The sequence below is a fragment of the Alosa alosa genome, chromosome 3, assembly GCF_017589495.1.
Source record: "Alosa alosa isolate M-15738 ecotype Scorff River chromosome 3, AALO_Geno_1.1, whole genome shotgun sequence".
NCBI lineage: Eukaryota > Metazoa > Chordata > Actinopteri > Clupeiformes > Clupeidae > Alosa > Alosa alosa.
In genome coordinates, this window is record NC_063191.1 from 20317889 (window position 1) to 20460571 (window position 142683).

The 142683-nt window shown below is 42.0% G+C and overlaps 8 protein-coding genes across 18 annotated transcripts; 4 read left to right on the forward strand and 4 right to left on the reverse strand.

The window, feature by feature from the left end:
* Nucleotides 1-4388: 4388 nt before the first annotated feature.
* LOC125292581 (rho GTPase-activating protein 6-like) lies at nucleotides 4389-38684 on the forward strand. The gene is given in 14 exon segments (XM_048239959.1): nucleotides 4389-5313; nucleotides 25095-25168; nucleotides 25170-25252; nucleotides 27224-27295; nucleotides 29930-30195; nucleotides 31403-31598; nucleotides 31708-31763; nucleotides 31872-32022; nucleotides 32587-32735; nucleotides 33449-33628; nucleotides 34813-34910; nucleotides 35168-35418; nucleotides 35744-35818; nucleotides 36118-38684. Coding segments are annotated over 14 exon segments (2727 nt in total). The 5' UTR covers nucleotides 4389-4806; the 3' UTR covers nucleotides 36687-38684.
* A 10889-nt stretch (nucleotides 38685-49573) lies between these two features.
* mid1 (midline 1) lies at nucleotides 49574-76269 on the forward strand. 5 transcript variants are annotated; one of them, XM_048239813.1, is made up of 11 exons: nucleotides 49574-49652; nucleotides 63257-63990; nucleotides 65619-65672; nucleotides 69642-69737; nucleotides 70602-70709; nucleotides 72102-72250; nucleotides 72381-72508; nucleotides 73016-73159; nucleotides 74026-74187; nucleotides 74286-74493; nucleotides 75144-76269. In XM_048239813.1, exons 2-11 carry the CDS (start codon nucleotides 63313-63315, stop codon nucleotides 75490-75492), a joined length of 2076 nt encoding a protein of 691 aa, XP_048095770.1. In that variant the 5' UTR covers nucleotides 49574-49652; nucleotides 63257-63312; the 3' UTR covers nucleotides 75493-76269. The 5 variants fall into 5 exon arrangements, with proteins under 5 accessions (XP_048095770.1, XP_048095769.1, XP_048095767.1 ...); XM_048239812.1 differs by lacking the exon at nucleotides 49574-49652 and adding an exon at nucleotides 53337-53541; XM_048239810.1 differs by lacking the exon at nucleotides 49574-49652 and adding an exon at nucleotides 55733-55884.
* Nucleotides 76270-78233: 1964 nt separating this feature from the next.
* Nucleotides 78234-89251, forward strand: cog3 (component of oligomeric golgi complex 3). The gene is made up of 23 exons (XM_048239840.1): nucleotides 78234-78488; nucleotides 79195-79341; nucleotides 79457-79518; nucleotides 79813-79978; nucleotides 80101-80175; nucleotides 80262-80354; nucleotides 80520-80645; nucleotides 80758-80838; nucleotides 80980-81023; nucleotides 81124-81250; nucleotides 81364-81455; nucleotides 81727-81866; nucleotides 83561-83721; nucleotides 83841-83949; nucleotides 84117-84235; nucleotides 84533-84622; nucleotides 85504-85624; nucleotides 85778-85866; nucleotides 86033-86167; nucleotides 86596-86671; nucleotides 86844-86971; nucleotides 87282-87380; nucleotides 87541-89251. The coding sequence occupies exons 1-23, from the start codon at nucleotides 78306-78308 to the stop codon at nucleotides 87568-87570; spliced, it is 2493 nt and encodes an 830-aa protein (XP_048095797.1). The 5' UTR covers nucleotides 78234-78305; the 3' UTR covers nucleotides 87571-89251.
* Nucleotides 89252-89447: 196 nt separating this feature from the next.
* On the reverse strand, nucleotides 89448-94790 carry LOC125292431 (glutamate-rich protein 6-like). 2 transcript variants are annotated; one of them, XM_048239708.1, is made up of 13 exons: nucleotides 94484-94790; nucleotides 94057-94096; nucleotides 93542-93660; nucleotides 92234-92316; nucleotides 91887-91994; nucleotides 91653-91796; nucleotides 91416-91573; nucleotides 91219-91292; nucleotides 90868-91016; nucleotides 90673-90752; nucleotides 90432-90587; nucleotides 90082-90310; nucleotides 89448-89750 (listed from the first exon to the last, which is right to left on the reverse strand). In XM_048239708.1, exons 1-13 carry the CDS (start codon nucleotides 94695-94697, stop codon nucleotides 89490-89492), a joined length of 1815 nt encoding a protein of 604 aa, XP_048095665.1. In that variant the 5' UTR covers nucleotides 94698-94790; the 3' UTR covers nucleotides 89448-89489. The 2 variants fall into 2 exon arrangements, with proteins under 2 accessions (XP_048095665.1, XP_048095666.1); XM_048239709.1 differs by having other exon boundaries at nucleotides 94537-94670.
* A 1644-nt stretch (nucleotides 94791-96434) lies between these two features.
* Nucleotides 96435-100173, reverse strand: LOC125292476 (glutamate-rich protein 6-like). Of its 3 annotated transcripts, none has more exons than XM_048239781.1 (13): nucleotides 99905-100173; nucleotides 99557-99611; nucleotides 99307-99449; nucleotides 99117-99205; nucleotides 98876-98998; nucleotides 98659-98787; nucleotides 98316-98476; nucleotides 98119-98180; nucleotides 97662-97801; nucleotides 97479-97558; nucleotides 97220-97375; nucleotides 96831-97059; nucleotides 96435-96727 (listed from the first exon to the last, which is right to left on the reverse strand). In XM_048239781.1, the coding sequence occupies exons 1-13, from the start codon at nucleotides 100014-100016 to the stop codon at nucleotides 96482-96484; spliced, it is 1725 nt and encodes a 574-aa protein (XP_048095738.1). In that variant the 5' UTR covers nucleotides 100017-100173; the 3' UTR covers nucleotides 96435-96481. The 3 variants fall into 3 exon arrangements, with proteins under 3 accessions (XP_048095738.1, XP_048095737.1, XP_048095736.1); XM_048239780.1 differs by having other exon boundaries at nucleotides 98882-98998; nucleotides 99863-100173; XM_048239779.1 differs by having other exon boundaries at nucleotides 99863-100173.
* A 940-nt stretch (nucleotides 100174-101113) lies between these two features.
* ednrbb (endothelin receptor type Bb) lies at nucleotides 101114-104187 on the forward strand. Its single transcript, XM_048239318.1, has 7 exons — nucleotides 101114-101518; nucleotides 101691-101803; nucleotides 102014-102218; nucleotides 102703-102849; nucleotides 102946-103079; nucleotides 103190-103298; nucleotides 103715-104187. Exons 1-7 carry the CDS (start codon nucleotides 101300-101302, stop codon nucleotides 103823-103825), a joined length of 1038 nt encoding a protein of 345 aa, XP_048095275.1. The 5' UTR covers nucleotides 101114-101299; the 3' UTR covers nucleotides 103826-104187.
* Nucleotides 104188-112697: 8510 nt separating this feature from the next.
* On the reverse strand, nucleotides 112698-118514 carry cnmd (chondromodulin). 4 transcript variants are annotated; one of them, XM_048239693.1, is made up of 7 exons: nucleotides 118413-118497; nucleotides 118097-118210; nucleotides 116996-117136; nucleotides 116753-116866; nucleotides 115654-115807; nucleotides 113681-113865; nucleotides 112698-113260 (listed from the first exon to the last, which is right to left on the reverse strand). In XM_048239693.1, exons 1-7 carry the CDS (start codon nucleotides 118482-118484, stop codon nucleotides 113033-113035), a joined length of 1008 nt encoding a protein of 335 aa, XP_048095650.1. In that variant the 5' UTR covers nucleotides 118485-118497; the 3' UTR covers nucleotides 112698-113032. The 4 variants fall into 4 exon arrangements, with proteins under 4 accessions (XP_048095650.1, XP_048095649.1, XP_048095648.1 ...); XM_048239692.1 differs by having other exon boundaries at nucleotides 112698-113257; nucleotides 118097-118234; XM_048239691.1 differs by having other exon boundaries at nucleotides 118097-118234.
* Nucleotides 118515-121589: 3075 nt separating this feature from the next.
* Nucleotides 121590-125530, reverse strand: si:ch211-199f5.1 (protocadherin-8). The gene is made up of 3 exons (XM_048238393.1): nucleotides 122918-125530; nucleotides 122635-122830; nucleotides 121590-122271 (listed from the first exon to the last, which is right to left on the reverse strand). Exons 1-3 carry the CDS (start codon nucleotides 125357-125359, stop codon nucleotides 121892-121894), a joined length of 3018 nt encoding a protein of 1005 aa, XP_048094350.1. The 5' UTR covers nucleotides 125360-125530; the 3' UTR covers nucleotides 121590-121891.
* Between the last annotated feature and the right edge of the window lie 17153 nt (nucleotides 125531-142683).

A 142683-nucleotide genomic window follows, 5' to 3' on the forward strand; every position in this document is an offset into this window, starting at 1 on the left:
AGGTGATACAAAACACAGCAGCTAGTTCTCACAAAAACTAGAAGAATTGACCACATTTCTCCAATTCTTAAGTCCCTGCACTGGCTTTTAGTAAGTCACAGAATTTACTTTAAAGCACTACGGCTTGTTTATAAATCATTAAAGGAGCAGGACCTAAATACCTATCAGACATGCTTCAGCAGTACACACCTTCTGGACCTCTCAGGTCCCAGGAGAAAAACCTGTTAGTAAAACCTGCTGTCAGAACTAAACATGGTGAAGTAGCTTTTAGCTGCTAGCTCTGGAACCAACTTTCGGATGACATCAAAAAGGCCACAACTGTAGCCAGTTTTAAATCTAGACCAAACTGTTCTCAGATGCCTTCTGCTAACTGCACTGAGTTACAAATTCTTTAAATTATTCTACCTTGTGTATTTTTAATTCTTTATTTTTAAATGATTTTACCTTATGATCTTTACTTTTTAAACTACTCTTTGACTGCCCTTCTATATAAAGCACACTGAATGACCTCTGTGTATGAAATGCGCTATATAAATAAACTTGATTTGACTTGACTTGACCTGACAGGGTAAATCTGAAGTGTTAGATCCAATTAGACAAAATAAATGATAATCCTGTAGGCATAAAAAGAAAATATTCTGAGGAGTGATTTTCTTACAGTTCTTACAGTAGTTATGTTTATCTGCCACTCGCTCGTAAATCCAGAGCTAACGAGGTAGTATGCACGTCACAATGAAAAAGAATTTCCTGTTCCACGCTGTGACTGAGTCCGTGTTGACTGCAGGGAGCGGCTTTAACCTGCTGTCAAGCAGTGGTGAAACCCTTCAACTGCAAGAGAGGGATATAATTGACCAAAACCCTGTCACACTGTCTGACATGGTCTACGCTGTGGCAAAACAAATCATTCACTCGCTCACCCTTTCAATGAAATATTTAGACATCCTCTCCATCATCGCAGCAGGAGAAGCCCCTATGGTTTGGTTAAGCACAGTAGCCCACTGGGTCACAGCTGTCTTCATCCTCATGGGGGCTCATCGGTAGAACCTGCTCAGGTCAGATGCCTCAGCAAAGCAGCCCCTCCTGGCTGACAGGCATGATAAACTACAAGGCTTCTGTCACCATGGCGCTGCGGTGCTCTGCTCCGGGATAGATAACACAGGAAGAGGCCGGGCCTGCTCAAGGAGAAAATGGTTTGTTTCTCTTCTAGAGAGGACTAAAGATAATTAATAGAAGTGCAAGAATAGAAGTGCTGCAGAGTTGATGTTGGAGACTATTCTGGAAATTTGGTTAGATGGCTGTCAACTTCTGTTTATAGACATTTACTTTTTTTGTATATGAAAATGGGTCAGCTGAAAGATATCAACTGTTCTGGGCAAGATTTTGGAAAGACTGAGGCTGTACACTTCACATGCTTAAAGGCAAAAATAGGCAAAACAATCTCAGGTAGATCAAAGCCACCCCAGCATTTATATTTACAGCACATGTAAGTAAAAAGTACATCACTAGATCATCCTGTAAATTCAAATCATATAAATACACATGGTCTGTTCTTTCCTCACCTATTAAGCTTCATGACTGCAATTCTGAGGCAATGTTTGTCTGAAAAGATGATGCCACAGAGCTCAGTGTTCATGCTGGAGGCTCTTTAGTTAGAACTCCTCATCATTAAGCTATGAATTGCTTACCTAGGAATAACAATGACAACATTTCTAAACACTAAATACTAACTGCTGGATATCTGGCTGCATGCAATACACACAAGCACACACACATCCACACACACACAAACAACAAACATGTGTCTTTGAGAAGGGATTAACCCAAATCATTTAAATCGGAGCATACACTCATCCTCAATTGAAGCCAGTGCTTCTCAAAGTGCCTGTGTTTGTACTGCATATGCAGCACTGCTGATCAGACTCACACTATCCATCAGCACAGACCAGTGTTTATGTGGGGTATTACACTGACTGAGTCTCTCTATGCATTGTGCTGGAATGTGAAGCCTCTCCCTCACATAGACTATGCATGGGCTCTTGTATGTTTTGTATGTCACCACATATGTGTCTGCTAGTATCTGTGCAGTGATGTAGCATTTGATTCACGGACCATTGTAATTGCAGAAGGAGCTAATAACACTAAAAGAAATCAGCCTTCACTATGGCATTTGGTCAATGCATGTCAACACATGTGATGCCTTCCCTTGTCTTTGGATCTCAGGATGAAACTCACAGAGAAAAGTTAGTAGATCATTGCACAGAGAATAATATATGCTGACATATTCACATTTAAAACCTTTCACAATTACATATGAAAACTCTCTGAATTTCTCAACATCAGCTTACTGTAACTGTTCATACAGGTGCGTGTCTTAAAATATCGTGAAAAAATGTCCATAGTCCCGCCCAGACTGAGGGATTAAAAACTCAGGACAGCATTGCTGATATTTTTACTTAATTAGTTGATTAGAGCTTTTCTCAAGTCAACATTTTTGTATTACAAATTCTTTATTTTATTTGATATACTGGATTTTTGATTTCCATGAGCTGTAAACTGAAATAATCAGGACTAGAATAATTAAGATTAAAACAAAACAAAAAAGGCTTGAAATATTTCACTTTGGGTGTAATGAATCTAGATTATATGAAAGTTTCAATTATTGAAATAAATTACGGGGGGGAAATTAACTCTTCCCTGATATTCAAATTTTTTGACATGCACCTGTAATCTGTGAGACGGCTACGTATATTTTACAAGACTGAAAGGAAAGAAGAGAGGGTGTGCATGCAAGAGATAGATAGATAGAGAGAGAGAGAGAGAGAGAGGAGGAGGAGGCAAATTTGTTCTCAGGTTCTTGACAAAGTACAGACAGGGAGGAGTAAGGATTGAATTAGGGATTCTAGATGTCAGCAATGTCTGCGTCCTTGAGCTGTGGATCACCTCCTTTGCACCGGACAGAGGTAAGATAATTGAACATTCAACTCACAACAAATGTTTAGATCCATATACCAATTTCAGTCATTTACAGAAGTTAAATATAATATTGATGCCTGATGTTTTACTGGGGGGGAGGCAGACACGGGATGCTTTTTGCCTTGAAGTTTGATATTATGCAGGACTGAATTCTCGTACAACAGAGAGCTCAAAACAAGCATTCATTCAGTGACGAAGAGCAGCATACAACAGGCGTAGGGAATGTTTGCCATTAAACTAATGGATCACCCTCTTCTGTACTCTACTGTGTATTCTGCTGGACTCAGACGTCATTCATGGAACTACATTATGTCTCCATGCCAACAACATTAATATTGGTGTTGTGTTTTAGCCTGGCTAGCGCCACCACTTCTCAATGAGACGTGGTCTGGGAACCAAACGTTCATTTTCTCATATTTGAAAAAAATGCTCAGATCCGTTTATTGGGTGCCACGGATGTCTATCAAATGCGTCTGTGCATAGCTCATCATCGTCTTGCTTTCCCCCCTGTTCTGTGATTGGTTCCCTATCTCAGGCGAAAATTTGCTCCATGGTCTCCAGGCTGCCTTAGCAGCGTGAATCAAATCGCGCGCAAGGCAGCATGGGAACACCCAGGCTAGTTGTGTTTGCTTTTTTTGCTTTCATTTGCAGTTGATTTGCAGTTTGATTTGCAGTGATTTTAATTAAAAGTCTGATGAAAGTCAGCTTTATTTAGAGTAACAATGCTGTAACAGTACATCTCAGATTATGACTCCATGGTGGGTCTACTAGATTGAAGTGTTTGCGATTTTAGGCCAAAATGTAATGGACATGTTGAAATGTAACATTTTTAGAGAATGCTATCTGGTATTTTTTTGTAGTAACATATTTACTATACAAAACAAACCAGATTTGTCATTGCGTCATATTATCCTAAGTGAATTCCTTTGTCAGACTGCAAGTATTACATTCTCACATAGCCTACTGTGCCAACCACGACATTGTCTTCAACGTAACAAAAAATATATATGATGGGAAGAGCTACTGAATGAGTTTAATCTAAAAGCAAAAATAAAAATGTATTCTAATTTTAATTTAGGATAAGGAAGATTGTTTGCATTTAGCCTATAGCTGTACATTATTCATGAAGTAAAGGCAGAAGCTTGTCTTAGGACAGTGTTGAGGCACCTGGATTTTCCCCAGGGTTTTCCAATAATGTAGTCTATTTTCGAGGATCAAACAAACATGGTCTCTCTTGCCATTTCCTCTTTTCAGAATCTTATCAGTTTATAGTCTTCCAGGATAGGCCCTTTTTATCTGAGTTCTGCTTTCCTCTTCTCTCCCATGGGATGGAGAGTTTGCTGTTCCCATATTATCCCTCTCTCTCTATTTAGTCCCCTCTGAGTGTATGTGCTTCAGTGCGTCCGACTGAGTGAGTTAGACTTCACTATTTTGCTGGACATGTTTTACTGTAAAAAAAAAAAGTGTGAATGGAGAGCTACTTAGCTGAAAAATAGTAATTCCGAGCTGTGAATCCATCGGGCCACAGCAGTTAACTTGGCCAACTGGTTTCAGGTTTGTTCGAGTTAGTAGGCTACTTTCAAAAGTGGCTCTGACGTATTGGTGCGACTGATGGGAACGGAGATCTACAGGCGTCCTCAAATCATTACTCACAAGGCGCAGCCCAGACGGTGCGGATCACAGGTTGTGAAACTAGGGACTATGGACTGCGCAATTTGTTTTTACATATTACTCGAAACGGAATGTGCGTGTGAATGTAGCATTTCTGCCTCATGAGTCATTCAATATATCAACAGGATGTGTATACATTGTGTTGGGAAATGAAAAGAAATCATGTCCGCCCAAGGACTGCTGAACGTTTTCTCTTGCTCTTCACCAGCATCCAAAAATATTTCTAAAAGGAAATTACGGCAAACTCGAAGTTTAGATCCAGCATTGATACGAAACTATGGAGCAGATTCAAATGCCTCGTCGGGATATCCAAGCGAGTCTAAGTTGCACTGTTTTGCCTCGAATCAAACAGGTGGTTTACCGTACCTTCAAGCGTCCGCCGAGAACCTCACGGCAGGTCAAGTGGAGGCGCGCGCCAAGACAAAGCGAGTGAAACAGCATCATTCATCTTCAAGCCTGTTCTCATCCTTAGACACCTCGTTGTTTGCTGACTTTAGCTCTGATCACGAAGGAAAGAACTTAAAATGGAGTACTGCAGATTTGTCGGTTATTCGGTGCACAACACCAACAACATCAGGAAGCTCAAGTACCCTTTTCTCACCTCGAAAGTGGCTACAGAAAAAGCTGCAGCATCAGGATACTCAGTCGTACACGGTGTACCAGTCTGAGGTATGAGTGTGATTTCATTGTGGTTATACTGTAATGTGCTAGATGTAGGGTTGTAGAATTATTCCCCTGTCTGTCAGATAAGCTTCTTCTTCTTCTTCTTCTTCTTCTTCTTCTTATACTACTTTGTAAAAGGTAATGTAACCCCCATTCATATAGGAGGGAACTGATTCATACAGCCTAACACTTAAAGTAACATGTGATCTTTTCTTGTCTTGAATACTCTTGAAGTCTTGAAGCTGTCATTAGTAAATACTCACGTGTGTGTGTGTGTGTGTGTGCGTGTGCGTGCAATGACTAGGCTACATATTTAATAATCAGGTTGTGAGTCAGGTGTCTTTGGACCCATTTGCTCTTTTTTATCTAAGCATGACATACCAATTTTATGTTAAACATTCATCTATTTCATCCATGATAGGACAGACCATGCTAAACCTGTGCCATTTATTCATTGGGGCATCACATTTCTAATGAATTACTATTGTAAATTGTTGTTCCTGAGAAGTAGTTTATAATCTGTAATATGGGTCCATTGCTCTGCAAGCTCCTGCTGCAGAATCATTGGACTTTCATGATATCAGAGAGAGGAGATGGGTGGGAGGAGGTCCTCACCAGCTTAGCCTGAGGTGAGTCTTCAGCCTGACTGCCCATGTGGACTCTGACTGTACTCCTCTTGAATGCTCAAGTTTAAAGCAGATGTAGTGCTCCCAGGCATAATTGGGTCAAGCTGCAGTTCTGGGGCCAGCGTGGGATTCTCTGTTTTGATCTGTGTGCCTCCCTCCATTTGTCAATCCAAAATACCTTAGCAAAACTATGAGTTCTGTTGGACACTGTTGACCATGGATGTCAACTCTGATTGTTTTGAGTGTAATTTATCACTCAGTTTTTGAAGAAGCATGGCAGGCCTTTAGAAGCCATGGTTAATTTTGCATTATTCAGGTGTGATGTTTTTATAATAAGTATGGTATGCTTGAGTTTTTATTTCATTCATCCTGTTGAAAAATACTTGAGACTTGTTCTATTTTGATATTTATGTGGTCTAACAAACATGTAACCGCTGTTATTCAATAGAATTCTGTGAAACCATGCTGTCTTGTAAAACTAAACCATGCCTCACCAAATAAGGACAAAACTTTGTCTTCAAGATAGTATGACAGTAAACCTGTTCAGTGAAAAAGGCAAAGACTGACAGGGTAGAGTTTTCAAATGTGTTTTGGATTAAGTTCAGTTGTCTTGTTAGAATAAACTGACAACAAAAAACTGTTTATTAACTCACTTGATCCATTCAATTAGTTTGTTGTCTTTGGCAGTAAACTAAAGATGCAAACATTCCCCAGGTCTTATTTGTTCAGTACCTCTTCTTTGACTGTGATGGACACAGAGACATGGGTTGTTGATAGGTAAGACACTGAATGGGACTGAATCACTTGACATGCCGGAGAATAGAGAATACAAGATGATTGGTAACTTGATGGATTAAGATTCTTCAGCTTCATCTCATAACTAATGTATTCCACCATGTGAACAATGTTACATCCTAAAGATAATTTGTTAATTTGAGGAAGTGTACATGAAGTTTGCTTTGCAAAATATGTCAAGAGGAGTGATGACATTAATGCAAATATTTTTGGAGTAAAGCAGGAGTTTGACTATAAGCCTTTTTTGGAGTGTAGTCAGGCCTGCTTCACAGTCTGATGGATTCTTGCTATTTCCACAAGTTTCCCAAGTGTGGAGAAAAACCCAAGCAGTTCAGTGGTTAAGGTATGTGAGCATAAAACAATGACCCGTGAGCTTGGAAAACCTTGTGCTAACTCTTCTTCCGTTGTTGCTAGTTGGATGGAGACACAGTGAACAATGCCATTGGTCTGTAGGGTTTTCATATATTTCCATGTATTTACATGCAATTTGTAGTATACTAAGGAATCACTTGAAGCTCACCAACTAGACTGTGCATTTAGTTGGCTTATAACTTTGAAATCCCTCTGGGATATGGAAGGTATAGTTCCTTGTAACTGGCTTTCATTTTTAGTGACAAATTGCACTGGCATGGCACCACTGTGATGGGTCTAATATACAAGTTTGGCATTTGGGTCTGCTGCACCACACTCATTAGGAAACCGTCCAATAACAAAAACAAGCTCCATGACAATGTAAGCACTATCAATCACATTTATCCTGATTTATACCAGAAAGCAACTACGAACTGCAGTGTAGTTAGCCCCGTAGAAGCACAGGGATGTCAATATATTACTTGATATTTTAATAGCAGCCCGAGGCTTCTAGTCTTTACTAGCTGCAAAGCACATACAGTAGCTCAACATTAATTCTACCATTCGTTCTTTCCCCTGTCTGAATCTTTTCCAAACATGTATCATTATGAGTAACTAGTTGATTGATGAGCAAGCATTTTGGCAAATCTAGTTGTGGTATTTGTTCAGTTTCCTGTAAGTTTGAATAGGCTGCTCAAAACCAGCATGGCTCTGACAGTATACAAAGTGCTAACATCCATTGCAATAATTGATTGCTCCCTGACTGTAGTCTTTTAAATCAAGTCACAATTTAATTTATTCCAAGTACTTAAAGGCACTCCTCTCCAGGATATAAGGTTATCTGGTTGGTTTTTGGTGTGGACTGTTGCTGAGAGACAGTTTCAATAGCACAAGGGGCATCCTGACAGAATTTCCCCCTTGGATGAAGCACAGCTTGGCACTGTTACTTCTTTTAAATGGGGTGTGTGCTCTTTAACTGGAAACTTTGTAATCTTCTTGTTTGGCAAAGGCTTTTGTTTCTGTGTGATGTTAATTATACTGGATTTAGCAAGCAATGGCAAAGTAAACAATGCCAAAATACACGTTATAAAACAATGCATTTCAGTGGGGTGAATTTATACTAACAAGAATTCTGACTTAGTCGAAACAATGTATTGTAGTATCTTTACTTTCTTTAACTGTTTAAAATGTTGCATGATGGGGGGATCATAATATCATCATAATAAAGGTTTAATGTATGCAGAAAAGTACATCATCCATTCAATCCAGGCTGCAAGTTCTGATACCTATCCATCCCAGTGTAACAATAACTGATACATTTGCATTTAAACTTCAGTAAAACAATTCAGCCTTTGATGGTCTTTGTTACTCTGGATTAAAAGAGGCAAAGACTGTGATAAATATGGCCCTAAATCGATACTTGATACTCTTGCCCATGTTGCTTCATGGTCTCCTCTGTGAAAGATCTTGTTGAGCTCTGAAATGGCTGAGTTGAAATGTAAAGTAAGAAGACATCTGGTTTACATGAAGTAAGCCCCCACTCCTATTTCTCACAACAGAGTAGCATGACCTGATCTTTGGCAATGTTCCCCAAGCAAATATTTCTTCCCGCAGGAGACTGTCAGGGTAGGATATGTGGCACGGAACAGAACCTGCTCCTTGGCCTCCCACTCCTTTGGCGTTTATCTGCCTGTGCTCCCACAGTCTGTAATGCAGATAAGTACAACTATGCAGCACTAGGGCCATTACCACCGTCCCTCAGGAATATAGATTTTTACTTTTTTATTTCACAAAAACATTATTGCAGAACAGCAAGTGACTCAAATATCTTATCCACTTTACCTCAACACTTCAATGAGTACAAAAAGAAAGCTTATTGGTTTGTCAACATCTTCAGCTTTTCAGTTTTATATTAAGGAGACCTCTCCAGCCTAAAGACTGGAAGGGTGTCACTTCACATACAAGGTCAACAAAGCACAGTCAGAATCTGTAAATGTTTTTGAGTGCTATTAATAGAACTGCCGGAAAGATGCTTCCCCTCCTCATAATGCTGTACATATGGGTTTGATATTGGCAAGCGGCTGCTTGTGCTGCTCTGTGCATGTTTATGTTTTGGGGCTTTTATTTGTGTGATTGGAGAGCTCATTCCCTTTCCCTGCACCGCTGTGCTGTTGTTTGCTTTTTGTGCTGCGGATCACTAAACCTTTATAACTCTTTCAGGAGAGGGTTATGGGCCCAGCTGTAACATTATGCCATGTATTTTGCATCATGAGCAGATATAGTCCCTAAACCATGTTGGGGGAAAATAAATAAACTCTATGTAATTGCCTTATTAATCTACTGCTTAACTTTCAGACATCCTGCACCAGTAAAGAGCATTAATCCTGAAAATGGTATTTTTCCATCTCAAGCATCCTCTCCGGAGTTAAATGGACTACAACTAATTTGACGAAGCAACATTTTTCCATGTGACTAAAAACGTATTTGTCATTGTTTCTAATTCCTCACAGTTGACATGGCTTAAAAACCCCAATGTGCTAGACTGGTAAATACAGAGGCTAATCCCACATCTGTTCGTGTCTGTGTTTCACTAGAGTGCTGCGGACCTTCAGCAGAGCTGCAGCAGAGGCTATCACTTTGTTTACAGAAAGGTTTTCAGTTGTTGCCTGCAGGCATCTGAGCCCGAAGTTCGTTTTTGCTTCATGTGGCTGTGGACATTCCCCCTCTGACCACAAGACCTCGCTCACATCTCAGACTTAGTTATGCAGCCATTTTGAATTAGTTTAGACTGATTTTAGACTTTTAAATGATGTGGCTCTCTGCCCCACATGTCGTCCTACCTCTCTCTCTTTCTTTTCTCCCCCCTTTTCACTCTCCTTCTCTCCCTATCTGTTGTTATATTGTCTGTCCCATTCCACTCTGTCTTTTTTTTCTTTTCTTTCTTTCATTATTTTTCATGAGTAGGACCGCGACAGTAGAAGTTACAGGCTACATTGACAAAAGTGATCCATATGTTCTTGGAGAAGAAATACATTGGGCACTGATGGAGAGCCCCTTTAGTCTTCTGAAGGGGAATTCAGTTGTTGGTCATCAATGGCAACTTGTTTCAATTAGACACATCCTTTGTGCATGAACTAATAGCATTCATGTCAAATGAAATTCAGACCATGTTGTCCTGTCAGAGGCATGTTATTGCAGCGTTAATGTTGAGGGGCCTCACTGAGCTGGTGATGAATATGTTCTCATAGCTGTTGGTCTTCAACAGACATCTGGTGATGTCTTAAAGCAGGCTTTGATGACATAAGCAATGTGGGACTGCAGACATTTTGTTTATTTATTAAGTGGCCTAATGTTAGCTTGGCCACATGCATGCTACAACTCTTGTGAAGCGCTTTGTCTGATTAAGTCTGAGTGCAGCAGTGGTAATGCTGTCAGTGAATGGGTTTTAATGTGTTCAGTTCATCTCTATGATAGTATTATCATGCCTCCAAATGTAGACTTTGATTGCTATCATGGTTTGAAATACAGTGTGTACAAACTTCCTGTGATCTCTTCTTGATCATAGATTGACAACAGAACATGGCAATATAGCGATCTCTAGTGGACATTTGTTGCCACATTTGGTAAATGCAGGAACAGGCTGTACACAGGGAGTAATGTGCAGTATATTGATGAACTATTTAGAAGATGGACATTATTTTCATTTAAGCACCACTAGAATATATTAATTTCAAACGATACCACACCCAGAAGGAATATCCTGTTCCAGATGGAATATCCATATTATGTTCATGTTTTTTTTTACCATTTTGTCCTCTTTGCTTTTAATTGTTTGATCTAGAATTGCATAACATGCATATGGCATGATCCCACATACCAATAAGAACGGTCATTTCAACCAGTGTCCACTTGTTCTTTTTCATCTCCAGTTGTTTTTAGTCGCCTTTAAAAAACTGCAAGTGTCTTCATCTTCATGCCTTTAGAGGGAGCCATTTCCCTTCGACCCCTAGACTGCCTGGAACTGGCTTAATGAGTGCCTGAAACTGAGGCCAAGATAACGCAGTAAATGGCATATTTCCTGATTCATCCTCTTGCCCCACATGGACTGGTGAGCCAGTCTAATGGCTTTTTAACCCATTCATGCTGGATGCTGCACAACGCAATATTCTATCTCCCGCTGGTTGCTGCGTAGCGCAGCATGCTTTTAATTTCATGTTTTTAGGTGTTCAGAGGCTTAGATAGTAAGGTTTTGGTAGAAGTTGACAATTATTTTTCAGAAAACCCTCAGGAAATAAGGTTATTTAGTCTAGAATGCCATAGGATTCTATAGGCGTTTTTAGCAGGCATTTCAGGAGTAAATGGGTTAAGAAGAATGAGACTCCATGCGGAGTGTTTACTCAAGACTACTTGTTTCAGAAAGTTCTGTGTGAGGGACTTCATGAGAAAAGAATGCACAGTGGAGAGCAAGCAGAACAAGGAAAATATTCCTGAAATCCATTTCAACATCACACAGTCCTCAGGCCACCTCTTTTCAAAAGCCTTATTTACTTGTTGAAGAAGTTCTGAGGTCACATGAAGTGTATTCTAATCAAACAAAGACTCAGATGGGTCAGCAGATCTTGTGCTCTATGTCTCGCTTGGAAATCACTCTACCAGGTCACAAGCATCAAATTAATCTCTGGGATTAATCTTCATCCAGTTCATCATTAGTGCTCTCTCTTTTTCTCTCCATGGTCACATTCTTTCACTTCTCTCTTTCTTACCTCATTTTCTGGGAATTTTCTGGAGGCATCTGAAACAAATCAAGCTAAACTGACCTGTCTGTCTGACCTAAAGTCAGGGTCTGTCTGTCCTCTCCCTGGGGCATGCTGTCGCGGGACACTTAAAAGCACACTTTACTCAGGGGACCTGACTGGAACAGACCACTTTCATCTCTAGATGTTTTAATAATGTGCGTCACATCTAGGCTAAACAGTGAGGGTAGGCCTACATTGTAGATGTGTTGTGTGCAGCAGCTGGTAGCATGGATCAAAAGAGAAGGTCCATGCACTGTGTAGCTCCATACTATATGACTTTTTAATTTGATCTTTAGGGTCTTTTGAAGAATCTCCTGGATGTGTGCACACTTGTTTTGTTTTCAAATGTCTGGTAGAAACTCCACAGCAACAGCTGCTTGATAGAGATGTTTTTTCTACAGCAAGACAGGAAATGACATTAGGGCTGCAACTAACAGTTATTTTCATTAATCTGTCTTAATCATTTTCTTGATTAATCAATTAGCCTATTTTGTTGACGATCGTGCCTTCTGTCCACACGCCAAAGATGTTTAGCTTACTGTCATATGCTGAAAATTTTAAGAAGACGGTAGGCCCTAGCCTAAGTCTCGTAAAACAGTTTTTTAATAAACTCCCGGTAGGCTACACTTACTAAATTCTTGATGCTTTCTTGATGTGTAGGGACCCTATTCATGCTACTGCAGAAGAGTGGTGCTATTTTGAGCATTATTAGTAGTTAAAAAATGGCGGTTTGGATATGTTTAGTGAATGGCCCTTAGTAGGCCTACTTGCTCTGTTAGCTATTTGGACTGTAGGCCTAAGTGCTAAAGCCAGTCAAACTCGCTACTCCTTCGATCAACGCAATTTATCTCCCGAGGAGGTGTTCTACTTGTCATGGTGAAAAAGACCCTGGGTTCAACTCTGGATTTACATTTTAAATGATAATAATTGACAACAAATTGATTAATTGTTGCAGCCCTAAATATTCCTATATTGATCTAGACATGTGGATATGTGCTTTGATTAGATTCTGCGAAGAGACGTGTTATTGCTTGTGAGTGATTGATAGAGTGGTTTGGCAGAAGTGGAGGTAGAAGTGGAATGCTGTCTGCATTCCGGAGGGCTCTAGAGAGAGGGGTATCCCATCTCAGGGGAGGAGAGCTCTGGACTATGCTTTGACAAGCAGCACTGATAATTAAAGCTTGTCATTCATTTATTTGTGAACCTTTTACCAGCTTTCTGGAACAAGCTTAACTTTATCATGAATCTCCATTATGAGTTCTCCTCTTCTCTTCTGCTAAGCTGGGGATGGTGTAGGCCTAGCCACTCACATGTGACCTTTGTTTCTATATTGAGAAAGTGTGAAATCAATAAATCTACATTACTTGAAATTCTATTTTGTTGAGGCATGAAGATGTTAAAAGTGCCCAGATTAGATTCAAGAAAGTACAAATATGATAATGGACTTGCCATGACTTCAACTGATTTTGAGATTAATGAGGTAACATGTCAGCACCCTGTAGATCCACCATGGACCTTTAATTTAAATAAAGAAAAGGAAGCTTAAAACAAATGTTGTTGCAAATGTGTTGTTTGTTTTGTGATTGGGTGCTGCCAATCTTGTGCAGTAAGCTAGCAAAGACTTACCCTTAGCATACCCTGTTGATCAATGCCAGTATATTCACAATAGATAACGAATGATTGTAGGCCTATTGTATCTTCAGAAGAGGCTCATTCAGGAAGATAACATTTATGTCAGTTAACCTCCAAACAATGACTTGACAGTTATGGCGCAATACTATGGCTTCAGTGTTAACAAGGAAAGGGCTGGTAAATGTGCAGTACGAAATCGTATCAAAAATAAAATATCAGTGGTGAAGTTATTCATAATGAAATATGCGTCCAGGAAATAGTGTAGAATATCATGCCAGTGACTCTTCAAATCTGTATTTCGTACATATGAACAAGGCTGGATATAGGCTACTGTAGGCTACCGAGAAAATACTTATTGAGTGAGAGTTATTATATGACTCCAAAAGTAGGCCTACATAGTTTACCACAGAACTGTACAATACAGCTAGTCATTGTGGAAAACAATTACAATTTAATAGTCTTTACAGTTCTTTACATGCATAACTAATATGCACGTAGGCTACATTTAACAACATGCTGCTGTAAACAACCTAGGCTACTGTAAGTTTACATGCATATATAATAGTCGTTATCTTCTCAAATCGTGTTAATCAAGCATAATCTTAGTTGTTCTGTCGGGCTTCCTCCCATTTGAGATTGTTTTGTGATGCCCCGCCTCTGTTATCTGTCAGCTTTTCTAACTTACATCGAGGAAGGTCCTGCGCGCAGCATCGTTTAGAGTGTCAATGGACACGCGGTATGTCAAGGAGATGTACGGTGCTTTAATGTGAGTTCGTCCTTCGCTGAACTTTATCAGAATTCATTCGTCCGCCCCGTCTGCCTTCCCATGTCTTTGTTTGTGACGGCCCATTGCTTGGAGTATTTTTCCCATCAAAAGTGCAGATGAGGACCTCAACTTGCGACATGGAGGATATTGTGGTCTTCAACAGGCGCATTTCCTACCTTGTAAGTCAGTCCTCATGTGTTTTTCAGTATCTCTTAATCAGTTGGTCTTTCGCATTCTTAAACATTCATATTCATAAGTTATATTAGTTTCCCCACTAAACGATTACTGTTATCATGATCATGCATGTCAGCCAGTCTTTAGATTGTCCGTTAGTTATCCTGTACTGTTTTGGGGATATATTATCCATCTTTGTTATGGAGAGTGATGATCTGTAGGTGTATTGAACTGCTGTAATTTTTCTTTCTTTCCCCTACAATCGTATTTCTTCTACATTTACAGCCAATAATGTGTAGAGGTCTAGATAAGGGCAGAAGATTCAGATAGATAAGATAGGCTACTGTGGCTCTTCCTTTCTTGGTTCTAATAGGCTATATTCTGTTTATCAATATAATAATTTTGAGACGATTAAATGCCTAGAGTTGTTGTCTATTGTCTATACATTGTAAACCTCATTAACTACCTATTAATTACTTTTCACCTCACTATGAATAATTTTATACACATAGACACATCTGCATTCCTATTCATATTTCTGATTTTCAAAAAAGTAGCTATAGAGTGCAACACAGAAGTCATGTGCAACTGTGATGGCAATCATGCATACTGAATATCCATGTGTATCCTCACTAGGCAATCAGCAATGGAAGCCATCAGAAATCTTCATACCACAGACATATAGTTTGCAGCATGCATTCAGCACTTGTGCAGATTCGTTCAGCTCAAATCAACTCGTTGAATTTATGGATTTAGCCTGTACTGTGTAGTGCATTAGCCTAATAATGCTTGCATGCTCATATGATGTAATAGTGAATATTCTTTAAGGACAACTGGACAAGCAACCACAATTAAGTGCCCTATGCTGTCTGGTTATTTGAAATGCATATTTCTAATACCTATAGTGCACAACTGATGCACACATTCCTTGATAGTGCTGACTTAATGTTATAAAGTTGGTTTTGCATTAGAAATCATTTCTGAAAATGATTATCTTTGAAGAATATAGCACATGGTATATAGGTACCCATTACACCTCATGCTATTGATTATTGCCATCTCTGGACCCTGGGACAATACTTCACACTTTTAAAGAAGTCTTTGTCTGCAAGATCTGCAGTCATACATCAAAGACAGGAATAACTGGAACAGATTGTTTAGAAGTTAAACAATGTTGTTTCCAGGGAGGGTGATGGGCAGAGCACTCACTTCTAATTTTAGCATCTTTCAGAACTTTGGATTGCTCTGCTTTGAAAACAAAAACACTGAAAAACAGTGAACACACACTAAACTGAGCAGTGTCATGATATCAGATTTAATATGGCACAGTTGTTCTGCATCAAATAGTGATATTGTAAATGTAAGCTTTTCACTGTAGGCTGTGTACATTGTAACTCCAGTGATATTGTAAGCTATTCACTGTTGTTTATGTTGTTTTAACTCCTCTCGAATGAGACGGAACTCCACTCAAATGCTGGCTCCTCGTTTGTCGTCTTACTTGGCGTTTGACATTAGTTTAAAAACAGTATAGATTATTTTGCCATTAATCCGGTTATTTATGGATTTGGCCATTTTTTTTTTTAAAGAGTGACCACTGAGTGGCCAGTTAAAATAAATGACCACTGTTTCTTTTTAGTTCCAAGTTACATTTCACTGTATATAAACAAAGCTCACACCATGTGGCTTGTAGTAAGGCAGGTTTAATGGTTCAGGGTGGGATAGAAGGCGATAAGGATCTGTCTACTAAGACACATGCACAGTTTGTGAATTCTTTCTCTAGCATAAATAAAACCCTCATGGTCGTTCATGGTCACGTATGACCATGGGGTTGTGATAAGACAGAGACCAGGAGCTAGTCCCCATTTGCCTAAAGACCAAGTCCAATGTATTCTGGCCTTGCATATACTGAATGTCAGGAAGTGTGGAGTGTATGAAAGACGCACCTACGTAAAAAGAACAACACTGTGTTTATCATTTGTGTCAGTCTTGCAGTCCACTTCCACCATTGTCTCCAATATAGAAACCATTTGTCTTCTTGTTTTAATCATATTCAGCCATCAATTAAGAATATGTATTGTCGATTCATAAATGCCATAAATGTTTTCTTGAGACATGCACATCCTGCTATTCTTATACACAGTTTAAGTAAGTGAATGGTGAATAATATATGCCCTTTTTTCTACCTAGTAAATTAACATTATTTCACACATTACAAATCACAGATTAATGTTATAGACAAATTGAATGTGATGACAAATATTTTTCTTTGTTTCTTTGCTTTATTTTTCACATTCAGTTGAACTATCATGGTAGGGGAACTGGAGTCTGTTTTGGCTGCATGTTTCTGTGGAGGTACTGAATGAAAGTGTGAAGGAGCCGGTGGTTCCTTTTTACATTAGCCAAGTCTGACCAAAGCTAGCCTGGACAGCTCCCAGGGACCCTTCGATTCATTTTCACATCTGAGCATATTTTCCAGTTTCTCAGTCTCAATGAGAGAATTTCAGATACAGTCAGTGACAGACATGCAGATCAAAGCAGGTGTTCTGTGACCTGAGTAGTGAGCTTTGTGGAAATGTTGTAAATGTGGTAATGTCTGAATCTGGGCTGCAAGTTGACGTATTCATAGGTTTATTGATTGATCATTGCTTCAAATTGCAGCTAATCTAGTGCACAACTGGACTAAAGGTTTTATTGTATGGACTTTGAAATTGCTTCAATGAACTTGTCTCTTTCAAAGGAGTGCCGCCTTTTAAATGTGTTGAATTTTATATCAGGGAAGACATTGAATGCATGCCTATTATGTTCCAACTGTCTTGCTGTTGATAGCTCAAAAACAAAACAAAAAAAGACAATGTTTACATAGAAAAAAAGAAAAGCAATTGCTAATTCTGGACCTGCTTTAACTTAACCTGCAATATTTTCATAAGTCTTAGAAATGGCTTAAGCTCGAGCACAACATAAGTTTACCATTTCTGTGGTCTGAAAGACACATAGGCAAGTCCAAAGATCTAGTTGACCTGGAAAAACAACCTGGGAATAGTTTTCACTCATAGGGGAATTTTAGTGTTGATGTTGTGAAATGAAACCTGGATTAAGATTTGGCAAGATATTGATCCATATAAAAAGTATAAACACTCCATAATCCACAATTGGATGCTTTTCATAATACACACCAGTTTTTCTTGGCCAGTTCATGGAGCCCTGCGAGTATAGCTGATTTTTTTATATTAATTGAAAATAAGAAAAATAACCAACTAGGATAATAAGGCTTATTCTTAAGTTTGTAAGCAAAAACCTGAATTGCGTATTAAAATTACTTTCTGTATGACTTGGCTTGTTGTAAATGTAACGCTATGCATAGTTTGTAAATTAATAGTCACAGAATGTTCTTGTAGACCTTATTGATTTAATTCATGTAATTCATATTTTAGTACAAGATACCTACCCTGCTGAGCTACAGTTTTTCAATGGTCAATTCCCCTTTTTGTATTTAACCTGGCACATAATCATGCATGCTAGTACTTTCCATAGTTATGAGTGAGTCTTTATCACTTCAACTATTACAGGCTCTCTATCTCTCTTTCTCTATCTCTCTTTCTCTCTCTCTCTTTCTCCCTCTCTCTCTCTCTCTTCTGTCAGTTCTACAATTGTATAGTAGAGCTAGGCAATGTTTATGGACTCATAGTTTAAGAAGTACTAGTAGTAGTAGAAGTAGTAATCATATCAAAGTAAGTGGGAAAAAGACTCTTAACACAAACAAAACATCCAAATTAGGCATTTAATTATGTGATGCCTGGCTGTTCTTATTTTTCTTTCATGGTTAAAAAGTAAATACTATTGTACTTTCATGGTTATGAACTGAATTTAGGCAGTAATGGACATAGCTCTGTTTTGAAAGAGTAACTTCTCTCTGAAAAAGAAAATGCAGCATAAAGTCAGGAAAGAAAAAGTCCCTTAATGTAATAATGCAACAAGGCACCACTGTCTGAAGAGGCAAAAAACCTAAAAACCTCAAGGTGACTGGAGACCATTTGCCCATCCCCAGCTGCTCAAAGTAGCAATATGCAGGTTTTGTTGTTTTTATAGACACGCTTTGGCTTTGCCTCCCTGCTGAGAGAAGACTCTAATGAAGGCCCTAATCAGCTATGCACTATATCTTCTGCTATCTGTTGTGTTTACTCCACAGAATAGAATTAAGCTGTCCATATGCATTCTGTGCCCGACATGAAAACCCACATGGTGGGTTGGTGGATGTCTCTGCATTTGACAAATGTGGTATTTACTTAGCGTGCTTGTAAATTGTTTCACGTGTTATGTAATATCGTAATAAGGCTCAGCAGTCCACATGGTTAGTGCTGCTTCTCTGCAGCCGGAGATAACGGTACAGCTGTGTGTGTGTGTGTGTGTGTGTGTGTGTGTGTGTGTGTGTGTGTGTGTGTGTGTGTGTGAGGTGCCTCAGCCAGGATTAAACACATTCTCAAGCCTCCCAGACCTCTGCTGTGTGGCAGGAGGCCTACGCCTGTTTACACTCTAATAAAATGGGGGGTGCATAGTGAGTGTGTATGTGCGTGTGTGTGTTTGGGAGAGTGGGTGTTACAATGGACCCAGAATGGTGATTGATGTCTTCTTTTGTGTGATAGGGAGCTCCTCTGATCTTGGCACACTCTGTGTCATTGTGAGACTGTCTCTCAACAGTAAAGGTTCATTAAAAATACTTTTCTTCACAGTTCCACCAACCTTTGTTTAGAGACTGGGAGACCTGCCACTGTTTTCCAGATACATCCTGATAATCACCATGACAACTGATTTTTGAACTAACAGTGAATCTATAATAAGGAGTAGGGTCAAAATGGATACAGGCATTGTTCCTCTCTTGACTTCTAATGTAAAATAAAAAGAAGTTCAGAGGTTTTTGATGGATGGGACCTAACCTGCTTATACAACTGGTTTTTGATGGATGGGACCTAACCTGCTCATCCAACTTTTGGACAGTACACTTCTCAAATGGCTTCAGAGGTTTTTACTGACAGTCTGGGGCTTGGGAAAAGACCACTCTAAGAACTCTAATCTATGTCCCAATGTCTATGAGATAGAACACTCCTAACAGAGAGAGAGAGCTACCTTACTGTAACCCTCGTAATGAGTCACTAAGCCTCTTTGGAAATGGGCTCATATGACAGGCTGGACTAGTGGATCAAAGAAAGTCTAATCTTGTCAGGGTAGACTTACAGGGGAGTTGCTCAAAGGTCAAGAAATTCCTCTTAATATTGATCCTGTGGACCTACAGAACTCTTCTTCCAGAGTTTATGGGTGATATACAACATTCTTACAGTTCTGTTATTATGTTCGTTTTGATCTGTAGCCCCCACGCTGGACTGCACCCCGGGAAGGAGGGTAGGGCAGACACAGTTTTCTGTGAATATCTCGAGAACCGTAAGGTTTAGGAGGACCATTATTTTTGTATGTTGATCTCAAGGGGCCATGTCAACGCATTCCATAACCACTCATTTCATGTATAGCCCACCTAGTTAAAAATTAAAAAGCATAAAATTAGGTGTTTTCATCTCAATATCTCTGGCTGACAAGGTCAAAACTGCACAAAATTAAAAGTGTAGGATCATTATGACACCCTCTGAATGCATGCCAAGTTTTGTGTTTACTTTCATACATGGGGCCTTACAATAAAATAATTTATGTGTACATTTAGTGACGCATACCCAACAAGGATTCCTCGACACTGAAAGACCGGGTAATACAAAACTTGGTAGTGAGCATGTACCCCATATGGATAGCATGGAACCCGTCATTTTTCGTTTTCATCTGCAGCCCCAGCTGGACTGGACCCCCGAAAGGAGGGTAGGGCAGACACAGTTCTCTGTGAATCTTTTTATGGTATGTTGGTCTCAAGGGCCCACATAAACCTGGCTCATAATCACTCATTTGTGATTTGCCCCCGGTAAAAAAAAATGAAAATCAGTAGGATTAAAAGAAAGCCAAAATAAATATTCATCATCATCATCATGGCTGCATTTTCAGTATTGGCAGAAGTAGTCGTTTGTCCACTAGATGGCGATCGTTGCAGTGAGACGTAATTTTGTTGGAAGTTAAAAGGGTTGGAAAAACAATGGACGCTTCCATACAAGGACTGTAATTTACGCAGCTTAACATCTAATAAGGATAGGACGATGTTCACATGAAGTGTAATTCCCATTTCTTCTTGAAGCCGAAATAAATCTGAGGATGTTTATCGACATGCTTGGTTTTTACTGCAGGTACGTTAATCTTGTAATATCAATAAGGACCTAGGTAATGTTACCGTTAAGCGTTGGTTGAGTGATGGAGGCATTTGATTTATTGCATTTGTAGAAAACTATAAATGCGGTTATACCAAACAAATGTATAGCAGCACTGTTTGTATCTTTTCGACTGTCATTTATTGCACGTGCTACAAAATCATTCTGTGCAATGGAAGATTTACCAACGTTACACCGGTCTGATGCAGTTTTGCCTATACATCATGCGTGAGACTGAGACGCCTGTTTATTTTGTTTTAAGTGCGCGCAGGGTGTGAGAGGGGAATCGATGTGCTTTGATTACAGCTTGGTAGTTGTAGTCTGTGAAATTAAAAAGCGCAGTGTGAAGTATCCAAACAATGACACCTTCATTTCATTATGGCTGTTTTAGCAAAACACCTTAAGCTACTGTGTAGTAGGTCCCATTTAGAAGTGGCTACTTCATTTGCGCTTTCCTTGACTCATGAGCTGCGTGAATGTTATTACAACTTTTCGCCACGATATGACAGTTTAAGTCCGCTTGATACTGTAAGGCGAAGCCATTGGTTTCAAAGGAGATTTTATTTGTGTCGCCAGCATAGCCTATTGACAATTTATGTTGTCAATAGGCCTACCTTATATCCTACCTGTAGCTTAGGAAGCTAACAACTTTCTATTAGGATCTAGTTTGTTAGTTACCGCTTTTGTCATAACTCCCTGATGCATTTTGCATTTAGAATAGCCAGAGCGTGTATATCTCAATCGGAAAATTAAACAATATCGGGTGCCTATGGACTAGGCTGGGTGAACCCAGCCTGATCACCCGATATTTATTTTTTGATTTCTTAAAAGATTGAGCTTGGTCTGATGAAAGCCAGACTAGCCATGGACCTCAGTTAAACAATGCAAGGGAACATGAATCAGCCTATATTTGCACTAACAATAACGGACAAAGCTCTTCAACTTTGGCCCGTTAAATGTGTATGAACAGTCTAGCGGCGCATTTCATCAAGGCCCATTTGACATGTCAGTTATTTGCACCACTGGTTACATGTAAAACAGCGCCGTTTCAGACTAGGCTACTGTTACTTAATTTGTGCATTAACAATAACGTTTCAGACTACTGTTACTTAATTTGTGCATTGACAATAAAGTATTACATGAACTAAAGATGACTAAAATCTTATGTAGAAGAAGAAACATTCACAAAAAATCCATCCATCCAAAATGACCTTTGTTTTTTTGATAGCTGTTGAAAACGGCATGGAACTGACAGAGATGTTTTTGTTTATAAATACATAAAATAAATAAATAAACCAACATTATGCTGATACCTTTTGCTTTTCCCAAATACAATGTAGCCTACAGGTGTAAGTGACCTTTCATCAATCCAGTTGCAATGGATGAACTGTGATGAACTGCCCTACTTGTGATTGTTTAGATATTTTAAAGGTTTTATAACAATTCTACATCTTCTTTGGCTATTCTACAATCTATTCACCTTTTCAGCACCAGTAGGGTACTTTCTGTGCAGCCGCACACACACACTCAGGCATGCCAAACAAGCATACACAAAAGTTTCAAGAGTGGGGGATGGAGTAAAATATGGAGACAAATTGAAGTGTGATTTATTTTCGCGGAACGGATGTACAGGACTGAGCGGCGGTCATATTTTGTACCGCTATGCGGTACATCTAGTTTTAAGTCCCGCTCACCCCAGTTCAGTGTCATATGGATTAAGCTGAAGACAATAGAATATCATTACCAGAATACAAATGCATAAAAACAGGGAAAAAAAATTGTTTTTCAATTTTTGCTTGGCAGATACCCACACAGCTAGTCCTCTCCAGTCACTTTCTCACCTCAGCTTAAGAGGTGCATTAGCAGGGGCCGGTGGAAGAGGATTCTAGAAGGGTTGTTGGCATGTAGGGCTCCTGCAGGGTTGTTAGTGGGAACTGATGTTGTGCCATACAGCCCTGTCATAGGGCCTTATTACACTCACAGTGACTGAGCCCAGCAGGCTCCCAACTTGTCATCATTATGAGACACTACATGTGTCAGCTATGTAGATATATCAGCACAGAGAGAAGAGTTGGAGTTTTGGTAAGGCTGTGCAATTAATCAAATGAATTAATTAATCATCAACGACTCGTTGAATGAATCATTAATGACTTCCAACAATATCCAACATTATCAAAGTATAAAGATTATTTTGCTGCATGCCATTTTGCAACTGTTGTCATTTTGTTTGAGTTATGGATTTAGCACACTACTTTGCTTTACAATGCTAAATTGTGTGATCTTTTTTGCAGTTGAATTATTTAAAGTTCAATTCAATCTGCTGTTATCTTTTTATGTTTCGAAAATGGATGTTTCCAAAATCTTTGAGTGAATGTGTTAAATAATCATGATCTCAATATTGACCAAATGAATCATGGTTAGACTCTGTGGCATAATCGAGCATAATGGCACATTGCCATCAGGAATGAGTTTTTACAAGATTGTAATTGTGGTGCATAGGGAACCAGACGAAGCAGCACTTTAGGAGAGAGGTGAAACAGGACTTGTTCAGGGATCATGTATGTGTGATCAAATGCTTGTTATTTGTTTGTGCGGCATTTAGTTTCCCTCTGTGTGTGGACAGAGTCTGAGAAAGTGCACTGGGATGGAGCATGTGGATAGCATACTTCTTCACTGTCTGTTTAAGTCAGCAACTTGGCATAACAGCCAAGAGAAAGTCCTTCTTAAGACAAAGGTTGTCTCTTTGAAAAGGGAAAAATGCAGCCAGCACAGTGTCCCTTAGAAAGAGTCATGAGTAGTTTAAAATGACAAAAATTCAGAATCGAATCAAAGCAAATCTAATTTTAACAGCTAAATGAAAGATAAGGTTTATTACAGTGCATGAAAATGCACTGTTCTGTTATCTGAAGTCTTCTTCTTCTTCTTCTTCTTCTTCTTCTTATTCTTCCCACCAAATTTCTGCATCTAATTCAGCTTTAACCGTTTAACGTAGAAACTTCGTTCAAACTTTTTAACGTAGGTCTTGAAAAGGACACGTGGGGAATGTATTTTTCACTTTTGTAAACTTTATACTTTTTGAGATATTAATAAAAAACAAGCTTATTTTTCCCCATAGACTTATCAAAAGCGTCAGCCAAATGTAAATGTAATGTAACATGGGCTGATGACATCACAATGGGATTAACTTGATTTGCACCTGTATCAACTTCCAGCTGCTCAACTAGGACCCATCAAAGGGCCAGTTAAACTGATTGCACCTGTATCAACTGCTTTCTGCTTAACTAGGCCAACTCTCTCTGTGTCTCTCCATTCTACAAGGATATAAGGCACATTCCATCCAACTTTCTATCCATTCATCCTCTTCAAACCATTCACTCATCCACCCATTAAACTATCCACCAACATCCATTAAACAATCTGCCTATCAACATCCATTCAACTTTCTGTCTATCCACATCCATTACACTATCTAAATTCAACTTTTAAACTATATACTCTGTCTCAGGCTTTACGCATACAATCTGGCTCTATTAAGACTACAGATTCTGTTCCTATTTCTTCTGCCCACAACTGTTTCAAAATAAATGTCCTCACTACAATAATTCACTATTAAATAATTTAACTATGTAAACTACTCAACTATTTAACTGTTTAGACATTTCAACTGTCAGTTGTTATCAACTATGACTCCTGCCAACTGTTTCCAAATAAAAGTTTGTTTTGCATTTTATGTTAATATACAGTATGTTTATATTTTCATGCACTGGTAATTTCCTCGAAATTACATTTTCTAGTTATTATTTGTATAACGTATTTGCACTTTCTTTTTTTGTTTTTCTTTGCATTTATTTGCATTGTTGGATGATGTTCAAAACTGAAAAAAAAGCTTTTGACAACAGCAAACCCTCACCACCTTCAGTCATTTCTATGCACGTAAAAGCTTATGTCTTACAGTATGATTATAAAGTGAAAGTTAAGAAAGGAAATGAGCGAGAGCGAGTGTGTGTGTGTGTGTGAGAGAGAGAGACAGAGAGAGAGAGAGAGAGAGAGAGATAAGTGCCTCTCAGTGAGGAGAGGGCACCCGTGGCTTTGTTAGCTTGTGTGACTGGGGTCAGTGTAAGGTGCTGTTGCTATCAGCAGTGTGGAATGTTGGTGATGTAAGCTGTGCCTCTGTGTGTCTCTCCTCTCCTCTCGGCTCCTCGCCTCTCTCCTCTCCTCTCTGCTCCTCTCCTCTCCTCTCCTCTCGGCTCCTCTCCTCTTGGCTCCTCACCTCTCCTCTCCTCTCGGCTCCTCTCCTCTCGGCTCCTCACCTCTCCTCTCCTCTCCTCTCCTCTCCTCTCTGCTCTGCTCACAGGGAGACTTCACCTGGAGCAGTGCGTCGGGGCGCACCGTGCCTCTGCAGCCCTCTCCCATCCAGAGCCTGTCGGACTGGGCGTGTCCGTCTGCAGGAGGTAGCCTACAGCCGCCTGCACCAGGACTACGACCTGACCTGTCAGGTCACCATCCCCAAAGGTACACACACACACACACACACACACACACACACACACACACACACACACACACACACACACACACACACAGGCACATACTGCATACATGCTGAACATACACATACATACATGTATACATACATCCAAACACACACGCACATGCTCTGTGTGTCCACTTGTCCTTTGTCCTTTCTTTCTAAGTTGGACGTGAGTCTTGTATAGGGATTGGCAGACCCGTGCTGAGTGAGGAAAGTGAACAAAGGGAACTGTCCACTTCTCACTCTTCCACTCAGTGTAGAGGCAGTTAGCTCTTAAGTGCTTTAATCTCCTGTTTCTCAAGTTTGTCCTGGAGAGTCACACAGAGCTCTGGTGTAGTTTAAAATGCCCCCCAGATCTGAGAGCTGCAGTGGGATGTCTCTGACAGTCAACCACACAGTGAGTCCTGATCAGTGAGCGAGGTCTGTGTTTTAGTGTGTGTATGTGTGTGTGTGTGTGTGTGTGTGTGTGTGTGTGTGTGTGTGTGTGTGTGTGTGTGTGTGTGTGTGTGTGTGTGTGTGTGTGTGTGTGTGTGTGTGTGTGTGTGTGTGTGTGTGTGTGTGTGTGTGTGTGTGTGTGTGTGTGTGTGTGTGTGTGTTGGGCAGTGTGTGTGTGTGTGTGTGGGTGTATGCGTGTCTGTGTGGGTGAATGGGTTCAAAGACAGGAGTGAGCCCAGCAGGACTCTAATGTGGCCTCATTCCTGACCCTCCACTCTCCTCGGCTACTGGTGAATAATGGCCATGAAAGCCCATCAGAAGATCCGTCCACCACTATGACCAGCGATCTAACTCTAAAACACTACACAAGCTAGACTTGGAATCAAGGAAGCAGGAAACATTTTTTTTTTTTAATTGTATCCAACATTACCCCATTCCTCATCAGCATGAATGAAGTAATGAGTTGATCATGAAGAAACGCCCAGTTCACTAGAAATACCACAAAGTAGAGCAAGATGTAACTGAGTTGGTTAATAAGGGAAATATGAAAGTTTCATTTAGATGAGTTGTTTTGTTGAATTGTGTCGAAATGGGCCGTTGCCTAAAGCTAAATGCTCGTGTGCTAACCTGCTCTGGCCCAAACCCTGATCTCCTCTGTTTCTCGTCTGCCCTGTTCTGTCACAGCCCTCTTTCCCGCATGTGGCTTGTGATCCCTCATCCCTCCAGCCCTCTTAATGAGTGACACACACTCACTCTCTCTCTCTCTCACACACACACACACACACACACACACACACACACACATAACACACACACACACACACACAACACAAGAATCGTTTGATTATTATTTACCCTCAGCAGTACGCATGGAAGAAGGTAGCATAACATTGAGAAGGGTATGCGGATCCAAGGAATACTCCGAAACGCTCATGCTTCTTGTCAGCACACGTACTGCAAGATCTGACAGAAATGGGCACCATATGTGCGCCTGTGTTTGTGGTCTCTGTCACGTAGGGTAGCATAAATCAAGCATAGCCTTCTTGTCACACTTGCATATGTACCATGAGTTATTGCTACATTTTCTGGGTGGATTTTTTCCAGGTAGGATTCTTTAACCTTTTGCATATTTCAGAGTAATAGCATGAACAAACAAACTGTTGTGTCCACCCTGTTATATGAGCATATCAAATTAGATTTATAGTGCCCATAAAATGTTCAGCCCATTGGATATTTTCACTTCTATTGATTTTATAAATGGAATCATGGTCAATTTAGTTTTTGTACAATTTGGATTTTTTGACAAGGACTTTAATGTCAATGTCAAAGTGAAAACACAAAGTAATGTTAATTCATGAAAAATATAATAATGCAAAAAAAGCAAATGCATAAATATTCACTCTCTTCAAGTCAGTATACTGGTAGTAGATACACCTTTGGCCACAATTACAGCACTCTGCGTGGCTATATTTTACTGTATCATGTTACTCATAACCTTGTTTTACCCCCATTTCCAGATTGTCAGAAGCGCAAGAAGTCCCTGAGGAGGAAACTTGATTCATTATCCAAAGAGAAGAGTAAAGACAAAGGTACAGTATCTTCACTGTCATCAAATGCCCTCACACATGGCTACGACCACAGATTCATTTCAAGGGTAAAAGGGTCATTAAACCTAAACAGACCTTAGCATGTCGAAAGTACATCCTAGTAGTGCAACAACACTATTTGACACTTACGTCAAACCCAGTGAGATTACAGTATACAGACAACATTGTTTCTGTAATTTCAGTGTGGCTAGCAGTGAAACATACACAGGATCCATTCAGTTGAAGGTCTCAGTGGAACCAAACTAAGATTACTCAATTGAATACTTTTAAAGCATGCCTAAATAACCGGTATGTGGTGGATTTTATTAAATCAGATGAAACAAAAATACTTCCAAAATAGCCTTAGCTGCTACTTTCAGAACCAACTTCCTCTGTAGGTTAGGGCCGACACTGCCTCTGTGTTATTTTATGACATTTCAAACCACACCTTTAGGTGTTATTATTATTATTATTATTATTATTATTATTAGTATTATTAGTAGTAGTAGTAGTAGTCAGGGCTGTAGTGGAGGCTAAAGAGATGCCGTTTACGCACCTCATGAATTTTGGAAATATAGTTTACGGTACTCATCTCTAAATTGCCTTTATCCACCTCTAAACAGCCTACCATTTTTAAGCCATTCTAAATTAAGCTTATGTCATTTTACAGTTGCCTTTAGATTGGGGGGGGGGTGTCATTCAGCAGCCATGTTAACAGGTTAGAGCAGCCACCGTGCCACAGGCGCGGTCAAACCAACTGCAAATCACACATACTAATAGTATGTGGTCATAGTAGTAGTACTAGTTGTAGTAGCAATAGTAACAGTAATAGTATGAGTAATAGTAGTAGTATAGGCTAGTAGTAGTAGTAATAGTAATAGTAGGATTAGAAGTAGTAGTATAGGTTAGTAGTAGTAGCAGCAGCAGTAGTAGTATAGGCTAGTAGTAGTAGTAATGATAATAGTATTAAGTATAGTATATAAGTATATATACTTTTTTGATCCTGTGAGGGAAATTTGGTCTCTGCATTTAACCCAATCGGTGAATTAGTGAAACACAAACAGCACACAGTGAACACACAGTGAAGTGAAGCACACACTAATCCCGGCGCAGTGAGCTGCCTGCTTCAGGGGTTAGGTGCCTTGCTCAAGGGCACTTCAGCCGCGGCCCATTGGTCGGGTCTCGATCTGGCAACCCTCTGGTTACAAGTCCAGAGTGCTAACCAGTGGGCACGGCTGCCAGTAGTAGTAGTAATAGTAACAGTAGGCTAATAGTAATAGTAGTAGTCATAGTAATAGTAATAGTAGTAGTAATAGTAGTAGTAGTAACAGTAATAGTAGAAGTAATAGGAATAATAATTTGTATAGCACCTTTCATACACAGAATGCAGCTCAAAATGCTTTACATTTGGAGCATTTAACACAATAATAGAGAGAAGAAAAAGATGAGAATGAAAATGAGAATTCACAAGATGGTAAGGAGATAGATACAAAATACAATTAATGCAGTGAAAATAGGAAGACCCTGTTATTAACAGCAGTAGAATGTAAAATAATGTAAAGAAATAGGCTACAAGATAAAAGTGAGTTAACTAAAAGCTCTCATATACAGTCTTTTTTAAAGATGCTTACAGAATTTGCCTGTTTGATGTACAGAGGCAGGGTGTTCCATAGCTTCGGTGCATAATGGATAAAAGCAGCTTCTCCATTTTGCTTGTGGAGCACTTTGGGCACAATTAAAACATTAGCATTGGAAGAGCTAAGGTTCTAAGCTTTGTGGTTGTAAATAGTGGTATTACAGTAATAGTAGTAGTAGTATAACAGTAATAGTAGTAGTAGTAGTTTTAGTAACAGTAGTAGTAGTAAAAGTAGTAATAGTAGGACTAGTAGTAAGATATATTATACTGTATACTGCTTATATATTTTTCATCAACCCACCAAAGAAAAAAAGACAGGAATCAAGGTGAAAAAAGTGTTTGATGGTGATTTGAATCCCGTGGGCCTTTGTTCTTCTCCAGCTGGGCATTGTTTTCTCACTCTGTGGCTGGACAGTGGACTGACAGTGGAAAGCAGTGCCTTTGATCCGTTTCACTAAAGCCATGTGGAAGTCACTGGAGCAGACATGCTCAGCTGTTTATACTGACATAGCCCTGTGCGAAAATATACAGTATCCCGCCTCAGAAAGGTCAGCTCCAAAAAAAATCCCTCCGCCCAGCCCCCTTACAACAACCTCCACTGGAATGCACTTTTCACTGTCGAGCAGGCAGCCAGTGGACTAACAAAAACAATCAGGAGAGGTTCCTCATCATGGCCAGCCAGCGCTCAGGTCTCGTGAAGCTCAGCCCCTTCCTCCTTTTTTTTCTGTGTGCACTGAACCCAAGAATGGTCTTCCATTGGACTGTGCAAGCTGATAGTCAGAGCTATCAGAGTGTGTCTGTAGTAAATCTGCACCATTGAGAGGCTTGAGATGCTATCATGGCTGTGCCTTCAGCGAGTGATTGATGAGTGATGAGTGATAAGGTATCTCAGCTCATGATAAGGATCCCTTCTGAAAACATCCCTTCCCTCTAACTCTCCTCCTTATCAGACCATTTATCTCCCTCTCAGACCATTTATCTCCCTCTCTCCCCTTCCACAGAGTTTGTGCCCCAGGCGTTCGGAATGCCGCTGTCGCAGGTGATCGCTAACGATCGTGCGCATAAGCAGCGGCACGATGGCCACCGCGGAGCCGAAGAGCATCGGGGAGACGCCACCTCTGACCTGGTTTCCTCCATCCTGCACTTCACCACCAAGCGGCCAAAGGAGCTCTCCAGCAGCAACTCCTCGCTCAGCTCCACCTCAGAGACGCCCAGCGAGAGCGCCACCCCCGGCACACCCGATTCTGCACCGCGCGCTCGCAGACGGGTAAGAGACACCTCCAGCTACCCGACCGGTGGACAGGGAGTGTTCTAGGGTCCCTAAATGAGTGTCAAGTTATCTCATCTGAAAAACAACATTTACCTAAATGTGCATGACTCATGCTAAGCCTGTTTAACAACAAGCATATTCACCAGAGGCACACTTAAAGACCCACTCCAGCAAAAAATGAGCAAAATAAAGAGTAAACATCATGACCAAGTATTTCTGATTAAGATTGCCAATACACCAGTTGAATCTTAAAAATAATGAATCAGAACAGTCTGCTGTAGCTACCTGGCAAAGGAGGGCACGGAATTCTGACTGACTCACAGGGTCCAACTCACAGGGTCCAAATAATTTAACTCCTCATATTGGAGATGAGAGAGTGTAAAGATACATACAACCTGTTTCAAGGTAATTGAAGGATTTTTGGTCACACTTTACTTGACAGTATCGACACTGTCATGACACATGAACTCTAACCCTAACCCTAATCCTAACCTCTAACCCTTATCCTAACCCCAACCCTAACCCTAACCCTAACTCTAACCCTAACTTGTTATGACAAAAAACAAATGACACTTAATGACAGAAGCGTTATGTCATAAACATTTATGACACGTTCATGACAGTGTCATGTCACTCTTATGTCGATACTGTCAAGTAAAGTGTACCAAAAAAGAATGTATCTTTGAGGAACTAAGGTGAGTTTTTATGGGTTAATCAATGGCTGGAGTGGTCTGTCATAGACACAAAAGCTCCATAGACAAAGGATAAAGAGCCAAACAAAGTTTTTTTTCTTTCAATGTCAAAAGTAAATCTCTTGCTCTTGCCTAAGGTGAGGGTATTTTGTATTGTGCACAGTTAATGTCTTCAACTGAGCCCTGATTACAGTTACCCAGGCAACGCACTGCAACTGTTCATGAAACCCAGGTGGAAAAACCCCACTCTCTACCACAGTCCAGAGACCTCCAGTGCTCTCAAAGCTTTGATATTATGTGCACTGTGCGTTGTGTGGCACTGAAATGAAAGACATTCATTTCTAATGAGATATTGCACTATAACTCATACTCATGCATACTTTCTCATGAATGAATGAAGGAATAACATATTCCAGATTTAAGGCGCACATAAGAGAAGGTGAAGAGCCAAACCTGCAGTCTGCTTCCATGATGTATGTAGCTAATCTGCATGCTCTCTTTCTGTACTCCAGGGTGGGATGTCTGTGGACTCCATCACAGACCTGGACGACAGTGAGTCTCGTCTGCTGGAGGCCCTGCAGCTCTCGCTGCCCACAGAGGCGGCCAGTAAGAAGGAGAAGCACCAGGACAAGAAGCTCAGCCTCAACCCCATCTACAGACAGGTGCCCAGGGTAGTGGACTGCTGCTGCCAGCACCTGGAGCGATATGGTACCCATCCACTAACACGTGGCCACTTCCTCATCATCCCACTTTCTTGTGTTTCTCAAAGACTTTTGTGAACATGTACATCACATATTTTCCTTTCATTTTTGTACAGGTTTGCAGACTGTTGGTATTTTCCGTGTAGGAAGTTCAAAGAAAAGAGTACGACAGGTATGAGACATTTCTGTGACCGTAAGCTTCTGAAGTGTTTGTTTTCTAGTTTGCTTTGGTGATGCTGACACAGGCCTTGCTGTGTGTCTTTCTACTGGTTTGCTATAGCTGCGAGATGAATTTGACCAGGGCTCGGAGATCCAACTGGATGAAGAACACAGTGTCCATGATGTGGCAGCGCTTCTGAAAGAGTTTCTGCGGGACATGCCTGACCCCCTGCTCACTAAAGAGCTCTATACCGCATTCATCAACTGCATGTGTAAGCATCCCATGTTCTTTACTATTGTAAAAGCACCAATTACCGGCCCTTTCGTTCGAACATTCTAAAACAACAATGTTTTTTAATACTTCAAAATAACATTTGATAAACGAACCTTACATTTTTCGGTAGCCATACAGTAGGTGTGTAGATTTGAACAAAATCTGGTTTGGTTCTTATCGGGGCTTTATTTACTGCCTGAAATATCCGATTTTGTTTACCACGCTCGGAGGTTAGTGCTGGCCTGGTGGGTCGCCTATTTCCGACCTTTCTCACGGCTCATCAACGGTTAGACCGAGAATTCTTGTCGCATATCAAAATTCCATTGGAGCTCCACATACATGTAAGAGGTCGGAAATACGGGACGGTCGGTAATGATGTGATGTTCCGATAGTTATTTAAGATACATGCTGTATTGCACAGTCAAATACCTTGATGATACATACTAGACTAGGATACAGATATATAGCGTAACTCATTTGGTCAGTGCACATCTGGAGCTGTTGTGTTTAGCCAGTGGTGAAGGGCTCATATCCATATGTCTCCCTCTGCTGCTATGTTCAGCACTAGACCCTGTGGAGCAGTTCAGCGCCATGCAGCTGCTGGTCTACCTGCTGCCTCCCTGCAACAGTGACACCCTGCACAGGCTCCTGGAGTTCCTGTCCACGGTAGCCGCCCACGCCGAAGACACCCACAACGGAGAAGGCCAAGAGGTGAGCCACTCTACTAGAACAACTCTAATATCTTTGCTAATGCTAATCTTTGCTAACTTCCCAAACTCAGCCAAGTCTGATTATCACACTGTGTGGATCATAGAAAAACAAGAACAACATATGGTATTGAAAGAGCGAGCCAGGTAAGAATCAGTATTATTCTCAGCAATGTTTACACAGGTAAGGTGAATGCTAATGTTTCTACACTTATCAACTTGTACCATCTTTTGGCTTCTGAGGAGGCATTTTGTGGTGCTGAAGCCAGAATGAGATTAGATTTAACTACCATTATCCTGTTATTACTCAGGATATCGTGCCGATCCATAACAAACTCAGCTAATCCCATCAAGCTCAGTGAACAGGTATGCCATTATTGGCAGTAGTTCCAGGTCTTTAGCAGACCCCCCATCCTGGGAGTGTGTGTGTGTGTGTGTGTGTGTGTGTGTGTGTGTGTGTGTGTGTGTGTGTGTGTGTGTGTGTGTGTGTATGTGTGTGTGTCTCTGTGTGTGTGTGTGTGTGTGTGTGTGTGTGTGTGTGTGTGTGTGTGTGTGTGTGCATTCTGCCTCAGTGTTCCTGCCTGCCTCCATTTCTCTGTCTGTCTCCTCGCTCCTGCTGTCTGCCAGTATTTATTTACATCTGTGTCAGCGCTTCTGCCTATGGCCTCATCCATAAGGGCCCGTCCACTTAGTCTAACACAGAGCTGTCCCGTTTAGATTACAGGGAACAAGATGACCTCTCTGAACCTGGCCACCATCTTTGGGCCCAACCTCCTCCATAAACAGAAAAGCTCAGATAAAGAGTTCATGGTCCAGAGCTCTGCTCGGGCAGAAGAGAGCACCACCATCATCGGGATCGTCCAGAGGATGATCGACACGTATGAGTCACTCTTCATGGTAGGTGGAGGCCTGGGCTGCTGACGTGGCACTGGCCTGAGCTTAGGCATCCCGTCCAGTGGCGGCCAGGCCCTGTTCTCTGTCATTTACAGTTCACCGTGTCAAATAAAGTGGCACAGCGATCGCAGGAGATGGGAACAAGACGCCTGCAGCTCTCATAGAAACTCTCCCCAGCCCATTCCCACTACGGGCTTTGCAGTGTTTAGGCATTTGCAGAGTTACTGTAGGCCAAGTGGCTGAGCCCAATAAAATGTAAACATGAGTTTAACAAAGTAGTGATGGGTTTGAAAAGAGCTGGGCTCTGCTCGAGTGACTCTTCAAACAGAGCTCCACTCGGAGCTTTTACAAGCCTGTCCAACTCTAGTGGCTCTGCAGAGGTCTGTGCAGTCTGGAGCTTTTACAAGCCTGTCCAACTCTAGTGGCTCTGCAGAGGTCTGTGCAGTCTGGTACGATACGTGTACCTGCAGTGCAGCTCCAGAGGGCACGGAGGCTTTGGGAATTACAGGAAATGCTATGTCTGTTTGGAATGCTTCCAGACGGCCTGCTTTCTCCACTGGAGGCTTTATGAAGTTTATTTGCTGACTGCATGCAGGTATAAATGTAGTTTCTGTTTTGTGGGCCTCTCATAGGAGAGCTTGTACGTACAACCCACAGCTATGTCTTGCAACACCCACCACTGCTAAAAAAATCTGGTGTCTTGAAGTGTCAACCCACTCATTATACTTTCGAAAATGCTTGTCTGAATATGTATTGAAAGTATAATGGTGGTCAACACTGTCATGCTAAATAGGCCTACCTGTTTAAGAAGTGATGTTGAAAGAGCTGATAATTTGACTATCCATGTTGCTGGTGTTTTAAAGGGTCACTTTAATTACCTCAGAGTAGTCACGCACCAGGGAAACGGATATGTGTGTGTGTGCGTGTGTGTCTGTGTGTGTGTGTTTTGTGACTAACTCAGCTGGGTGGAGACTGACACAGCAAGCCACATCTGCAGACGATCACCTGGGGGACGTGAGAGGAGAGCTGTGAGCTGGGCGAGAGTGTGAGTGAGGAGTGATGAGTGATGAGTGTGTGGGTGTGTGGGTGAGAGTGTTTGCCCAAGGAGGAGGAGGGGTTGCAGGTGTGCCGGGCGGCGTGATGTGGTTAACGTGGCTAATGTTGCTGATTTCTGACGTCTCCCGCAGGTGTCCCCTGACCTGCAACACGAGGTGCTGATGAGTCTGCTGGAGACGGACCATGACGTCGTGGACTACCTGCTGAGGAGGAAGGCGTCTCAGTGGGAGTGAGTCAGTCAGGCAGCCCTGCTGCTGTGTGCACACACTATGAAACAGCCTGCTACACCATGTCTCCCCCTGGTGGCCACTATCAGTAACACACATTGTTCACACACTGGCATGAGCTGACTGCATAAGGCCATATTTAAAGAGCTTCCAATAAAACAAGGGTCTTTCTTCACATGTAGTCATGTTAAGGTTGTTACTGCTGCTGTCCAAGAATGCCCGTCTTCCCCTCACCACCCTGCTCTCCTCCCTCCTCCAGGAACCCAGGCCTGCTGCGCTCCAACGACTCGTTCTCCCTGAGTGAGCGGCACTCCTGCAGCGACTCCAACAATGTGTCCAGTGGGGAGGTCTCCCCCTACGATAACAACTCCCCCGTGCTCACTGACCGACTGCTGTCCCCAGAGCCGTGTGAAGAAGACAGCCGGCCCCGCCGGCCAGACAAGCTGTCTCAGGAGGGCCCCGTCAGCGGGAGGCCGGGCCACATCAGCCTCTCCTCAGCCTGCAGCACAGGTGAGCTCGCTGGACACAAGGGTTAAAGGAGTTTACTCAGCAATCTTCTAGTTCAGTTCAGTTCAGTTCAGTTCAGTTTATTGTCCCCTAAGGGGAACTTGTCTTGCAGCCAGGTAAACATACAGGTACAACAGGTAAACACCACTTACACATATCAATAAATAACACAAACTACTAGTTAATACAAACTACTAGTTAAAGTAGTTTGGCAGTGAATATGTTGATGGGTTTACTTATGTGCTGTAATGGAATCATCATCTTCCCCAGGGCCTCTGAAGATTTGGGTCTTTGTTTGTTTGACAAGATGCAGTTTCCTCTTTTACAGCTGAACACAAAGATGACCGTTTGTGGAGAGCTTGGCATGCAACACTGAAGTCAGAATTACAAGACCAGAACTCAGGTTATTTACACTAATGACCTATCATAAAGGATATGGGTCATTCATGCATTTATATCACAACAGCGACAACAGTAGGCTTATAATAATACAGTAATACATTATTTTGTTATTCACACACTTTTACATCATGTTCAGCATGTTTCAGCCTCCTCTCATGAGTGAATGTGTCTATCACATGAATGTGTGAGGAATTGTATAAAATGGAGGGGGATTGTTTTGCTTATGGAACTGCAAACATAAGGTCGGAATAGAAGGCTTCATGCTGGCTAAAAATGTTTTGTGTGTGAAATCTGACCCAGGCTCCCACAGAAGCATATCCCAGAGCTTAGCAGAGGGCCTGGACAACCAGCGCGGCCTGCAGAAGCGGCGCGCACACACCTCCTCAGCAGTGCTGGACTGCCAGAGTCACACGCCGGTCACACGGGTCAGCAGCAGCCCACAGACAGGCAGTTGCTTCAGCCAACCGCAACGCAGCACGGAGCCCCGCAGCCAACCAGGATCAAGCAGCTTAGATGACATCACGCTCAGTAGAGCCTCCCCTACCAGAGCTTTTCACTCGGCCAAGAGTTGGGGCAGGCTGGACAGCACGTTGCCCCCTCCGTACCCAGGGTTCAACAGAAGGGCCAGTACCCCTTCACCAGCGGCACCCACACCACCCCAGGTGCCTCCGTCCATACAGGTACCACGGCAACCCCCACAGATCCGCATCCCCGGCCCCCAGATGGAGGCCTCTGACGAGCCGTCCACCCCAAAGGCCCTCAGGCCACCCAACAGCCCAGGCTGGCCGGTCTGGCAGCGGGACAAGTGGCAGATATGGCAGCTGCTCTCCTCAGACAGCGCTGACACACTGCCAGAGACACTGGTGTGATGCTGTGCCCAGTACAGCGCTCCAGTTGACCGTGTCTCTCTGGGCTGGACATAAAGGATGTGGATAGTTCTTCTGAGAATGTTGGGGCTTTGTTGTTGTTTTTTTTTTTTACTTTACATTTCCTGCCAAGTAATCTTTATTTTTTACTCAGCTCCAACAGTAGTTTGTTCATTACATGTTTAAACATACCTCTAAATGGAAAAGATCACATTTCTCACTGTTAGTAAAGAATGGTTCTTTACAGTAAGATGACTCCTCTATCTGATGCTCCGATCAAACAAAAAAGAGTCATTGATATGTCAAAAAACATGACCCATTTGAATGTAGACTATTATGCAGTGCCTTTGGTACTATTTTTCTACCCTAAGTTCACTGTTTGTGGATGCTGGTTTGTTGTTTGTGTGTGTGTGTGTGTGTGTGTGTGTGTGTGTGTGTGTGTGTGTGTGTGTGTGTGTGTGTGTGTGTGTGTGTGTGTGTGTGTGTGTGTGTGTGTGTATGTGTCACAGTGTTTCCATTTTTTGTGGAGCAACAGAGCAATCCTATACTGTATGTCCTTTTCAGTCAGTAAGATAGCGCAGCGCACTTCACCTTAAGTGTGCTTGGCAATTTGAATCCCAATGTAGTAAGTCCCTTTTGTGAAATGCTGCACAGCACTCAGTATGCCTGTTTGGCTTGCTGTTGGAGTAAGCTCATCTGGAGGCAATGTAAATGGATGACTGCATTATTGCACTTAATTTTCTGATAGAGCTTTTCGTATATTTTCTACAGCTATAAATGCTTTTATTTTTGTCTTTATTGTCACATACGTTTTATAGAAATTGACAGAGTCAAAGTATATTTTATTAGGTATAGATATAAGTTAAACTAGGTGCTATCCTTGTGCATGATATAACAGTTCTTACATGTATTGACCACGTTCCCTCCCAAGTTTCTTTGTCCACTGTTTTAAAGAACATTCTATGATCTAGATGCTCTACACTATTGGTTCAGTGATAGTTTTCCTTTAGTTATTGTGCACTTTGACTTCAGTTTACAGTTTTCTTCTTTACCCAGAATGCATTTTATCCATGCTTCGTATGTGTGCCTTGAAATTCATTGCATGCTAGAATATTGAGCTAGTCTGCAATGCTACTGGAACATTCTCAGCTACAGTAAATGGCAGTAAAACATCCCCAGAAGCTTAGTGTACAAGAAATGTGTGTTTTACCAAAACGATTAAACAGTGTTCTCTTAAAGGAGCTCAGAGAGGAGATGGCTGACACAAGGTAACACATCATAAAAATAAGCAACTGTACAAACAGTGCAGTACTGCTGAGTTCTTCTGTGTCTGCTAGGCTGTCTAGCAAAATGATGTTCTATTGTTGTCAATCCAATCACAATCTGTTTCTTTTGCTATTTCCTCACAGACAATCTTAGTGTCTAATTATGCTTTATGCTTTATTCAAACTGTCAAAGACACTGCAATTCAGTTGTGATTTATCATCAGTATGTCATCACACAATAAAGCTTTCAGCTCCCTAGTCATCACAGAAAGTTCAGTAGGTGCCTGTATTTATCTTTTAACAAAATGGAAATGGTCAATTATCGCAGCCATATGTCTAAAGGAACTCTATGGTTGTGACTCAGAGATGTATTGTTCATTATGCTTTGGTTAAGTTCTTTAATCTGTCACACTGACAGTAACACTCTGTGACACTGATCCTTTCATTTGTGTATGGGGAGGGAACAGAGGAAAAAGTGAATCTGCATTGTAGACTCAATTGAAATCATGTGTTGCTTAAAGCGAAGCAGTCATAAAAATGTGGTTGGCAAAAAAAGATGTGCCTGTATTCTGGTCACAATAATTTGTTAAAAATAAAGTGTTTCTTTCTTCTTTCTGTTGTTTACTTATCCATGTTTTTATTGTCCTGTACTGGTCGAGTCATCTTTTCATTTGTAATATGCATTGTCCTAAAGGCTTTCTTGATGTAATAAAGCTGCTTAGCTGCTTTCTATTTATGGATTTTCTCAGTATTTGTATTAGTTTGTTTGTGTTTTCCTCCATCTCACAATAATGTGTTGACTTCAACCCACTTAAAAGCAGGATGGAGATTGGTGGGGGGCACTGTGTTTTAGTCTCATTCTAATGCCACTTAAATGAAACTTAAAGCCGGGAGTCTCTCCGCCTCATCCGCCTGTGTGGATGGGCATAGCTGCCCGCTCCCACAGAGGAAGCCTGGAACAATTGGAGTTGTTCATGCTCTAATGAAGTGAAGCGTGAAGGTGGCTGTTTTGGCAGCTCCTCAGACTCCTTAAAGGCCTAATTCTGGCAGATTTCAACACAGCGGTGAACTGCCACCCGCGGGTCAGCTGCCCTCATCAGGACCCTTCGCGGCCGGCACCAGGAAGTGTGCACTGGGGCTTTCGCTTGGGGCAGGGCGAGTGGGGGGAGAGTGGAGGCGGGGCAGCTTTACCCCCCCTCGCTGAGAGATTTTTCCAATCTTCCCGTAGACTCTGCAGGCATGCCAGCGGGGGGTCAGGGAACATTCAGAACAAGGTTTTCATTCAGTTCTCCTCAGCAGGTTGCACATCACTGACCTCACCCCCTTGTTGGCCTCTACAGCTCTGCCTCAAGCTTGGCATGTGGTAACAACTGAATGGAATCAGTGGTTAATGGTAAGTCTGCTTTTGATGTATGGTCTCTTCACATAGTGAGTCACTAACAGTCTATCATAATCAGTAACTGTCACTGAACAAGTTACTGTAAGTATAGAGAGAAGGGTGAGGTGGTGTACCAGTGTGGTAGTTCTACAAATCAGCCACTAGGGAGCAATGCTATTTTGCCACTGCATCCACTTGGCCTCTTCAGGTTTTGGCACTGCTTAGCTGGGTGTTGGCGATTTATGGATCTAGTCAGTAAGGCTCTACGGCGGAAAGGTTAGCTCTGCTCCAGAACATTCTGACATGAATCTCTCCAACCACAAAAGTCAGAGTATTCACTCAATAAAGCAAGTCTGACGCCATAAAGTATTTTTAAGCTCTCGTTTCCCACACCACAGAAGAGGATGAACATGGCTCACAAACAATACAACACATTCTGATTCTCATGGCAGACGCCTAAGGCAGACACTGATGTTAAATGTGTGTGTCTGTGTGTGTGTGTGTGTGTGTGTGTATGTCCCTCTGCTTGGACTTGGATAAATGTTTCATTTGAACAGAACTGAAGTTGAGAAAGTGCCATTTCAATTTTGAGAAAGACTCATTCGAGCAGCAAACAACAAAAAACAAAGCCATGTTCTCTGCTGCCAAGCCGGTCCATTTGTGAAGCATTCAGTGGTTTGGTGTCGCCACTCTCTGGAGAGACCACTGTTGAAATCAGCCTGCTGCAGTCTCCACATTCTGCTGCGCCCCTTTGACAGCCAGAGAATTTGCTCAGCTCTGAAAAATGTGGTTAAACTTTGTGGGGCATATGTGGCCTTGGAGCTGTGGTCCTCCACTATGCATCTCCAGCCGCCGACCCCGGAGCGCAGACCCGACCAGAGGCCTACAGAACCCTGACCTGACCAGAGCAGACTGGAGCGCAGCGGACCGCCTGGGCAGGATGTTGGCTTTTTATAGGGCATTCCACTTTCACCATTTATGCAGCAGTAAATCACCAGAGGAACCTCAGAACAGTCCCCTCCATCCAGCTTGTCAACATGTCTAATGTTGGTGCAGATGCAGGCTTGAGACACGATGGCAGTCTTTGTGAGGAATCTCTTCAAGATGTTAGTAATTTGAACTAAAGTCTATCTATGAAGACGAGGTAATTTTTCTTTATTCTTTTTTCATTATACCTTTCTTTCTTTCTTTCTTTCTTTCCTTTTTTCTTGCGTATTGGATTGCTTACTTAGTTGCTTACTTTCACAGGAATCTTAATCTCTAGAAACAATAGCTATGATTGCATCATAGGGTGCAACACTCAAATCATTGACGTCATAGTGAAACCTGGCCCATTGTGATCAGCAGGGTGTTGATGAGAACACAACTTCAGCGAGCTCTGAAATCAGAAATCAGCAGCCAGTCTGCAGCAGGAGAGTCCGCCCAGTCTCTAGGTGTCACGTGAGGAAGAGGGCAGCGGCTGACACTGCAAATGACATCTGCTGCAAATTAAATCAAATATGTGAGATGACTGGGTTATGTCCATTGTGTTGTTGTGTTGTTCCTTAGAACACCTATCAACTGAAATGAAGCTAATAATTGAATCATTTAATGGCACCAGGAAGAGGATGCTCCTCTGTGTCCTTATTGTGTCTGGTGGCCAAGCCCTCCATGACCCTCATCACATGGTGAAACAGCTGTTTTAGAAAGAGACCAATCTCAGGCCATGAAGGTTATGAACTTTATGTTAAAGAAAAGTTTGTTTGAGATTAAAGGATTTGTTCTGATTGCATTAAGCCTACAAAGCCTCTGCTATTCAGAATCCTCTTACAGAACTGAAATCTGAAAGTTGACTTCAGATTAAAGCCACCCCTTTGATAGGTGAGGAATTGTATAACAACTTATTAACAATTTTTTTATTTAGTGTTTGGTTGCAATGTATCTTGTTTCTCTCTCTTATGTGTGGGCATGTTAGAGGTGGGGGAAATCCAGTCAATTCAATTCCAATATCATGATGTTCTGAAGTTCTGTATCAAATCAGATTATATATTATGAGTAAATATTCTAGCCTATTAATCACCCAGATTTTTTAATGATCACTGAAGCAGTAAGCCTCTAAGAAATCATTTGTTTCTACAGTCCACACTCAGATTAATGTGTTTTGTTGACATTTTTTTAATCACATCACAATGCATCACATATTCATAATGAAGTACTGTGATCGTAATGAGTGACTCAAAAATTCTTATACAATAATAATAATAATAATAATAATAATGTATCATAATACAATGATCATGGGGACTTTTTGTGTTTACTGGTTGTACTGTATTACACATACAATGAAAACATATTGATCAACAATTGAATTCACACAAAATGTGTATGTCTGTGCAAATGCATTGGATGAAATGCATGTTGTGTGAAATACTAGAACAGGAAGTGTCTGTAGATGAGCGTGTTAGAGCGTATTTGTAGGTTGCCTGCTGCGCTGTTCTGTCAGCCCCCCCCGCCCTCCACCAAGTCCCACCTGCCAGTACCCCCCACCCTAAGCCCCATCCGGCTGCAATCTCATTAACACTGCCACCTGCAGCCTCATCCCTCCCTGCCCATCTGCTCCTAATGACCTTTAGGCCCAGTTGGGCTCAGGCTGTGCCTCCGACAAAGCTCCAGAAGCCTCTCAAGATGGGATTTTTTTCATGAGTAAATATAGACATTTCTGGGAAACAATTCTGGGTCTGATATTGCATCAGAACAATCGTTTCTGCTGTTTGAATTTCAAGACTATGATTGTGGCAAACTTTTTAAACAATGGGTTTGGCTTTTCCGTACTTACTGTATGTTGTGACAGGCACACTGCGTGTGGCTGGTTTAAAGAGGAGTTCGGATATTGTAATATTTCTGGTTGGACCATCAGTTAAGTTAGCAGATAAGTGGGCAGCCGTGGCCTACTGGTTAGCGCTTCGGACTTCGAACCCCCGACCAGTAGGAACGGCTGAAGTGCCCTTGAGCACCTAACCCCTCGCTGCTCCCCGAGTGCCGCTGTTGTAGCAGGCAGCTCACTGCGCCGGGATTAGTGTGTGCTTCACCTCACTGTGTGTTCACTGTGTGCTGAGTGTGTTTCACTAATTCACGGATTGGGATAAATGCAGAAACCAAATTTCCCTCACGGGATCAAAAGAGTGTATATACTTATACTTATACTTACAGTTATACCAGTGATTTTGGCACTATAGTCAAATGGACTGATGTTATGTTTCCTGATGCCATGCTCATATTTCTGCTTAGGCACACAGTATGATTACTGCCTGCATATCAAAACCACGAGTACATATCTTGATCAGAAACTCTCTCTCTCTCTCTCTCTCTCTCTCTCCCTCTTTCTCCCATGTCTTCAGTTGGTGAACATGGTCTCATTTTCTTTCCAGCTCACATAGAATCTGGACCACAAGACATGCTTTCTCAGACAGCAGGCAACTGTTCACCAAAAGCTGTGTTGTATCAAATATATGTGTGAATAATAAAAAATGTAGGCGGTGGAGCCCATTGCAGCTGAATAGAACAGCAGAGAAAAAAATATGCTCCATCAGGGAATGTACAGGCTATTGTGCATTTAAGACAAAAAAATGGGAAAGCAATTTACTTCATGTTCTTCCAACAGGTCCCACAAGGCCAGTCTGAGAGTTGACTCAAAAGCAAATTTTTGAACATTTGAAACAGGAAGGGCTGCTTTCCCCTCAGAGCCAAAGCTGGGGGGGAAATCATCCAGATGTTTTCATGAGAAAAAGTCAATAGCCAAATGCTGAAAGCAATCTATTCCTGGTTCAATCACTGAGTTTTGTTAGCTCGGCAGGTCTTTGGAACAATTGAGTTATAGGTGAGACCATGGCTAAATTATCGACACTATTATTTTATTCAATGAAAGGTATATTTGGATAATTTGCTAGTTGCTCCAACTAAAACAACATATTTTGTATTGTGTATTATTTTGATTAAACCTCTCACCCTAACATTATTCATAAAGAACGAAAGACTATCATTTTCACAAATTACTGCTTACAATTACAATAAATTGCTCTCACCAGTTCCCTTCTCTTTCCTCTGTATTTCTCCGTATGTCTAATCTTTTTGTTTTACTTTAATGTCCTCAGGAGGATTTTGGACAAGCTCTTACACGTTCAGATTCCACTGCTTTGTGGGCTACTTGTAATGATATCAGCAAAATAATTGTATACTCCTCATTATAATACTAAACCAGAATGATGACCAATTAACACAAAATATCACATGAAGTCAGGGTTAATGGCTACAAGGTATAACTCCATAAAGAGCATTATCATTCTGATTCTGAATTAAATCCAGAATATCCTGTTGCTGTGTGTACCGCTTTCAGACATTATTTTTTCCAAACTGTGCGCTCATCTGGTCTGCCTCACAGTAATTTCAGGTGAAGGTAAGTGGTACTTATGCAGAAGATGTGCCTTGATAGATAATAGTAGTAATCTTATTTTACTGCAGCAGATGAAGTAAAGGGGATTTCCATTAGGTTAGGTCAAGGCTCCTTCTGCTTGCTCTGATTCATGCCCACCATACTTTCCCAAACGTTTCCTGGTTCATGTGGAGAAAGGAAACTTTGTCATGGTGAATCATCATCTGTGTGGTTGACAACATCTGCAATCCAAACACTGTTTAGTCCACACTAGACACTGCTTTAGACATGGTTTCTGAATGCTTACAAAGATTGTTTGGTGTGACACACAAGCTTCTTTTCACTTGAATGACAGATGTATCAGTGCACTATTGAGAGCAAATTCCTGTCCATTCTTTGGCACTGATTTATTCCCTAGAGTGCAGCATCTGCTGAAGTCAGACCGAGACAGAGCTGGTTGAAACTGCAACGGTACAGTACCATGATCACTGAGAGTAATCAATCACACTCTGTATCTTAGTACTCCTTTTCTGACCACCACTTCCTAATGGTAAATCTGTTGGCCAAAATATTGCATGCTGAAACTTTAGGACTATTGCAGAGTTAGAGTTTGTGCTCTTTTTTCAAAGCACCATGGTCATCATCCATGTTCTAGGCAATGGTGGACTTATACAGTTAATGGAAACTAGGAGAAAGGAAATGTTGAGAGATAAGACCACAAGAGCATTTGAACATTTATGCTTGCTCCCATCTTTTCCATTTGATGCTGACAGACAAACTGGAGCAATCCACACTGATGACACTCACAGAGAATTGAATCAGCAACATGAAGGTACTTTCCCCTATAGAGAAAATGCTGCGCTTAAATAATCTTCCATTTCTGCTGACCTATGCGAGATTGAATGGCAAATGTTTGCCAGGAGCACCAGGTGCCCTATCAGCATGTAGAGGGTTAAAGCAGATCCCTGAGACTCCTGGCGCTTCTCTGGAAACCTGTAGGGCAGATGTGCACGTGGGCTTGTCAGAGAGGTATGCACGAACACACCCTGCTCAGGCAGAGCCAGCTGCACGACCACGGCAGCTCCACCGAGGAGAAGAGGCTCCGCACACACACACATACAAACACACACACAAGTGTGGCACACAGACAGACGGACACCCTCCGTGACACACTCGACTGCCACTGTCCCTCTGAGAGACTCCACACCCTGGGAAATCATGGGGGAGCAGGTAAGACTGGTGCTGTTAGTTTATGGACAGTCAAGTGGCTCTCAACTGATGATTGGACAATAGTGTTAGTCGGACTTGTTTCACAGACACTGCCACTGCAAGTATGTTGGTGGAATAGTAATGGTTTAAGAAACATCAGTTGCTGTTGTTGAATAGGATTGATGCTAACAGTTTTTCAGCAAAATAAGGGTGTGGAAATTAAGATTGTTTACAGGAAATACTTGCTGCGAGCTGACAAACATGAAAGAGCATCCGATATAGCGTATGAAAATCCATTTTACGTTCATTTTTTAAACCAGGGCCTACCCATGCATAATGCCTCCAAGTAGTTATTGCATTTCATTATAGTTTTAGGCCCCTGAAATGAATGGGTTTTTTATGGATTTCCACTTGGAAAAAGAATTACTGGTCACAGCCTGGGTGGCAAATATCAAGATGAATGATGTACAGCCAGAGGAGCTGACTTTAGCTTTTCAAGGAGAGGAGAGAGGAGGATGTGCACTTGAGAGGAATAAATCACAAACAGCTTTGGGCAAGTTGTTTCTTGCATGAGCAAACAGTCGACTAATAGCTTACTAAAAGGTAGAGGCAGGGGCTGTTGCCTGCCTCACTGCTTAACAGGCCTGCTTAGCAAACTTTAGACATGTATAGTGTGCATTCGCTAAAGCACTGTTAAATAAAACACAGCGCTATGGTTTGGGGAAAGCAGAACATCAGGGCCTTCCACTCTGTTTATCATAACTCTTCCATTTAGTGAGATGATTGATTGGTGTCATACATGTTGGGACTTGTGAGTGAAGGGAAGTCCATGAGTGTTTTTCTGTTTGGTCCTCCTAAGATGTCTGAGTGATGTAGGGAGTGAGATGTTGTGCATTAGACCATAAAACATCAGCTCCTGCATTTTTCTACCTTCTTTGAATCCGACGCCTGGACTAAAAATCAGACTTCTGTAATCTAGATTTGGGATGAGTGCTGATGTGGCAAAGTTAAAGCAACACCAAAGCACTTTTCCTCTGCCGCACGCACGTAATTTGATTATTCAGCACCGGCTTTGCAAATAACGATGTCCACAGACACGGTAGAGTATGTTGCATGATTTTATGAAAGTATGATGTATTGCGGCATCAGAAGCAGTTAAAATTTGTAGTTTCTTATGTCTCATTCCATCAAACTACAGATCCGCTACCCAATCTGGCAAACTTGCATAGTGCGGTTATAGCCGATAGAGGGTGTTGCTTTAAATGCTTGAATGTCTTCCTCCCTAAGGGTTAACTGGATTTGATCCAAGCTTTGGGATTACCTGGTTTACCTGGATTACCAGACACCCCAACTCATATCCATTGAAATGGCAAAACAAGAACTCAATCCAGAGAGGGATATTTACTGGATATTTATTGAACTGAGGCGTTACCATCTTTATTATACAGTATCTAAACTATGCGCAAGCACAGTACTAGGCAACACCCCCTACCACCTCCTGTAAAGACTAGTCTCTGAAGCAACACAGAAAATAATAATAAATAATGCAAAGGCATTTTTATGACTAGCGAATGCATGCCCTGGCAATGATAAGACATTCAGTTTCAACATGATTAGCTTCAGGTTCATGACAACACTGGTATCTTAAGAGAACAGGCATGAGGTGTTTTAGTAAAGATAACTATTGGAAGTGCTGTGGTAAAGGAAGTACAGCCCACACCTGTCACAGAGCTGGTGCTTGCAGATGTACACTGCCTAGGTTCTGACAGTATTTTGTACCATCTGTGTTTTTGAATCAGCGCAGTTCTTGCACCATACAGATGGATGGAGCATGGAGACACTTTGAGCCCTTGGTTTAAAAGCCTTCATGACAGAGAGCCTGTTTCCCAAGAAAATCTCTCAGATATGGAAAGACTCTGAAACCATAGCTCATACATGCTTTACGTCTTACTTGACATCACTTCATCTCTTCAATCTTGAGGAATGGATAAATAGTGTTTTCCAAACACGATACCAGAAGACTCATGGTTCTGTTTGTGCCAAAAGAATATTAACTGTGTGTGAGAGTGCGTGAGGCAGAATCTCTGATGGGTTGTTTTCTTGGTAATATTTGACTTGATGAAGTATGACTGAGCAGTATAGCCAAGACATACTGCTAATACTGGATATTGTTGTGACTGTTTATAGAGACGGCATGCAGATCTGGTATGTAATATATTGTGAGTAGGTAAGAAACAGATCCTGAGTTGGTTGAGGGCAGTTTATCATGTATGCAGTATGCTAGACTAATACTGTTCATTTGATGTAAAGTCAAACCATTCCTTTTCATTGAAAGTCAAATCATTCTGTTCACTCGCAGGACTTCATTTTGCACTAAATCTGCAGTGTGCTCTTTGACAGGCTGAGGCCTCATTAACATCTAGCATTGTGACGTCCCCACAGATTTCAATAAATCCATCACAATCTGGAAGCAATTAAAATGTCTCAACCAGCAGCATGTGAAGAATTTACCATTAACCAACAAAAGACAGATGCATTTTTCTGGACACAAACATTAAGTCAGACGTTTCTTGGCTGTTATTTATGGGAGAACCAAAATAATGCATGATCTGATGTTCTAGATGTCATTCCACCGTTCTTTGAATTGTTAGAGTGATAGTCCTTGTCGTCAGTCCTGAGTCCAAGCAGATCGTAAATGCTGATTTTATTTTCAATTTGATGATCAGTTTTACACAGTTGGTAATGTTTTCTAGTGGGATATTTTTGAATTACGCATTTGCTTGTAAACTCCCATTTAATTTGTTGCTGCATATACGTACACTGACTGAAAACATATCAAAATTGATATTTTGTGAGCAACTGATTTCTGTGTACATGTGTATGTATATTTGAGATGATGGTGATGCTGATGGTGTCCCGGGAGTCCTATAACTTGCCCTTAAAAGGCCACCATCAGGGAAGGTCAGGGAGGTCCCTGATAATCCTCCTTGAATCCCCCACTGCCCAAACACTTTCAAATGTGGGATAGAATCTCCTGCCAAGAGGGTAGAGTATTCCCCTGTCATCTGTGCTCTTCATCCCTACCAGCCATATAGTCTTTAGGCTCCTTCGCAGCCACACTTCCAGGCAGCAAGTATGCAAGGCCCCAGGGGATGAAAACCTGACTCTCTGAAGTCTGATCCTCTACTGGAAATGCCAGTAAAAGTATTTATGATGGACCAACACAATTGTTCATTCCAAATGTCTGGGTGTGTTTTCAATTACAATAATAGTGTGGCTATAAAACTGTAATATTTCAATATAATGACTAGAGACATTGTTTAGTTATTTGTTGATCTATTTACTCAAAAAGTTGAACATCTAGATGTTCACACTGGATTTTTTCCATTGAAATGCAGCCATTTTGGATTTTTTTTCTAGTGATACTCCTGTAGTTTTCGCTGTCCATTTGGGTAATGAGTGTATCAGTCTCTTTGCTTTCTGCTTTGAGCTCTTGCTCCATGATCAGCCCAGTCAGTATCGATCAGAGTTGTTTGCTGTTTCTCTGGAGATGGGACGGGAGGGTTCTGGCATCTGAAACCTAAGGGCCGGCTGTGTTGGCAGACTTAGGTACTCCATGTTCCAACAGCAAAGGAATCAGTTCTAGGTCAGCGCTCACTGGAGCCTCATTCTGGAGAGTGACCTGGTGTTAATGCAAGCTAATTATAGGGAAGTATAGATTTTGTGGAGATGATATGGATCATATAGCGAGTTCACCGTATAGCAGATATAGTATGCTGGAAAAGCTCTCCACTCCCACTCTAGTGGAAAGAATCCCAATCATGTGCCTGACCTAATTCACTAGAAAGTAAGAGAAATCTCCTCATTTGACAAATATTCGTGAATATAAATGGCACATTAATCTCCTGATACTCCCCATGGGTGGTCTGATGTCCACACTCGGTGATTATTCCCGTTTCCATTAATCCGTACCTTCCGGCCACTCAGCAGCCGAGCGGAGTCGCCCGTTCTCCTCTCGTGCCGCCTGGTCTTGGTGCAGCCCATCAGCTCTCCTCCTGCTCCTCTCCTCCTGCTCCTCTCCTCCTGCCCCTCTCCTTCTGCTCTTCTCCTCCTGCTCCTCTCCTCCTGCTCCAGCCAGCCGGTCCAGGCCCAGCACTGACGGGAGCCTCTGCACCACACATGGGGCCCAGCAGTGCGGCGGGGAAGCCCCTCCGACCGACCCCATCTGGCCACGCAGCCTGGTTATCTGGGCCGCCTCATCACAATCGGCTCCCTAAGGCCCCCCCCACACACACACACACACACACACCACCACCACCACCACCTCCCCACCTCCCCACCTCCCTCCAGCTCCCTCTGTCTTTGTTCCCCAATTTGCTGGGCTTTTGTTTTTTTCAGGGCGAGGGGAGCGGGGCGTGTCAGGGCCCAAAGTGGCGCCCACCATTACTGGAGCTGGAGCCCATGAAATAGCCCAGAGGAAGAGGCGCTTCCCCACACGCTTCATGCCAAAGTGAGCACATAGCGGCAGAGGCAGGGGGGCGGGGGCGGGGGAGGGGGAGGGGGAGGGACCACGCTGGCTAGGTGGCTGGGTTTTGTTTGGAATCAGAGTTTCGGACATGTGCTTGTGTAAGGGACAACCGCCCATTGCCTCCTATACTGTACAAGAGTTGCATCCATTTGCAGAGGGCCAACAACAGAGCGCAGAGAGAGTGAGTACTTCTTCCCCATGCTTTTGCGCTCCGCCAGCATGATGTATGACCCAGTTAGTTCATTAGAAGTGTAATGAGATTCATCATCAGGAAGGACACAGATGGAGCTGTATTTGGGGGTGTTTAGCTGTGAAAAATTATGCATGTGTTTATTTCATTTACAAACATCTTGATGAGTTATCACAAGATTATTTCTCAAGATGTTGCTCATTAATTCTCTTGATGTAGCTCACTACTTCCAATGTAACCTCATCAGACATGGGAGATCAGAGCGTGTTTTGCCTTCCTGCTGTGTTTTTCTCTTCTAAATTTGGTCTTTACACACTAACTTCCAGTGTGTTTGTGTAAAACATTATTAGACAATGGCTGATTCAGTGCAGACATGATTCCAGTGTAGATTGATTAGATGCCAGCCTAATGAGCACACAGTTACTGTATAATAAGTATGGACATGACCGCATACGTACAATACAAAAGTGTACAATATCATGCACCACATAGCAACATGATCAAGTGAATTGTTTTAATCCTATTTTAAATCTCTAATTGCTTTCATGCTGTTGTAATCCAGCAAGATGTTTATGGCACATGGCAAGAGGTACCCATTCACGAATGGCCACGGGCCATGCATGGCCTTCTTAAAAATGCTTGAATAATAATTTACGCAATTACTTGATAGTATGCACTGTTTACATTCTGTCTTTATGTAGGGCAAGCGCAGTTCATTTGGTGACCATGCCATATCAATAATGTATGGACCCTTTCAAGAGAGTTCCATTCTCAGCATCATAGTTGGCCCCACAAGACTTCCTTTTTAACATTCCATATGTTATCTTAATGCAGAGGAAGTAGATTGGGGCCCAAATAGAATGTTCAAGCATTGTTTTTGTTTTAATTGATGAAAGGGACTATAGAGCTTTGTCTCTGTGGCTGGTGCTCCAGCTGAGTTTGCAGAGAGTGATGTCAGATTTCTTCAGCTTGGTTGCAACTCCATCCCTTTGCCCATAGGATGACATACATTTAGCTAGACTGACTGGACTCATGTGTGCTTGTGTGGAAGGACATAAGGATGGACCTATTACAGTCACATTCTTCACTGCATCAAGCAGCCAGTAAAGATACTGTGGTGTGCATAAATACTATTGAAAAACAATCAGAAGATAAAACATAATCATACATGACATTGTATGAAGTCATTGAGATGAGTATTATATGACTGTAAGTATGATTTGTGTTCAGAAGTGCATGGCTTATGTTGATGCTGTTGACCTGCCATAGTACTATCTCTGTGGAGAGCCACTGTTGAGCTCTGAGTGTCTTTGGAGGAAAGTGGACGTGAAGCATCATCATCATTGCCACCTTTACTAGATGCTGATGTCATCCTCAGTGGGACTAGAAGCACTGCCCATTCATCAGTATTCCACCATCCAATTCATTCGGACATATTTCATACATGGATAAATCCAAAGCTTGTGTTCCTAACCCATAAACAGCTCTCCGGCCAAGGTGGCTTCTGTATCCTCCAAACAGTTGTTTCCCCCCCACTGTTTTCTAAAAGGCCTTGTGAGTCATTGAAAATTGAGAATCCAGCTGCATTTCATGTGGGCGAATTGGAGACAGCATCTTAACCACAACCCAGAAATGTCTTCTTGGAATAGGTCAAATGCACCAGATTCAAAGTTTCCACTCAGCCATAGTCCCTGACAAAATGAAGGTTTTGGAGTTGACCTTCAGATAGTATGGTAACTGCTTGTTATCAGTCAAACCTATCATCCCAAAAATAAGCAGTGCTTAGAAATGGCACATCTAATTAGGAGACGGAGCACTTGGGTCTCTTGTGTCAACAGTGTGGTGATGCTCCACTGAAGCTCCCTGTGCCGGTCCATTTCACTGCGATGGCTAATGCACATCAAGGGAGCTCCATCAGAATGAATGCGGATAGTGCCAGTAATATTGTGTACTGGATCCTCCCCCTTCACATCACTGCTGTGCACTGTGACCACACGTTTTGGTCAGAAAAGTCACAGCAGTGCAGAGCATGTATTGCAAAACATCAGTGAGTGTTTCTGAGTACATATGAGTATTGGTCACATGCAGTACTGGCAAGTGATGTGCTTAGTCACATGGGCAATGATACACTTACAAAAATGACACATGAATATAAACAGGTACTGAACCTAATTTGTACACATTGTTGTACACATAATTCATACTTAGCCAGAGGACACTGGCTGACATCACTTAAGCTGAGTTGACAGCCTCAAGTCCCTCTCCCCGGGTTGGATAAGTATCTCTGAGAAGTGCCCCCATGACAACCTGTGTGCCTCTCCATGTCAACCTGTCAACTTAAGGGCTTTGTGTAGGTCACTACAAACAGACAGGCCCTTCACCAGTCCGACTGCCTCGTGAAAAAATGCGTCCGAGTAAACAACTTCCTTTTCAGTGTCCCCCGTCTCCCGCGCCTTTCCATTGGGCCCTCTCCCAAACACAAGAGAGTGTGGGGGAGCTGCAGAATGGAGCCAGCTCTGTGCCTGGGTAGGAAACAAGCAGCCTTTCATCTGCTAGGCTGGAAGCCTGGCTCTGAAAAGATTAGAGTGCTGCTGGACGCAAATGCCAAGATGCAGCGAGAAACACTTACACACCGCCATGGTAACAGGAGACGTAAAATATGTGTAGATCTCTCCCACTGCTTACTGCCAAAGAAGAAAGGGAAAAAAACAACATTATGAATGTGACTAACACACTTTGAATGCACTTATACAGGACTAACTGTTCTGAAGCCAAATACATAATGTGAAATGTTAATGACTAAATAGGACTGTAGAGCATGTCACATCATGCATGGAGCTCTGTGCTACTCCAATGTAGAACGAAGAGGCCACGTGTGCAAATCTTAACACAAGGAAATGAAACACTTAACTTAACTTAACACTGAAATGACTGACATTGCAAAAAAGGACACAATCGCTCCACTTATTTGGACTGTTGCATAACATAGTTTAGTCAATCGAATTGACAGGTAAATGAAACTCTGATGAGTCGCAGAACTTAAGCTGACCCTGACAGTGGAGAGAGAGAGAGAGAGAGAGAGAGAGAGAGGGAGAGAGGGAGACTTCATTCAGAAACCTTGATTGACTTATTAAAGCACTAATACTGCCATTGTGTGTGCGAGTCTGCCCATGTCTGGCATGACTGCCATGCAAATGAAGGGCTGCCATGAAACCCCATTATGTGCGCGCGGCACTGGTCAGCTCAATCTGCATCCCGCGGTGACAAAACTCTCTGCCGTCCCCTGTGCCGCCGTCCCCTAATTAACAATCAGAGGTGCCTCCTTGGCAGCCAGTCCCAAGGCCGTCCTGTCCGGCAGGGCTGAGTGACAGCTCCCCGCTGGAGGGGGGGGATTATTTACCTCAGCCTGTTCCCCCCGGGGACCGGCTAATGATCCGGCCCAACAAAACAAGACAGAGAGGAGAGCCTGAGAAGTCGCTGGAGCTGCTGGAGTCATTTGGACGACAAACAACACCCCCCACACACACACACACACACAAAATACACCACCACCGCCACCACCACCTCCTCCTCAGCTTCCTCTCCAGAATGGATTAGAGTGGTGTGTGTCTGTGAAACTGTGAGGAGAATATCAGAGATAGGGGCAGAAGAAGGAGGCAGGAGTCTAGTCTTGGAGTCTGACCGATAGAGAGAGACTTGCAGAGAGGGGGAGAGAGTGGGAGAGAAAGAAGAAAAAGGAACAGTGGAAGAGAGTGAGAGAAAGAGTGAGGGAGAAAGAGAGAGAGAGTGCTCCTGAGAGGAAACTGGTGCTCTCAGCAGTTTCCTTTAAGTCCCCAGCATTGTGTGTTCAGCTGTCACTCACACGGTGGATGTCAGACTGGTAAGGCAATCCTCCATGCCATGCTTCTCTGTCATTAGCTCTAATGTATTTCGCTCGGGTGCATTGTGGTCTGTTTCCAGGCAGGAGACTGAGGAATATTTGTGGGCTGTTGGGATACGCGGGAGGCGTTGCTCATTGGCAGATACTGTATTTCATCTCAGGCTTGTGCTATATGCTTCACACTAGATATGGGGACTGTTTTTCCTGAGCTATTGCCTCTAACATTTTCAAGATCATTTGCATGACAATTCTACCAAGGATTCAGAATGGTTTTCCCCAAATCTGAAAAAATGTCAGTGTATCTGTGTTCTCATTTGCATGTTGCTCTTAACTATATTCACTTGACTGAATCAGGTCTCTGTTTTTGGTGACAATACTGGTAAAGTGATGACATGCATTGGATGAAGAAGCAGATAATGATTTCTCCGGTCTATGCTGACACTGATCAAAAATCATATATCATATGTACAGTAGTTGTAAAATCATATCTTTCATATATTTGTTTTTTCAGTAAATGACATTTATTCATCTCGACTTCCATCCATGTATTCCACCCACAGTAAGACACTAGAGGGTTTGTTAAAAGGTAATACGGAAGCCAGTCACACTTTTCTAATCCCAGAAGCTTCTTTAGTGTTTAGTGATGAGATGGCAATTAAACAGTGAAGTGGTTTACCAGAGTTAAGACCGCATAATCCCCATTACAGGTCCAAGTTTGGGCATATAATTCACGTTATTGAAATGGGGATTGAGGGTCTGGATCAGTCTGTCAGGCTCATGCTGTGGCTTTGTTTGTTGTGAAGTGGACTTTGTTGTGGAATGAAATGGTATTAGCGTATTAATCTTGGGCTGGTGCTCGCTGGCCGCACCCGGGAAAAATGTGATAACTCTTAGATTAGAGTAGTTGAGAAACCTATTTAGAGCTTTTACAACTTAACAACATAATATTAATAGCTAAGTAATGACCGTTGGTAGTGAGCTGAGCGGCCTGTATGGATAGTCAGTTAGTTTTAGTGAGCGCCAAGCCTGTAATTTTGAGTCCAGTGAATGAAAAGCGATGGCACTGAATTGTTCCTGCTAAAACCGTCTTGTGGCCGCTGGTGGAAAGGGCTGCATTCTTCCCCACAACCACAGCATGGAAATAAGCAACAGAGAGAGCTGATGCCAGGTAGCCAGGACTGCTCTCCCTACTCTCCACGGCCTCCACCACAAACAAATTCCACTGTGTTTCTGCAAGAGTTTGCTTAGCGCAAAAGTAATGTTATGTTTTTCTCCATGTGGTTGACACAGACAATACTGCTCAAAGTGAAGGCTGAAGAATTCACAGCCCTCAAAATACTGTTTGCATAAACAGAGTATGAGACACACATCTCCACTAAAAATACCGCTGTTAATGCCAACTGAACATGTGGAAAAATCTCACTCACTTCTGACACTACTGAGAGAGAACAGTGCTTTCGCCATCGAGGTGCACTGCCAGCCTCACGAGACAAGCATCTGGTGAAGGCAGAGAGAAGACACAACTGATGAACAGAGCAGATAACGTCATTTGGGTTATGGATTCCGCCTCCTGAAGAGGGTTGAACTCTCTGGAGCTTCAGTGATTGATCACTGAAGAGAGAGAGAGAGAGAGAGAGAGAGAGAGAGAGAGAGAGAGAGAGAGAGAGAGAGAGAGAGAAACCAACCAAGGGCAGCGACTCTGCTTATTTGACAGTTACACAGACAAGAAGTATAGAGGAACCCAGAATGTCAGAATGTCAGAGACTGATTGATGCTAGTCTGAAATGTCTTTCTCCTGCTTTTGTGTCATTGTGTGTAAGTACAGACTTATTTTTGCTTGTTCTCTCATTCAGCATTGTTACTTTTTTTTTCTTATTTTATTTGTTGAACTTTGTTCTTTTTCAACATATTTTTCACTGCAGTTCCCTGTAGTTTCTTTTATATCAGTTCCACATAACTGCAAAGCCTGAATTCTGTCAACTCCTGTCAGACATACCAATACTTCTAGAGATCCCACCCCTGATGTTTGATTGGCTAGGAGAGCTGAATCCCACCCACAGCCGTGGGTGACAGATTCTATTAGACAGAAAGAGAGCGGGTGGTTGGACAGTGCCCCTCCTGCCTTCTGCCATTGGCTGAGCTGTAAAGCTTGAGGTTCAGAAACTGCCACAAGGAGCAATACACATAGTGATAAACAAATAAAGTCAGAGCACAAGCATTCACTTTTCTCACAGACTTCCTCTGTGGATGTTCGTATCAGGACTCTGCCTCAAGAGTGAATTCCAGCTTGATTATTCTTCTTCTGTTCTGTTAATGGATAATGGGAATTTAACCATGTGGCAGGTAAGGAGAACATCACTGGTCTTACATGCATACCTGTTACAAAGACTTATTGTCCTTCAGTCAGTGGCACTGCCAAGTGTGTGTGTGTGTGTGTGTGTGTGTGTGTGTGTGTGTGTGTGTGTGTGTGTGTGTGTGTGTGTGTGTGTGTGTGAGTGTATGTGAGTGTGTTTGCTCCATTTTAATCTTGTAACCTGCAAAGAAAGTAGGACATAAGTACTGTAATTGGTTGTCAGGTTTTACAAATGGTAAAATATTTTGCTGGACATTTTTATCCCGACTTTAGTGAAGTAAATGACATGTGTAGGTTGCATTCATCTACATAATTGAATTTGACTTTAGAAGTTATAATAATCTTACTGAAATGAAAATATATAAATGCCACATGGAAAGTTTCCAAATGACTGTTCTGTGGCATATAGCCACACTGATGAACTGTGTGCTCTATAATTGTTTGCTTTCTACACATTCATCTCACTTTATGATGTGTGAAGAGAGTGTGTTCTTGCATTGTATGACTTGTGAGCTTGGCATTCCAAACTGCTGAGAAGTTAGATGTGTGTGTGCGCTCCCACAGGACTGCTGTGTGCTCACATTAGAACTGTGTGTGTACGCAGAACCAATGGTGAAACATGTGAAATAGGATCCAGTAAGCTCTTCAGTCGGCTGTCTTTCTCAAGTCCGTGGAGTTAGATATTGAGCTGAGATAAGACGGTAAAAAATGCTGCATATCTGATTCTTCCCCAGCGTATTTCAATGAATAGTTTAATAACCATGAAAGTGGCTTTTATGCCCTCAGGCAATTTAATTAGTGGGTGTATTTGTATCTTAAAAGATAAGCCTCTTTATTTTCTTTGGCTCAAAAGGGAAGTGTGATAAATGCAGATAATTGATCATCTATTAACTGGACTTCAGAGCGTGGAGACCCTGACCCACACTGGTCAGCATGCCTTTCCTCACCTCAGGGCCAAACGATATAATGGGGGTCACCGTGGAAACCAAACTGCTGGGGTGGCTCTGGGCTGTTGTTTTACATAAACAGAAACCGGTCATGACTCTACATGTGAAGGCTGAGTTGTATGTGGAATGAAGGTGTGGTTGCGTTTATAACGCCTGAAGTTGTTATTCTGGTAGACTTTAGCTTTCTCTGTGGCAGCTGAAGAGAGACTGGGGCTGAGTGAGAGGCCAAAGCTCTGCTTGCCCTCCCTGACTTTCACTGGCTTTCAGTTGAAAGGTCATGAGATGGACCTTTCAAACAGACAATAGACCAGCTAACCTGTTTCTTTAAATTCTATAAAGGGAATATGGAAAGGATTTTAGGTGAGTACATTCTGACATTTCATTATTGGTTCCTATTGTAATTTACAGATTCACCGCAAGGTGGCAATGTTGAGACATGAATTGGCTTCATGGACATATCAACAATTTTCCTCTGCTGTCTTCTAATGTTTGCTACTTATTTGTGATTTTTCTATATCTTTCCACATTTGGAGTATATCACAACAGAGATAACTCTGCATGGAATAGTGTTGTGTTTGTGTTCCATGAGAGCACCTGTATTTAACCATTCGTTTGGCCATAATTACATTCCATGAAAAGTGGCAGGTTCAGGACTGTGGTTAAGAAAGAGACTGTTGACCAAAGGCTGGACTTAGCTTTTCCCCCTCCTATGGACCTTTCTTCAACCTGACCCTGGGACTCTTTGGTCTGCAGTCCTCTGATGGGAGGGTAGTGAAGGAAGGACAGGCTCTTTTGGAAGGAATTTTTTGCTTAAGTTCACAGCTATGGAAAGAAAACGGTGTTTTCCTGCAGACACCACCTGCCAAACCACAGGAGGAAGTGGGCGAGTTCGGATTACTGACCAGGATGACCCAGAGAGTGTGCCTGCCCCTGGCAGAATGCTTCACGCCGGGTCCCATTTCCACTGTCTGATCTCGCAGAGAAAATGTGCCACATAGATACAAAATTCTGTGTGTAAATGCTCGTTGTTCTGCTTAGTTACACAGTCAAATAACCTTTTTTTTTTAGTTCCAGTTTCCTTAATAATTTGACACAATGTTGTCACAATATCTACTAATTTCAAGGCATATAACTGATTTAGGGGGAAATATATTTCTATAATGATCTTTAATTGTTAGCATATTATGATTGTTCTCTTTAATAAGAACAGGCGGCAGTCTGCTGACCTAAGGATGCACAAGAATGTGCCTAAGTGTCCTGTTTAGGATTGTGCACACTAGGCCCTGCCAAGGAATCTTTGGCCTTTGCACTGAGCATTCCATGGCCTCCAGGTAACAGGCAGCTTTCCTGCCAAGAGACCCCAAAACGTAGGCCAAGAAAACAGCATCTTGAGAAAAAGCAGCTTTGCCATAGTGGGCTTCATTTGACAGCACATAGCATTTTAACTCAGTGTAAATACTGTAGTTCATGTGTTCCCTCAGTTAAATTCATTTTATGCTAATTTGCACTCTGGATCACCACATTAGGCAGTCAGGAGCTTATCTGCATGTCGGGAAGAGATGGATATCTTAATGAAGGCATTCAGATCACTTAGATATGCTAGGAAGTGAAACTGAAGGTCAAATCTGCCTCATGCATTTAGCATGACTGCAAAATGACTTTAATGGTGTGCAGTGCTTTGCCTCTATCCTGTTGTTTAAGCTTGTTTGTTCAACACGGGCCGGAGCTCTTACTAACCACATGCTCCGAGTGCCACAGACGAAGTGCAGCCGGTGAATGTAGGCCAAAATGAGGATAATCATGCTGATAATCACTGTGATACGTCCAGGGTGAAGATTTAGGAGATTAGACCCTGTCTAATCATCGCGCCCGAGTCGTCAATCACATTAGGGGGAAAATAGGCCCGCTCCATCCGCCTCTGTTGTTTAGTGAAGAGCATGAAAGAGTGCTGATTGGACACAGATATGCTGCTGAGAGTGGATTACAGATAACCAGCATGGATCTGCTCAGCGAGTGAAAGAGACAGGGAGAGCATAGGAGAGCAGGATACTGCTCTGGATTGGCCAGTGAGATTGAGTGTCTTAGTCAAGCGTCCAGGCCAGGCGTCCTTGGCTTACTGACTGTGCTGAAGGGCATGTGACACAAATTGGCACATTCTCCTGAACTCAGGAAACCTGAAAGTCTTGTCTGTATGAAACTATTGTTTCATTGATGGTCGTGCATATCCAATGTCAGAGTGGCATCCAAAATCTGCTCAGCACAAACCACACATGGTATTTCAGCATGTTTTGCACGGTACCTCATTTCATGCCTTTAAATGACATGATACAAAGAACTGTAGCCTATTGTAAATCACTATGCAGATCTACAGTCACAAGCGATCGTTCATTCATTTTCCCCACTCTGTGCCTAGCTGCAAGCTTCATTTGAGAGGCATGAAAGGCTATGGCCATGTGTCCAGTCAATAAGTGGTGCCAACATTATTTGGCATTGACATCCTGTGCAACGTCCATTTAAATTAAGGTTACTGTTTGTTTTTGGCACTGTATGGGGAGCAGGCGAAATAGGCTGATGGCTGAGCGCAGCCACGCGGACTTTATTTACGTGTCCTCAGCCAAGAAGCACACAATATATTTATCCTGATAGATATTTAAATATATTTTTTGCAGTATCATAACAATTCTTTGCCAATAAACTCTTGGTGGGCCATCCAATGCTGCGTTCACATAGCGATATAAAGGCATGCAGTGCTCCAGTCGAGCGCATGTGAGTAGGCGAGCCTAGATAGAGGGGAGATGAGCAGGGGGCCATCCAGCTCCATTAGGAGCCATAGAGCCGTGAGTGGCCCTGATGGAGCTCCATTCAGCCCTCCATGACTTCCATTGACACCCGCATTCCAGCCCAACAGGGAGCCTGTTGAGGAGCCAGGCCAGGAATGCCACTCACTCTCACTCACTCACTCGCTCGCATGCCATTCAGGCGGGTTCCCTCGCCACTAGTGTAGTATTCGCAAAGGCATGTCTCTGATGCCCTCAGCATGGATGTGTATGTGTGTGTGTGTGTGTGTGTGTGTCAGAAGGGGGCTATTCCCACCACTCAGGCAAGGAGGGGTGCCGAGAGCTATGGTAGCAATCAGTGTCCACATGTAAAAGCTGCGCTGGTGGGGTTGAGGAGGCAGCACATGGGGGCCAGATGGACCGGCCTGCCCAAGGTTAGAACGCAGCAGCGGATGGGGAACGCGTGAAGTCATTCATTACATGTGACCTCAGATGTAATAAGCTGGTCTCAGCTGGGATGATGGGTGTGAAATGATCTACTTTTAGGAGAATGTTCCAGCGGGGAGGGGCGGGTGGTGTGTCCACACTGGCAACATGACTTCATCTGACACATGTGGATGTTGTGATGAGGTGGTGGAAGGGCAGGAAAATGTCCCTTCTGTAGGCTTTTTTAGGCTTTTCACCCACCATTTTAGGCTTAATCCCTCTAAAAAAATCACTTGATGACCATTTTGGTGACAATTCAAATGAGTCTCAAGTTAGATAATCAGATGGAGGGAGAATTAAAAATACAAACACACAGATCTGTGAAATTTTAATTAAGTTTTTAGCACTTACTCTGACGTAAATCCTGTTGAGACTGTGAGAGGTGGTGGTGGTGGTGGTTGTTTGTGGTATGGATGTGGCAGATCGTGATGTAATCTGCCGCTTCCAGGTCAAGCCGTTGCCCTGTGTGCGGCTGGGGGAGAGAGAGAGATGCCGCTGCACTGCACTGAGCCCTGAGCTACTGCCGCTACTGCTGCTACTGCTGCTACTGCTGCCTGACAGACAGACTCCTGTCTCATGCTGCAAACCCTGCTGCGTGTCATCTCTTCTTCTCCTTCTTAATCTGCGCTGGCAAAGCTGTGTGAAGTCCGGCCCCCCATGCCGGCATGGTGGGACAGGAGAGACTTTCACTTTAACTTTAAGTGTAGAGAGAGAGAGAGAGAGAGACAGAGAAAGAGAGAGAGAGTAAGGTTCAGGACACAAGGAAGATGGGACTCTGACCTGACAGCAAAAACCAGTGGAACAGTTGGCGAGTTTTTCCAAGAGAACTCTCTCTATTTCTCTCATCATTTCTGTCTCCTTGTACAGTTCTGTCATCGCTGACATTTCTTTGTCTACCATTTTCTATCTATCTCTCACACTAGCCCTCTCTCAGGATTACTTGCACGCCTTCTGTTACTCTCGCTCCCTCTCTCCCTCTCCCTCTCTCCCTCTCCCTCTCTCTCTCTCCCTCTCTGTGTCTGTGTCTGTCCTCTCTCTGCTCTTCTCTCCTTTTATCCCACTCTGCTCCCTGCACCGGTCACTCTGCTCCCTGCACCGGTCACTTCTCCTAGGTGGAGCTGGCTTTCCTGGAATTGTCGGGCAGCTTTTCCTGTTGTGCTTGCTGCCTCTCTCTCTCTATCTCTCTCACTCTCTCTCTCCCTCTCTCTCTCTCTATCTCTCTCCCTCCCTCTCTTTCCCTCCCTCTCTACTCTGTTGCTCAGTGTGAGCTGGTGTTGCCGCTGGATTAGTGGGTTATGGACAATCATGCCATCTGGATCCCCTGTCCTGAAAGAGGGGTGCTTTTCCTCTAAATGCGCTTTCATTTTTGGGGTCAGAAGTTCTTCAGCCATCAAAATGTCTAAGCAGCGCAAAGCGGGGCGAAATCCATCGGTGGGTAAAGTAACGTGTGTGTGTGTGTGTGCAAGGTACTGCTCACTGGCAGTTTCCTATTATGCACTCTTCTGTGTTTTCTCTCATCTCGACTGCATTGACATGCGTGGAGACACTTACAGTATATCATGTTTAATATCAAACGCATGTTTTATGTTTTCTTCAGTCAGATATGTTAAAGATGAACTTTCGGTCTTGTGTGAGGTTTTTTTTTGTCCAGGCTATTTTAGATAAATCATTCATTGGAGATATGTATTCAGTTTCTGACCTGATATTGATCTGAAGGATGTTTTCAAGTTCCAAATGACACTTTGTAAGTGTCATGTAGATTATGTGTAATACACATCCAGAAACTTTGCACAGACATATTTTATACAGATAATATTCAGGCTCATCCCAAATACTGATGCTTTAACTGGCTATGATGTAAACTGTAACGTAATGTAAAATGTGAAAGTAATAGTTGCATCTCAAAGTAATGAATATTTTAACTCTTTTGCATTATCAAATGTAAAAACATTTCCATTATGACGATACATTTTCATTTATTTATCATTTGTAAGCCATTCATGACTTAGTACACGTTACACTTTGAATCAGAAAGGAATTGATTAGCGGTCAGTCATTATCAAGACACATTTTTAAAAAATGACTATCAGACTTACAACAAAAAGTGTCCCAAATGCCAGCAGACCAATGCAATGTCTGTGTCGGACTCCTGGGACTGCCTGAAACAATTGTCTCTTGTATTCCAATGGCAAACAGAGAGCTGCCCGGCTTTGAATGGATTTCAGTAACAATCCCTGGCCCACTGCTTGGCATAATTGCTGTATCTTTGCCACTTCAAAGCCCGTCTGTGCCTCTCTGGCCTGATAATGAGCTTTAACTTCTTTCACACTTAATGAGTGAAGGTAGAGTTCACCCAGTGAAATAAGGCAGGCACAGACTCGTCGCAGCTGTGGTGTCTGACTCGCCAGTAACAAAGGCTTAGTGTCCAGCGCTGCGTGGAAACCCAGCAGAGAGCCGGCGTGGCCCAGCCTTCTGCTTGACCGAGCTGTCTGGCCAGGCCACCCCACGGCACTGGAGGCCTGCACACTCATGCTACACAATCCTGTGTATGGGCATTGTTTTGAACAAGCTATTTGCCCCTGTCCGCACATTGCATAATCAAAAGAAAGACAAACCAGAGAGGTCTTGGAGTTTGTTTACAGTGCTGTGTTCCCTCCCATGGTTGTTTTGGTTGAAGGAAAATTGAGCATAAGCCCAGACTTAATTATATCAGCCACCATGAAATGAAAAGACATTCCAAAGTTGATGTATTTGCATGTTCTCATTTGGAACCAAATCTATTCATGATAATCTGCATCTCAAAGGCTGAATTCGGCTTTACTGTTCTTAAAGTTGAGGTCATTTAATAATATTCAGAGTGATCTTGAAACTGTATACATAACGTCGGTAATTAACGCTGTGGCCATGGTGTATTATTTAATTTGTGTATCTGCGCCAGCCTCTGTTTGTGCACATATACAGTACAACACTGTGTGTGCTCATTAAATTGTGTCTTGTGAAAGTTGACAACCCCCTACAGCTTCAACCTCTCTCACAGTGTTTCTTGTTCTTTCTCATTCTCTCTGTCTCTCTCTCTCTCTCTCTCTCTTTGTTTTCCTCTGTCTCTCTACCCCCCTCATCCCCTCTAATTGAACTGTGTGTCATCCCCACAGATAGCTGATCAGCTTCCCTGGATTTCGCTGACGACACCGCTTTGTTTCGCCTGAAGATGGAAACACTGGAGTCGGAGCTGACCTGCCCAATCTGTCTGGAGCTCTTTGAGGATCCGCTGCTGCTGCCGTGCGCCCACAGCCTGTGCTTCCACTGTGCCCATCGCATCCTGGTGTCCCACTGCATGACCAACGAGTCCGTGGAATCCATCAGTGCTTTCCAGTGTCCAACCTGTCGTTATGTCATCACCCTCAGCCCGCGAGGCCTAGAGGGACTCAAACGGAACGTCACCCTACAGAACATTATCGATCGTTTCCAGAAGGCGTCGCTGAGCGGGCCCAACTCCCCGAGCGAGACGCGCCGCGAGCGCGCCGCCTCTTCCTCCGCCACCGACGGCCCCGCCATGACCTCGCCCGGCGAGCGCGTGCAGTGCCAGTTCTGCGAGCAGGACCCGCCGCAGGACGCGGTCAAGACGTGCGTCACCTGCGAGGTGTCCTACTGTGACGAGTGCCTCAAGGCCACGCACCCCAACAAGAAGCCCTTCACTGGCCACCGGCTCATTGAGCCGCTGCCTGACCAGCACCTGCGCGGCCTCATGTGCCTGGAGCATGAGGACGAGAAGGTCAACATGTACTGTGTCACCGACGAGCAGCTCATCTGCTCGCTCTGCAAGCTGGTGGGACGCCACCGTGACCACCAAGTGGCCGCGCTCAACGAGCGCTACGACAAGCTCAAGGTAAGAGTCTCTGGCCAGGCGGGGCTGGATGCATGGGAGCAGCATCAAGAGTGTAGGAGAGCTGGGGGAGCCGATCCTTACACATTTCTAAAAAGTGAAAAGTAGATTACTTACTATGATACAGTATATATGTGCACAACAAAGAAAAATATGGAAACAATATTTAAAACTATATTTTGATTCCATCTGTGCAATATGGAAATAATAAGTCATAGTAAATGGATCACGCTGCATGATTTGAAGTCAGATCTTGTATGTCACTACAACACTATTCATGTAGTGTGTCAATTCAAGTTGTCAAAGAACACAATTTCTGCTCTATAAAATGACATATGCGTATGTATTGCCCTGAACAGAGTAATATTTCCGTCAACAAGTTAGTCGTGTGATTCAAAATACATTGTGGAATGAATCATTTATTGATATACATCTTTTATAGCATTTCTCTTCCTCCGTTGGCAAAACACGGAGGCACGTCTTTTAGAAAAAAGTAATTTGATATTCTGGATATGTTTCTTTATGTGACATTAACATTTACCCCCATTGATTATTATATTATATTTTGACCTACAGTATATCTAGGAGATAAGGCTAAATGTTATTGCAGCAGCCCATACAAACTGACCTGACTCAGATCCTCAGTAAATGTGTCTTTTCACCAAAGCTCCAGTCTGAACCCATTTTAACTATGCAGAGCACTCAGACTCGGAGCGTTTGGTGAAGGGTTTCTCCACAATCTCTGCTACACAATTAATACTAATAAAATACATCACCAACACAAATCTTGGGTTAAGTAGAGCCTTTATTGCATGCTTCGTAACGGCTTAGAAATGCTGTCAGTCAGCCCAGCTATAAAGCATGACCGGACAGTCCCCTACAGTCCCCTCAGCTCTAAAAGAGAAACTGTGCGAGCCAAAATGCTGGACTCGGTAGGTCAATATTTTGCCAACAGACTGTGGGCTTCGTTAAAGACTCCTAAATATCTGTTTAATGGTCTATGCTTAAGTAGATTTGAACAGCTGTGATGTTCAATTTCCCCTCCTGTGGCAATTACTCCTCATAACACACGAGTGGTCTTGCATGAACCCTTTCTACTGTAGTGTATGTGGTTGAAATGTGTCAAAAACATACATCTTATCCTACAGTCAATTAATTGTCAGTATAAAGTGGAGAGCATCTGAGGTCATTTAGGCTGTAGCACTTTATTTTTTCTCAGAATGGGTTGTAGGCAAAATGCTTACATTTACTTGGTCCATGGATTTCACAGAGGCACCCGTACAAATTCTGCTGTGTATTTGTGTGGATAACAGTCTCTATGTGGACCTACTGTATATAGGACATCACATCCTGCTGGTTCATTGACCTTTCTGCCCTCACCACTTTATACCATATGCATGGTCCCCTGCAACGAAACAGTGACTCCTCCACGTTGGTACCTGCACTACTGTGCACTGTGTCTGCCTGTCTGCTCACCTGATGAATGCATCCTGAGCAAGTGCTTAGTCATCCACAACAACCCACCTTCTCCCCTAAAGCCACAGCAGTACAAACAAGCTGTTTTGTGTCAGGTGAGACGGACATTAGACTTAACCGTTTCTCCTTTGTCTGATCATGCTGTCATGGTGCAGAGAGAGGCTGCCCGCTCTCCGAGTGAGGAGAGAGAACAGGAGGAAGCCGACCAGGTGATCTTTATGGCATAAACCCCCTACCTCCCCCATCTTACGGGATCCCCACGGGATACACCTGGCATTTGAATATCATCATTATCCTGCACTGAACTACGGAAATGGATAGTCATTCATAAGTCATGAACATCAAATATAAATGTATTTATGTAATTGTAATCCACTTCGAAGATACACTGCACTTAAGAGATTAATCTTTAACTATCACATAATTATTTTATATCTGTGTTACGTCTGTATTAGATCTATCTATTTTCCCAACAGCCAGTTTTTTAAGGAAACAGAAAGAGTGTGACAGTTGTCTGGTCTGTGTCTGTTTTGTCTGTGAAAATTTTGCTCAGCCCAATGATTGGGTGAAAGACAGATACTTTGATTGGTCTGTTCTCTTGTCATGTGGTTTCACACCTTTTTTTACATTCAGAATTTCCTCCCATCACACTAGTTTAAAATGTGTAAGGGATCATGTATAGAACGCCGGTCATTATTGGGAAAATAAGTCCCGACAGGGCGAACTGGACCCCGACGCGCAGCGTTTGAGAACACGGTGTGCAGTATGACACAGCAATTATACTCATGTAATTAAACTCAATTTCTTATTTTCTCTCTATGCTGACATGCAAGAATGTAATCTACCAGCTTCCGCAGAAACCTTTAGCTTTAATATCTATAAATGTTACAAGTACAGTGTGAGACTTTTTTTAGGATTGATGTCACAAGTACAGTAATCACATGAATATTCAAAATGAAAACAGATGGAGTTAATCCGTTCTTGTTTCTTGGGAACTTTTTCAATTCAGGAAATAAACAAATAGCTTTAAAATGTATTAATAATGCAAAATGTTGCTGTTTTTAGAATTTTAGAAGGGCCAAAAATATTTCTGACATGAGGATACAAATTATTTTGCAATATTAATGCAGCAAGCACGGCAAAAGTAGCTGCACTTTACATGTCACATTTTATTTATATTATTTTATCTTCAACATCCGCTGCTCTGAACCACTCACAGAGGAGTCCAATGCTGCGCTGTCCTGCCAAGAGACAGCGTCATAACCCTATTTGGTTGCATCCCAGACGTAGTTAGCCATGCAGCAAGAGCTTGTGTACTTGCAGCGTTTTAACACAGGCCGATTTTCTAACATCCCTTTCAGCTTATCACAGCCAAAGCCTGACGTATTCAAAGGTCGCACTTGCATCGCATAATGTGATGAAAGGGGAATTTGGGCCTTTTTATTTCACTAAACAAGCATTTAAGGAATGATGAGGAATTCTATTAAATGAATGTATATTATTAGATGTGATTTTGTGTAACAGACTGCCATGCACTGGCAGAGCATGCCATTAGTCACTGGAGGTATCCACCTACCTGCTCCTGAGTTTTCTCTTCTTTATTATCCTTCTGTGCAGTCACAGCTCTCTATCTGTGTGCTCCCCCAGAGGGCCGTAGGGCTGCAAATGACCAAAAAATGGAAAGTGATTAAAAATGATGGGAGGGAAAGAATGGCAGCTTCCTCTAGGTGGAAAATCCTTGTGGTTCCACACCTTTGCTGTGCTGAGCCTCTTTTCCTTCCTGACAGAAGACCTGATAGTTTCCCTACAAACATCATGTCCTGTCCATTCCAAGCACATTGACGCATTCCTGCACCATCCAAAACCTTTTGCCTCATCTCTCTCCTGATACATGGCGCATCAGTGAAATAATAGTGTTTGATGACTATGTTGAAGACAGAGTTCTGGATTAGTTTCTATTTAATCAATGTGTATTATTCTATCAATGTATGTTGTTTATAACATCTCTACCAAAGTTAAAATGACACTTTCTTTGCAGTAGACACCATACTGCTTTGCGTAGTGCTGATTTCTTTGCAGTAGACACTATACTGCTTTGCGTAGTGCTGATTTCTTTACAGACACTATACTGCTTTGCGTAGTGCTGATTTCTTTGCAGACACTATACTGCTTTGTGTAGTGCTGATTTCTTTGCAGTAGGCACTATACTGCTTTGTGTAGTGCTGATTTCTTTACAGTAGACACTATTCTGCTTTGCGTAGTGCTGATTTCTGACATTTTCTTTAGGTTTTCTTTTGTTCTTGTTTGTGTACCTTTCTTTGCTTGTTTTTGTTTTCTGTCATGACAAAACACACAATAGCATTACTACCACGTAAAGTGTTTCTGATGATGGGAATATTTCATTTCATTTAAAAAAAAACTAAAACACTCAATCCATTTTGTTAATGCACCTAATTCTGAACATGTATACGACGTAATTGACCATGGCTATCAAACTGCCAATATGCAGTACATGTGAGCTCTCTTTACCACCCCATAACATAATCTGACTTGCATCCATATCTATTACATTCTCAGAGTAATATCAAAATTCAATGTAAATGTCAAAAAATGTCCAAATTAATTCAACACTTTGTATGTTGTAGAAATCTCAATCTATTGTCTCCCTGGTAAATTAAATAATAACACTTATTATTAAAATAGTCCTTTCTAAAGCAAGGCCTAAAAAGTTGCACTGAATCAGAAGGTCTCAGTGTGAAGGTGGACTCTTCTCTTCTCTACTCTTCTCCTCTCCTCTCCTCTCACACATCCAGTAAGAGAGGTTCTCCTCCCGCTGCTTCCATACTATCTGGCTTTCATCACCTTTGCTTTGGCATGAATAAATGATTGGCTGAGAGGGCGGCTATGATAAAAACTTCAGCACTATTTCTGAGCGCCGTGAGTCGTGATTCAGGGCCCTTATGAAATTGCAGGATGAGAAGTCCTGACCTGAAAGGGCTTTTTGCCCTGTTTCTTAAAACCCTGTGACTTAATCCACTGTGTGTGGACTGTGGCTACTCTCCCCTGCTCATTCCGTCAATCACACTTGAGCTCTGCAGCAGACATTAGAGCATGCTCTGCTGAGTGCAGTCATATGAATCAAAAGTTGTTCCAGTGTTGACATGTTATAATACACTGTATGTATATTTTAAGATGCTGTGTATACCATTGGAATTCACAAATGGAATATTCATGTACTGTATACTTCAAAATGTAGAGGCAGTGAACAGTGAAGTTTTGCATGTTCATTTTTCTCGGACATTAATAGCAGCATAATATGTTTTACTGCACATTGGGAGTGCATAGCATATCCTGTGTGCCACTTTGAATTGTTCAACAGTTCAGTGAGACCGCAAAAAAATTCAATCCAAATTCCAAAAAAAGATCATTAATGATAAAAATGTAGATTTCTCTATTAGAAATGCCACAATATGTTAGAAGGCTACCACAGTGTGTAGCATCACTGGAATGTTGTCATTTAAACAATAGCAGTACCGTGTATGTTTATAGCCTGTTCCTGTAAGAGTCCTATAAAACTTTTTCTCATAATCACAATATTAAGCTCATCCAGGATTACACGTATGAACTAGTAACATACTCCAACCCTCAACACATCCTCTCTCCCCCTCCATATGTCTCAGTGGTCAGCACTTACCCATGAGGCTCGTGCAAGTAATCTGCAGAGACTCTAATGTCTCATTATTAGCAAACATCAACCAACATACTCAAGAAACATTGCGTATGAACATACATGAGTTCCTCTGTACATCCAAACTCCTCTGGTTAGAGAGTGCAGTGTTGTCCATGTTTAATGGATGTATTGGTGGGTGTTTACATGCTCCAGTTTCCTAAATCAGTGGCAGATGCTCTAGTCTTCGCCTGCCTGGGCTGGAGCTCTCAGACGGGATGATGGGGACTTTGGCAGTGGGGGGTTGTCCTGGTGTTACAGACTGATCATAAAACCAATCTGACAGGCTCATTCAGTCTGCAGGACTGCTCCATGCTGGGTGATCAGATATGAGCGTAGGGCTTTTATTTTTTAGGATTTATTTGAAAACATTTGTTGCATGTTGGCGTTTAGGAGTATTTAAAATTACATGCAAATTCTTACGCATATTTTACTGTTTGATTTTTTTCAGCAAACTCTGGATTCTAATCTTAGCAACCTGATCAAGAGGAATAATGAGCTGGAGAGTCTCATGGGCAAGTTGATCCAGACCTGTCAACATGTAGAGGTAATGCTGTCCTCAGGCTGGGCTCACCATATGCTATATAGCCTATACGTTCATTCTCAGTTAATCTGCCGCTGCTTTATTGTGACGTTGACTACTTTTCCATTGTGTTTTTTGTTGAAATTTGAAATTAGGATTCCACTTTTGTTCCAATATTATGCATGTGTAGTTTATCATTCTGATTTGAGGCTAAAATAAATGCATGCAGCAAACACACTGTAATGTGTGCGGCGGTGGTAAAGCAGATTAGGATATTTAAAGAACTATGGACCCTTTCAACAATAAAAACAAAAACAATGCTTGAACGTTCTATTTGGGCCCCAATTTACTTCCTCTGCATTAAGATAACATATGGAATGTTAAAAAGGAAGTCTTGTGGGGCCAACTATGATGCTGATAATGGAACTCACTTGAAAGGGTCTATTGTAGAGCTTTGTTACATTTGCATCTGTCCCAGGCTCACATGTACTGCACATGCATGAGCAGACTTCACAGCATATTAACTGATCTAAGCAGTGGTTCGTGATGGCCTGGTTCTCTTAATGAGCGTGCAGGAGTGGTGTGAAGTGGAGGGATGGCTGCATGCTCTGTTGGGTTTCACCTGCCTGTGTGCTGCTCTGTCAGTTGGAGAGATGTGTGCCTCGTTCCAGTGAAACAACATAGTTGCATGATTTTTTTAATGCGGGTTCAGTGACAAGTCAGAATCACACCAAGGAGATGCTGATATGTCAATAGACATTCACACAAAAGTCTCTCATGTATAATGGTCTCAAATGCAAAAATGTGTCCTCAAATGACCACTGCCCTCAGGTCACAACATGCTTGATTGAATCCTAAAAATGATCAATCTCTCTCAATCAATTCCAGGTAAATGCGGCTCGACAAGAGAACAAGCTTCTTGAGGAATGTGATGTCCTGATTGATATCATACAACAAAGGAGACAGATCATCGGCTCCAAAATTAAGGAAGGGAAGGTACTGTCCCTTACCACACTACACTCATTTTACTCACACAAATAAGCCATCAAAGTCATGGCCTTTTTATTGTACAGGATGCATTCTACTGGGCCATTTCAGCACCTGTCTGGTTTCAGTCATCAACACATTCTATGGTCCAGCATGTCTGACGGTTATGTTTTGATACAACCCAGAAGCTCCAGTGGGTTTCTCTGCATGGCCTAACAGTGCACATGATTTCCCTGATTATTCAAGTGGCCTTTTTGTCTCGTTTTGACGCTTATCAGGGCGAGCAGATGGGCCAAGCTGCCGCAGGGCCGCGCACGGGCATGTTCCGACTCGCTTCCCCCGCCTTGCTCGCTCCCCAGGCTAATCAACCTTGGCCTCCTCCAGTGGCAGAGTGCAGGAGATGTTGACACAACACGAAGGAGATTTTACAGTCAGTTCGCGTGTTCTCATCCCATGGGCCAAACGAAAAGTCGGAACTTGCTGGTCGACTATGTTGATTTTGTTTACTTGGAACTGAAGCCACGTGTTCACGCATAAGCAGTGTACTCATGTTTGAGCAGAGACACACCGCATGCTCACAGCACTCCAAAAACACAGTTCTCCTATTAGTGCCTTGCGATGTGGTGGTAGGCTACGTGCGTCTGTTTTTATCAGCGCACTGTAAGTAGTTTTGTTTCCTCTCTCCCCCAAGAAAGTCATTAAGCGGGTCTCCGGGGGGCCCAGCTGGCATGCTGAGCGGCGTCTCATGCTGCTGGGGGATCAGGGTGGTTTCCTGAAGCCCTCCCAGAGGAGCGCCGCTTCCTTCCTCACCTCGTGGCAGAGTCAAAGGGCTGCCGTTTGCCCTGATGGAACAAGAGCGCGGTTACCATGGGGAGCGCTGGAATGGAAATGAGAATTAAAAACGTGGAGTCGGAGGGAAAGAATTTCATGAGCCTCTCTTCCCTGTTGGACCAGCTCAAGCATGTCCTGTCCATCCAGGCGTCATCAAAACAGCTGAATAAATGTTGTGTGCTTTTTGGCCTTGGTGGCATGACTGGCATCGCTGTAACTCTGCATTTACCATCACCAACCACACAGTAGGAATATCAAAAAGCTTGTATGTTTGATTAGCCTAATATACAGGTCACATATTATTGTAATAACCTGAAGGAAGAATGAACTGTATTAAGTTTACTGAGGTAGACCAGCTTCAGGCAGATAGACCACTCTTATGAGCTTGGTTCTGCTCCGGATTTCTGTCTGTTAAAAGGGAGTTCTTCCGTGCTCCCATCATCTAAGTGCTTCACTAGAGGGCTCAGGTTTTGGGCTCTGTAAAGCACCTTGAGACCATTATTGGCCTATAAATAGGTACAACTGAATTGAAATGAATTTAATTGAACTTGTGTTTTCCCCTCGTTTCAGGTTGTTCGTCTGAGGAAACTTGCACAGCAGATAGCGAATTGCAAGCAGTGCATAGAGAGATCCTCCTCTCTCATCACTCAGGCTGATCACACCCTGAAGGAGACAGACCATGCTCGCTTCCTGCAGACTGCCAAAAACATCTCAGAGAGGTAAGAGCACCCAGGAGGAGCCTTTCTACCTGCTTGATCACTAATGACTCGATTGTGGGCTACACTACTGTATCTTTCATAACCATAATATTTGGGGTAACCTTTAAATATCACTCTTTATATATTTCAGAGTCTCTATGGCTACAGCATCATCTCAAATCCTGATACCAGAAATAAATTTGAAAGACACATTTGACACATTTACATTAGACTTCACCCGGGAGAAGAAAATGCTGGAAAATTTGGATTATCTCACAGGTCAGTTTACTGTCCATGAAATAACAATATGTGGTATTTGTCTTTGTTTAGGGACTAGATATGCACATTTACACCTCAGTCAATGAAAACTCACACACGTGGTGCATTAAGATGCTTCTGTGTTTTATCCCCGATGACTCTAACTAACACATAATGAAATTACTCTGATTACATTCCAGTTTTTTAAGTTTTAGAGTAATGTTTCAAAACAGATTTGTAGTTTTCAGCTGCTATAAGGCTGTGTCTGCAGGGTATTACATTTTATGTTGTGGGAGCTTGCTTCACTCAAGGGACAGCCAACTAACTGCATCACACAGCGTGTGCAGTCACAGTCATATTTATCTCAACACAGAGAGCCTGGAGTGTTTTTTTGGAAACCTAGTTTTAATGTGCAATAGTATGCAAGCCTTTTTCAGCTGGTAGCATCTGTGTACTTCAGCTTCGTGCACATGCCGTCTGTTTTATAGATGACAATAAATCAGTGTTTCTCTTTATTTCATGTTCCAGCCCCCAATCCCCCTGTAATCCGAGAGGAATTATGCACGGCATCTCATGACACAATCACTGTCCACTGGACATCTGACGATGAGTTCAGTGTTGTTTCCTATGAACTGCAGTATGCCATCTTTACTGGACAATCCAATGTTGTCAGTAAGTAAACCATGATTCATACCTGGGTTCATGTTGCACTGCTTATATACTTGTTGTTAACATTAAATTGCATCATATAAAACATCATAAAATTGATTGTACAGTATTTTAAAACATCTTTTAATTTTGTATGTTAAAGAGAATTATCCCAAGAAATGACTAAACTAAAAAAAATATCTAATATCTAAAAAATGATATACAGGCCAGTTATAATACAGTAATGAAATGTCCTGAGTAGAGCATGATGAATATCTGCTTTACATGTGACTGAGGCCGAGGCGTATATTGTGACCCAGACTGGGTTATGATGCCTGGACTAATGAAAGGGCAGTCCTCAGCCCCCGGCTCTTCCTGCAGACTGAAAAGATCACTGGGTGCATGCAGGCTCTTAAAAAGGCCTCTCCTCGACATGCTTAATCGAGCTTCTGCCCTCTTCTGCTTCATAGCCACACTGGATTGATTGCACTGTTTCAACTTATGGGTCACAAACACTGGGAGCAAATAACAGCTTTGTCACAGCGATGACCACTGGAATGTTCTTTCATGTGGTCAAGCACATTTCAGCGCAAATGCCCGAAGTACCCTCTGATGTAATATGCAGCACAAACTTGCTTTTAAAGGGAGCAGAAACATAATTTACCCAGTCATCTAAAACATCATTCACCCATTCATCTAAAAGTCCGTCAATGGGTTTGTTGATATAGTGTTTATAGTCACGATTCATAAGAATCTTAGGGCTTATCAGACTCTGATAATCTCTCATCTTAAAATATTGAGAGATAATCTTGATCTCTCAAACACAAAGTCTACACAGAGAGGTACTCTGTCTTTTTTAAACATCTTTGTTGGATTGCTCTGTTTTGCAGGTCTGTGTAATTCAGCAGACAGCTGGATGATTGTGCCCAATATAAAGCAGAACCACTACACAGTGCATGGCCTGCAGAGCGGTACCAGGTACATCTTCATTGTTAAGGCCATTAACCAGGCAGGGAACCGCAGCAGCGAGCCGGGCAAACTCAAGACCAACAGTGAGTCTCTGCACACTGCACTAAAAACACATGCAGCTCAGACTGACACAGCAGACAGTGACATAGTGAAGGTTTGACATTGATGTCCACCTCCACAGGCCAGCCCTTCAAACTGGACCCAAAGTCTGCCCACAAGAAGCTGAAGGTGTCCCATGACAGCCTGACAGTGGAGAGAGACGAGACGTCGTCAAAAAAGAGCCACAGTCAAGACCGGTTCAGCAGCCAGGGAAGCTACGGAGTCACAGGAAATGTCTACATTGACAGTGGCCGCCACTACTGGGAGGCTCTGATTGGAGGGAGCACATGGTAGGAGCATTATCTAGTCAGGGTGCATTTTTTGTGACCCAGTTAGCCCTCCTGTTGTGTTCGTTTTATGTTTTATGTATACTAGTTTTGTGTTCCCGGTCAAAAATGACCACTGCATTATAACTTAATTATAAATCCATAGTAAGACATGTATTATCATCTGATGTTGTGATGGACCTTTGTACCAACTTATACCCTATTGGATATTTCCAGTTTTGAACTTTCATTTGCTATTTATGGCCTGCAGGCCTCATTGACCTGAGCTCATGCAATTTAGAAAGGGGAAGCTTCCATTGGGGAGTGGTTCCAGTGGGGGCTGGCATAGAAGCAAAGAGGGGGAGTGAGGGTGTGTTTGTGTGTGTGTTTTAATGTACAGAAGCACACATACATCTGATCAATTGGTTTGTGCCTGGGCTCAATTTTATACACTGACAATTTTCTCACCCATTCATTTTTTTTTGAGGGAAAAGAATTGTCAATCGGTCACATTTGACCACGAATTTAACAGGAGGGAAATTTGTTGCAATCCTGCAAAATAGAATAGAATAGAATGGAATAAATCTTAATGTAGCTATTAATGTTTTCCATGATGTGTCATATTTATTTGTCATGAGTTATTTCATCATATTTAAATTAAATTCTTTCCCCAGGTTTGCTGTGGGCATTGCATACAAGTCTGCCCCTAAGCACGAGTGGATTGGCAAGAACTCTGCCACATGGGTGCTGTGCCGCTGCAACAACGCCTGGGTAGTGCGACACAACAGTAAAGAGATGCCCATCGAGCCGTCCCCACACCTGCGCCGTCTGGGCGTGCTGCTGGACTACGATGCCGGCTACTTGTCCTTCTACGACGCCGTGGGCTCCCACCACCTCTACACCTACGACATCACCTTCATTCAGCCGGTGTGTCCCGTCTTCAACGTGTGGAACAAGTGTTTGACTGTCCTCACGGGACTGCCCATTCCCGACCACCTGGAGACGACAGATTCTCAGGACTAAGAAAAGATCCAGAAGTCTCCAGCACCCAACTCACTGAATGCTCTTGCACAAAAAGACTGTGTGCTTCACTCACCACAGAAAAGACGGATGCCCCTCCAGCTGTACAAAGTAGATGATGAAAATAAACAAAGCCTTTATTTCAATCATTCCTAAATCATACTCCTATGGTTCATTAGTTTCTGTAGAGAATATTATTTATTTAAATGGAAAAACAAGCAATTACACTTAGAAATTGTTTTGTTTTGCTTTGCACATCTTCTGTGTTTATGCTTAGCTTATTTCAGCCCCACAGGAAGGCATTTTGCATAGCTCTATTCAAGTCAGCTAATGTGAAATCACTAATGAGATGCTTTTATTTGTCTCTCACATTCACATGATTTTGTCTGTTTGTTTATCCATGGTCCTGTGTTTATGGGCTACTTCTACAGTTGTGGCACACGTCTTCATCTCTACAAAACTATCACTAAAGTCATGATTATTGCAACAGCAGCTTCTGTATGTAAAAAATTAAGTGTCAAATGAACTCTCTTTATTCATTTTGGACTCAGGTGATGATTTTTTTAAACTCAGCTTGAAAGTCACAGTTTGTCATTTGGTAGTTTTATATTGGAACAGTTCACATACATTTTAAAATCCTGATAACAGATTATGTTAAAACTGTGTTAGTAAAAGAGATGACAGAAAAATATGACCATATTAGGCTTTCCACACATGTCACTTATTGCAGCTAATTCTTAAAATCAAAAATATTGCACTATATTAAAATTTTGCTTTCAAGTATGAGTTATAGTCTACTTTGTTTTTGGACTTCTGATAACAGTTCTTAATATTTCTTCTATAGGGCGGAGTATGTGTGTGATAAATACACAAATACATAGACGAAGACTATATTTGTGAGTAAAGACTTAAACAAGTATGTCAAAATGGGATTCAGTAGGACACTCAGACAGCATACACCTATACAGGAGACTGACAAGATCCTTTGTGACATCTCCGTTTTTTGTGCTTTTGTGTCATAGCTGGGGGACTCCTCAGTCTCTTTCAACAGCGTGAGCCCAAACACGGCTGACCTCACGCTGACCTCGCCTTCACTTGCCCCTTAGACACAGATCATGACGGTGCACTAGAGCACACAGATTCCCCTTGTGGAATGATGTCACACAGATCTGTCTGCATGGGCACTGACTTATTATTATTATTTTAAATTCAATATAGGATAATGTGTTTGTTTATTTGACAGAATAATGTCACCTCTCTCAGTTTGAACATCATCTAGGCTACTCTTGACACAAGCTTCCATTTCACAAAAATATGAAGCTCCATGCACATGAGTAATAATAACACTAAAGTGCAAGTGTGCTTGTGTGTCTGAAATACCTAAAAATCATTCATTCTAAAAACAAGAAAAAACATTTGATAAATAAACAACTATTCAGTCCCAATTAATGTTTGCTGGTTAATTGCAGGCTGACAGTGACAGCAAAATAGCATAGAGTAATAAGGTACTGCCTGAACTTTCTATGTCATTTGTAAAAACATATTTTATTTCTCAGCACTGTTCTGTGGCTAGTGGTCTGCATGCACAAAATATATTCAGCTAAATTAAAGGATTGTTTAAGATAGTGAATAAAACTGACATACACCACACTTACTGCTAAATATGAGCTTCTATGGTAGCCTATATATAACCTAGCCCAGGGATATGACTCCAAAAAATCAATCGAGCTCTGTTCCCATTTGTTAGGCCAACAGCCCCACGGTTCAGAGCAGATCATCATTTTTGGCCCTGAGGACAGTTATATTGAATGTCTTTCCGTGAGACCTAGTTTGCCTCACAGCCACTCCATTCTTGATCAACACGGTGTAAAAATCTGACCTTATAGCATGTTAGTCTAAATGGGAAAAGAAAGAATCAAAGAAAGAAAGACACAAACAAATGTTGACTTTTAAAAACATGGAATAGCCTATTGTGTTGACAACACACCATTTCTCCCAAAATAAAACAACATTCCCTGTTGAATGAAAAGATGGCCAGCAGCATGTCCACGTCTTTTCTTTTTTGACACTCCTGCACCTACCCTACCGGTAGCCTTCCCACAACAAAATAGAGCCTTAGAAAACAGAAAAACATCCTTTGTCAGAGTCTTCTCAGGGCAAAAACAGTCACTCGCCACTCACAGAAGCATAGAAAAGGGGTGCCAGTCTATTGCAAAATGTCAAAACAGCAGCAATAACCCCAAGGGAGGGCATCCCTCCACTGATGGTCCGTGGACCACTTTTGGAGATTTGTATGCAAGCCTCCATCCTGAAGACATTTCATCACGAACTCACTCCAGACACTAATTTGTGAGAAACAAATGTTGTAGGAATCTACAGCCTCCTGTAGCCTAGACTAAGGTGACTGCCATTTACACTTATCTAATCAACTCATTTAGTAATTCCATACAGTTGCTGAATTTGTATCAATCTGATCCTTAAAGACCAAAAACACAGCATTAGGCCTATGTGGTGGTTAAGGTGCTGGAATTTAAAGTAAAATTATTTTTTTTTTTTTAAGCTTTCCAAAGACTTCCTTCTGGACATGAAAGAAAGAAAGGCTCACAACGAAAAAGTACATGTTTGGTAAAAGACTGGTAAGTCATCATCCGAAAAATCACAGGCCTACTTGGATGGAAGAGCATGGAACAAGGGTAACCCCTAACGGCCAGCCACGATAAATACCACAAAAGTACGTACTGAGGTAGAGGAGTGTACGACAACCTTTTACCACGGAGAACTTCAGGAACAGGAACTGGTGTGTTTGATGACGTTGAATGTTGATAGAGACGATGGCATCCATGGAACAGTCTCTCCTAGATTTAACTGACAAAGAAACCCGTGAAAAATTGTCATTGTGGGACCGACGGACTGATCCCATGGCGCCGTTAACAGAAAAACAAACAGACTCGATTTTGGAAATTCGTACTGCAGCTGAAACACTTCCCATTCCATCTGAGGTGAGTGCATGCTAACTTGCTAACGTTACATTGCTAGCACTAGTTATCCTGCTGCATACTTTAATAACGTTACCCTTTCTCTTGTGAGTTGATGGTCTGTCATAAATTATAGGACAGTTGACATATCATGTTAAGTTTTCATAGAAAGGTTGCATGCACCCATCTGCACTATTGTCATACAAACAGAGGGTGCTTTCGATTGCATCCAGCTACAGTGATTTTCAATGAGTGAAGTAGCTTGCCAGCTGGCTGGCTAACTGACTTACTAGCTCTGCTCTCTCATTGCTATGTTATGTCTACCCGGTTAGCGCTAGCTAGCTAGCGAGCTAGCAAGCTAACAAAGTTGCTGTAGTAGCCTAATCGACTTGCCACGTCGCTAGCTGACTAGCCATTTGTAAGAATATAAACTCCCAATGCCGCGCATGTCCTTATGTTCCATGTCGTTAATTAGCGAAATCATGGATGAAATTGATTCGTGGTTCGAGTAATGGGTTGCTATTTGATAGTATAGAATGAGGTGAGAGGATAACGTTAGCTGATAAATCTGTCAACAAGCTAGTCAAGTTCAGTTGTGTATTAGCTGTCTAACAGACTTACGTTTCAATTTAGCTTGAAGGAACAAGAGTGTTTCTGTCTGAAGTTATGTTCCCAGTTGCCAGTGCATACTATTTATGTCACATTTTGATCCCTTGTTCGTTTCATGTAGTTGCCTATCGAGGACCTCTGCAGCCTGACCTCACGCTCTTTGCGTACCACCTTTACAACAACAGTGCCAGCATCTACGGAGGATGTGCTGCTGAAGGGCTTCCAAGCGCTGGACCTCGAGAATGAGAGAATAGAGACAGCGCAACAGGTCAGCCGCTCATTTACATGTACCCCCATCATTCCACTGACTCAGTTATATTTTTTGATATGTTGAGTGTCCTTGTCTAATGACAACAACGTTGTATCTCTTATCTGCTCTACAGTTTTTCTCTTGGTTCTCCAAGTTACAAGTTCAAATGGATCAGGATGAAGGAGCTAAATACAGGTTTGGGGAAGTCTCTTGGGGAGTTTGGCAGCATGAATGTTAGAGATTGGCTCCATTCTTGCATGATTGGTCATTCTACTGTATGCTTATATAATGTTTTGCAAAATGTGTAAAGCCCAGACGTTTACTTAACACGAATGAGTAAGCACAAGGCAGTTGATCTGCACTTTACACTATCTAAGTTAGTGCTTAAACTCAGGGAATGATATCTGGGTTTTGGCTTTGTAGAGCAGGTCTCTCCCATAAAAAATATTCACAAAGTGTCTTTTTTTTTTTTTTAATTCCCTCTGGCAGAAAAACACGAGACGGTCTGAATGGCTATCAGGAACAATGTGACTCCATTTTGAATGATGTGAATGAAGCACTGCAGCACTTGGACTCGCTACAGAAGCAGTATCTGTTTGTGTCCACCAAAACAGGCACTTTGCACGAGGCCTGTGAGCAGCTACTGAAAGAGCAGGTTAGAGAGTGGGTTACTGAGAATGTGTGCTGGATTTCATTGGTGACTTAAACAGACAGTGAGACCAGTTCTTGCTTTTTCAGCATTCTGCCAATTAAATCCTAATTTGTCTTGTTTCTCAGTCTGAACTTGTGGACTTGGCAGAGAGCATTCAGCAAAAGCTGTCATATTTCAATGAGTTGGAAAACATAAATACGGTAGGATTCAGTTACTATTTTGGGTCCTTTTTTTCAGTGTGCCAGCACACTCAGCAAATTGTCACCAACTCTCTTTATCTCCTCAGAAATTAAATTCCCCTACCCTCTCAGTGAACAGTGAAGAATTTATTCCAGTGCTTTCTAAACTGGACGACTGCATCGAATATGTCTCTTCGCATGTAAGTATACATGTGGTCTTTTTTTCCCCTTTCTGGATATGTAAGAGTGGCTTTTTATGTTTGATTCAGCCTACTGGCAGAGAGTTTGGCTTCAGGGTTGGATGAATGTTAGAGATTGAGCATGCACTAATGTAATATTCATTCTTCTCTTTGTTTACGATTCAGCCAAATTTCAAGGACTATCCTGTGTATCTCACCAAGTTCAAACAATGTCTCTCAAGAGCTATGCACCTCATGAAGACTCATACTGTGAACACCATGCAGAACCTTACTAGTCAGCTCACAAAAAGGGTATGGATGCTAACATTATCTCTGAGAAGTATAATTATGCCACCTGAGGAACCGTTCTGAAGTGCTGTGGTGCTCTGTATGTTTCAGTTAATAACCCCCTCTCTCTTCTTAGGATCCATTGGGAACAGCCAATGCAGATAATGCTTTTACACTGTACTATGTGAAGTTCAGAGCTGCCGCTCCAAAAGTCAGGGTAATGTTTATGTTCTTCTTCAGAATCTGTTTACATTTATGTGGGCAGATTAGACAAAACAAGTGTGCATAATCTGGTGAACATAGCAAATGTTTTGCATTCTCCACACAGAATGTTTACTTGTTTTTCTTGTTTTTCCAGACATTAATAGAACAAGTAGAAAAGCGGTCAGAGAAGATTCCAGAGTAAGCTGAATTAAATTAAATTGAACAAGTGCTACTGTAGTGATTCTCTTGTGTCTCTTGAGCTCCATGAGAAGACTGTAATGTACCTTGCCCTGCACAGATACCATCAGTTGCTGGATGAAATCCACCAGTGTTACCTGGACCAAAGAGAACTCCTGCTGAGTCCCTGCATCGCCTCCACCATCACTGACCTAACCAGCCAGAACAACAAGGACCACTGTGCCCTGGTATCACCCTTCAGACTACAGAGCTCTCACACGTTATCATGTATCATTGATTTTATTCCTCATAATACAACATTTTGACCAATATTGTGGTGATGTTGGTGTTCTTCCTCCAGGTGCGCAGTGGCTGTGCCTTTATGGTTCACGTTTGTCAGGATGAACACCAGCTTTATAACGAGTTTTTCTCCAAACCTACGTCAAAATTAGAGTAAGTCGAACAGTGTCTCTTCCACTAGTTTGTCAACCGTTGACATTTTTCACTGAGTGAGCAGTTCATGATTTTGCTCATTAGATGAGTGTCTAATCACTACCTGAGATACAGGTGTGATGAGTTGGCCACACCTTTTTCGGCCGATAGAGAATGTGTTCTTGAACCGGTTCCGTTCAGAATTCGTTGTGCTATCTAGTAAACCAGCCCCAATGGGGGTCTTGTTGCTCAGTGCTGATGGCTGGTTGCTTGTTGTGCTGTGTTCTCACAGTGAGCTGCTGGAGAAGCTGTGCCTCTCCCTATATGATGTGTTGCGGCCGCTTATCATCCATGTCATCCACCTGGAGACGCTCTCCGAGCTCTGTAGCATCCTCAAGAACGAGATGCTGGAGGACCATGTCCACAACAATGGTAACACACTGTACTAGCACACACAGACACAGAGACACACACACACACACACACACTCAGGCTGTCACTTTACGTTCGAAAATCAATTGCACAATCGATTGGACCAACCAACACAAGTTTCGAAACTAAAATAGGGAATCGATTTTAACCAAATATGTACACTTCATTTTAAACGAATTAAACAAATAAAAAAGATAGATGTAACAAAACCCACAAACAAGCAGAAAAAGAAAATAAAGAATTCCGAAAGTGCAGTAGGCATTGCGAAAGCTAAAAAGAAAATTCCCACCAATTTTACGCACCTGAAACAGCTGTTTCAATCGGCTGCTGTGCTGATGGTGTTTTGCCAAAAAATGGAGGACAACGCGATCAACCTGTGTGACATGAGAGAGACGAGTGATAAGCCCTAATAACTTGAGGAGTTCTATATGAAAGCACTTCGGGTTCGCCAATAATCAGAAATATTGCTGGCTTGTGCGTCTTCAAGTGCCCTCTTTACGTTCCTCCTAATGCCTGTTAGTTGTCCGTGGATTGGCCTATATTTGGCGTTGAAAATGGAAACGTCTTTAGACAAAGAAAATCGATTTTACAATCGATTCAATGAACACTTATGGGCTCCCCCTATTAAGTCAGGTTCTGCTCAAGGTTTCTTCCTGGAATATGGGAGTTTTTCCTTGCCACAGTTGCCATATGGCGTGCTTGTGGGGGGTAAGAGGGTTAAGGCTGCCAGTCTTATGATGTCATTTTCTATATTTTTGATATGTTGCTGAGTGGATCATAAACAGCCCCAGCAATGAAGAAAAGTGATTGATAATGACTGACTGACTATTATTGTGTTACATGCTTCAAATGTAAAGCACTTTGAGCTGCATTCTGTGTATGAAAGGTGCTATACAAATAAAGCTTATTATTATTATTATTATTATTATTATTATTATTATTATTATTATTATTATTATGTGTCAAATCGAACAGGATTTTTTCACAAAAGTGACACACCCTCACACACACACACACACATACCATGAACAGGATGTCAACAGGATACCTAAATATGGACACAGATGTTTCTCTCTGTAATCAGAAAATGTCTGACTGTTGGTTTTGTCAAATGCCAAGACATCATGCACAATGGAACACTGAGTGTGACCCAGTTGTGATGACCTAGTTGCCATGCCGTTCTCCTGTCAGTCTTTTTATAATCTCTTGCCCTGAACTGACCATGGTGCGGTGCATATGCTTGCGTGAAACTGCTTATTGTGTATGTGTGTGTGCATATGCTTGCGTGAAACTGCTTTGTGTGTGTGTGTGTGTGTGTGTGTGTGTGTGTGTATGTGTATTGTGTGTGTGTGTGTGTGTGTGTGTGTGTGTGTGTGTGTGTGTGCTTCTGACCACTGGCAAGCTGACCTTATTCTGAGTTTGTTTGTGTGAAACCACTGGCAGGCCAAGCTGATTTGCATGCTGTGTGTGTGTGTGTGTGTGTGAGAGAGAGAGAGTGGCCACTGGCTGACTGAGCTACATCTCATGCTGTGTTGTGACTGTGTGTGTGAGACCACCGCTGGGCCTATCCCTGCTGCGTTTTGAGTGTGCGTGAGTGCAAGAACACACACGTGTGTATTTGTGTGTGTGTGTGTGTGTGCGGCCACTGGCAGGCCAGGCTGAACTGTGTGTGCTGTGCTGTGTCCCCTGGACAGCGGGGCAGCTGGGGGCCTTTGAAGCGGTGGTGAAGCAGATGCTGGAGGACGTGCAGGAGCGGCTGGTCTACCGCACCCACATCTACATCCAGTCCGACATCATCGGCTACAACCCCGCCCCCGGGGACCTGGCCTACCCCGAGAAGCTGGAGATGATGGAGGTGCGCTGCTGTTTGCTCTCATTTCATCGCTTGTTTATTTTCCGTTTAATCGGCTGTTTATTTGCGTGTTTGCCGGCCCGACAGGCTCTCTTACTATTTGTTGTTGTTGGGTGTTTCAGAAAATCGCCCAGAGCCTGAAGGAGGAGCAGCTGCGCTCGCAGTCGGCCGAACCCTCGTTCTCCGACGTGCAGCTGGAAGATCCCGAGGCCAAGAGGGCCATTAGCTCTGGTTAGTGTGTGTGTGTGTGTGTGTGTGTGTCACAATGACAAAAGGCAGGAGGATGCCAGGACGATGGAGAGTTCTGCTGGCTCTCTGCCGGACTGGCCCCTTCTTTCTGCCCTCGCTCAGTCCCGGCCCTCATGCGTTTGTTTCCTTGATGTTGCTGCCCCTAACAGGCGGAGGAGAGGGCTCGCGGCTGCAGACGTCCATCTCGCCGGCGGACCTGCACGGTATGTGGTACCCCACTGTCCGGCGCACTCTGGTCTGCCTGTCCAAGCTCTACCGCTGCATAGATGTAAGTAGCTGCCCCAGCACATTGTGGATTCAGTCTTTATTTCACAACACATTGTCTCGTGGCTTATTATGGGAAAAGTGTCTGTGTTGGGGACTAAGGGCTTTGACTTGTGCTGTTCAGATGCTATGCTTGTGCACAGATCAGACAGTCCTCGTTCTTTTAATAATCACCGGAACATCTATCTATGTGCATGGCAACTGCAGATGAGTTTCAGCTTTTCCTGAGTAATGGTCTCTATCACAAGGTCTTAATGCCCCTTTGAAGGACACCATTTCTTTTTTGTGTGTGTTTGTGCAGAGAGCAGTCTTTCAGGGCTTATCTCAAGAAGCCTTATCAGCCTGCATCCAGTCTCTCCTCAAAGCCTCCGATGTCATCCTCAAGAACAAGGTGGACACTGCTTTTCAGGGATACATTGTTCCCTCTTACACGCACACACACGCACGCACACGCACACACGCACGCACACATACACACACAGTATTTACTCTTTCCTAAATTGCATGTGTCAGGTTGATTTCCCACCACATTAGAAGATGTGGCAGTAATTTATCTTGTATGTTATGGGCACAACAGATATTACTTTTTTAAAATGATAAGGTGGTGATATTTTTTCTCTGCACAGATTAAACACAGTTTTTTTTCTTTTTTTTTTCCCTCTCCTCATGGGCTGAGAATAGAAGCCGTCGTCCTAGCCATGAATTAGTCACGGTGATTTCTTACGGCAGCGAGGCTGAGCTCTGCTTCTGCTGGCTCTCCATTGTGCTTTATTCCCCCTGTCTGCCTAACCTGGCATGGAAATACACTGTGCTCTTGGATCCAGCACATCAGGAGGGGGATTGTGATGAATTTCAAACCAGATGTCAGGATGGCTTTCCAGGATCAAAGGGAGGCCCCTGCGCGAGGCTGTCTAACAAATCCTTCACCCCCCCCCCCCCCAGGCCTACCTGCCACAACACAGACACGCAGCACAGACAGACAGACAGACAGACAGTGAGAGGGAGCTGCTGCTGAGAGTGTGCTAGCATGTGTTTCCCCTCAGAACCCTGAGTTGCCTTTAGCCACAGTGCAGTGCACCTTTGTATATTCTGTGTGCCCAGATCAGTCTCTATGAGTCAGGGACTGGCTGCTACAGTTACACCAGCACCCAGGGTTAGAATGGAGATTTGAGTGTGTCTGTGGTGGGACAGCTGTGGTGAGGTGGTGCGGGTGAGTGTGGAGGTGAGTTGGCACACACAGCCACACCTGACTGCTCCTTTCTCCCCCTGCAGACGCAGATAGACGGACAGCTGTTCTTGATTAAACACCTGCTCATCATGCGTGAGCAGATAGCCCCCTTCCACACCGACTTTGCCATCAAAGAGATTTCACTTGACCTAAAGAAGACCAGAGGTTTGCCCCTCACACTTGTTTTTTTTGGCTTTCCACACATGCAGTTGAGACGGCTTTATAGCCGACACTAGAGGGCAGTCTAGTCCTGCACTGGCTTGGGAATTGTGCCTGTGTGTTTGTGTGTGTGTGTGTGAGACTGTCTTCTTTTGTTAGATGCTGCATTCAAAATCCTGAACCCCAGGGCTGTCCCCAAGTTCTTCAGATTCAACAGTCACAATGCCATCCTGGAATTTCTGTTGGAGGTAAATTATTATTTTTCCTTGTGTATCTTTTCCTGTTTTGGGGTTGAGGAGGCAGGAAAAGCTTAATAATTTAGCCAGCAGTGCACCCAGGACGATTTATTATGCATGCTGTGCTTGATTGCCTCTCGCTATGCCTGCTGTCACACATGCGGCGTTGTCTCCTCAGGGTACCCCTGAAATAAAGGAGCACTACATCGACTCGAAGAAAGACGTGGACCGGCACCTCAAGTCCAGCTGCGAGCAGTTCATTCAGCAGCAGACTGGCATCTTTGTGGGGAATCTGGAGGAGTTCCTCACCAAGGTGAGTCTGGAGCGCCGCCACATCCAGGGCTGGGCTGCAGCCGAGACACTGTTTACCACTCGCACACACTCCCCAGCCACGCTTTCCAGGGCCTCTCAATAGGGACACTGTCTCCTGCATAGCACGGCACACTGAGAGCAGTAGCTGCTGCAGGAAAGCACTAGTCACACTGTTGAGCAGTATTTCATAAATAAAATATGTGTTTAGTTTTTGGTAAGTCAGTCTGATTAAACCGCAAGGAGCAGTCACTGCTCATGTGTGTTGCAGTACTGTCATGTTTTGTGTTTTATGTGAGCAGGGTAGTTTTTATGTGATTGGTCACTCTGATAAATCAAGCGCTACACACATTAAACAGGGCACCTGACCGAATGTGACGTGAGGTTTCCTCTCCCTGAGGCTACTACAGGCTTGTCACTGTGCTTTTCCAGGTGTCGGCTCTGAAAACAATGGCCGTCCAGGGAGGGCCCACGTACAACCTATCCCAGCAGTCCTGGGCTCAGCCGGGTGAGTCAGCTCCCATCAGCCTCACGCCGCGAGGAGACAGGCTCAGATCCGCTCCAACACCGCCCTCCGCCCCACTATAACACAAAAAAAGTAGCATCAGACAGCTTATGCGGGCATACCGGGGTTTAATGTGTGAATGCCTCTGAATTTTTGTGTTTCTCTTGTCAAACAGCCAAGATCCACGACCTGGTGATGGATATGTACCGGGTGATAAAGAGCAAGCTGCCCGGCACGCTGCAGAGCATGTCTTTGTACTTGGCCAACAGAGACACGGAGTTCATCCTCTTCAAGCCTGTCAGGGTGGGTGGGCACAACTGTTACATCCTCGTCCTCCCCAGTCCGTGTCACTACCCATTTGCCATGTCGGGGCTAGTCGGGGTTGAAGTGCCTGCTTTCACACTGTGAACGGACTGCCTGGTGCCACTTCCCATTTGCGTTCCCTCTTTTTTTTTTTTTTTGTTATGCGAGACAGAAATTGATTCTCTTTTATACAAGACTTTTGGCAGCTCTCTATAAAAGGGCAGCTTGTGAGGATGTGTGGGTGCTCTTCTGTATACGCTGCCATCTTCCAGGCTCTCTGAATGTCTCTCTTTGCTTTTTGTCCATATAGAATAACATTCAGCAGGTGTTCCAGAGACTGCACGCCTTGTTGCAGGAAGAGTACAGTGGAGAGGACCTCCAGATCATCGCCTGCCCCTCCATGGAGCAGGTAAGGTCCCCTGGCCACGGGCACGTGATGGCAGGCAGCATCGCGCACACGGCCCGGCCAGATGGCTGCACACATAGGGATTACGGCGATGGGGGAAGTAGGAGCAGTAGAATTGCAAATGAAGTCTCATCTCTCGCGCCATGTGTTTGGGTCCTTCCAGATCAACCTGCTGCTGTCTGTAAATAAGTAGTGCCCAGGTGCGGCCGGCCCGACGAGCCTGGCCGAGTGGAGTTCCCATGAGGCAGCGCTGCGATGGCAAATCACCACTCCACTCCAGCGCACCCCCCTCCTCAGACCTCCCTGAACCCCCCCCCCAGGAGCGGCGGACCCTCCAGCAGCGTGGAGCACAAGCAGTGGTGACGACGATGGCGGCGGCAGCAGTGGAGCGCCGAGCCAAGCGTAGCCAAGCTGGCGGGAAGCGTAGCCAAGGAGGCTGCAGGGAGCCTATGGTGAGAGGAGAGTCTGGGGAAACAAGTTGGCGTTACGGAGCTCGGCTTGCCAAAGATGATGCAAGAGATGACAAACATACAATTCCCTAACAGTGCTTCTGCCTGGAAATCAGATATGATCCGGATTTTATTTGTTTTAATATATATATGTATATGTACTGGAATGACTTGTATTTTATAACAATCTAGTGCAGTTTTAATAAGGAACTGAGAGTATGTTGGGCTTGTATTGGTCTTGGGATACGTCTGTGGTGTGGTGTGGTGTGGGTTACAGTGCTCAGAGCGCTCAGACTATATGTTTGACATACTGTATCTTTACAATAAAGCTGGGGGTCTTGCTTTGGGCCTTGGTAGCCCAATTTGCAGGAGCTTTTCTGGCACGGGCTGTCTCCTTTATAAGGACTAGTATAGAGAACTGTACAGGTTTGCAGTGTGCAGGGGACTGGCTTTGTCTAATGGAGCAAAGACAGAAAGGCATGGCATAAAGATAGCTTTTCTAAGGGGAGAGCCACCTGCAATTAGGAAGGCCTGGCCTCCAAGTGCCCATTAAGCCATCAGTCAGTTGTTTTGTTAGCATGCCACGAACAGTCAGGCTTTAGAAGTGTCTTTAAATAGAACACTTTCAGAGAGACTTATAGTACCTCTCCTGGGAATCCTGGCATAGAGAGAACATTCATGGACTAACTCATGGACTTCAATGGACAAATATGGCAAATCAGATATGCTGTGACTATACATATATATGTATGTGTGTGTGTGTGTGTGTCCCCACTAACAGATAAAGCTTTCAAAATACATATATACATTAAGATAACTTTTTTTTAGAGCAATACTACACAACCATGGTATAAATCAACATGAAGTAAGAAGTTTATATCTATCATCCCTATCACAATGGTGAAGCATTAAGCACTTTTAAGAAATTGAAGTTTCAAATATGGGAATTAAATTTGCAGCTGAAGCAGAGTGTGTGAATTTCGAAGACTATGAAAAATATCATTGCACTCCTTCGAGATCCATTCCATCTTCCTGACAAACACCTCAGCTACAAGCCGAAACCTTTTTTTTGTAAAACTTGCTGACACAGTTTTTGTCTCTTGTTCCCACTATTTCACAAAACCTCCTCCATCCAGTTCTCAGGAGGACGTGTTCCCTGTTTTCTAGGAAGTCAGCTTCAACGTTCATGTAATTCCACCAGCCCTCCCTGTCAGTAATGTGTATTCAGGCAAAATATGTAAATTGGGGGAAATCTTATGTTTTGTACCATTTTCTTTTTGTATATGAAACTTTATTCTACTATAAGGCATGAAGGGGGCTCACTTTTCACTGGCAAGATGTTACAGAATCATTCTCTCAAGATACCACCATGGTACTGATTGTTGTACTTAACTTTCAATAAAGTAACAGATTTATTTAACATTTCCAAAAGGCATTTTCCCCATTATTTCTGCCACTGCTCACACACAGCAGGGTATATAAAGAAACCTCTAAGATCATACCATGTAGCCCTAAATCAGATTAAAACATCACTGCTCACTTATACAATGCACAAAATCGACTTGGAAATGACAGAGCCAAGGTTCTAATGGACTTTTAATGAACAACATTAATACCTTGCATTGTATTTCTGCTTTTATTTCTTAAATGAATCCATTTGTCTCTATGCAATCAATCGTGCCATTTTTGTTAGGATATGAGGTAATTTGGGCTTGGATGCCTTTCGGTTCTTTGCCTGCTCCTTCCTTTTCTTCCCCTGGGCACGGAGGCTGTACTGGGAGCTGACCTGGCCAGGCTCGGGCCGCTTAAAGGACACGCTGCCCTGGAGCTTCTGCAGCAGGCTGGAGATCTGCACACTTCTCTTGTGGAGATAAGACTCAAGGATGTCAGGGCCTGGCCACATGAGGCCCTTTGAGTTTCCCACCTAGTGAAGTAGAATTATGGAGGTTCAAAAAAACAATACCGTTGACAGGCAACTTCCTGAATAGGGCTGCTTGTTTTTGTTATATTAAGTTATTCCAATATTCCAGATTTCACTTTAATCTGGTCCACTTCTGATCTGAGAGTTGCAAGCTGCACATTTTTTTGACTGCAATTAATTGCAGCCTTTGTGATTAGCTTATTCCATTAGTGCAAATTGCAATTTTGATTCAAATTGATTCATTGTGCAGCCCTACTGCTGAAGATATGTTATTTTTTTTTTTAGGCAGGAGCTGACGTGATATTTTCATCTTTACAAAGTCGTACAAGCTCACCTTGAGTTTGGTCCCCATGTTGAAGCGCACACTGTTCTTGCCAGCGGTGAAGGCGAGGTAGATGTTCTCCTGGGTGCAGATGCGGATGCTAATGCGGGGGCTCAGCATCATGTTGATGGGCTGGAAAGGCGGGGCGTGGACATGAGCACTGAGGTCCAGCCAGCTCCAGCATCTCTTCAGCGCCCCACTCTCACTGCACCAGGTACCTCCCACACGGGTCAGATTGACACTTGGAACAAAGATAATCAAAACAGCACGTAAGTAGATAGATCAGGTGGGATTAGATCTTTAGAGCTTTCCATACGTACTGACATATAGAAGTGGTTTTAAAAACCACATCAGCAACGTACCAAACAAGACCATTGGGGTGATAGCACGTGGCCTGGCCCCTGGATGTGAAAATGGCCTGAATCCGCGGCAAGAGTGGAGCGTCCTCCAGTATGATATAAATAAAATGACCAGGATGGACTGAAGATATAAGGACTGCAATCCGACCTGATGGATAGCTAATGAGTCATTAAGGTAAAAAACATTTGCTTCATACATTTTCAAGTTTCAAAGTCAAACAAAAAAAGTGAATGAAAAGGATACAAAACATGTCCTGTTCCGTCTGGAAATATAAGGACAAATGTTTTGCCATTCCTGTAGTATCTTACAAGAATGTTTGTCCTCTGTAAATGACAAATAAAATGATGTGAAGCAACAAAGCGTTTGGATAGGACTTTTACAGTAAACTGCTGATCCAAATCAGATTAGCCAATCATGAAAAGGGAAGTAGTTAGAAACCTTGACCCCTGGTTCCCTATCTGGAAGGTTCAATGTCTCAGGAGGGGTAATGATTTCCATTTCCGGAAGTTGAGACTCCTCTTGGATGTTCCATAAGTCATTTGAAAGTCGATAGCAGATGGTATTCTTTGGAACCATTTTATCTCCTGCTACATTCAAAATCAATGACATCAGTGCTGATATACAGATATGCTGATTTCAGTCAAATATTTGAAGTGTTCTTGAGAGCATCCATTAATGTGAAACTTTAATAGAAATAATTTACATTTCATTAGGAGCCAGCTATTTCACTATTAAAACTAATATCCCCCAAAAAGAATATTTAAGGATATTTATGTATATCATATTTACATGAACGTTCTCTGGTGTAAAACCCAGAGGGGTAGTGTGAGTCTTGGGATCTTATAGACACCCATTCTCTCAGCCTGAAAGACACAGAATGATGGTGAGCACATTGTATGTAAGTGGAAGACAGCCCTTCATAAATGTGAAATATAAGATGCATGCTATCCCCTCCTGAGAAGCGACCTCTTATGACATCACTTAACATGTGCGCTAGCCTCTCTTTGCTTTCGGTCAAAAGGGGACGAGGGTCGACATCATTGATCTTTCTCTTCTCCTGTACAGATTTAGAGGCCTTTTCAGTCTCTTCTTCCTCCTGCTCCTCGAGATCGGCCATCCTCCAGGCAACCTCACAACAAAACAACTGACAGCGGAATTAAGTTGACTGGGACAAAAGGGAATTCAAATGTAAGACATGAAAGCTAGACATGGTTGGGACCCACCTCCTCTGGGTCGGTCATTTTCTCCAGCTGCTCGCGAGTCACTGGGGGTTTCTTCCCTCGGCGGCAGTACTCACACAGAAGAGATGCCAACTCACACTCGGGTAACTTCACAGATGAATCTGAACTGGATGTCAGGACTGTGATCTGTGAAAGCCATTTATGCACAGAGCATTTCAAGTATGTGTCAAACTTAACTTATTGTTGCAACTATCATGAGCTTGAATAAATCCTAACCTTGTCAAACTCCCCTGTCAAATGCTCCAATTGAGGAGGGACTTGTGAATCTCGGCTCTTTGTTACAGTCTCCTCATTATCTTCCATGATTTCCATCTCAGCCATCTCCTTTTTTATGACAGCCAGATAAAAAACACTTACTTATTCATTAAGAACAATGAATAGCCATGGAGTTTTGTGTGAATGTGGGTTAACATTTATAAAATATTAATATATAACTATGCTGTCCTGAAATCTGATCATTTTAAAGTCACGGTGCAATGTATTTCTACTGAATAGCCGATGCCTATTAATAGGACACCACTGTCCAGTAACAGGATTCATGTTACACTCTCTTCAGGGCTTACCTCAGAGTCAGGGCCTTTATGGTCCTCGTGCTCGACAGGTGTCTTTTCATGATTCACCACATATTCTTCAGTCTGACTGCACACTGGGTAAAAGTAACACACATTGCAGTGTTGTTTTCACATTATGTAAGTCCATAGAATGACAACAGTAGGCCCCTACAATTACAGTTTTTCTTGATTGCTTTGACCTGCTGAAGGAAACTGGGATCCACTTGGTCTTCATGAACACTTTCTTTGCACAGCAGAAGTCATCTCTTGCTAATGTGTTCATACATTTTCATTGGGTTCACACATTTCTCACACCCTTTTGCAAAACAGTTAACAGAGGTCATTCAAAAACCCCAAACTCGGAAATCGGTTTTCCCGTGCTAAACAAAAGGAAACATTTTTTTCACAGGTGGTATAGATTCCTTGCATAAGTCTGAGTGTCTGATACACCTGTGTGAAACTCCTTTGCACAATTCTTCAATCAACAATCTTTCATTATTCATTCCATGTGTGTTCTGTGTTGCTATTTGCAAGTATGGATCTAATGCACATTTAGACAACTGTATTGACCATTTGGTGAAGAAAACAGTACAAAAGGTGTTTACTGTAGGTCTATGAAAAATGACAAGTTGTACTGAAGGTCTTACATGTCAATGACAGTTGCATCTTGGGAGGAATGAATAAAATATTTTTTATTCAGTACATTTTGTTTTTTCACAGTTTTTTCTGATACCAGAAAATGAGAAAGAAATAGAAGACATAGCAAAAATGCTCATTTTGAGAATTAGATTTTGCAGTGTGTAATGATTGATTGAAATCACACAGTGATGATGATGACAGGATGTATTGTTTGAAGGCAAGATTTGCTTTTGCTGCATGTTTTAAGTGTTTTGAGAGAGTAAAAGCTTGTGTCATTTTGGCCAGAGTGCTTTTGTTCAGACACGGGTGTTAACTGTTTTGAGAATGTGATGTCAGAGTTTACACAAGCATCAAAACGATCGAGAAAAACTGTAAATGTAGATCACACAAACCAGTTATTTGTGTTCATGTTCATGGTTATGTTTAACAGATACAGTTCTACAAAGCGACATACAATGACATCAATAAATACTACATTAAAATTACAATTAATACTTAGCTTAAAATAATGTAATATAACCTATATAAAAAAATACCAATATTAGTACCGATAATAGACTAATAGAATGTTTACAGAATAATAACAACCAAAAAAATTACAAACTGTGACTGTAACAATGAATTAGTTAGATACAGGGTAAGAGTCTTTAGACGCTTTTTGAAGATACTGAACATATTTACGACTATTCTTGTGCTTCTGTGAGACCCAGTTCCATTCAGTCTGAGTTGATCTGCTTATTCTAGTGATGACTGTTCCATCCAGTCCAAGGATGTCTACACATTCGGGAGAGGTGCCAGAGCTGTGAAGTTTGATAGTTGAGAGTTTGGACAAAAAACATTTGTTTTCCTCAAAGTAGTAGGCAATGAAGTACTTTAAATGGAAAAACTACACAATATAAAGGCTACATTTCTTACATGTTATTGCATGCTTTGTTTCTTCAGGTGCCATAACATCACTAAACACATCTACAACCAGCTAACCTAATCTGATAACAAAACACACCAAGTAGGCTATGGCATGCCACAGGTTGTGTGTTGGGGTGTGTCTGTGTGTGTGTGTGTGTGTGTGTGTGTCACAGTCGGCCTACCATAATAGGTATGTCCATGACCACTGCCTTGACTTTGTTCACACAATGATGCAGTTATACCTGCAGGATTCACTTTCCATTCTACAATGGCTAAATAATTCAACTCACGAGGAATTTCTTGAGAGGCTTCTGTGTCCCTCACGAGAAGCTGAAAATAAGCAGACTCTCAATGATAATTTGATGCAGTCGAATAGTCAAACCAAGTAAACTCTCATACGCAGCCAGGAGCTGACTCCTGATCAGAGACCAGATTTACAGACAGCTGGCATCAGAGGCCACATGGCACACTTCTGGTTTACTGACTACGGAAGGCTCATCAAAACTAATTAGGAACAACAACAATACAACAAACATTATTAGGCCTACCACCAACACCAACACTAGGCCTACTAAGTCTACTACTAGGCTACTCGTACCACTACCACTGCTGCTAGGCCTATTACTAGGCTACTACTACTACTACTAATAATAATATCAATAATAATAATATACATTCCTTACAATGGAAAAAATGTCACCCCCACCATATTCCTACCTTTCCTGCTTATTTGCGGTGTCCTACCAAAATATTCTGTTGTTTTCACGTACCCCTCGATGGACTGACTTGAACCATACAACTTGTCCAGTCCCTTCAACTCCTTCTCCAGTCTCTGCACGTTTTCAACGGTGAGTTCAAGCGATGGATTCTCCACTCTCCTCGGACTGGTCCCTGACGGTTTGTCATTCTCGCTCCCCGATTTTTTACTCATTTGTTCAGTTAAACTTATTCGCGCTAGACATAAGCTTACACTGTTTTACGCCGAACAACCAGGTTTGCCTCCAATGTCATGTTCAGCGTGTTAGCTAAACGTCACGCATAACAACAGAAATGCTTCTGTTCAAGAATTCGAAATGACACGTTCCCATGGTATGTAACAATGATCTATCATAGTCCAGGCAAAGTAGCGTTGGACAGAAAGATATTTTTGCAGCTTAGATCATTTCTATGAGGTGTCCAGAACAACACACAGTGTCCTAAGAAAAGTCCTAAGAAATCCTAGTTGAGGAAATATGTTAAATTCTCATCAATCCGAGATGTGTGCCAAGAAGGCCAGGCAACAATGCACCCCCAATAGGGCTATTTTTTTCATTTACTCCTATCAAAATTAAACTTTACACAATGAAAATACCCATGAAAAGTAAAACAAATGTATTACAAGTTTCTTTGAAAACTAATTTTAATATGCAAATGAGCTACACACTAATCGAATATGCCCAAAATACACCCAAATAGACTTAATTTTTCCTTTACTCTTACCACAATAACACTTTACATAGTAAAAGTATATATGAAAAGTAACTGTTTTTGTATCACAAGTTTGTTTTTAAATGAATTTGAATATGCACATGGCTCCACACTTATTGAATATGTCCTAATTTGCATAGGCAGAAACACCATTCATATCTATGACTAATACATAGGCCCAATCTTTATCCAATCATCCTACTGCCTAGCCTGGGTTTTCCCATGCTGCCTTGCGCGCAATGAAAGTCTGACGTTAGCCAGGCTACCTACTGCCAATGGGTGATGGCAATGCTGCTTTTAGACTGGCCTCTAACCTGAAAACTGATACTTGGTAGTACCTGCCAGGGGTATAACCTCGCCAAATATACAAATACTTGGTAGTACCTGCCAGGGGTATAACCTCGCCGGTATAGTCTTTAGGGTCACGGAGGCACACACATAAGCCTCCCCACCACGACAAGGTAGCAACAACAGGGGAGTTTTCTTTTTTTTTTTAGTTTTTCTTTTTAAAGAGTTTTTTAAATGTTTTTCTTTAAAGAAAATCCAGCCTGGATCCTGGACCCCTTCTCTGTGGCTCTTGGTTCTGGCACCCCCTCAGTTCCTGGTTTGTTCTTTGTTTCTTCCCCTCTGGGTCATATTCATCTGATAAATCAGGCAACTGAGAGTTTGTAATGACTAAGATGGCTATTCTGACTTTCTTCTGATGTTATCTGTGGGGGAATGTCAATTGTGGTAGGAGTAGAGGAAAAAATTAAGCCTATGCGGGTATATTTTGGGTAGCCTATATTCGATTAGTGTATAGACGTAAGTCTTTGATAGACGTAAAGGGGGAAAATAGTCCCATAGGGGTGTATTGGTGTCTGGCCTTATACTGGCACACATTTCACTGTGTGCTGAGTGTGTTTCACTAAATCACGGATTGGGATAAATGCAGAGACCAAATTTCCCTCACGGGATCAAAAGAGTATATATACATACTTATACTATACTTATACTTATACATGGATTGATGAGAATGAAACATATTTTAGAGTCCGTAGACTATAGAATAATCCCATGATTAATGCTATTATGTGTATTTTACGCATTGTTTTGTCAGGAATATTTGATATGTTTGAACACAGAACAATAAGAGTATTGAGATGTTCTTGATTTTTTTTTTATTGTTAATTTTTTTTTTTTTTTTTAAGATGTATTCAAATGTATTTATTACAACGTATGAATATATAATCATCAATAGGATTATGCTTATTTCGGGGGCACTGGCGTTTTTAACTTCCTTCGTGGAGTCTGCCGGTCCACCTGTCTCCTTAGTCTCTCCATTTGGGCGATGAGTCCATAGAGGGGCTTTATGTTCTGGTGACTGGGCATGTGCTGATAGGCGATGTGTGTCTGGATTCTGTCCAAGAGAGTGTAAATCTCCAGACATTTAATTTGGAGATGCTTCTGCAGGGTGTCTGGTCCTGGCAGTACTAGGCCTTCTGGGTACGTAAGCTGTTCAAACAGGAAACTGCATATTTATATATTGCAACTAAACTGCATTTCCTTCCCAACTGTAAATACTCTGTGGATAGTATCAAGATAGCATATAACTCACCTTGAGCTTGGCACCCACATTGAAGCGCACCCGGCACGTGCAGTGGCTAAAGGTGAGGTATATGCGCTCCTGTGTTAGTATCCGGAGGCTGATAAAGGGATTGAGGGAGAGATAGAGAGGCTGGAATGGGAGAGGATGAATGTGTGGCTCAAGGTCATGCCAGCTCCAGCGCTGTCTCAAAGCACCAGTCTCACTGCACTGGATCCCCTCAAGCTGGGTCAGATTCACCCTTCAGAAGAGAGGCCAGAACACATGATTCAGCTCACTCCTGTCATCAGCACCACATCATATATCAAGTGCATTTTACTTATAGCAGTAGGCCTACAGTTAACTATGCAAACAGGAAACCAAAAGAAACAGAAATAGCACAAACAGATTCAGATGTATACCAAATGAGTCCATTTGGATGGTAGCATGTTGAGTGGCCTCTGGATGTGAAGATGGCCTGTATATTAGGTTGGGATGGATTGTCCTCCAAGACTGTATATGTAAAATCGCCTCCCCCGACAGAAGAAATTGAGATAGCAATGCAACCAGAGGGGTAACTAGATGTGTTAAGGACAAGACTGAATGTGCCTTCTGCTTCATTTAGTATGGGTGGTTCAAATGTAACATGAGCTATTGCTTTGCTTCATGTGTAAAGGATACAAGACATTGCCAGTTCCATCTGGGAATACAGTAAGGAAAGGGCCAGCATCTGGATAGGACCTCACAAGCACTTTCTTCTGCTGTTAAATGCAAGAAAAAGACATTCATTATTTAGCCTATATGTTGGCAGAACTATCTTTGCAGACATAAATCCCACACATGAAAAACAGTGATGAAGCATACTGTGTATGTCACAGGTGTGACTCCCTGCACTCTGAAAAAGTCACCCGTCTCTGGATCAACCTGGTGAACCTCAGGCTCCTCACGGATGGTCCAGTCTCCATTAGACCGTCTGTAGGAGATTGTTTTGATCTGCTGGCCACCTGTGGGCAGTGGTAGTGTAGTGGTTAAGGAGCTGGGCTAGCGTGCAGTAGCCTGAAAGTTGTCGGTTCAACTCCCAGCTTCCACCATTGTGCCCTTGAGCATGGCACTTAACCCCAAGTTGCTCTGGGGACAATGCAATCCCTTGTTATATATATGACATACTGTATGTAAGTCACTTTGGTCAAGAAGTGTCTGCTAAATGTAATGTAACCTTCAGCCACAGACACAAAAAATATGACAATATGGCCACAGGGCATCAAATAATAACTACTACTGTACCTAAATGAGTAATAATTCAACTAATACCTGAACTGACCTGAGAAAACAGATTTCTGATTGCCAAGAGTTTGCACTCTTTGGAACTCAAATGCTCTCAACCTAAAATGTGCAAGAAGAGAAAGAGATAGTGGGTGGGGGTGAGACTAGCAGTTAAAGAGATTGCCGATGAATATGGGGTGCCTGTTTTTTTTTTTCAATAACTGATTTGTCACATAAACTAAGTCTTCCCCAGACCTTTGCTCTGCTCGTTCTTTGGCAGCCCTTTTCTGGTGTTTACTCATGAATGGTGCATGAGGGCGAACATCAATTTTCTTATCTACTTCCAAATCAGCCAGAGCCCTCTCCTCCTCCAGGATCAGCATCCTCACTGACTGTTCTTTCTCACAGCAGAAACGCTGGACACACCGTAAGAGAACAAACACTTAGATAAATGTATTCAGTTTGTTCATATTTGTGGTCATCTTTGGTATACTGTGTATTATTATGTTGGCAGATACAGTATATTACTGTGGCGCTAGCGGCTAGCTACACTTTAAATGTGCACACTTTTCTTGGCATTTCATGTGAATGTGCTCACCAGTTCTGATTCAGGAGCGTTCTCTAATTGCGCTCGACTGATGAAGGGCTTGCTTGTCTGGTGGCAGTAGTCACACAGAATGCTCTCTGTGTTCATCGCAGGCTGTTTCAGACGCAATACAGCAGGGCTCTGAGAGAACAGCAACAATGTCTTTACATTCTGTTCCTATCTAGATTGATCTAAGTTGACAAGAGACTAGAGTCACTTGAGTTCTGACCTGTACCTTGTAGAGGACTGGAGGCTGTTTGGACTCAGGTCTGTAGGCCAGGAGTGAGGGTGGCCCCACATCAGGTATTCCATACAGATCATTCTCTTGCTCCCTTTCCTTTTCCTCCACATTCTGTCAGTGAGGAAGGAAGCAGCTGGTTTAGGAAACTTCTCAATGTCAGAGCACACACAAACATATTTGCTTACAATGTGGACTCAATATCTAAGTTGCAGCACAACCATCATAACACCTCAATGTCTGGAGCAATAACTAGTCCTCTAAGGTCAGCTGTTAACTCTTCAGCTGGTGTTTCCACAAGGTCCTCAACCACCATATGCACTGCAGAGAGATTAAGGGTAATCAGTAAGTGCTGACAGACTGAGGTCTATGGCCTGGAGCTACTGTAGATTCATGTCTGATGTGTTTGTATGTAAGACTACCTGAGGAGCTGTCTTTTTGCTGCCTGTGTACCACCCAGTCCCAGTCTGTTTGAGTCACAGTGTTGGCAACGGTGATGACTCTGCCATCCACTGTCTGGACCTCTATTACCTCAGGTGAGTCAGAGCAGTTGTGGCCTGGCGCTCTAAGGAGTTTGAGCAGGAGATACGTGTGGCTGAGGTCTGACAGATGTTTATTGTTCTGTTTGTCCAATATATGTATTTACAAAGCTATATGCAAACATTGTCTTACCCCGTCATATGCTGATCAGATGCTGGTGTCTTTGTTAAACTGGTTGTTGTTTCACCTGTAAGTCACAAAAGACATTGTTGATTTGCATGTGCGAGTACTTAAATGGACAAAATACAAAGATTTGAACTATAACAATCTTCTTCATGACAAAATAGAAATCTAAATAGCAGTTGTTTTAACCTACATAACTTTCCAAGACAACTGAATCAAATACATTTTAGATAGACGTGTAAAGGTTTTGTCCAGCTTTAAACACTTTTTTCTTGAATATTAAGCCTTGACACATTTTGCCATGACCAATTGTACCTGCTGTGTCACACGGACGGTCTCTTTTTGGCATTTGCTCACTATCAGCTGTCATCTGAGGGGATGACTCGTGTTGCCCTCCCCGTGTCGAGGACAGAGTGGTGGAGAGTTCAGATCCACTTTCCACCCCCGGAGACCTAGTAGGTTTGCTCATTTGGTCTAAGACACTGGTCTAAACGTAGCCTATATTAAGATTAAACGCAAGGTACAGCGTTCAAATTGAACATTTTTACTACTTCAGCATCAATTCACTTAATTCGGCAACTAGGCTATTGCGCTTTGAAGTCGCATCTTAGGCATTGACTGGTTACTTTTTCCACGGGATTGACTGGTTACTTTTTCTACAGATTTTACACTGACGCGATGTTTGGAGAAAGTACTTGGCAACATCTGGATGGCTTACAAATATGCATTATTACGTAGGCTACCCCCGTTGTGCAATTAAAATAGAGCATAGTTTTGGAAATAAAACGCTAGAATTAGAACATTCTCTGACAGGCAACTAAACACATTTGTGATAACAGGCATCGCAAGTGCTAATGGAGTAGGCTATACACCCTGTAATCAACTACACTTGATTTGTCAAGTTCAGCGAGTTAATCCTCATGGTCCTGTTGCTATCTATCCACTCTGAAACACGGTGTTCGTACACACTGTGACTAAATAGGAAACAAACAGTGGCTCCGTTGTTCCAATGTGAAGAGGCCCGTCCTCATCATATTTAATTTGCAAGGATTTGAACTGAATGTAATAGGCTATTTGTGAAATATGCATAAGACCATAAGTTGTCCATTCCATAATGGCTACGACATATGCTTGAGTAACAGGGCAGAACATTTGGTATAGTATGCTGCCTGCCCCGTCGCCCCTGCAGTGTGTATTAAACCCGACAGGATGGGGTAGAAGAGATGACAGCTTTATGACTCAGCACTACCTTTCTTTCCCTATAAAGGTTTCACACCACCTTTGTGTGTAGCGTCAGATTTGTATCAACAACAAAGAATATGGTTATGAGGAATTTAGCCATACAGGAGTGATTTTAGTATCTCAAGAGTTGTTTGGTGAGTACAGTAAGTCACTTATTATCATGTTGGATTTGTATTGTTTGTGTTTTAGGACATAGTAGCCTTTGATATTATTTCAAGATTTAAACTTTTCTGTTCTTTCTTTCTCCTTTGACATTTGTCTCTAGATAAATCCAATCATTTTTTTAATCAATAGCTCCAACACATCATGGAGAGAACAAATGTTTTCATCTTTTTCCTGCTCGTCCAAGTCATTTCAGCTGAAACTGTAGACAAGACCACATATCAAGAAACTTTCACCGACATCAATGAAACAATCTCTCGGACGTATCAGAAAGAGGAAGTGAATAACACATTGAGCACATCAAACTTCACTCTGAAGGCCCCTGGGCAGCGTCCCCATCCTCATCCAATGTGCTCAGGGCCAACAAGGATCAAAGTGGTGTTCAAATACATCAACACGCTGGTGTCTTGTTTTGTTTTCATCACCGGAATGACAGGCAATCTGGCACTCCTCAGAATTATTTATAAGAACAAGGGCATGAGAAGTGGACCTAACATTCTAATTGCCAGTCTTGCTCTGGGAGATCTCATACATATTGTGATTGCCATACCTGTCAATGCTTACAAGGTAAGTACAAATGTTAAATAATAATTAATAGCTAATTGTTAAATCACCTGTTATTTATCTTGTGTGGTCAGATTCCATGTATTGTGTGTGCATTATGGTATAGCCTACCCAAAACAGGAATGCATTGTTTTATAATAATGCAGGTAGCAAACTATTATTTTCCTTCTTTCAGCTTCTGGCTGAGGATTGGCCATTTGATGTGGCAATTTGTAAATTAGTGCCTTTCATTCAAAAAACATCTGTTGGAATAACAGTCTTGAGTTTATGCGCACTGAGCATAGACAGGTATGGAATATCAGCTTTCTGTGGAGAAACCTCTGTTTTAGTATACGGTATGCCATTAGTCAAATCTCAATTGAAATATGTTTTGTTTTACTCTAACAAATTGTCTCCTTGATAACATATTGCAGTCTTTATTATGCATCAACAGCACTAACCATCATCTTACATGAATCTCTGTAAAAAGTAGTAATCAATGCACATTTTTACTGTCAGATACCGTGTTGTGGCCTCTCGAAATCATATCAAAGGCCTTGGTGTTCCGAAGTGGACAGCAGTGAAACTGATTTTAATATGGATCATATCCACATTTCTTGCTGTGCCTGAGGCCGTGGGATTTAATATGATGGCAATGGACTATAAAGGGAAGCATCTTCGGATATGCCTCCTTCATCCAATACAGTCATCTCAGTTCATGCAGGTATTGTGCTATTCATACAATGTATAGTCGGAAGCCATTAAACACACCAGTGATGGCAACAATTGTCTATAAACAATTTGCCCTTGAAATGTCTGTCCTTTCTGCTTATTAAAGTAAAATGAGTTTCAGTTATTATACTGGGGACTTGTGTTTTTGCTATGCTTTCCTGTCCATCAATGTACCGAACAGTGTGTGATTTTACGACTTGGCTTGTCTTCAGAAACCAACCTGGCAACATTGCCTTTTTTTAAACTGCTCCAACACACCCGGGTGGAAAAAAATGTATAGCCATGAACAAAGTCGATATAGGACTGCTGCCATGATATAAATTCGAGCCGAGTGCAATTGCTGGAAGCCCACTGCAACCCTGCCCCAATTTCAAAGTGTCTGTGTCAAGAGTTCTACTGAGTGTGTCCATCTTCCACCATTTCCACAAAGTCAATTATACAGTGTGTGCACACATGATGTTTTCCCCTTCCTCTAGTTTTATAAGAGCGCAAAGGATTGGTGGCTCTTTGGAATATATTTCTGTATGCCGCTGGCTTGCACTGCACTGTTTTATACTCTCATGACCTGTGAGATGCTGAAGAAAAGTAGGACACAGATTGGTTTTAATGACCATATCAAACAGGTAGGAGAGGTGCTTTTTTTCTACCTAGATATACTCAGCCTCCAACTGTAAGAAGCCACATGATGCATTTCAAACATGTACTGGTCTCTCTTACAGAGAAGAGAGGTGGCCAAGACTGTTTTCAGTTTGGTGCTGGTATTTGCGGTTTGTTGGCTGCCATTACATCTCAGCAGAATCTTGAAACTAACTATTTATAATCAAAAGGATCCCCATCGATGTGATTTATTGAGGTAAGGAAGTGTTTAAAATACATAGAGATATTTATTTCTGAGCAGATACTTCTCTAGTATGCATTTAATATTATATTTTTTTCTGTTTTTTTCTTTCTTTTTTTTACTAGTGCCTTCCTTGTCCTGGATTACATTGGCATCAACATGGCCTCTGCAAATTCTTGCATGAACCCAATTGCTTTGTACGTTGTGAGCAAGAGATTCAAGGCACATTTCAAGGTAACACTGAACGTGTTTATAATCTTTGTGCTTTGATGTACTCGTATTAGTTATTACTGTCCAAGCAACACAACGCTCTTTGTAGAGAGAGAGAGCGAGAGAGAGAGAGAGAGAGAGAGAGAGAGAGAGAGAGGTGGTATTATAGAATGCTGTTTGATCCCCACCCAGATCCCATTCTGCCTCATTGACCTTGAAGAACTACACACTCACAAGTGTTGTCTTCTTTGAGATGACAATATTCAGGTGCAAACTGGCTGACAACACAGAGAGGATCAGATCCAGTTATATGGGATTCAGTGAAAGATGGGACTTACTATTGTAATACAGGCTTTCACCTTAATGTAGAACATTGTTGCACTATGTGTTAGTTATGTATACTGTAGGCACAAAGACTTCATGACCTTGTCTTTCTACAGGCCTGTCTCTTTTGTTGGAACACATCTTCCCAGACTGTAACACCAGATGAGAAGCAGACCTTGGAGAAGACGAAGGTCAACGGACAAACCCCAGAGCAAAGCAAGTCCTGACACATGAAAGATGTTGCTGCCTCATTTGAACATGTTACTGTCACTGCAATTTAATGTTTTTTGTTGTTGTTGTTGTTGTTGTTTTTTACACATTTTGTATTTGAATGTAAAATCAAATTACGTTGAAGTTTTCATTCGTATTTTGACATATTTGTTAAATATTTATGTCACGCTTGAAATTCTTTTTGTGTGTTGACTTTGAAAATTGGGATGTGACAGTGTTTATGAAGTATATAAAGCGTACACAATCAGAACATGACAGCTGCATGAAGCTTTCATGAGGAATGATGTCTGATGCAGATGCTTTCATGTTGCATTTATGTGTTGCTTCTCAGTACTACTCCGTGCACCCTGTCTGACTTTTATTTGACGTGCAACCATAACATTATGTTGTGTCCTTGAATGACATATATCATGTATAAAAAAACTCAAATAAAAGTGATATTTAAACATCAAGTGAGACAATGGGTCTAGTCTTTGTTTTATTATAATTTTATTTGACATATCACAGCACATTTGCACATCTGTATAGCAATACACAAAATATAGCTTATGTTGATTTTACAGTAAAATAGACCAAAAATGAAGAAAGCCTTTCCACTGACTTGGATGAGTCCCACAGTGTGTAATGCCCTCTGTAACACTGCTTTTAACGTCTCAACAAGTAGTGGAGCTGTTGAAATATGCATAGGTCTACATTGTCTTCCAGGGGTAATCTTATGTGGTAATGTTTAATGAGTCATCATACATTTATATGTCACTGCTCCTATAGAACAGCAAAAAGTTTTTTTTTATGTGTGTGTGCTGGGGGATTTCTTCTGGGTTATTGGCTATTTACTTTTAGTCTACCTCCACATGCAGTGCAGGATATTACAGTGCTGCTCTTCCACGACTTTTCTCTTTTGATAGATTTTGGGAAAAGAACACAATTATAATTATTATGAAAGCTAAAAACGAGTTATTTTGTGTGATAACCAAGCCATGCTTAAGTTAAGTTGTGGTAAACAAATGTAAAAGTGCAAACAAATATGTAGGAGTTTAAGGTGTGTCTAAAGAAGGTGTGTCTAAACATAAATGATCCCATTGATATAATACATTCCTATTCTATATAAGGCTGCAATTTTGTAGCTTAACATGCTACTCTTAACAGTGTTGTATGGAAGCTTAGTGTCTTGTTTATTTCAGTGGGTGTAATGTAGGGCCATCAAGAACAGTTCTCTTTCTGTGCTCCATGTCCAGAGACTATGTTATTTTGTTTTAGGGTTATCTGTTTCCATACTTTCTTGTCAACAAGTGGTGATGGCAGAGTGAATCCTCCAGATGTGTCATCACTGACAGGTGTGAATAAAGTAGCAGTGATTTTATGGCAAAGCTGCAAGCATTGTCGGCTCTCGTCAGCAGAACATCTGGTCTTGGCATGAACCATGCAGGCGCGTGGTGCTCTTACCTCAGGCACTGACTTGATCTGAGCCTTACGTCATGTACTACTTACAAATGTATATTATGAACCTATGTGTGGGTGGCACTGTCTGAATCATGTGCATGTTAACGGATTGCTCGACTCTGAATTCAACATCTGAGAGGGCCTGTGGGGTTGTTCAAACAGACACAGCTATTCATCATATCAAACAGATTTGCCAGGTGTGTGGAAGATTGCTAGCAGGATAGCAGTCACAAGCCTGTGTACAAACAAGAAACTTCATGTTTCTCTCTCTCTCTCTCTCTCTCTCTCTCTCTCTCTCTCTCAAAAAAACGTGTTCCTTTGTCATATTGATGTCAGAACTGTGCAAATGAGAGAAAATGATTAGGACACAGCTCGCTTTCCCCCAAACGCCGAGATGAGCTGGGAGAGAGTGCTCACTTTATGTGTGTGCACCACCAGTCAACACCACAAAGGGAAATGTATTAAATTGGAAGACGTCAGTGGATTTCTCCTCAGCGCTGAATGACTGATTGATGACGGCCTATTTATAATGCATTGTTACATGTGTTGTGCATTGGGACACTTTATGGAAGACTTGAGAGTGGGAAAAGCAGGAGAAGTGGGATGACAGAATGAGGTCAGAAGGAGGCGGGGGAGGAGGAGGGAAGGGGGAATACTTGAACACCTGATAGGCCTGTCACAGGACAAGGCCCTGCATAGATTGGAAGGTTTCAAAATCGTGGTATTTTGCCTGAGCCTTTTTTGCAGCAGCTCTGATCAATCTGTCCAACTTTTCACCGAATGTTTTTCAGAGGTTCTTTTCATTTATTGTTGTGCGTACAGCTGCTGTTTTGTTTTACACTGAACCTGATGTGTGTTTGATTGGCCTTGGTGAGCTTTATGTATGTGGTTTATTTGTATTATGACAGAAAATAAGATTAACTTTTTTCACTTAAATAGATAAAAACAAGTCACAGAAAATTCTAGGGTTGTTATGGTTACTTGGTTAAAATATGCAGTCATTTGTACCCTCATCCATGTATTCATTCTTCCTTTCACTCATCCTTTCATTTACTCATTCAGTGAGTGACCTGTAAGCCACAGGTAACTCCACATGAGCACAACCCTGGTTCAAGTCTATTGAGAAATGCAGCTGTGTGCTTATGAATGTGATATGTTTGACATTGACATGTGACATTTTTTTTTTTCACAAGCTGGATATGAAAAGCTGTCTCAGTAAATTAAGCATTCACTTAAGTTGTTGGGCCCACAAGGCTTCCGTTTTAACATTCCATGTGTTATCTTAATGCAGAGGAAGTAGATTGGGGCCCAAATAGAACGTTCAAGCATTGTTTTTGTTTACCTTGTTGAAAGGGTATATAGGTTCTGTACCAATGTCTGTGTTTTACTTCACATATCCACTGTGGCTGTCCAGGTTTCTATCCATGTCACATTAGTTGATGCGTGAATGCAAATGATATGGGCAAAATAAAAAAAATATTTCTGATTTTTCTTTTTTAGGTTGAACTGTAGTGCATGAGCGGGAATAATTTCTTCTTTAAGTTGAACTGAAGTGCATGACTGAGCTTCTGAAGCCTACTTGGCCTCAATCTAGCAGAGGTGATTGGTCTTGGGATCATGTCTGGGCTGAGATTTAATCAGATTATTCTGTTGCAAAATGCCTTTGAGGTCTTAAACATTTTGGCTGCAAAACTGTCACTGAATGTTACCCTTTAGTATTTTTTTTCATAAGGACGAAAAAATGATAAGTCTGCCAAATGGTTGTTTTTATTTCTTCTGTGTTTAAACTGCTATCTTACCAGCATTATTTTCCTGCACCAAAGCAATGCATGTATTTCTCAAGAATCTTCACATGTGTGTTTTCTCTCATTTTCAGGTGGGAAATAGCAATCCCAATTGCCTAAAAAAAATCCTTCTCTCAAGCAAACATAATCTTGAATAGCAAATGATGTGATATTCATGTCATCTTTAAACAAGAGATAGAGAGAGAGAGAGAAGAGAGAGAGAGAGAGAGAGAGAGAGAGAGAGAGAGAGAGAACCCAACACTTGCCTCAAAGTAATCTCTGAGCAGATAAGACCTAGATATCACGTCCCTTGGTACCAATGAGTCTCCCCTGCCTCTGGATTTAATTAAACAGTGTGAAATTAATTAACTAGCAGGGTGGCAGGTAAAGAGATTTCTCAGTGGGAACACACAGACAGTGAGTGACACAGACAAGCTTTGTGCTGCACATACAGTGACAGGTAATGATGTGCTACTGTATGGTGTTATTTTGGGCATGCTACTGCATGTGGTAAACACAGGGAGATTGGGGGTGAGACGGGGGGTGAGACGGGAAACAGACACAAAGAGTTATCAAAATAACAAACCCCCCAAAAATCAAAGTATGAACCTGTGTTTGATCTGTTCTATAAATTAATTACAATTTTCAGTTCTTTATAATAATTTGGTGCAAATTAGATGGAAATGAGATAAAATATTCATTTAGTTTATCTGGGGAATCTGCCTGACGGGCTTTTTAGACTTCAGTCTGGCTCAAAATGCTGTCCATATGGCAATTATGTACAGTAGTATTGCAGGAGTGTTGGTCTGATGCCTGCTGGCGGTGAGGAGAGGAGTCTGCCCGTGACAAACTGCTGCTAGGATTTGATGTGAGGCGAGGGGGATAATGAGGCTGTTGTAAGCCGTAAGTATAGAGCCTGCCCCAGGGCTGGCACATCTAAGCACCAGAGCTGTCATTGTTGCACATGCAGCCACCGATTAGAAACACATTTATGTTCCTCCTCATAAACTTTAGACGCTGCTTCCAGTGCCACTCAGCACAGCTCTCTACAGCCCTACCCTAAACCCCTCCGACACCTCCCGTGAAAAGATGAGTGAAGCGTTTTGCATATAGTGTGTGGTCACTGATAAAAAAAAAATATATATATATTCCCTTGACTCTGAGCTGTTAGGGAGCAGCCAAGATGGGACATACAAGTCAGGAAAAGTGATTCACTGGAATGAACCACTGGAACTGAAACTAAAAACAAATTCAAACATTGCAAATGGTTTCCCCTTCATATTGTGAGTGTAGCTTTAGGTGCTCTGGGTACAATGTTCTTTTTTGACGTAGCACTGGTGTGCCACTCATTAGTAGTGGATGGCGAAAGAGCATTCAGAGCTTCCTGGGTCATGGTCTAGCAGTGTGGCTATTACACTCTGGATGGGGAAAGTCAGATGTTTCACATGCCAGCCAAGTTCCAATGGAAATAGCGTTGAGGGGGGAATGTAATGAGTCAAAGGCATCTAATTGAGTCAATAGATGCCACACAAATCTGAATGGCTGGAATGGAATTAGGGGGAGACTTCCATGTGAGGTGAGCAATTTACTCTTTTCCAATGATGAAACTGAGCAGGGGTCAGATTTCCATGCAGAATCAGTGGAGGCTGAATTAATAGGCATTTGGAGGTTGCATACTAAACAAGCAGGTGGGCTGGTTGCCACCCGTGCCTCGGGCAGCGCAGCTCTGAAGGAACCCAAGAACAGCGGGGAGGGCATTAAGAAACGACCAGGCTAAGCTGCTAGTGGCCACTCAACCATGGGATTAAAACGCATTAAACCCATGTACCAAAACCATACTCTTTGTGGCAATATTAAGAATCTACAGGCGGAGGTGCCTTGGCTAATAATACCATGGCAGTTTGTGTTATGAGATTTTTTTCCCTCTCCAAAGGCCAGCTACAATGAATGTATCTTTGTGCTTTCATGCAGAAAAACATAATGAGGGAATTTAAAAGGTTTTCTGTGTACAGGTTTAGGTGCAAAACTCACCATCGCCAGTGTTGATTCCCTCTGGTGTGTGGATTTAATAATGTAAAGCATGCAATCAGAGTAGGGAGCTCATGAAACAGTGGCTCACGCTAGCAATGAATCGGAAGTGAGAAGAGGTCGCTTCTTGCACGGCCACTGCACACTTTGAATATGCTCATAAGCATCACTAACTTGCCACCTGGAACTCAGATAACGATCACAAGCCTCTTTTGTAGCTCCGCCAAAATAGGAAAAAGGTGTCAAAAAAAAATATGTCCGAGAATGGTTTGAGAAATACAGTATTTTTCAATTTTCAAACTGTATTGCCCATAAAATGCAAATCAGTGATGGGATCTTTCTTTTGTTATGCGTCTCATTCATGATTCACTTAGGACACAACCAACCCCAGAGCATCAAATATATTTGCAGAGAATAATTTCTATTCCTACATAAAGAATGGAGTCTTTTCTGTGCTCGTCGTCCACTGTGACCCTCCAAACCCGTTAGGCATGCTCTGTTGCCATGGGGACAAAGGCCTCCTCAGAGAGGCACCTGTGTGGAGGACTCTGAACATGTGGCAGTGGTGTTGACGCTGTAGCTTAGCAGCTGAGTACAGGTTAAGAGGGATGGAGAGATTTTAGGACATGCCTATCAAAAAGAAGACCTTAGCTATTTTCAGTGATCTCTCAATTAAGCCACAAATGAAGACATATTCCTTAGAGCATGTTGCCAAGGAGACAGTATACTGTCTGCCCTCTTCAATTCCTTTTTTTGTCTTTTTCTAATTGCAAAGTGTAGCCATTACAGGTAATTCTGTCTAAGGAGTAACCCCTAAGATTACTCATACTGGCCCTCTTAGATTGATGCAATTCATTTAGCAGCTCTTAGCCAAAATGAAGCAAGCAGCACTTTCTGAATGAAGGGATGAAGTGAAATGCTCAGTCTGATTTAGAGTTTGCAGTCCACTGAGAGGAAGAGAAAGGCTCTTGTTTTATGTTTAATAGTTTCTATTCCATTTTATCACCCAGCCCAAGATATTCTCCTTTGTAAATGGTGCAAATGAAAAGCTACACTGCATCGGATTTTAAATGACTCTCCATTCCTGGAAACGTTGGTGAATTTTGCAAGGGCTGAGCTTCCCATTTTTTGTACTAATGGCCCTTTTTCCTGGGTTGTAAATACATATACAAGGCAGAGAAACAAAGACAGAAATATAGATGGGCCTTTTTGTGCATTTTTGTTGTTGATTGTCTGAAAAATCTCTGAAAAACAGACACAGCACATGAAATTAATAAATAAAACTTCCCATTCGTACGGGAATACTGCAACAGCAGCAACCCCTGCTCCCCCTCCTTGTTTTGATGGTGGACGATGAAAGCACAGGTGGATGCTAGAAAAACAGAGAACCTTCCCCCGGCTCTGGCCGCTGCCGAGCCCGCATGTCTGTGGGCTCCCATTAGCACAGGAGTGGTGGTTTGCTGTCTGGCTGCTGGGCACAGCAGGTCAGTGCTCACAAAGCTCTGTTTGTTCCTGGGCCTGCAGGGTTCCCTGGGTGAGCCTGGCTCCAGAAGGGAGACAAACCAAGAAAGCGCTTCAGTCTCTGACGCCGGAGCTGCTCCCTCAACATATTTGTCTCTTCCCCGCAACAGGGGTGCCTTTCGCCAGCACTTCCTTTACTGAGCGCTGAGCCGCAGGATCAACAATCTTGTGTTGTTCTAAGTGAAGGAGCTTAAATTACACTTTTGTTGTCTTTCTGTTCTTTTCTTTTCGATTCCTCTGCCCTGCCCTCTCTTTTTTTCCCTTCCCGGTGACATAGAATGCATTTCATGGTTGTAAAAATAGAGAGGCTTTGTTTTTTCTATGAAATTACAACACTTGCTCTTTTCCCTTAGATTGCACTTGCTTTTCTTGTGAGCTTAATACATTTTAATCCCAGATGACCTATGCCAAACTTCATGGGCAAGCTTGGCCTGACTTTTTCTCCCTCCACAGATTAATAAGAGAGCGGCCTCCCCTTGCTCTGTGGCTGTCAGGTCAAAGATTCAATACAGCACTCCAATCTGCAGTCCAAGTATAACTCCATTATGGAGGAGACTTATAAACGTGGGCTGTGTGACACACAGCCGGTTGATTTAGTTTAATGACCATGACAGTGACAGTGCACTGATGGAAATTGGGACTCCCCCCGCAAATTTACATCACTTCAGGGTACTTGGGGCTCTTTTAGTGGCTGCTCTCCGGAGCACGAGCCATCAGGAGGTCCTGGATATGTCATGCTTGTCACCTTCCTTTAAGTGCATCTGCAGACGTGGGAGGGGATTAATATTATATAGCCTACGGAAGAACATAGACTGTCTTATCAGTGCTGCGTCTGCGATAAGCACCTCAGCCCGGTGAAAACGAAAGGCTCTCCTTGCCCAGAGACAATCATCTCATATTCTTCCTCCTTCCTCACAAAGAAACATACATTTAATGTACGGTACATTTAATGTGTGTTAATAGAGAGACATACATTTAATGTGTGTTAATAGTCTCCTAGTGTTGTGCACAAAAATGCAGGTCTGCATTTCAAATATTGTCTACAGCATAACTATCACAAGGATGAGCATTTTGCTCTGGTGTTTTGTCTTTTCATTTCATTTTGAAATCTTTGAAATATGTTTTGTTTGAAAAGATACTGTGTAATCCCTTTGCTCCATGGAGCCCCATTCTATCTCCTCAAAAGAAATTCGACGCAAATATTAGCAGACATTATCATGCCCCAGGGCCTTGTGACTTTTTCAATTTCACTGTGCCCATTCACAGATGTCAAAGTCAGTCTGCTTTTTCCCTGCTTCACTCTGGATCTTAGAAATTCAGATGACTCTAAAACAGTCCCATAAAAGCCTCTTTCTCAGAGCGTTATCATTGAGGATGATTTGCCTGTAATTTGTATGTAGAATCTCACCATTTTGAATGCACTTAGATGGCTTTGCAGAGCCACCCACTTCTGTTTGTTTGACAATGTGACCTAAAATCTGGACTCTGACTGAAAGTGGAGAGCGAGTGAGTGAGAGACAGAGAGTGAGAGAACGGACGAGAGATTGCATGAGAGAAATGGAATGGATGGAGAAGTGTTAAAATTATTTAGGTGTTTCAGCTCTCCTGTTTTTACTGAAATGTCATTTTTTATTGAAACGTTGGTTCTCGGTAGTCTTGGCACTCACCTCACATTAGTCCACATCAATGGAGATGTCAGAGGACTAAGAAATTACTCTGCCATGCGCCTGGCACATCCCCTGCTCTGCTGAGAGCAGGGGTGTACTTGAGAAAAAAAAGACCACATCAGAGAGTGTTAAAATCACTTACCCAAAGTCAGCAGTGTGATTAGCACAACACTTCTAATCAAATCAGACTGCAGAAGGTAATGACACACACTACAGATGCCACAGGCCAGAGACTTGGAGCCTGAGATTCGCTAAATCAAACCAATAATGCGCTTTCGCATGCAACCGCACAGTCGTCTCCTTCTGAATCCATGCTGCGCAGAGTCGAGTCTTTGACTTTAATCAGAGGGACATAGCATATTGAAGCAACCATATTTGATTAATTGTGACCTAGAAAAGAACTAAAGAACTAATTGCCAGAAGACAGCTCATATCTCGTCAAGGTTTATTACGGAGTCACAAGCAACAAAAAGCAATTCCATGTTTGTGCTTTTTTGACAGTCTTGTCTTTTCTTAAAAGGGTACAGTACTAGGGGTATGGCTTATCAGCACCAGATATAGTGTAATTATAATCTACTCTCAACAAAAGCCTGATGTTTCTGCAATTTCACAGTGCCTCTGATGGATACAAGCTCTACAAAGTTATATACAACCACATACAAATTAACAAAAATAAATAGCACCATTACAAAATTGTATGAATATGTCAACAGCTTAACTGTGTGTCTTTGTTTTAGCTGAGAGCTTGAGGTGACGGGCCATTTCAGACAATACCCATGATGCGAGCGACCCACCAACGACAGGGCAAGATGACCCGGCAGGCCACTCGGCAGCCATGGTAGTTGTAGGGCCATGGCCAGTATCCACCCAGAGGCTCGCATATCCTCTCACAGTGAGTGTGGCTCCGTTGGCACTCCGTGCAGCAGATGCCATTATGGTCCAGCATGGGATCGAAGAGCATCGAGCCGGCCTCTCCCTCCTGACCACGCTGCTGTGGAACAGTCATGTTAGGCAAGGGGAGGTGCACAAACTGTCGATAAAAAATAGTTTCAAGTATTTCCCAGACTCTCATACTTAATAGAGAAATCTTTGGTCAAAAAGAGAAATCTTTGACCAAAAGAAATCATACAATATCAGTAACACTTTATTGTACAAATGTGACATATTAGCCTTCAAAACAGACCATCACCCTTGCTCCTTTGGTTGCACAAAAATTAAATGACCTTAATTCAAGAGAGGTTACTGTCACTTCAAATAATGCTTTTTCCAATGTTCTTGAGTGAATTTCTCTCAAGGAAGCCAGTTGGACAGAGGTCAGATGAGGTAACAGTCCAACATTTCCTTGCCTTATGTTATTCATAGGACTGAAAACAAGATGTGTGAGTGCTGACATGCTAGAGGCGCTACTCACATGGTAGGGGTTGTCAGGGTTAAAGGCAGACGTGGACCCCTCCCTGCCCTCCTCCTCACCCCTGCCAGAGGTGATGTTTTGGCCAAAGTCATGTGAGCCGGCGGCAGAAGCCGGGTAGTCCTCTCTGTCATACTGACGCTTTGTGCGGTCAATATCCCTTTTTTCTCTGTCTCTCTTAGTGGCATCTATCATGAGGAACATACCTTAACGTTATGTCTCACCAATAATGTGTATGAATAAAAAAAATATATCTTATGGCAGCCATAGATCAGTGGCTTAGAGGAGCTGCATTTCAGTAAGGACAGCTTGGCCATATGAATACAATATACTTACAATCTGATTCAAAAACAGAACAGTTGGTTTTGCCAGTTTGGTTTTGCTGTGGGCAAACTCCCAGAATATCCATTTGAGAATTGCAACATAGCTTAAATTAACATTTACATTATGGCCATTGTTAGACATCCAAAGTAGAATGACTAAACATGAGTTCCGGAGTCAACCAGACAACTAAAAGCCAAAAAGTTGAAATGTGGAGCTTGGGATAGTGTTTAGCGTTTGGAATGTTTTGCAACCTTTAAATGAAAAGGTGACTAAATCGGAGAGGATTTAGAGCAATTTCACTCATTTGATTGGTTAACATTATAAATTGTATAATACACATACACATATTCACATAGGGCCATATTCTCCCATAATGCTTAAGACAAAAAAGCGTCCAATTATACACTCTGCCTCCATGCATTCTGTCAGAAATTGATATTAAGTTCCAAACATATCTCACATATTATGTCTTAAATGACTTTTAGTTAATCTAACGTCTGCCTCCCACACTGTATTACTGAAAAATGATAACAATACAAAAGCACAATTATATACGCATCTATATATCTAATGTCATTTTCATCCTCAATGGAAATGTGTTTCATGATTGAGTTTAGTTAGAGTTACCGCAGATACAGGCTATAAAGCAGTTGGCATATAGACACATGCACTTCTCTCTTACCAATGAGTTTTAAATCATGAAACTACACCTCAAGCAATAGACTTTCGAGCAAATCTGTAATTTGGTTCATTTAATTCTTTGTAATGTGATGGGAGATGTTTTGTTTGAGATTCTTCCCTATAATTCTCAATCCATTTGTTTTAAAAATCAAAGTGTGGTTTATGTTCTCCATGCAATTAAATGGCATCCAAGGTTAATGGGAAAATCCATTTTCCACATTTTCGTAACAGCCAAAACTAATGAGGTTGTGGATCAGTCTGGTTTTGGTGAAATAAATCATGTTTTCTTCAGAAGGCCGCCTCGATTCTGAACTTATGTGTTGCGGTTATGACGGAAGTGTGGAGGGGAAAATGTGCTCAAAAGTGTGTATCTGGAAGCAAGTAAAAAAAAGGACTTGGGAGAATGGGAGAATATGGCCCATGTAATATGCAACTGCAACTAACGACAAGATACTATGCAAATGTAATTCTGCCATTACGGGCAAAATAACCACTAGCAATGTGAAAAGCTGCATAACAAAGTTAAAATAATTTAACCAACTTTTGAAGCGAAGTGAAACAAATGAATCAGCGTATGTGTAACAATTATTGTAATACAATAACACAATGGCCAGTATGTCCTAAAAGCCTTAAAAGGGTAATGCAGCAGGAAAACATGTTTTCTTATTGACTTTGAGATAAGATAGTCGATGTGACTAGGGGATGTACCAGGCTAATCAGAAGGAGGCCAATTATGCATACATACATTTTGTATATCAAAATAAAAGCTCAAATCAACCTATTTTTCCTAAAGGGTTTTCAGAGCATGCTTGAAACTCAAAAAACAAGGCAAGGATTTTATGCAATGCACAACCTTCAGACTTAGGGAATGTTATAAAAAAGTTGAAAAGTGTATACAATGACGCCTTTAACATATATGAAACACTGTCTTTGTTACAGGATATAGTAGGTCTGCAAAGTTGTAAACATACCATCCAGGTAGGTCGGACGTAACCAGAAGATGGGCAGATGGCCACAGAGGTTGAGGATTCTGCTGGTCAGGAAGCTGCTGTCCTTCAGTGGTTCCTCTGAGGCAACCCAAATCAGAGACTTGTCTTCAAACTTGGCAGGCATGACTTCATCTTCCTAGGAGGACAAGAGTCACCTTACTGCTCCAGGTCAGGTCAGGTCAAGTTACTTTATTGGTACCCACATATTCTAATGTTGCATGACATGTCATGTGAGGAGCATATAGAATGTACATTCTATGTATATTCTACAGGTCAACCTTCTTCAATGCTGACTCTTTATCATAAATCTCCTCCTTATCATCATCAGCATGTTTCTCTCCTCCTCCTTTATTCATCAGTTTCTGCCCTTCTTTCTGATATTACATTATTGATCTTTCTTCCCTTCTCTCCCAGCTTTCACTCCGTAAACCTCAGATACACATTATTCTCTGCACTTTTATACTTGATGGCGCTAGCGCCATGTTCACATTCATACTTCATATCATGTCCTTGTATAGCTATGTATTCAGGGGTATACTGTATGTTTACTCTCCTTATTATTATTATTACAGCTTTGTAACAGAGTTGAGAGATTGTGTTCTGTGTGTATTTTCTGTGATTCATTTCCTGTACTTCCCCTTCTCTCTATCTCTCTCTTGCTCCTCTTCCTTTTCTGCCAGGCCTGCCTGGGGCCCATGCCCCTCTCCCCTTTTGAGTTCGGATTTCTCAAGGTGTCTTCCTGTTATAAGGGAGATTTGCCTTGCCACTGTTGCCATAGGCTTGCTCTTGGGGCATTGGGCCTTTGTTTCGGTAAAGTGCCTTCAGACAATCCTCATTTTTAACAGTGCTACACAAATACAATTGAACTGATCTGAACTGAACAAAAAGTATATTGCCCCATCAACAAAATATGTAGTTTGTATTTGTGAGGGACTTGGTGTTAGATATCACAATGGCATTCTATGGAATTATATTAAGACATTTCATTACAACGTCATAATAGGTTCATTCAGCTTCTGGTATGTATTATATCAGATGCTTTAACATCCTTCATATGTACACTACAATACTGAAATCATACCAGTTCAATGATCAAAGAGTCCTTGTTCACCGTGTCCACGTCTGGAAGATTGGCTTTGATTTGAGACTTGATATAACACTTCTCTCCCCCAGAGAAACGGATTCCAGTAACTCCCTACTAATAGGATCATAGCAGTAGCAGATATAAAAAAAAGAAATCACAAACAAGCACATCCAAAAAATAGCCTAAAAGCTCTCATCTAGTTGGGAGAAAATAAGAACGGCAAAAGTCAAAAATACTCCCAATTTGGAAATCATGAATCTCTACTGCCTCTTCATCCCCACTGCCAATTCTGAACCTCTCCAGGTTATTTTCAGAGTCAATCTCCATGGAACCCTCTTCAATCTTCCCATTAATGCTCACGCTGTAGTGAAGATTGTACACCTGCAGAGATGAAACATGCACAAGTGATCAAATGACTGTCGTCTGCTTTTCATGTTGTCATGTCTCAAGAACTCTGCATGTAGACTTTTGCAATGCTCAAAAACACATCCGAGAGGGAAGTTGGGGTTGATCAAGACCAGTGTGAAAGGTGTGTTATACATTACTGGCTAATGGGAGAGTGTCGGATATTCAAAAATCCTGATTCAGAGGAGCATATGAAAAATGCACACCTAGAAAAATCCTGATCATCTTAGATATTCCTTTTTGAAATGTATTTACAGCAACTGCACTTTCACTAGTGGTCAACTAAACAGCCTAAAGAGGTGGTCTATGCACCTTTAAAGTCATTTTATATTGAAGACTAACCCATTTTCCCCTATCTACAAATCCTGTACGATACTATGTTTCCTTTGACATAATCTCCCTGTGACACATGCGGCTTCAAAATTTCTTTCACTTAGTGGCTCGGTCCAATTACAGCCATGATTGGAATGTATTACCTAACAGGAGGGCAGTGTTGGCCATGGGCAAAAAAAAATCCAACCTGCGCTGCCTGCCCTTAAAGCTTGTTATAATATGCATAGATATTTCATTATCATTAATGAGGCAATGAACAGGCAACTGGTCCCCCTCATTTTAATCAGTGAACAAACTTCTCTGGACTTCAACAGAATAGGCCTACTACTACTGCAGAGCTGGAGAAGGTCAAAAGATCCCTGGTCAATACCCAACTGTTGTAATGAATCGGATAGTTTATTAGATAGTTTGTACCTCACTAAAGCACTACACACAAACCCAAACATTTGTTTGATGTTAATATATCTCACTCTCACAGTATTTTTATATCTATCGTATATTAATTTATGTATTCGATTTCTCATGAAATGAAAGAAAAATGGTCGGTGTGCCAAATACCATTACATTCCTGTGTCTAATCATCAAATAGATGACAAGCCTTACATTTTTATCGCTGACTTTCCAGAGGTAAAGAGCCCCCGCTGCTCCAAGCAGCATGAGGGTTGTGCCCGCGATGAACGCTGTGGTTCCAATTCTCCAAAAACTAGTGCTGCTGGGCTTCAGAGTCGTTGCGGTAAAGGTCTATCAGAATATAAAAAAATCTTCGGCTGAAAGTATGAACGGTAAGATGGATATGATTTCTTTGGATTGGGTCCTACAAGACAATACTCAGGATAACGCATTAGGCTACTTCAGCCCATCTGTAATTAACCAATCTATGATATTACCTTAATCTTTAGTATGGTGCATAGTGTCTTACCGGTGAGAAACCTTTCTCCGGATCCATAGGACAAACATGAGTGAAAAGAATCTTCTCGGAACTTTCCTCCATCGTAGCGCATTGACTCCTGTTGCTGAAGTCTGCTCAAATTAAGAAAGTGCCCTCCCAGAAAAGCGAGTGACCATAAGTCTGGAGTTATGTGAGAGAAAGGAAGCCAAACCGCAGCTTGGACGATTTATTGGAACATTAGGCTACTGGCTTTTCCGGTGCATTCCTGCAGGCTAAATAAACTAATTCACATGGTCATATTAGTTATAACACTTATCATGCATAATACGTAAACAACCTTTCAAATACTGTAGACCGGAGTCATTCAAAAAGCCTGATTCAGAGGAGCATATGAAAAATGCACACCTAGAAAATCCTGATCATCTTAGATATTCCTTTTTGAAATGTATTTACAGCAACTGCACTTTCACTAGTGGTCAACTAATTCAGTTAAGAAGTGCTCTTAGCTATTTACTAGGTGATGGCTGTTTCAGTTCATGCTTACGGCAAGTGGTTCATGGTTCATGCAGATAGAATGAAATTACTACTGTTACGCTAAGCGTTTCCAAATTGATCTTAAACTGTAGATGATCATTAGCCTAGAAATCTAGACGCGCCCCTAGCGGCAGCAGGGCTCGTCAGGCTAGATGATCATATAAGCACTTCCCTAATATATTTAAATACGTTTAACCACAAGTAGCATATATATGCATATTAAATAGGCCTAGCTATATGAGAAGAGGATACGTCTATATTTTAAATATACTAGAATTTTTTGTGATGTGGTGTTTCACGGGTTATAAATGGTTACAGTCGTATGAGCAAATTAACCCAGTGTTGTGGTGATTTGGGTGCAGAGACCGTTGAAGTTACACTTAAAGGGATTGTAGTTTCTGACGTATGCGTTTTCGCCAGAGGAAATTCTTGATGTTTGCAGTGTGTTGGTTCAAAATGAGTGTGCAGTGTTACTCTCTAGCTAGCATTTCAAAAGGATGCCCAAAAGCGTTCTAGCAGCTCAAGTCGCTATACTAGGTGAACGTCAGTTGGCACTGATGGTTATTTGGTCTGTGAAGCATGTGTCTTCAACCTAAACCTAATAGCTCTAATGGAAATGATGTGTTGCTGCTGAGTAGTAGTGGTTGGCAGTGCCAACAGAGGGCCTGGAGTATGAAGTGATTGTGTATGGACTCTGACAGTGATTGGTGGAGGGGGTGCAGAAGAACCGGCTCAAAGCGCACCCCTGTGGTGCGCCTGTAGTGCCATGGTGATTGGTGATGACGGTGTGTGCCACCCACTCCAACTGATCAGGATCTGCACACTTCAAAGCTGCAGACATAACTATCTCAGGGGCAAAAATAACATGTTGCATATGAATGGCATATGATATAAATTAATTAGGCTAGTTATTTAAGTTGTTATGACTAATTTGTTGTTAATTTGTTCAAATCTGTTCTGCTGAGACCATCAAAGTAATATAAGGTGACACACGAGCGTGAGTGACTACTACCTATATGATTCAAATTGTAGTTTACAAAATAAATGTGCTTAAAGTTTATGATAGAGTTAACATGTTGAATCATTAATAGCAAATTATGGTATGCTGTGCATAGCTGGTATATTAACATAGTACATTATGTCAGACAAGAGAAGATAGTGCATCAAAAAGTGGATAGAACTGGACACTGCAGTTGGCAGACAAGTCTGTAGCAAGAAATATCTTCAATTGCTCATTAAGTTACAAGAGTAGAATCTGGGATTGTGCATGTACCTTCACAAGATATTGATCTAAGTAGATGATTTATGGTTGTAATTTTGTTTGGAAACATTAAGTATTGAGGCTTGTAAGGGACACTTTGGTAGAGGGAAAACAGTGATGTTCCTGATGGACCAGTTCTTGTGCTTGAAACATTCTTCCAGCATCACATTAGATCTCAGGATGTCCTATGATAGCTCTTTGATAACTGGACAAGGGTCAATTATTATTGTTATTATTATTATTACGTATTAATAATCATAAAAATAATAATAAGAAGAAGAAGAAGAAGAAGAAGAAAAAGAAGAAGAAGAAGAAGAAAAGAGAAGAAGAAGAATCAAAAACCAAACCTACCTAACAAATACAAAACCTGACCCAAAATTCTAATACATACCATTAGTGGACTGGGTAGCCTATAACGGCACTTTTGATCATCAGAGTTGACAAAATTGCTGTTTTCCAAATTGACATGTGTTTGTCTTGTAACATCACGAAAACGATATCATTAGAAAAAAGTAGTAGGCCAACACATTTCCATTTTGTCCCTCATTTATTTCACAGGCTCTGCTCTATATCCTTTGGACAACCCAAATCAGTTAATGCCTCATTAGTTGAAGCCTCTTAGTTGTAATTCACCCCAGTAAATGTGGGCAGGCGGCTGTGTGGGATGATCCATGAGTAATAGCGCCACTCATGCACCAGAATCTACATGATGTCTAATTCATGTTGCTTTGGGGTCTTTAAAAAGTACCCATTAAAGATACACGAATGCAACTTCGATCTCTTTCACACCTACTATGAAATGTTTAAAGAAAGACATCTTTGGCTGTGCTGTTGGATGCTCCGGGGAAATCCTAGTTCATTTTATAGATCAAATCTTGCTACACCTCATCAAACTATTTATTTTAGAGTTTATAGTTAACAGTAGGAGTAATAAAACATCATTAGGCTTTCATAGGTAATGGTTCTCAGTATTAGTTGGTATCTCATGGTCTTTTATCTAGATAGATAGATACTTTATTGATCCCCAGGGGAAATTCAAGATTTTATCTATCTATTTGTCAAAGGCATAATTTGGCACTTCAGTGCATGCTGTTGTAAAACACTGGAACATTGGAGCTAGTCATTAACATTTGTAAATAGCATATTATTGAAAGTGTTCACAAGCCAAAATACAATTTACATGTTATAGTCAGTAGATGTTAAGAGCACCATGCCCTTCTAAATCCTCACTGCACACATTATGATCTATTAATAGGTTTTCCTTGTTGTGGCTAAACTGAGGCTTAACATTCAAGTATGATATGACCTGTCATGTTGAATGACCTTTCAGCATTTGAGGAGATAAGAAAGCAGTGGGTGGTTTTCTATGCCAAGATACATGCATTTGTTGCCAAAACACAGCAGCATTTTGTATTTCTTTAAAACTTTTTATTTGTGCAACATTGTGACAAAATCGGATACAAACACAAAACACATTTAGTTTTCTATCATTGATTAAGACTGAATATGAATTATTCTGCCCAGTAGTTATCCATTACATGAGTCTCCACGTGCCATATAAAATCAGAAGGGTGTTGTTTTCCATCTCTATTAGAAAAATATACTCTGTATTTACAAAGAAATGTAATATCAACATATTAGAAATAGTCATAAAAGAGACCAAAGGACAAACAACTACAGTACAAACTCACCTAAACACTGTGCACTTGAGATTTTATGATTTTGAAAACCTATCATCATCATCATCATCATCATCATTATCATCAGCTGAAAATGTCTTTGTAGAATGTGTGTACAAGGGAATACTGATCTCCTCGGACTCCGGAATCCTCTCTGGTTGTGCAGAGCACACAAGTATGTAGTCAAATTTTCTATGCTGAACTTTTTCCTGAACACTGTAGGGACCACTTGTCTTGGGCATTTGAGCCTTGTTATGGCTCTCCCTCTGAAGACTGTCCCTTGGCAATGTGGCTGTCTTGGCAAATGTTGAGAGATGTCTGTTAGATGGGTTGCCATTGGGTCTGATTGCTGATGGGCTCCAGCATCTGTCAGAATGGCCCAGGATCTTGCACTCACTTGTGCAGGCCCACAGCCCTATGGAAACAATGCAACACATGTCATTCTCATTTAAAGGTCAAATATCAATTGATCACTCAGTGAGCACAGTCATTGGTAGGGTCATTAGATATGTAGCCTCACTGGATTTACATGTCTTGGAATGGGGCCAGTGGGTGTATAGTGTCATAACACAAAGGATGTCAGTCAGCTTATAAAAACCAACTGGGTGATAATGTGTATTGTATGAGTGGTCTCCATCTTTACACTGAAGTCTGCTGGACTGGAGGTGATTCAGCTCCCTAAGGTTTCACATCAGATAAATGAAGTCCTTTGGATCTCATCTATGTGGTGTATTTTTGTTTTATCTCCCTGACATTTAAATATTAAAGGGGAACTCACCATTAACAGGTTGGCAGTCTTTTTTGTTCCCATCACTGATGTCTGAATCACTGTCATTGATGTCACTGTCTCCTTTTCCACTGTCCTTTCCACTGATCTGTGGGTCTCTTGCTGAGATGGTTGTCATTGAATTGCCCTTCCATATTGTAATAGGCCTCATGGTTTCTTTTCCATAGCCAGGCAAGGTGCAATAGCCCTATGAAAAAACAAAACACGGTAAATGATAAAACCACCACCCACTTTCAAATACAGAAGATTCAGCCATTTACAAGAATCCACATACCTCCACCTTGCAGTTCATTGTCCTTCCTTTGGGATGAAATGCATGGCTTTTCTCTCTTCCACTCTTGGAGCTTGGACAGATGTCGTTACCAGTTGCAGGTGCACTGGAGTTGATGAATACAGATTTGTTGGGGAATGGCTGTGTTTCAAACATGTTGCCGACATGGTCTGATATCAGAGCAACAGAATTGCTCTCCCCCTTTTCCAAGTGAGGCACGTTTTCTTTGTCATGAAATCCACCTCCTCTCTTTTCCCTTTTGTGTCGACTGCAAATGGTGGTAATTAAGATAATAGCGAGTAAAAGGACTGTGCAGCTGCCTGCTAGAACCACAATAATTACAATTGACATGTCCCATTCATAAAGCTCTTCCTCGCCGTCTTTGGCATACAAGTTGTCACTGGGGGGAGCGCCAGCGGTGAGAATGAAATGTATTGTAGCCGTGGATGTTAGAGATGGCTGGCCATTGTCATTTACTGTGACCGTGACTTTTAATACCTCGTCCACATCGAAGGTGAGCTTGCGGTGTATATACATTTGCCCTGTGGCCCTGTTGATTGAAACCCCCAAATCTCCGCCCTCTGTCAGTTTGTAGGAAAGCTCGGCGTTTCTGCCGTCATCAGCATCCCTGGCCTTTATCTGGGTTACAATGTAACCTGAAGGTGCATCTCTCGGCAGGAGAATCTCAGCAGTTCCGTTATTCAGGATGGGATGAATTATGGAGGGTGGGTTGTCATTTTGATCTCCTATTTTTAGATTGATGGCGGCACTGCTGTGAAGCTGAGGCCAGCCACCGTCGCTTGCCTGGATTCGTATGTCCAGCTGTTTCATGACCTCATAGTTAAAACTTCTCAAAGCATAGACAGAGCCTGTCGCTGGATCCAGAGATACGAACGTTGATACAAGCGACCCCATCACAAGGCTGTCCAGCAGCTTGTAGGTGATTTTGGAATTACGTCCCAAGTCTACGTCTGTGGCAACGACAGTCATAATATATGCACCTGGTGCGTTGTTTTCCTCAATAGAAACTTCATAAAAAGGTTTGCTAAACAGCGGGGCATTGTCATTTTCATCAGTCAGTCTAATAGTATATTGGGATATGGCTCTTAATGGGGGTGAGCCAAAGTCCTCCGCCACCACTGTTAAGTTATACTCTGGGATACGTTCTCGGTCCAAGGGCGAGGTTGTGACAATAGTATAGCTGTCTTCATGCGCCCGTTGAAGTTTGAAATGATCATGCCCGTAGAGGGTGCACTGGACCTGCCCATTCACTCCCGAGTCCCTGTCCGAGGTGCTGATTAGCGCCACGAAACTGTCTGGCTCTGCAGCCTCGGTGATGTAAGCTATACCTGCCGTGGTTGAAGTCATCGGAGTGATGCTGATTTCAGGGGCATTGTCATTCACGTCTTTGACGTGGATTATTATTTTACATAGCGATGGAGTGGGGTTTGCACCTAAATCAGTTGCCTGGACATCTAATTCATACGTCTTTTTGTCTTCGAAATCAACGGGACTCTCAAGTGTTAAACGTCCTGATTTGCGTTCCACCTTAAAAAGTTGTCGGATCTCGGCAGAGACCTGTTTTCCGAATCCGTACACAACTTCCCCATTTAGTCCCTCGTCGGAGTCAACGGCATTTAAATCCAATATAAGATACCCAACAGGAGCGTCTTCAGGTAAATCGACCGAAAAATTGTTTTGGTCGAAAACTGGATAGTTGTCATTAAAGTCGTTTACTTTGATGGTTATCTTAGTGGCCCCCGATCTAGAAGGGGTACCTCCGTCGGTGGCAACAAGCTCCAGAACATGGGAGGACTGAGTCTCCCTGTCGAGCTCTTTCATTAGTACCAGCTCCGCATATTTAACCCCATCCGCTCTTGTCATCGCATCAATGGTAAAGTGACTGTTCACCGAAATCTGGTAGCTTTGGATGTAATTAGACCCCACATCAGAGTCCTCTGCTGCATCTAAAGGGATTCTGGACCCCACAACAGCATTTTCAGAAATTTCAATTGTTGATTCTTTGTGTGGAAACTGTGGAGAGTTGTCATTAATATCTTTAATCTCCACCTCGACATGAATTAATTTGAAGCGCTCTTTGGAAAAATTAACAACATCAAAAGTAAGCAGACAATGTGGATTGCGCTTGCAGATTCTCTCCCTGTCGATACGCTCGCCGACCGAAAGCTCCCCATCGCTCTCTCTCAGTCTGATAAAAGAAGCATTAAATTGTTTCATCATGCGAAAATTCGTCTTGGTGCCCGGTGAAGGAATCCAAGATAAGTCCCATGCAAGGTTACCGATCACAGTGCCTGGCCCACTCTCTTCATTTATTTGGTATCGCAGTGTATTTCCCTCTGTCACAGCTGGTGAAACAACCCATAGGCAAAGTATGATGAATCCAAGTATCCACCGATTTATCCAGGTAAATGTGTTTTGTTCCATTTTGAGGAATCTGCTATCACCTAGTTCTCTGGCTTTAATTTGGCAATTACAATCCAATCGTTTAACACATCATCCCGAGAAATGGTCTTCAGCATGTGCCGATCATCAGGTCTTCCAAACTGTACTGGAAGTCACTTGTTCGATGTGCGCACGCAGATGCGTTCACGTCCCGACCCCTCCCGCGCAGCGCGGGAACCTGCAGTGGCGGGGTCCTTTATGGAAATCCACATGCAAATGAGATGAAGTGTAGCCAATCCGCCTCTTTAGAATGGAAAGTAGACCACATAAAGGATATCTAAACCAATTTTTAATCTAGGTGAATACCTCTTGATTAACCTTTTATCTTTTGTCTCCTCTAAATCTAGGCATACATGTCCACAGACTGCATCATAATGAGGGTGCAGATTTTAATTTTATCAGTTGCCTATCCTATAAGAGTATCTGGAAAACTGAAAAGCTGAAAAGGAAAAAACTGACTGTAATCAGTGTTGAGATCTTTTAGTCCTTTATCTGGTTATATCCTTAGTAGATCAAATCACTTCCAGACTAGAAAGGATTGATGACAACTTTATATTAGGACAAAATTCCTGGATGAATAAAAGCCCCATGCAATTCACTAGATCTCAAGAAGCCAAATGTTTCTTTTTTAAAGAAAGGCTACTTGTGAGGTGCTGGAGATTAATCGCATGGAAAGAGAACTCATTGAGGACATCAGTCAGCATTATTCCAAAATGACAGACCCAGGGGATAATAACCTTGGAGGGGGCTTAGATAAGAACATCATCTCTTGTGCAAATGCAGCCCTGTCAGCCACTGTCAAAACTCTTCTCACCTAACGATGACAAATGCAGGCTTGTATAGGCTCTGAGGCATGTATTGAAATGCATTTATGAACCAATCAGGCCAATCATGTCAATACCCCCCCCCCCCTCTTTTTCCTCTTCTCTCTCTGTCTCTCTGTCTCTTCTCTCTCTCTCTCTCTCTCTCTCTCTCTCTCTCTCTCTCTCTCTCTCTCTTTCCCTGCATTCACTCCTAGCTTGCTCATTTATTGAAAAGAGCGTGTGATATTATTGGTCACCATGGCACTTATAAATGTATGCTGAAGACAGGGTGTTAGAAGTCTACTTTCTCTAGTTTATGGGGACTCAAAAAGCAAGCACAAACTGCATTCTCAACAGGATCCATTATCTCCATGGAACTGCTATTGCTTTGAAAGTCTGGGGCAAATCATCTGTTAGTTCAAATGAATTCTAGCAAATGTGGAGAGAAACTGTTTCAGGGAAGATAGGGATTTCAAATTTACAGTTTGCTCACAGACATAATTCTGTTTTAATGGGATTCTAAATGCATTCAGTTTCAGGGGATGTCTTTACATTTTCAAGTTTGCTAATCACTGCAGTCCATAATGTGCCTGAAGAAATACCACGATAGTCTACATTTATAGCTGGCTGTGAGCTCCAGATTCTTTCAGAGAGATTAGAAATCAGTAGCAAATTATACAGCCCTGACGCTCCAGTGGCCTGATGGTGGCTCTTGTGGGAGATCTCATTCTTTTAAGATTTCTTTAGAATTCTGGATAGACCTTCTCCAACTGAGTTGGCTTTTGTGAACTGTAGAGAAATTGGCAACAATCAGGGATAAGCCCACATGGTTTGCATGCCAATCCAACTGCCTGTACGTAAAATACTCATTATTAGAAATGGGGCACAAACAAAAAAGGAGGACTCTATCCTCTCAGTGTAGTGTATTTTCAGGCATAACACTTTACTGCACTCATCCTCTTCCAGTGGAGCCATTACAGATGGAGTTTGTCCCACAGACATAACCCATAATGTTTGTGATATAATTGGACAATTCATCAGAATGCATTAACTGTGTGTCCTAGGAGTCCTGGGAGTTTTCACATTTTATGCAGTCTTCATGGTTAGTTGAAAGAGAATGATAAACTTGATCTACCTTTTGCATAATAATTATCCACAGTTTATTTAATTATTTCCCGTAAGTAAATATTTAGATTTCATACCATCTGGTACCAGTGCAATTCAGATACGTCTAAATGAGAGGGAATGAAGATGGTCTGAGTGTTACTTGCTGTGTGGCTTTAATTAACTTTCCAACTATAACATTCTGGCTTGGTCCACACCCAGTTCTCTAACCCCCTTCAGTTCATTAGCTGAAGAAACGAACATACTAACGGAGCCATTATTCTAAAGAGTGTTTGGCGGCATTCTGTGCCTCCCACACAGGCTGCTTTAACATCATTTCCTGTTGATGACCCACGTCTTTGTCAGCTGTGATTCTCATTGTGTGGTGACCTTTAGAATATCATCACCCTTTGTCTGATTCTCCCAACATTACTGTCAAGGGCTGACAACAGATTTACACACTGACATCTGCAAGCTGAGTTCAGCAGCAGGCTGCTAGTCAAATTAGCATGCCTGAGTCAAAACACAGTTGAATTATGGTTTGTGTTCTCTTGATAATATTTATGCTCCATTTCAAATAATCTATGTATTATGTAAATCAAATATTATTTCAGGCTTAATTGAGCTTTGTCTTCTGTGCACAAGATGAGGTAAGATGAAACCTCTCGTGAAATAGTTATGTTTTTGTGGGAAAATAGCAGTTCAATGAATAATAACAAGATCACCAACTTCTGAAAATAATGTCAAAAATAGCAAAAATAGTGTTTTATTCACTTTTGAGTATTGTACTTTTGTTAGTTTAAAGCTTTTGTGCAGCATTTTATTTGCCTGAAACTGGACGGATAACAATCTTGGCTTTGGCAACATTAGGGAGCCTGATATATAGTTACTGTTCTTCTGCAGCAGATGAAAGTCAAACATGGAGTCTAGAGGCACACATTTGGTATCTCATTCCAAACATTATTTTACCATAGAATCCCATGACTGCCGTGGCATCAAACCCACTCCATCCCTCTCCTGCACATTTCTCATTCCCTTCATATGTAAGGAATTCTCTGCTGATTAAATGGAACATCAAAATGAAACCCTTTTTTGTTTGTGTGTTGTGTCTCAGCTGTCACATGGGCTTTAAAGGCCCACTGCACAGGTTGAATCCTGAGAGGAACCAATGTGATGTTTTATTGATTCTTCTTGCAGTGTCTAGAGACAATGAAGAGATTGAGTATTTCATTGAGGCTCTCTTTGTGATTTTGCTCAGAGCGAGAAGCTGATGTTAAAGGCATCTTGGTGAGTCCCAGCTCGCACATTAACAGATGCTCACAGATGGCTAAACCTGAGATGCTGGAGCAAATCCAGTCTCAGGAACCAGAGAGAATTCTTCCTGCGTTGCTTGTTACTCTCTGCTTGGGCTTGGAGGGGTACTGGGTTGGTTCACACTGCTATAGCTGTTGCTATGCATAGGTATTGGTGATTATATTCATTACTTGCCAGATAAAAATATACTTATAATTCCATCAACCCCTGGTACATTGTGGTGTATTGAAGTGTATCGGAGTGATCTCCACTGTCATACAATGTATGTGCATGGTCATATGGCATAAATCAATGATCTGCTTGTAGCGGGTGTATGTATTAGAAGTCATGTGATACACTATGCATGAGTATTAACTATCAGTATGTTAACAAGCCACATATGGATCTGTTTGAATACACAAATACTAGTTGTTGAGTATGTCAGCACCCTATGGTCAGCACATCCTCTTTAACCTGTTCAATATTAGTTGAGTTAGTTTGGTGCTATTTATTCAGCAGCACACGTTCACTGTGCTCATTATGGTGTTGCACATGAGGACCAATCAAAATTATAATAGAAGTGATTGGATCTCCTCACAGTTACCGTAGCGACAACTGGGCTTCTGACATTTATCAGCATATGCACAGCCAACTTGACCTGTCACAGAGCAAATCCATTTGGGGCGTGCTACTGACCTTTTTGACCGCAGCCATTTGTCATGACTGGAATTAAAATGACAAGACTTCCTCTTTGTCATCACCTGCAACAGCCCATTGAGAAGCTCAGCTATAGCAGCAGGAATACAAATGATGTCAGAACTGACTTATTATTATGATTCCAATGTGTTAGAGCACAGGCTCTAGGTCGTAGAGGAACTGGACAGAATCTTCCTGAAATGAAGGGTTGTCCCTTTTTTATATACTTGTGTTTTACACAGGTAGGAATCTTCCGATAAGAGCTGAAGAGCCTCTTCTTTCTGATTAACAAAATATATTATTATGTAGTCACACTCACATGATGGAGCTATTGATCACATGGAGCTCCTTATCTCTCCTCTTTGTGTGAAGAAAACCAGCATAGTTTGGGAGACATGCTGTGGAAATCTAAGGTGAAGAGAGATGATTGCAGTCATGGTTTTCAGACTTCATAGTTGATAGTTTGCCTTTTGTGTCTAAATATTTGGCTAAATATAAGTACACTGCTTGGCAACACAACTTGCATTGATGCCATGGCAACTCAGATTGGAACTGAAGTTTATGTGTGTATTATTGGATGTTAACCAGTCAGAGAGCTGTGTTGCATAAACAAAATTTGCACACCATTGCACTAATGATGAATCCAGTAGGCAGCTGTAGCTTAGCCTAGTTGTTAGCTTGCCTGTGTCCCATCCCATCCGGTATTGCAGAATAAAGTCCAGTGAGGGACTGAGGAAAAGTAGGTTATGTTTGGCTCCTCTGAGTGAGGCTTGCTCTTTTCCACCATCTGCTGTGGTGTTTCACAGGTCAGTATCCCAAGTTGTATTGTAGTATTTTTCTCATGCAATGCAGAAGTCTTAACATTATTGTTTGAATGACATGTCACAGAGTATATTGATTCCTATATTCATTTAAGATAGTTTACCTACACTGTTAGCAATTTGTTTGCAATCTGCACAGATCAACTGTGATGTGCACAATAAACTACTGGATGAATAATCTACAGCACATTACTGTAAATCGCAGCAGCAGTACCCTATAGAACTGCTTTTCTATATTACTGTGATTCACACCTGCACTATAGGGAAAAACAAATACCTGGGTCACAAACATCATCAAAGTCTAATAAAACTAATGCAAAAGGATAATGATGCCCATCATGACACCCACTAAATGTAAATGTAGGCAGCATGCTTTGAATAGCTGAGTAGTTAGCTTGATTTGCCGTGAAGGTCTTGCATGGGTTCAAGTCTAGCTTTACTCTCAAGCAAGGTTAGTCTATGTTGGAAAAGAGTCTTCAAAAGCAATTGTAACCTGAACTAACTTATTCTCACAAGTGATTATACACAAGCTAGCTAGAAACATCCCATTACTAAAATAAGAAGTCAACATAAGCCTGATAATGTGCCACTGGATCCCCCTCTGGTTACCCAACACATTTGCAGTTAAATGTTTCTACAGTAGTCTGATTATTCCTGTCATTAGTTTTTCTAGTAACTAGTCACTGATCAATAGCTGGCAGTATGTCACTGACAGCTGCATACAGTGCAGTGTGTATGTATTGTAATGTATATTAAAAGTAACATAATGTGCACTTTTTAGTACATTGCTAAGCTCTAAATACTGCCAGTAAAATGTATTTTTCATGTCTATTGTTTTTACAGAATTTTTATGTTACTGTGACCACAGAATGTATTGCTTGGAATGTATTACTGTAAGTTACTGGCCAATAGATTCATTTCATTCATTCATTCATTCATTCATTCATTCATTCATTCATTCATTCATTGTAGATTTCACAGGAAAGTTTTAAAAGTGCACAGAGATACTATAGTTTTGGATTCTTTGGGCAGATATGGACAGCCAAACATTAGCACATTTCGAACCATCACACCACAATAGTTGTAGTTTGGGTAATATAACTATCAGCCATCATAACTATCATTGTTGATGTCTCCCCTCACAAAAGATGAATCCAGTGGGTAAAATAATATTTTAAGCCCTGGTAGACACTTCCAGAGGTTAAAGCATGGAGGTAAATCAATGTTTTGTCTTTCTGCTTCAGTTGTAGTCTGAGCACGTGAAAACAGCCAAGCAAAGAGACAAAGAGAAGACAATTAATCGAGAAGAGACAGAAAAGTGCTTGGAGTGCTCTTGAGCGACACTTCGCGTGGGGAAAAAAATCTTGTGTCTGATTTTTTTTTTTCTCTGTTGCCGTTTGCCCAAGATGAATGGGCTTTTCAGATTTAAGAAAGTGCATGGTTGAAATACAAAGAGGGGCTCATCTATCAGGACTGAATAGCTGTGTGCTGCTGTGGAGGGTGGAGGGGTGGGGGCTGCTGGGGAGGGGGGGGGGGGGGGAGCTGTAGGCCTCTGATTAGACCCTGGGCCAGCTACTCTTAGGGTCTGCCGCGCAAAACATCAATCCTCTCTTTTCTGCCTCCAAAGCCTTTGAACTGCAGGAGACAATTTCTTCACTGTAAGCTCTGTTTTAGACATTCTCTCAGAGACTTGCTAACATCCGCATATGTTATTGAACATTTCATGCCACTCTTCAAATGTTCAAGGCAGATTTTATCAGAGGAAAAGGGAAAAAATGTGATGTGAAGTATATGTGAACATTGTGCCAAGATTCTGACTAGTCTCATTTCTAAAACATGAAGTACCAGCCCATGAAAAATAATACGCAACTATATACAAACCCTTACATATGAAATAAAGACAGTTTCATACACAAACACACACTATCGGCCTAGGAGAGATTGAGGACACAATGAAAAAGACAAAAAGAGAGAGAGAGTAAAAAAGAGAGAAGAAATTGAATCCCTTCTAAATATTGTAAAATTCTGCCTGACTCAAAAAATTCACTAGCACATTTGACTTTCACACAGCGCCGTTTTAACGGAACTCATAGAGAATCAAAAGGTATTGGAAAGCACACTGTGAAGGCTTCTTACAGCTCCACAGTGAAGAAATGCCACATTAGTTTTTTATGTACACTCAGAATAAAAAATGTCCACTGAAAAGCAAACAAAAACACTCTATGGTCCAATAAATGTCATCCTAACATTAAATCAAACTGACACATCTCTTTAAGGAAGAGGCCATTCAAAATTAACATGATTATTTAGACGTGCGATAGAAGAGCTGCAATCTTTGACTAAACCAAGACAGTTATGATCCCCATGTCTGTCTAAAATGATTATGCTTCATGTCAGTCTTTGTAAATGTTCAATCAACCTTAATTGCTTTTAATTTACAGTGTTGCTGCATACAAATGCTTTGTAATGCCACTGGCCTCGCTCCACTGTTGTTGCAGCAATGATGTTACTAATGTCTCTCTGTTCTAAGACACCAGCACACAATAATTAGTTAAATAAACAACATCGCTATTGTTTAAGTAAGTAAACAAACAGTGAAGTCAGCTTTGATTATACAACAACTAGCATAAAATGTACAACTTCCAGTAGGTTTGTGGCAGGCGGTTGGTGAAACGCATGCATGTCCAAGGACGCAAACACACACACACACACAGACAAACACACGCACACACACTTTTTTTTCAGGTCATGGTTGCTGATAAACTCTTTACAGGCCTGACAGTGAGTGATGTAAATGCATTCAACAGAAACCACTCATGCATCCCAGCAAGCACTGACTAGCACCTTGGACAGCTGTCAGTCTCTCCTATGTCTTAACTTGACGTCGCCCAATTTGCTCAGCTTTGTTTTATCACTTATTATTCATGTATTTGGATTATAGAAAAACTGTGTTCGCCTGACCTTCACACTGTGAATATGATAGCAAAACATTCTATTGATCCCATATGGATGTTTTTTTGTTTTTCCTTGAAATGCAAAATCTGCAGGATTCGCTGTACTAAACCTTGAAATCCACTGAATAAACCCAATGTTTATTCAATTGCACTTCAGTTCAAACCCCTTAATCTCTCTTCATTTATCCAAATGCAAAACACATTCAGTCAAGGAGAATGCCTCGACCTCCAATATGGTGATCTGTTTTTTTTTTTTTCCCCACTGCCCTTCATCCAGAACGCATGGGCTGCTTGGGGTTTTTCATCTCAACCCATGAGAATGATGATATGTGAGCCACTAAGCCCCTGAACCAATGGGTTTAACGTTAGAGGCGAGATGGAGGGACGGCACACACGCCAGACCAGAACGTGTCAGAAGCTCGACCAAGACGTGTGAAGGAGCAGAGTGCGCGAGCGAGGGGGCTGGCGGCTCAATCGCTGGCGGCCTCTGGCTGTCTCAACCGCGCATTCACAGTTCACAGCGCTCGCCGCGCCGCACCGCACCACGTCGTGCCGCCACGCAGCCAGCAGAGGTCCCGGGGTGCTGGGCTGTTGGAGCCAGCCCTCGCTGAGGATCGCCACAGTCTTGCAGTGCTGCTAATGGAAGAGGAAAAGCATTATGACAGGCCAATGAAGAATTCATTCGAAATATATTTTCCAGTCACAGGTCCTCTGTGAGTTCCCTCAGTGGATGAGGGAATGTTAGGTAAAGGGTAGACATGAGTGCACAGGCAACATGGGTTAAGGCTTGCAACACCACCTTTTATAGTACAAACAAACACAATACAAAATAACCTCTTGCAACACCACCTTTTATAGTACAAATAAACACAATACAAAATAACCTCTTGCAACACCACCTTTTATAGTACAAATAAACACAATACACAATAACAGCTGTTACATTCTGCATTGTTATAAGATTTTCACACATCTGTGAGGGCATCTGAAAAAAAAAGAAATCCTCCTACTCACACACCATTGTTTATGTTGCTTGACTGAACATATTGACTGGAGTTGTCATGAAAACGTTATTCAGACAAACCTAAGTGTTAAGCATGTAGACATTTTTGTCTAGTGGAAGCGATGAAATCGATTAAGCATAAAGCACTGGGGATTTCATCACAGAAACGCGTTGCTCTTCTTGCCACGTGTTGCGTGAGCACAAAACTCTCCTCCTCTACATTGAGTGAAGTCGTGTGAAGCATGAAAATGGAGAAATTCACTGTACGGGCCGTGCTGGAAAATGATCATAATGCTCAGGTAGCCCGTGAGTCTCTCACTCACTTCGCTAGATTGAAAATACAATCATCCTTGAAGAGGGAATTGCAGCTGAAGGTAGAGAAAGGAGGGCAAACGGAGGGAGGGGTGGAGGGTGGGAGCGCAGTGGTGTAGAACGAGGGAACGAGGGAGAAGCGGCGCTGGAGGAATGATGAGGCCTGACAGAACAGCCCTCCCTCGGTTTGCTGTTGACAGCTCCAACCACATTGATACCAGCGCTCAGCGATGATGGAGGCTAAGAAATGAAGTTGCTTTGTAGCCCTCTATCATTAAGGCCACACTCCCGCTATAGCCAGAACACATTTGCAGGATAAGCAGAAGTGAAGGAGAAAGCTTGGCTGCTTGGGCCATGTGGCGTATGTGCTTTTAAGCCCAAAATATCAGCCATGTGAGTGTTACTGGTATCTTCCAATGGTCATGTTCCATGAAAAGAATCTTTCCTAGAGAGAGGTTCCTAGAGAGGTTCTACAAGTGAATAACACTTTCACCACATCGAGTGGAACTGGTGTTTCATGTGTGAATCATCACGTGTCTATTTCATTGTTGGCCAGCCTTGCTATTTTTGTAGTATGTAAGGAGGATGTATGTTAGGTTTAGTTTTTCATGTCAGACACAATACAGAAAAAGGTGAATGAGAAAAGCCTTTGTAAAGCCTGACATTTGAGCATGCTCCAAAGTGCTCTGAACTACTTAAAATATTAAAGTACAAGATCTCTTAGCAGACACAAAGCAGTGTTGCCAGTGTGTCCTTGAATATATTCATAGGGACTGGCTGATAGGAGCTCTGCTGATAGCAGGTGCATGTGTTTATAAATGATAGATTGAACAGGGGAAGAGGGCTGCAGGTTGACAGTTGCAGAGATGAATACAGGCTGTGATGCTTTTACTGGTGATTTCTGCCTTTCCTTTTTGCACTGAAAAGGTAATGGCAAGCATGCCTGGTCAAGACTCTCATTCAGAGAGTTAGTTCTTTAATTTGTATGAAATATGCATTATGTTTTCAAAGAGGGTCGATTCAATTCAATTCAAGTCTTTCTAGTCACTGTATTACATAATACACAGTTAATTTACCCCAACATACCTCCCCTGCCTAACCAAAGCAACATTTCCAGGAATTAACCATAGTTCACTCAAGGCAACCATGATCCATCTCACCTCCTGAGAGGAAGCAAGCTGACATTGTGACCTGTGCCTCATTGTCTTGTATTATATGGTTCAAATTCTTGTGTGACAGGAACAAAGACAGTGGATCATGTGAAAGGCGTAAACTACAGTAAAACAAACGAACGCGGGGTTGGAGGGGGGTGTGAGTGCCCCCAGCAGGACACTGCTATGATTGTTCTGACAATCCAACCGGGGAAAAACACCTTCTGTCCCAGAGTTTCTCTCAGCGCATGGAAATGAGCTTCTGCAATTCACTTCATCCACGCTGCTTAAATACCTTCTGGCATAGAGTGCCACTGAAGGGTCTGTTGACAAACCTCTCTCCAGATCACTGTTTAGTTATTTAAGACGTGTGTGTGTGTGTGCGCCATAATTGTGAGGCATGAGCATTGTACAGGGAAAGTGAGAGTGGAGAGGAGGCAGCCTGCTTCATGTTATTTTCCGTTAGACTAACATATTCAAGGACAAAGATCATCTGGGATGAAAATTATGATAATTTAAACCTTGGTTGCCCAATGTCACTGAACTTGCTGAGCCGTAAGAACCAGATCCCAGGCACCATATGAAATGAAATCCATACTTTAAAAATCAGTTGACTTATTTGGCCTTGACACTGAGCAGACATGGAGATTACACAATGGGAGAACAGAGAAACTCTTAATCTGAGAATTAGCCAGATTTGGTACAGAGCCCTTTTGGAGGAAGATCTCTTAAACTGTTTGCCAGTGCCACATTTTATCTGTTCTTACGTCCTCAAAGATCAGATAGGAGCTTTGTTCTTTTCCAGACAAGAAAAATAAAGTCTCTTCCGAATCCCTTTCGAGATGACTGCCCCATAACAGTGGAGGGATCTGATTAACCTGTGCACACCAGGACAATTCCTGTTTACTCCGTGACTCAGCTCTGTAATGGAGATTGCTATCCGTCGGCGTGCCGTGGCCAGAGGAACATTATCTGCACCTCAGGATTGGAACAGATTGCCATCCGTTTCACTCCCCCCTGAACCACATTCATCCCGGGGCCCAAAAAATGGTGAACCTGGATTTATTTCTGTCAATATATTTATCTATTAGATTGGGAGTTCAGACAGATATATCTATCTATATTTTGAATGTGCAACACTTATGATCATCAGAAATAAATATTGAAATCTATACAATATTGTATGTCAATATTGACTTAATTATCACAGACCAACACATACAGTATTAACACCAAAGAGTAGTAAAGGAGTGCGTGTCCGAGCAGGTGGAGAGAAGACTCAGGTGGAAATCCAAGTGCCAATTACGACTTTTTAATTACAATTTACTGGTAGGCTACCGGCAGGTTTAAGTGACGAACAATTAACAAACAAAAACTGGACAAACAGAAAACAAAGATTAGGACAATGCCCACGCTTCTAGGACAATGCCCACGCTTCTAGGCCCCTGTTATAAACAACAGTACTTACGTCTTCTCTCGTCAGAGACGCATCTCCCTACTAAATTAAATAGCACTGGTCACAATTCAATTAACATCTTGAAACAAATATTTCATCTCTTAGAAACCCTTGCGCAGCACAATACTCAGATTTTCTTGTGCATTAAAAAAAAAAAACTGCGCTTCCAAAAGAAAACAATGAAAAGAAAAGTTTGCCACAAAAACCCCTGCGCTAATGAGCGCTTCCCTACGGGAGCCTGCCCCAAACATTGAAAAAGGTCTTGCCGTCTGCAAACCGGCTTGCCCCCTGTACACGGAAGGCCGCCATGAAGACTGGTGAGAACATTTGCTAGTACAGCATTAACATACAATGACAAATTTAAGAAGTTACCTTGAAGATGTTATGTGCGCACTTGCAACCCCCAAACTGCGTTGATGTCACGCTATGCAAACAAATACCTTTTAGCACTCACTCTTACCGATAACAAATATTCCATTCCTAATTCCCTTCACCACGCATCCAAACATTCAGCCCTCTGTACATACATACATTCATTCACATACTATTGGCTTGGTACAAATTACATTGTCCACAATCATGCCAATCATCCCCCCAGATCATATTAATGTAAAATGTCTCGTTTTGTTTGAATGTTGAGTCTTATTGTCCATACCGTGTCGGGAGATGTCAGATCAAGTGACAGGCGCACTGCGCTCTGTCACAAGCACCCAGCACCAAAAAGATTACATGTTCACTGATTTAGATGCTTTGAAGCAAAGGATTAAAGGTACAAAATATATTCACACAACACACCTCAGAGCTTGACATGCAGGGGGTTGTTTGGGAACAAAGGATAGTGCATTTAAAATGGGTTGCCCTCTCACTACTGCCATCTACTGCCCAAACCCGTTCTTATATGTTTTTTTCTTTGAGTGAGATCACTCAAATCATGGTCATTGTGCAGCACACAAAAACACTGCCGCCATTTCTTCCTCACACGTAGAAGTGATTTGTTTGTTTTGTTGTGTGGTTGTGTACTGACGGGTGGCCTGCCAATATGGAGCTGTCAGGTCTGAGCTGTCCACAAGCTAGCAAGGTGCCGAGAGAGAGAGCAGTACAGCCACCCCAGAACTGAGCCAAATCAATCTTCTTGTCAATTACGGACTATTCACATCAATTGCTGATAGTATTCAAGGGGAAATGACTGCAATCAAGCATAAAATATTTAAGCCATTCAGCACCGCTGTTGGAGTTTTGCATAGGAGAATGGAGGGAAAAAAGAAAGAATATATACCTCAAGATCAAAGGAAAGTAGAATTTGAGATTTCTTACATATGCAAATGACCTCTTATAATAAGAGACACTCTCACCTTGCCTTCCTGCCTGCCTGTACACCACTAGTAATACTTCATCAGAAGGAGAAGGGCTCGTATGGCACACACTACAGACAGCTACAGCACATTCATCTGTCCTCCTCATGAGCTTTAGTGTAAACCCAAGACTTGTTTACATTTGGCCAATATGCAACAAATATGTGGCCTCTCAGGGAGAAAATCACATACTGTATGCTCTAAATTTTAACAAATAAATATTAACATGTGCATGTAGCTTACCTGCATCAGTTGTATTTACTGAGATTGCTAACTTATTTTGTATTTTCAAGGTTTCTACTGTTATCATTGAGGCAAATGAATAGCGAGTGAAACCATGGCGTATAATAACATAGTTAATATAACTGGATTGAAACATCATTATGAATGCTTTACACACTGAGTATAAAGCATGCCCCACTTGCATACTCACACTTACTTGCATAAACACAGACTTGTTCCAAGTGTTCTTGTTTGAGTGGAGGCAACATGAAATTGTTCCAGTTTCCCTCTTTGGCCTGCATAGTGACTCAAATGTGTGGCAGGAAAACTGGATTTAATTTTAGATGTTGATCAGGCAGGGGCCAATTCTTTGAAAAGCCAGAGATTTGAGGACTGCCAAAATCAACAGCTTGACTAATTGATTCCTACACAAAGCTTTCAGGCATTGAAAAAACAGGGGATGGATTTAGTTCTTTTTTAAATCAATACATATGAAGACTGTTGTCATTGTTTGAACTGATTGATACTCGGTCCTTGAATAGTGCTGAATGACTGCATGCTGTAATAGTTTTATCAATATTACAGTAATTTGGGTGACATGCTGGGTGATCTGTGGCCTGTAGATGGCGCTGTCTCCTGAGATTCAGCCAGAATGCCTGAAACCTTCAATTGGTCAGGCAAAACAAACCCCAGAGACACAACACTGCACCAAAGACAGTATCTTGACAATCTCATTGACTTTGGTACGTACAGATTTACCCAAGTCAGTACAGCAAAACACTTGTGCAGTTGCCAGTCAGATGTGTTTATGCATGTCATGCCTGCTGAACGACAATGTAATCTGTTTCTTGCTCATGTGTTTTTTTACCCTAATGGGCAGTCTGTTCTGTAAGGGACACAATTCAGGAAGAGAAGCGCTTGGAGATGGAACGGTTCAAACCATACTGGGAGTCTGGGGGTGGCAGAGAATCAAGCAGGCATGATTTATCTCTACATGCAAATGTGTCTTTTGATCTTGCTGTGTTTCTCACAGACCTAATACAAAAGTACAACAAACTTCTGTCCTTCTCAGTGCCAAAACAGACTGGGTTGGGAGTGGGGGTGGGGGGTATGGCTATCACATACATTCCAAATGTGCATCTATAGCACATGAGACTGCACTGGATTCAAGCATGATAAACCCACTGAGAGCCAATTACAGGCATTCTGTTTACGATTCAACTGCATCCTAATAGACTAATTAATATTTCATGAAAAGATGAATAACATGATCTTTGTGAAATATGTCATGCATTTCATTACATTTAATTTCATTAGTTGGTCTTTGCTTAGCAAATCTTTTTCCATTTTCCCCCGACACTGATATATGGCATGCAAATAACTTAATATTCCAATTTTGGATCAGCAGAAACCACACATGGATTTTCCTAGACATTGATGCACACATTTGAACACTGGGGGAACACACATGCAGACAGGCAGACACACACACAGACATGCACATGCACACACACACACACACACACACACACACACACACACACACACACACACACAGTTGTCTAAGTACACACACACAAGCACGCACACACATACAGGCATACAGGCACACACACACACACACACACACACACACACACACACACACTAATTAGGTAAAAAGCCTTTGTCTACAATAGGCCAATGTTTGTGCTAAGACATGGAGTGGGATGTGGGTAGCATTAAGGTGTTACAGTAATACCACTGAGAGCCCAGATTGGTCTGATTATCTGTCACCTGCCCATCTGCTCCCCAACATGCTAGCCGCTTGACACAAAGCCAAACAGTTCCTCAAGGGTGGGGGCCTCATCTGACTGTTAGACATCTCAAATCCCAAATTAAATGCCACCTCGTAGCATGTGGCATATGACCCCTGTTTACCTCACAACTGACACGTACACTGCTGCTTTTGAGTTAACATAGGGTCAATGTAAGGGAGACGAAGGTCCCTGAGGACAGATAGAAAGCAAGAGACAGTTCATGATGGCAAAGACAGGATGACTAGAAATAGACATTTACAGTAAGACATTTGACAACATACTGAGTTCCTCATGATCACCACTAGGGCATTGCATGAGCACAATGAGAAGAATGCGGATGCATGATTTCATAATGTAAACACATTTCTCACATATGTAATAATGTTGAGTTGGTCTTTGTTGGTATTTGTTTTTAGACTAAATGAATGTTAAAGTAGTCATACCCATTTTGTCAACAAGTGGTAGACAATTTTAAAATCAGAGCCCATTTTCATAGCAGAACACCTATACACAGTATATTTTGCAAAGCACTTTGGTCAAAACTATCCATTTATTAATAAAGCCCTATTTTGTTTAGTCATATGATCTGATTCTGCTTGAAATGATTCTGATCATTTACACACTACTGTGCTCAATACAGAACACTTTTGACATTGCTGCTTCTCTTAGGATATAGTGCAGGGTTAAGAAGAAGATATTGACCAAACTCAACAGACAGGGCCAGGCCTGCACAGTGAGGATCAGTGATCACTCAAAACATCTATCCATGCTCACTGATCACTCAATACATCTATCCATTTTCAAATGTTACATTTTGCACTGGGATAGAATTTACTGCAGTGAAACATTTGTGGAAACAAAACATTTTTTATAAGTATATATACTCTTTTGATCCTGTGAGGGAAATCTGGTCTCTGCATTTATCCCAATCTGTGAATTAGTGAAACACACTCAGCACACAGTGAACATACAGTGAGGTGAAGCACACACTAATCCCGGAGCAGTGAGCCTGCAAAAACAGCGGCGTTTGGGGAGCAGTGAGGGGTTAGGTGCCCTGCTACTGGTCGGGGTTCGAACCAGCAACCCTCCGGTTACAAGTCCGACGCTAACCAGTAGGCCACGGCAGCCCCCCAATCCCAGATTTAGACACCCAGCCTGCTGGGCGTGTGTTTGGAATCTCAGCCTCACTTCATGATGGTGTCTGGATAATCACCAGAGCGACAACCACTTTATGTTTACCACGGCCTACATTTCTATATTGATAACAATGCAGACTATCTTGCTAGAAAACAAAAGTCACAAAAATTTTTTGTTTGCTGATGCTTTTTTATCCTTTCACAGATCCTGCACCATTTTGGTCAAATGGCTCAACCAATTTTTTACATCATAGTCAATCAATGTTGCTTGAATCTAGTTTGATATGAAAAATTGGTCCTAGTTTTCTCTGTTCACATATCTTCCAGGTCTACCTCAATCTTCATCTCAAGCTTCATCTTCCTCACCCAACCCATTTCCCTCTACAGGTCCCCTGCATTGCAACATGACTTTACAGAGTATGAATGTGGGTCATGAAGAATAGTGAAGTGTGTGAACATAGCCTCTTCTTGAGAAGAGAGCACATCACCTCTTCTTGTGAAATGTATAAAAATACAATTTCAAGAGAGCTGATGAATGTTTGTCTACCAAGTCCTCTTGTCTTTAATTGCTGAAAAAGATCTCATTAGTTCAACAGATGGTGTGTCTTGTTAGCACACAGTAATGCTCTTATGGCCACCATGCGCCTTAATCAATTTGTGATCTGGTTTAATCACCACACTTAAGTGGCAATCAAGCATCACCCCATTCCATTTCAATTCAATTCATTTTGAGTCTGAAATAAACATTTTCTGCTGCAGTGGTTGTGTAAATTACTATAAGTGCAAGTTATTCAATTGTTGCTGCTTTGATTAGTTTATTTATAAACCTAGTCAACAGAGGTGTGTATAAAAGCTATCTGTACACATTTATTTGTCAAGGGTAGTGTCTAAATATCTTTTCCTGATGCAGCTTGAAATGTAGTCTTCATAATTTGTGAAGCCTATGTGTACTTTTGCACGTGTTTGTGTGCTCAAGTTGATATCAAAATAAGACTATGGTACCTGCCTCCGAGATAAGACGATAAGATGCCACGTAAGCCTCTCAGAAACTCAGAGGTTTGCCTGGAAATCCTCTTACAAGCAAACAACTCATGTGGTCTAATTGTTTAGCATTATCCATCAAACTACTACATACAAGCCCGAAAATCCTGGATTTAGACACCCAGCCTGCTGGGCGTGTGTTTGGAATCTCAGCCTCACTTCA

What these genes read in the sequence shown, in the direction of transcription:
- mid1 (XM_048239813.1), top strand. Translation starts at nt 63,313, where the DNA reads ATGGAAACACTGGAGTCGGAGCTGACCTGCCCAATCTGTCTGGAGCTC. An exon ending in AGCGCTACGACAAGCTCAAG is followed by an intron (nt 63,991 to 65,618) that starts GTAAGAGTCTCT and finishes GTCATGGTGCAG; the next exon opens with AGAGAGGCTGCCCGCTCTCC. An exon ending in CTGATTGGAGGGAGCACATG is followed by an intron (nt 74,494 to 75,143) that starts GTAGGAGCATTA and finishes TTCTTTCCCCAG; the next exon opens with GTTTGCTGTGGGCATTGCAT.
- cog3 (XM_048239840.1), top strand. Translation starts at nt 78,306, where the DNA reads ATGTTGATAGAGACGATGGCATCCATGGAACAGTCTCTCCTAGATTTA. An exon ending in CTAGTCAGCTCACAAAAAGG is followed by an intron (nt 80,646 to 80,757) that starts GTATGGATGCTA and finishes CTCTCTTCTTAG; the next exon opens with GATCCATTGGGAACAGCCAA. An exon ending in TGACCTAAAGAAGACCAGAG is followed by an intron (nt 85,625 to 85,777) that starts GTTTGCCCCTCA and finishes TTCTTTTGTTAG; the next exon opens with ATGCTGCATTCAAAATCCTG.
- LOC125292431 (XM_048239708.1), bottom strand. Translation starts at nt 94,697, where the DNA reads ATGAGTAAAAAATCGGGGAGCGAGAATGACAAACCGTCAGGGACCAGT. An exon ending in ACAGAAGCACAAGAATAGTC is followed by an intron (nt 92,317 to 93,541) that starts GTAAATATGTTC and finishes ACTTTTACCCAG; the next exon opens with TGTGCAGTCAGACTGAAGAA. An exon ending in TTACACCAGAGAACGTTCAT is followed by an intron (nt 91,017 to 91,218) that starts GTAAATATGATA and finishes TTTTGAATGTAG; the next exon opens with CAGGAGATAAAATGGTTCCA.
- LOC125292476 (XM_048239779.1), bottom strand. Translation starts at nt 100,016, where the DNA reads ATGAGCAAACCTACTAGGTCTCCGGGGGTGGAAAGTGGATCTGAACTC. An exon ending in CAGTCCTCTACAAGGTACAG is followed by an intron (nt 98,788 to 98,875) that starts GTCAGAACTCAA and finishes CTGTTCTCTCAG; the next exon opens with AGCCCTGCTGTATTGCGTCT. An exon ending in ACGCTCCTGAATCAGAACTG is followed by an intron (nt 98,477 to 98,658) that starts GTGAGCACATTC and finishes CGGTGTGTCCAG; the next exon opens with CGTTTCTGCTGTGAGAAAGA.
- ednrbb (XM_048239318.1), top strand. Translation starts at nt 101,300, where the DNA reads ATGTGCTCAGGGCCAACAAGGATCAAAGTGGTGTTCAAATACATCAAC. An exon ending in AGTCATCTCAGTTCATGCAG is followed by an intron (nt 102,219 to 102,702) that starts GTATTGTGCTAT and finishes CCCTTCCTCTAG; the next exon opens with TTTTATAAGAGCGCAAAGGA. An exon ending in TTAATGACCATATCAAACAG is followed by an intron (nt 102,850 to 102,945) that starts GTAGGAGAGGTG and finishes TCTCTCTTACAG; the next exon opens with AGAAGAGAGGTGGCCAAGAC.
- cnmd (XM_048239691.1), bottom strand. Translation starts at nt 118,484, where the DNA reads ATGGAGGAAAGTTCCGAGAAGATTCTTTTCACTCATGTTTGTCCTATG. An exon ending in GGAAAGTCAGCGATAAAAAT is followed by an intron (nt 117,137 to 118,096) that starts GTAAGGCTTGTC and finishes TCATCTCTGCAG; the next exon opens with GTGTACAATCTTCACTACAG. An exon ending in AGATTCATGATTTCCAAATT is followed by an intron (nt 116,867 to 116,995) that starts GGGAGTATTTTT and finishes TCCTATTAGTAG; the next exon opens with GGAGTTACTGGAATCCGTTT.
- si:ch211-199f5.1 (XM_048238393.1), bottom strand. Translation starts at nt 125,359, where the DNA reads ATGGAACAAAACACATTTACCTGGATAAATCGGTGGATACTTGGATTC. An exon ending in CAATGAACTGCAAGGTGGAG is followed by an intron (nt 122,831 to 122,917) that starts GTATGTGGATTC and finishes GTTTTTTCATAG; the next exon opens with GGCTATTGCACCTTGCCTGG. An exon ending in AGACTGCCAACCTGTTAATG is followed by an intron (nt 122,272 to 122,634) that starts GTGAGTTCCCCT and finishes TTGTTTCCATAG; the next exon opens with GGCTGTGGGCCTGCACAAGT.